Raw genomic sequence first — 144,179 nt, 5'->3', positions numbered from 1 at the left:
TGCACTGCTGGGATTCCCCTGAGGCTCCCCTCCATGGGAAACCCCTCCTCCAGACTTCTGTGTTTTTGCGATGCTGCAGGGGAATCTTAGCATCGCAAAAATGATGTAGCCTTACACTGTAGCCTTAGAAAGAAATGAACCAACAGCCATTTTGAATCTTCTCATTATTGTGGAGATCATAGATCATACATAGTGTCTTGTAAAATATGTTGAGATTACAAAATTCACAGACCAACATGTATCTGTAAAGTGCCAGATTATGACAGCACGATATAAGAGTATTATGGCATTCTGTGCTACCAAACTCCTACACAGTACCATATGTTCCAGGTTCCATTATCCACCAATACAACTTGTTGGTGCTAATTTGGACAGACTCTTCAAGCTATACATGAATGAGCTCCAACTGGAAGAACGTGGGTTGTTGCTAGGCATTATTATAAATTCCTTTTCAAGGAGGGAAGGCACAAGGCAGTTTCACTATGGCAATAATTCTGGCAGTTGAATTCTGGTAGCTGCTTATTACTGGACCTTCTACTTTCCCTGTGAGAGAAGGCTTCCAGGGTAAGCCATTGAAAATCACACTGGAGTCATTTCTGAGGTAAATTGTCTTATTTATTAAACGTTCCACAATTATGAAGAAGTTGCGGTCTCTAATTGCTAGGCTTTAAAAAAAAAAAAATTAGTTCTGCTCCTTTTCTTCTCAGCAGTACAACATACAAAAATTAAACATTACTTCTATGCCAGAAAATGAATCATCTATTTCTCTGTTTGAAATTGTTACTAAAGGCTTAGAACCAGGAGTGTCAGCATAAGCCCGCTGGTAATTCAAATAGAGTTGCATGTTCAAGCTCTGTTCTTACCTATTTTATTTATTTATTTATTTATTTATTTAATTATTTAATTATTTAATTAATTAATTAATTAATTGGATTTATATGCCGCTCCTCTCCGAGGACTCGGGGCAGTGCACAGCATGTACAGAAAAACAGGAAACAATAATAACAATCCAATTATACCTTAAAAAACAATTAAAATTCTAATTAAAAACTATCAATATCATTCATTCAGCAGTCAAACTAAGCATTCATCAGTCGGGGGGGAAGGTCTAAGGAACCCCAGGCCTGGCGGCAAAGATGAGTTTTTAAACTTTTTCAGAAGGCAAGGAGGGTGGGGGCAGTACAAATCTCTGGGGGGAGCTGATTCCAGAGGGCCAGGGCCCCCACAGAGAAGGCTCTTCCCCTAGGTCCCACCAGCTGACATTGTTTGATCGATGGGACCCTAAGGAGACCAACTCTGTGGGACCTCACTGGTAGCTGGGATTCGTGCAGCAGAAGGCGGTCTCGGAGATAATCTGGTCCTATGCCATGTAGGGATTTATAGGTCATAACCAACACTTTGAATTGTCTCCGGAAACAAATTGGTAGCCAATGCGGTTTTAACAGGGAGATTAGAATTAAGCATAGTGGACAAAGGGGGAAATTATGCAACAAACAAGAAAACTCTCAGAAAGCATTGTGATCAATATATTGGTATAGCTGTCTCTATTTTGAGGTGGCCTAATTATAAAATTTCTCAACCAACTATTCAAAATCACTTGCAAGAATGATTTCTCCCATCCCAGTAGCTCATTGAGCAGGAAGGAAAGGAGAAAGGAAGTGATTCAAAGGAAGACATTCTTGACCCAATAGAGATGAAAGGGGCCTTTGGCAGCATTCTTGAATTTTGATATTAGGGAAATTTGTTAATCTAGGTTCTTCTAGTAGGGTAATCAGTGTGGCTCACCTGAGAGCTTTTAATCTGGAGAACTTTGATGCATCTGACAAACTCAGGTTTCTGAAAGTTGACTGAAGCATCTCACTTGCTCCTAGCAGCCCCAGAAGATAGAGCTCAAGTGTTACTTTTCACTTCTTGAATTGTTTCTATGGATTTTTTTAGAGGAAGGGGCGATGTGACGGGCTGAAAATAGGCTGTGCAGAAGGCAAAAATGGGGTGTGCAGAAGCAGTGATAGGTGGTAGTGGCTATTCCCGCAGCCTGGAACAGCTGATTCATAGGTATTCCAGGAGGCAGATCCAACCTCCAATCTGCTGCTCGTGCTAAATCAGGCTGTGCTGAAGCTGACCAGGCTGTTGGCTGTTTGCTGCAAGAAGGCAAATTGCTGGGAGGAAGAGGCTGAAGGGTGAGGACTGGCGGATGGGGGGGGGGACTGCAGCAACATTCGCTCTATAAGATGCACAGACATTTCCACCCATTTTGTTTGGGGGGAAGTGCATCTTAAGTCCAAAAAATATGGCATTTGCTTAATGAGCAATTGTAGTAATCAAGAATGTTTGAACATATTTTGAACAGCACAATTTTTCATATCAAGCTTGTCTACATTAAGTGCTTCTAATGTGAAATTTTAAAATTTATATAACATCGAATTATTTATTGGGCTCACTTTCCAGGATTGCCTACTTTGGATGGCCAAATCTAGAGTCTCTCTTGCCACTTCTTATATGTGCCTTCTTTAATTGGAGGGGCGGAGGGACTGAATCTAGAAGCATTGCATAGAAAAAAGGCTTGCTCCATCACCACGTGTGACGCCTCCACCGTCACTCAGTGACAGTCACTTAGTGTTTCAATAACATGACATATCACCATTAGGAATTAGGTGTCAGTCTGAAGAAATTGCAGTGTTGATCACCACATAGTGGAGACCTTTTCCCAGGCCAGTCATTCTACATGTTGGTTTTACTTATGCAGAATGTTGAAAGCCATCCAGAAACAAGACGGTATGAAAATGACAAAATTCTTGTTTGTAGAATTAGACCATATTATGCTGCAGCTAGGAGTGTTTTTGGTGCTGTTTTTAGACTTTTGTAAAATGTATCTACTGATATACCCAGTTAGTAACACTTTTAATCTCGCAAGCATAAACAGTGATGACAGGAGTGTTGCTTAAAGAACAAAATGTGCAGAGATAGAAGCAAGGATAGTTTGCAAGGTTAAAAAGGGATGCAGTGGCAGGTGGAAGAAGATAGAAGCTCAATTTTTCATTGGTTTGACTTATTATTCATCATTTCCTTGCTGCATTTTGCGTAAAGTTTTTTTACCCTAAAAGAGGAGAGTGTGATGATGAGTATATACATATGAATGTGTATTTAGACACTTTCCTGCTAATAGGCCTTGGGTTATTTTCTGGTCAGTAGAAAAACAAGTTAATTAGAAAAATGCACTTTCCTGAAGGATGATCAGGTTCAGTTGTGTTATTTTGCTGTACAACCAGGGGTGGGCTACTGCCTGGATTTGGGGGGGGAGACACAGTGGGGTAGCAAAAAATGGAGCTCCACCCCAGAGCACCCAATTTGCACTAAAATATGTTGAAAGAAAATGCAGGGTGTCCTGCATAAGCCACACTGTGGCAGTAAAAATTTTGGTAGCGCTTCACTGTGTACAACATTTATACATCCCAGATCTTCTGTTAGATTTGCAGTCTGGTAAATTTCTCAGATTTTTTTTGTCTACCCCCAACAACTGAAGCAATTAATGGTCTACAGTTAGTGCTCAATTACAACAGCTCATTTATTTAGTGACTGTTCAAAGTTACAATGGCACTGAAAAAGAGACTTATAACTATTTTTCACACTTACAACCGTTGCAACATCCCCAGGGTCACATGATAAAAATTTGGATCCTCGGCAATTGATTCATATTTATGACGGTTGCAATGGCCCAGGGGCACGTGATCTTTTGCAACGTTCTGACAAGCAAAATCAACAGGGAGGCCAGATTCATTTAACAACCGTGTTACTAACTTAACAGCTTCAGTGATTCATTTAATAACTGAGGCAAGAAAGGTCATAAAAATGGGGAAAAACTCACTTAACAAATTTCTCATGTAGCAACATAAATTGTGGACGCAACTGTGGTCGTACGTTAAGGACTGCCTGTATTTTGGGGGGCAGGAATAATTTCATTTTCCACAAAGAATTTGAATCCATCTACTCTCTAGAAGTAATAAATTAATCTATCTTGCCTGTTGTGCAGGGTGGTTGATAGCTTTTAGATAATGTTTCCTTACAGTAACATAATCTATGTTTTCCTAGGAGGATCCTGGAGCACTTGGCAAGCCTGGAGTTCGTGCAGTGCCACTTGCGGAGGTGGCATTCGTGAGCGTTTTCGGGAATGCCTCATGCCTTTCCCAGTCCACATGATGCAAGGTTGCCCAGGAAGGCAACAAGAAACTTCTCCATGTTCTTTGGAAGAGTGTCCCAGTATGTAAGCTTGATGTTTCAAAAACACTATAGTATATAGAACTTTGCATTATTTTTGTTTGTGCTCGAGAGATCTGTCTGCCCAATATATTGTTTGGGGACAACAGTCAGCATGGAAGCATTGAAGGAAGGAAACCCAAGTATAGAGCTGTGTCTGACTGGCACACTTGCATGTACTCATGTCATCAACATTTCCCAGGGTGCTGCCATTTAAGGCCACCAAGAGTCTAGTAAAAATGTGGTACAATATTTATACATGCACTGGAAATTTTACAAGTTGTAAGAGCACGTGTGTCAAACACGTGGAGTCACATTGCTATCATGTGATGTATTGTAACATTTTTTTCCTTCATGGAGCTGGGGTGGGCATCACCTGCATATAATGCATCTGGCCCGTGGGCCGCCAGTTTGACATCCCTGATCTAGAGAGCATGAGGTTGGGAAAGGCTACCATATATTATTTACATATTGAGATATAATGCTCTGGGGAATCCAGGGCACGATACCATGGTCTCTACCGCACGAATCCCAGCGGCCGATAAGGTCCCACAGAGTTGGCCTTCTCTGGGTCCCGTCGACTAAACAATGTCGTTTGGCGGGCCCCAGGGGAAGAGCCTTCTCTGTGGTGGCCCCGGCCCTCTGGAATCAACTTCCCCCGGAGATTAGAATGGCCCCCAACCTCCTTGTCTTTCACAAGTTACTTAAGACCCACCTATATCGCCAGGCATGGGGGAACTAAGACATCTCCCCCAGGCTTATTATATTTCATGTTTGATGTGTATGTGCTGTATGGTTTTTAATTGTTGAGGTTTCTATATATTTTATTATTAGATTTGTTCCATTGTTATATTACTGTTGTGAGCCGCCCCGAGTCTTCGGAGAGGGGCGGCATAGAAATCTAATAAATTGATGGTCTTCTGAGACTGATGGATGCCAATGCAATTGAGATACATAACCTTACAACAGGTTCAACCCCTTGACCAATTATTGTCATAAAATTATTCTTGACTGACAGCTATGCAAATACATGGAATTTAATAGTTCTTAACCTTACCTCCAAGATTACAAAGTCCCTAAGAAATCCAGGATAAGCTGTATTTGGAATTGCTGCTCACAGCATGTCAAGCTAAAAGATTTAAGTTAATACAGAGCTTGCTCTGTCTCAAAACAAGGTTGGCTGCAAGTCCTATTGTAGAGAGAATATTTCTGTGTTTGGTGTTGTCCACTTCCTGGTCAACAGAGTATTGTGAGGACCCAAATACCTGAACAAGTTGACATGGCAAACTTATTTCTTTTACGCAGTCTTAATTTATAATCTTAAAAATCATGAACACAAAGAGCAGCTCCAAAATGTCTCAGTAAAGTAGGGGGTTTTTTTTTCAACAAATGCCTTGTTTCCTGAACAGCTAGATCAGCCATTTCAAACGAGACTGTCACTTCTGCACAAATAACAAACATTTGTTTTAATTGTGCAATAAATTTTAGTTACTAAAGAGGGAAAATTGGCTCCAAACGTATTTTGGGCCAGCTCCAACACCACACCTGAGTAAAAAGCAGTGACTACAAAGCTACATATATGTAAGCATCGGAAAAGAGTTTGTTAAAAGATTGCATTTCGATTAGTGAAGTTCTGGCAGAGAGTGATATCAGGAAGCCAATGCTGAAGTAGTTTACAAAGTGTTTAAGGCCATAGTGAGAAACAGTAAGCATTTTAATTTGTTGGGTTGATTGGCACTTATAAACTGTCTGTTATCTGATGTCTTTGCTCTTTGTTTCAGTCACCACAACTGGCCTACTCACACCACTGTCTCCTGAAATGGAAGGAGAAAGATCTGCCAATAATCTAATAACTATCACTGGGATATCATTATGCTTATCTATCATCTTTGCAACTATCCTTATCACCTTATGGCGAAAGCTCTGCAGAAACCCAAAGTGTAGCAGTCCAGTTAACTGTGATTCCCCTCATTCATCTGGCTTCCGAAAAAATTCTGATGAAGAGGATATTTGTCCAGACAGACGTCAACAAGAAAGCTTTTCTGAAGGAGAAACCTCTTGTTTTCCCCCAGTAGACGCGTCTGATATAACCTTGAATTTCAGGAGCAGCCTTCATTCGGTCCCCAAAGATGGAGGAGGGTTAGTTCATGAGGACTTGCAGTCCAGCGCTCAGAAAATCATCCCTCCCATTTACAGCTATCGCCTTGCCCAGCAGCAGTTGAAAGAAATGAAGAAACAGGGACTTACAGAAACAACCAAACTTTATCATGTGGCTCAGAACTCTCCCACGGACACAATGAAAACAGAAAACCAGGAGGCAGCTGCTGCTGCAAATAAGTTTAGGATCAAATCTCCATTTCCAGAACAGCCACCCGATTATCTAAAGTTATCAGGGGACAGACCCTGTTCTAGAATGGATAGTACATTTTTGCAGGCCGATTCCGTGTGGCGCCCCAGTTACTCCTCAATGAGGAGGAGCCACCCCAGATATTTCAATAACAAAGGAGAGTCAACAGAAAGAGGATGTCAAAAAAGCTCACAGTTCAGAAGAACAGCAAGTTTTCACGAAACTAGAAAAGCAAAGCCATTTCGGAAAAGAAGCATGTCCACCCTTCCACCAAGTCAGCCTTCATCCAACCACTGCAGAGCCAAAGCGTGGGATCATGTTATGGAAAAACAACATTGTGTTAAATCTAAAAATGCAGCACAGAACGCCACGGAACTTGAACTGTATCACAGCGTTCCGCTGACCACAGAGTCATTGAGCTGGGGGGCACATGTTGCTCACAAACAGAAGCTTCCAGAGAAGAAACCAGATCTGGTTCACAATCGTCCACTGGGACCTTTCGTTTCTTGCATTAATAACTCAGAGCACGAGAGAACCCGAAGTGGACGTTTTTTAAACCCTGCCACTCCTTGGAGGAAAGAGCCTACTTTCCTAACTCTCAGGGATGGTCCCCGGAAAGCAGAGACCCTAAGCCCCTCGCAGTATAGAAAGAGCAAATGTCAAAGCTTTCCATCGGATACTGGGTGCCACTTCTATGATAACACTTCCTTTGCTCCGTTTGACTCAGAGCAACCAATGTATGACCTGCCTGGATATTTTGAGTTAAATGAAGGTGAAATAAGTGCTTTGACTGCTGAAAATTTGGTGATCTGAATTTCTTGTGGGCAAGAGGGAAGCTGCAGCATTAGCAACTGCAAAAGCTCTTAAACTTTCAAAGTGTACTTGAACAGAAAACTCCTTAAGAAGGGAAGCAGACCTAATTATCATTCCATTGAAGCAAGCCAAAACTTGGGAAAAGCAAATGATACCCTTGCACAAAAATAATGACTAAATATGTACTTATGCAGAGTCTCTCTCTCTAAACTATCTCAGAAATAGACCCTTTAAGGCCAAAGTTAGCCTGTAGGTTCACATACAGAGTTTACAATATTGGGCAATAGAGTTGGAGCATATAATACATTTTAAATTGGTTTCCCTTATTATCCCCAGAATTCCTCATCAATGGCTGCTAAGTGACTGTGAAAATGTCTATGACATTCTACACCCTGGCATTCAGTGGCCTATAAAATCGGACTTGGAGGTCTGCATTTGGTATTAGTTAAGAGATTAATGTGGTTACAGGCACAGCTGGAATATAGCCTGTCTATTCATTTCTCTTGGACAAGCACTGGATGCTTCTTTAACCACTGTTTGCATCACAGCAACTCCAATTACAAACTCGCCAAGCCTGTTAGATATACTCAGTCCCAAAGCAATGTATTCTGCTTCACAAGAATCCACCTTAAAAAGATTATTCCCCCTTCAAGGAAACATATCCTTTGCAAACTTCAATAAATTTCAGTTGAAGAAACTGTTTAAAATTAAGCAGTTTGGGTTTGGTTTCCCCCACTGGCATATACCATATTGTTCAGAGTATAAGACGCACCTTAGTTTAGGGGCAGGAAATCTACCTACCAGCTATTCATTTAGCTAGCATCCTTAATTTGTTCTGCTTCAACACATTATTTTATCCCCTGGTTAGGGCTCAAAAAAAACCTTTGGAGGGAGTAGCAATGAAAACAAGCCTAAAAAGACTTAGGGCTGGGGGAAAAAACTTCTTGGGGAGGGAGCAGGAATGAAAAAATCCTGTAAACCAGGAAGATTGTTAGCATCTCATTAGGGCTGGAAAAAACTTTTTCAGAGGCAGTAGCCATGAAAACAAGCCTGAGAGCCAGGAAGATCATTAGCACTTCATTAGGACTGGAGAAAAAGCTTCAAAAAAGCTACATTCGGAGTATAAGACATACCCAAATTTTCAGCCTCTTTTTGGGTGGGTGTGTCTTATACTGCAAAAAATACGGTAGTTATAGAAAATGTTTGTTTCAGAAAATGTAAGTGAAAAATGTAATGTGAAAGAAGAAATGTTATTACTGTATTATTTTGTAAAGGACAAATTCTAAACGTTTGATAAACAATGAACTAATATTTGTTTTTATGCTGTTTGAATGATATAATTATGATGATGTCTTTTGCAATTGCTGCTGATTTAATTGCATTAAATATGGCTGCTGTAAACGTACTAGATAATTTCTTATACATTAGGAATTAATTTAATTGTTCATTTTACCAGAAGGCTGAGAGAGCATCCATCCCAAAGCTACACTTAGCCCATCATGGAGTTGTAATATATTTCAAACATTATAAATTAAAAAGTGACAGTTTTAAACACGTGGTGCTTATTCAGAATAATTTAAAAAACCTCCAGTGAAAATGCACATCTAGCTTTATACTTAATTAGGCAGCTGTCAAGATTTTCACTTTTCTTTCCTTTTTTTCAACTGAAAAAAAATCATCAGTTTTGAAAATACAAATTTAGAAAGGACAAGGAGATGTCAGGTAAACCTGCCTTTCCAATCTAACGTTCTTTTGATCTGTTACAGCATCCAGAAACCCCTTCCCTTCTTTAGAAGGTCTCTCATTCCCTCTTTGTGTACCATAAAATCCTTTCTTCCCAATGACTTACAACATTTTCTTTTTCTGCATTTCCCTGAAAGGTGGTAGATTTTTGGACGAGAAGGAACAAAATGAATTCCAAAAACAAATTTAAAAATATCAGTTTATGTAAAGCGGTATTTAACGACTGAATATTTTTTGTAAAAGAAAGGTAAACACTAAGCAGGACTGTCCTTTGTGCCTTCAAAGAGCCCCACCCCCGGCCCATTTTTGAGGGCACGTTCTGTGTATATGAAAAGCCGTCTTTTTAATTGTCAGCTGCTGTACAGGGATAATACAATGATTGGCAAACCAAAGCAAAAATCTAATTTTGCTCCTTACTTTAGCATGGTCCTTACTGTAAGATTTTTTTTCAGTGTCCTGAGTCTCAAGCCAAGGACCACATATATGCTTGATTCTCTTTCTCAAACTTGCATGGAAAAAAAATCTCAGTTGATTTCACCATTTCCACTTTCTCCATCCAGAAAGGACTGGAACCTGATTTTCATAGCTGTATATTTCAGGGAATACCACAGGCCTCGCCATGTTGACCAAACCACTCCATTATCAAAGGGACCAGAGTATGTCCCTTTCTTGTAATATTGTCCATTAAGATTTGCTGCATGGCACCTTGTGGAAAGGTCAGAGGGAAGGAAAAAAAACAGAAAGAGAGGTTAATGAAAGGTCAGAGAATGCCCCAAATACAGATTAGTAGATAAAATGATATAAATCTTAATTATCAGCAGACCAATGGTCTTAGAATTGTCTTTCAACCAGGTGACTTTTAGTTGTAGTTTAGTTATTTGGTAAAAGATAAACACTGGATTCTGGCATAAGAATCTTATCCCATCTATGAAATGTAGTAGTGAAAGTATCATGTTTGGGCTTGCTTTGCTGCCTGTGGACCAAGACAACTTACCATCCCTGATGATGAAACCATGAGTTGCAAATTCTGTAGGAAAGTGTCGGGGTGCCTGTCCATGAACTGAGGCTCAAGAGAAAGTGGATCATGCAGCAAGAAAGCAACAATCACAAGTTGTACAATTGAAGAATAATGCTTAATGGAAAAAAGAAAGTTGATGTTTGGTATGGCCAAGTCAAAGGCCTGATCTTAAACCTATAGAAATCTGGAAGGACCTGACCTGGGCAGTTCATATCCGTGACTTGAAATGATTTTTCAAGGAGGAATGGGCAAAAGTTTCTCCTAGCCAATGTATGGTGGTACAACGTACAATTTTCAGAAACATTTAGTTGCTGGCAGAGACAATTATTGCTGCCACATGAGGAGTTCACCAATTCAGTGGTGGGATTCAATTTTTTTACTATTGATTCTTTGGGCGTGGCGTGGTGGGTGTGGCAGAGGAAAAATACTGTAAAAATCCATTCCCTCCCCACTCCAAGGGAAGGTTACTGCAAAATCACCATTTCCTCCCAATCAGCTAGGACTTGGAGGCAGAAAATAGATGGGGGTGGGGCCAGTCAGAGGTGGTATTTACTGTTTCTCTGAAATACTCAAAATTTCCACTACTGGTTCTCCAGAACTCGCCAAAACCTGCTGAACCTCACCTCTGCACCACTTACTGAAAACAAAAATTGACATACCTTTGCCTTGCAGCAATTCGTAGCTTTGGATCATTTTACTCAACAAATTAATGACCAAGTATAATGCTTTTAATTGGGTTCTCTTTATCTTAATTTTAGACAAGAAGAACTGATCTGTTTTAAGTCATATTGGCAAAAGCATTACGTAATGAAGAGAACCAATGTACGGTACTTTTGTTCCCTACATTGCAATTCTCCTTGTTCACCTTTTGCCATGTGAAATTATCTTAATGTAATTCTCCACACACACACACCCAAAAAAAATCTGCTTGCATTTGAATATAGCAGAAATGAAAAGGATGGAGGTTCTTGTGCTCCTTCCTAAAAACATGGTGATAAAAGATCCAAAGACGGGCTACAAGAATGGTGGAAGGTCTTAAGCATAAAACGTATCAGGAAAGACTTAATGAACTCAATCTGTATAGTCTGGAGGACAGAAGGAAAAGGGGGGACATGATCGAAACATTTAAATATGTTAAAGGGTTAAATAATGTCCAGGAGGGAAGTGTTTTTAATAGGAAAGTGAACACAAGAACAAGGGGACACAATCTGAAGTTAGTTGGGGGAAAGATCAAAAGCAACATGAGAAAATATTATTTTACTGAAAGAGTAGTAGATCCTTGGAACAAACTTCCAGCAGACATGGTTGGTAAATCCACAGTAACTGAATTTAAACATGCCTGGGATAAACATATATCCATCCTAAGATAAAATACAAAAAATAGTATAAGGGCAGACTAGATGGATCATGAGGTCATTTTCTGCCGTCAGTTTTCTATGTTTCTATAATGCTGGTGCTTTCAAACTGATTCGTGTTCATCTCTTTTTAAAGTCCACTTTCCCTTTAGGAAAACCGAAGATGGTTCTCTTTATATTCCCTCGCCCATCCTGAGGGATGAATTAGGCTAAATGAGGGTGCCTGGTCTTAACTAACTCAGCGAAGCCTCCTAGCTGTGGAGGAAACCTGGACTTCCTCACCTATCTCTGTATCACATTTATTTTGCCTCTAGAATTGGCAATAGATAGATCATCCGAGTGTGAACACAGAAAATCACAAACCTCCCCATATCCAGATGTTCAGAAGGGAGATCTGCTCAATTGCCTACTCTTTTGACTTCAAAAAAGCTGCTGCCGATTAACTCACCTGTTAAACCACCAGCCGCATTTGTTTTCTACTGCGCAGTTGCCTGTCAGGAACCTGTCATGGTCCCGATCAGGGGCGGAGAAGGGCATGCCGTTGTGTGATGCAGACCATTGGCTCTCAAAGTTGCTCCCCCCAGACAAAGCGTTCCCAGCAGTCCCCGAATAAATGCCAAACCACAGCCTGTAATTGTTCTGAAGGAAAGCCACAGGACCTCGGGTTACTAACTTTCACGATTAAGGAGCGAGTCGTATGTCACAGAATTCTGCCACCACAAAACCTCAGAGCCTACTCACATGGCAGCCAGCTCTGCTTAGTCTTGATTAGTGCCCAGTTAAATCTTTCCATGGATTAGGCAGAAATCGGAGCATTCCACAATTCCCGCCCAACAATGGCACAGATTAAATACGGAGCCCCTGCTAGCAGTGTTTAATGGCCCACAGATGAAGTCAGCATGAGGATGTTCTCTGCCTCGCCTTCCACCACCTGTCCCAAGCGCCACCAATGCTCTTTTGACCTTCTCAGTCTTTGGAAACAGCTCTCTAAATGCCAACCCCTTCTTTGACGTTCTTGCATTTGAATGGAGGAAGGGGTGGCAAGTGGTAATTATGGTGAAGCAGAATGCTTCTGTAAGAGTTTTCAAATTATGATATGATTTCACAGGGATCCTAGCGGGTTCTTTAGAATTATTGTTACAATTTTCTGGACTTCTATTCTAGAAGCTCTTTGACTTACCAATAAGACTTTCTTTTCATGGTTTTCAGCTCAAATTGAATAGCGATTGCTTCAGTTTTTTGTTTGTATAGGTCAGTGATGGTGATTTTTTTCCCCTCGAGTGCCAAAAGAGCGTGCCTGTGAGCTATCACACGTGCGTGAGTGATCACACCTATAATTCAATGCCTGGGGAGGGCAAAAACAGCTTCCCCTACCCCACCGGAGGGCTTTCTGGGGCTGGAAATGGCCTATTTCCCAACTTCTGGTGGGCCCAGTAGGCTCGTATTTTGCCCTCCACAGGCTCCAAAGGCTTCCCTGGAGCCAGGGAAGGTAAAAACGCCCTCCCCTTTCCCCTAGAGCAGTGGTTCTCAACCTTTCTAATTCCGCGACTCCTTAATACAGTTCCTTATCTTGTGGTGACCCCCAACTATAAGTTTAGCACCAGTTCTTCCAACAGATCTTTAAGCTGATTGGCAAGAGGTCAGAGGGACACCGCCCTATAAACGCCTGATTGGTTGGATTGTAAAAATGTTCCAAAGCGCCAGAATAGAAGCTTTAGTTGCTAACACCATTGGAAATTTGTCTTTTCCCATGGTCTTAGGTGACCCCTGTGAAATGGTTGTTCGACCACCAAAGGGGTCCTGACCCCAAGGTTGAGAACCACTGCCCTAGAGGCTCTCTGGAAGCCAAAAATCCCAGCGAATCCCAGCGACCAGTTAGGTCCCACAGAGTTGGCCTTCTCCGTGTCCCATTGACTAAACAATGTCGTCTGGCGGGACCCAGGGGAAGAGCCTTCTCTGTGGCAGCCCCGACCCTCTGGAACCAGCTCCCCCCAGAGATTAGAATTGTCCCCACCCTCCTCACCTTTCGTAGGCTCCTTAAAACCCACCTCTGTCGTCAGGCATGGGGGAATTAAGATATTCCTTTCCCCCTAGGTCTATACAATTTATGCATGGATGTTTGTGTGTATGTTTGGTTTTAATAAGGTTTTTTAAAATTATTTTAAATATTAGATTTGTCATACGCTGTTTTATTATTGTTGTTAGCCGCCCCGAGTCTACGAAGAGGGGCGGCATACAAATAAATAAGCAAGCAAGCAAGCAAGCGAGCGAGCGAGCGAGCGAGCGAACGAACGAACAAACAAACAAACAAACAAACAAACAAATAAAAATGCCCTCCCAGCACCTCTGCGAGCCAAAAATCAGCTGGCCAGCATACACATGGATGTTAGAGCTGAGCTAGGACAACAGCTTGCCTGCCAGCAGATATGACTCCACATGCCACCAGTGGCACCTGTGCCATAGTTCACCATCACTGGTATAGGTCTTCGGTCATATATTTCATTTTCTATGTTAACTAATGGGGATTTATTTATTTATTTTTATTTATTTATTACTTAGATTTGTATGCCGCCCCTCTCCGAAGACTCGGGGCGGCTCACAACACGTGGAAACAAATCATAAATAATCTGACAGATTTAAAATATTTAAAGATTTAAAAAAGACCCCATATACTAACAGACGTACACACAAGCATACCATATATAAATTAAACATGCCCAGGGGGAGATGTTTCAGTTCCCCCATGCCTGACGGCAAAGGTGGGTTTTAAGGAGTTTACGGAAGGCAGGAAGAGTAGGGGCAGTTCTAATCTCCGGGGGGAGTTGGTTCCAGAGGGCCGGTGCCGCCACAGAGAAGGCTCTTCCCCTGGGGCCCGCCAACCGACATTGTTTAGTTGACGGGACCTGGAGAAGGCCCACTCTGTGGGACCTAATCGGTCGCTGGGATTCGTGCGGCAGGAGGCGGTCTCGGAGATATTTTGGTCCGATGCCATGAAGGGCTTTAAAGGTCATAACCAACACTTTGAATTGTGACCGGAAACTGATCGGCAGCCAATGCAGACTGCGGAGTGATGGCGAAACATGGGCATACCTAGGTAAGCCCATGACTGCTCTCGCAGCTGCATTCTGCACGATCTGAAGTTTCCGAACACTTTTCAGAGGTAGCCCCATGTAGAGAGCATTACAGTAGTCGAACCTCGAGGTGATGAGGGCATGAGTGACTGTGAGCAATGAGTCCCGGTCCAGATAGGGCCGCAACTGGTGCACCAAGTGAACCTGGGCAAACGCCCCCCTCGCCACAGCTGAGAGATGGTTTTCTAATGTGAGCTGTGGATCGAGGAGGACGCCCAAGTTGCGGACCCTCTCTGAGGGGGGCAATGATTCCCCCCCCAGGGTGATGGACGGACAGATGGGATTGTCCTTGGGAGGCAGAACCCACAGCCACTCCGTCTTATCCGGGTTGAGTTTGAGTCTGTTGACACCCATCCAGGCCCCAACAGCCTCCAGGCACCGGCACATCACTTCCACCGCTTCGTTGACTGGGCATGGGGTGGAGATGTAAAGCTGGGTATCATCGGCATATTGATGATACCTCACCCCATGTCCTTGGATGATCTCACCCAGCGGTTTCATGTAGATGTTGAATAGCAGGGGGGAGAGGACCGACCCCTGAGGTACCCCACAAGGGAGCGACCTCGGAGCCGACCTCTGACCCCCCACTAACATCGACTGCGACCGGCCAGAGAGGTAGGAGGAGAACCACTGAAGAACAGTGACTCCCACTCCCAACCCCTCCAGCCGGTGCAGAAGGATACCATGGTCGATGGTATCGAAAGCCGCTGAGAGGTCAAGAAGCACCAGGACAGAGGATAAACCCCTGTCCCAGGCCCGCCAGAGATCATCCATCAATGCGACCAAAGCGGTTTCCATGCTGTAACCGGGCCTGAAGCCTGACTGCTGGGGACCTAAATAATTGGCTTTTTCCAAGGACCGCTGGAGCTGGAGTGCCACCACCTTCTCGACAACCTTCCCCATAAAGGGAAGGTTGGAGACTGGACGATAGTTGTTAAGTACGGCTGGGTCCAGGGAGGGCTTCTTGAGGAGGGGGCGCACGAGCGCTTCTTTATAGAGAGTTGGAAAGACTCCCCTCCCCAAGGAAGCGTTGGTAATCTCCTGGGCCCAGCTCCGTGTCACCTCCCTGCTGGCCGAAACCAACCAGGAGGGACACGGATCCAGTAAGCAGGTGGCGGAACTCACAGCTCCAATGGCCTTGTCCACTTCATCAGGTGTCACCAGATCAAACTCCTCCCAGACAGGTGGACAAGTACGTGCCCCAGTCACCTCGACTGACTTGTTGTCAGTCGACTCTGTATTACAATTGGAGTCGAGATCAGCCCGGATCTGAGCGACTTTATCAGCGAAAAACGTGTTAAAATCCTCGGCACTGCTCTGCACGGGCTCCCCAGCTCCCCCCTGGTTAAGAAGGGAGCGGGTCACCCTAAACGGAGCGGCTGGGCGGGATTCCGCTGATGCAATCAAGGCGGCATGGTACGCGCATCTTGCCGCCTTGAGCGCCACTTTGTAAGTCTTAATAAAAGCTCTTACAAGTGTTCGATCGGATTCGGACCTACTCTTCCTCCATCGCTTCTCTAGACGTCTCTTTTGGCGTTTCAACTCCCGGAGCTCCTCGTTGAACCATGGGGCTCTACGGGGTTTAGCGCCGCGGAGAGGTCGCAAAGGCGCAATCCGGTCAAGAGCCCCTGCCGCAGCCGTGTTCCAGGCCTCAGCAAGGGACTCCGCCGAACTGTGGACGAGTGCCTCTGGAATAACCCCAAGCGCCATCTGAAAGCCCTCTGGGTCCATCAGGCGTCTGGGGCGGAACATCTTCATTGGTTCCGCCTCCCTGCGGGGAAGGATTGGAGCCAGGAAGTCAAGCCGTAGTAGGAAATGGTCTGACCATGACAAAGGCAACACTTCTAAGCCCCTTAGTCTCGGACCATTACTCAATTGCTTGGAAAGGAATACCATGTCAAGTGCGTGCCCTCCCTCGTGAGTTGGACCCTGTACTACTTGAGTCAGATCCATGGCTGTCATGGTGGCCATGAACTCCTGTGCCAGCCCAGAGGTTTCGCCGAGTGACGGCAGGTTGATGTCCCCCAGGACAATGAGTCTGGGGAACTCCACCGCCAACCCGGCTACCTCCTCGAGTAGCACAGGCAGGGCTTTTGACACGCAGCTGGGAGGCAGGTACGTGAGAAATAAGCCCACCTGAACCCCTAAGTCCAACTTCAACAAGAGAGACTTGCAACCCGCAATTTCCGGAGCAATGAGTCTACGCAGGCAAAGGCTCTCCCTGGCTATAATAGCCACTCCTCCCCCCCTTCCCTGGGGTCAAGGTTGATGCCATATCTGAAACCCGGCTGGGCAAATTTCAGAGAGAGGAACACCTCCCTCTGGGCCCAGCCAGGTTTCAGTAATACATGCCAGGTCGGCCTCCTCATCCAGGATCAGATCCCGGATGAGGAGAGCTTTATTTACCACTGACCTGGCATTAAGCAGCAGCAACCTGAGCCCAGGGCCAGAGTGATGACATAGGTATCTCAGCGGTGGGTTGCTTTCGGTTCGGTGAACTGGTAGCGGCAGCGGTGGGAGGTTCCGCCCACCTACCCAGGACACTTCTGCACATGCACAGAAGTGTTGCGCACAAATGCGCAAATTGGTAGCGATGGGATTTATTGAGTGTTCTATTGTCTGTCTGCTCTCATATGACAGGTCTATGAGACCAATTATTCATTTGCACAGGTCAGACTACTCACTGTCTCATTCCTGATCTGGAAGTCATCATAAATTGCATATCGTCTCTCTCCATGCCAGTCCATTAGATCAATTTTCAGTGAAATTCCTCCTAAAATATTTTAAAAAACCCATTTTGGCAGATTAAGGGCCACAGCAAACCGTTCACTGCAATTTTTGCAAGAGTGAGCAATCTTTCACTGTTGAGAGACCACATTTTCAAGATATTATTTTTGGTGGATTAGAACTACAGGCCAGGGATGATATTAAGGTGTCATGAAATTCTAAGAGAAGAAGAAATAATAAATAAAGCCACTGACTGTGCTGAAATGGACATGATGACAAGGCGGTTAAAGGGACAACAAGAATCTGACTATTGCAAAATTTGGTATACGTTTTATGAGTGGCTGGATAAAAGAATGCTGTTGTAAATACTGTAACGTATATCAGATGGTACAAAACTATGTGAATTTCTGTAAATACTAATTATTGATAATTTATTTTTTTTCTTTTCACTATTTCTTTTTATCACCTTTTCTTAATATGATCTACAAGACTGGCATTTAAATTTATTAGACTTCTGAAAAGTATGGAGCAGCTTGGGCTCCTTTTTGTGTTGTGTGTTTTTGTATGTGTCTTTGTCTTGCCTTGGAATTAAAAATCAAGAAAAAAGAAAAAAGAAACGTTCAGTCAAACCCAATGGAAATGATTCAGGTAAACAGTATTATTCAGATGTGGATGGAATTGCAAGTCTATATCTTGATAATCCTAAATTGGAGGGTACCTTAAAGAAAATCTAGTCCAGCCTGCTATTCAGGGCTCCCAACAAGCAGCCATCTAGGTGCCAAATGAAAGATGCCCAACAAAGGGCAAATGGGCACCCACAACATGTCTAAATGAACTATAGATGCTCAACAGTTGTTGCCATCAGGAAATTCTTTCTAATATTCCATTTAAATCTCCTTTCATTGCAACTTATCAGTCTTGTGCAGTCCTTGGTTTCAATACAGAACAGGCCTATCCTACCTTTCATATAAAATTATTTTAAACATTTGTAGTATACATTGCTATTGTATCCATCCATAAACTTCTGTTTTGCAAACTGAACATGCCCTCCCCACCCTCAAGCGAAACATTTATAATGCTTGGTTTCTAGACCCACTGACATCCTGGTAACTTTCATGTGTAATGCGATACCTGAAATCCCACTGGCCTTTTTAACTGTTGCATCCCATTGTTGTTTTATTTAAGACAGAGAGGAATGCATTGCATCCCTAAGGAGATATTAACAGTCTTCTTAGAACTAGATCTGTTCTGGCCACTTTAATCATAAATAAAATTATCTGGAGTCACCAAAAGTAAGCATGGGCAATGTGACTCATGGAAGTCTGCGTTGGATTTTGGATAAAGCTCTGCAGTCATATAATAAACATCCCACCTCTGTTCTCATGTATATCCCATACCAGATCAAGTCTTGGTAATACATTATACTCCTGTTCTTAATACTTCCACACCTAAATATGCTTAGATTCTCACATTGCCTGTCCTTGATATTTACCAACACTGTGTCCCTTGCTATTTTGTGGGGAGGCAAGAAGAAACTATGGATCCAAACCAGTGGTGGGTTTCAAAAAAAATTGCTGCTGGTTTGGTGGGCATGGCTGAGGGGCATGTGGTTGAGTGGACGTGGCCAACGTGGCCATCACTCATGCACACACCCACTCAGTCATGTGACCCCCCCACCTAGCCACACCCACAAGAAAAGGTAATAGCCGCCCCGAGTCTTCGGAGAGGGGCGGCATACAAATCTAAGTAATAAATAATAAAAATAAAAAATAATATTTTGGGGGGGAATTTATCTAACCCCTCCCTCCAGTGAAGGGTTACCAAAAATTTTACTACCACACTGTGGGCGTGGCTTATGCAGGATGCCCTGCATTTTCTTTCAACACCTTTCAGTGCAAATTGGGTACTCTGTGGTGGAGCTCCATTTTCACTACCCCACTGCATGCCACCTGTCCAGGCAGTAGCCCACCCTTGCCTCCCTCCCTTCACCAGTTGTACCTATTTTCCCTCCTTTAGCAGCCCCAGCCCCAGCCCTAGTCCCACTTCCCCCCTACCACTGCCTCTTCATTCGGGTTGCTTACTTTCCATAGCAGCTAGCCTAGAGTCCAGAAGGCAAACAGACTGGAGTTTTCAGTGGCTCCCAGCCAGCCGCAGTTGCTGGAAAGCGGCTGGCAAAGAAGCCTCCCTAACCCGCTGAACAGTACAAGAGGTCGCAGAAAAAGCTGCTGGTGTGCCATCACCACCATATTCTTCATTCATGTGCATCCCATTGGTCTTGCTTGCGTAAAGAACATGGTGCTCATGAACATGGTGGGTGGGGTGAGGGAGCGATGACAGAGGGATTGGTTCAGAGATGTGGTTTATTTATTTGTTTGTTTGTTTGTTTGTTTATTTTATTGTTTTGTCAAGTACATACTGGTGGTATGCAAAGATATAACAATGTATATATTACATGATACTAGTAAAATAGAAACATTAGGACAGGGGACAGAAGGCACAATGGTGCACTTCTGCATGCCCCTTACTGACCTCTTAGGAATCAGGTGAGGTCAACAGTGGATAGTCTAAAGATAAAGTTTTGGGGGTTAGGTAAAGTGACCATATTATAAATTCAGTGAAGCGGGACACCATTGATGTGGGGAGGGGGGTGGGGGGACAACTGGAAAATCTCTACAGATTTTTCTGGTCCTTTTATTGAGGTGGAAACTGCAATAAGAGAAGGGGGTAGAGCAAAATAGCTTGCCTCTTCTGCTTTCATGGTTCCTTCTTACACTGGGATGCCAGATAGGAGCACGCCCAGTCTCTCTCTCTCTTTCTCTCTCTCTCTCTCACGTGCGCGCTGTTGGGCACACACAAAGGGACCCACGGTGATGCCACATGATCGCATGGCATCAAAGGAGTGTTGCGGCTCCAAGGCAATCAAATCCAGGGAATCAATCAACGTATGTCTTTCACGCAATCAATGTATGTCTTTCAAAAAATCGGGACTTTTTAATAACGCCGTGGGATATGGGACAAATTGGTAAAAAGCAGGACTGTCCCGCCAAAAGCGGGACGTCTAGTTACTTTAGGGTTAGGTGGTGAAACCTTGGCCAAATTTCCACCAATAGTTCGCGTGAACTGGTGCGAACCAGCTGAATACCACCTCTTGCCCAAATATATTTGTACTATTATACATAATTTATTCTTAATAGGCTCTTCCAGAATATCATAAAAGAAATGAAGAAATCTAAAGGTCTACATTCACTAGTGGGCTGATACAAAACATTAATTTATCTGTGTATAAATTAATAAGTAGGTATCCTTACCATTGAAAAGAAGATCATAAATCTTATCATTGCCAAGCCAATATTCATCATCCTTGCCCTGTAATTGTCCAAATCCTTCTTTGTAATCAAGCCATTCTCTGCAACAAAGAGATGTTTAAGTATTAGGCTCAGTAGTGCTAAATAATATGTGATTATAATATTTTAATAATTACAGTATTACCTTTACATCACATTGTTCTTTCACGATAGAATTCAAAATAGTGTGCATAAGGTTTTTTTTAAATCATATGTATTCAGGCCACTCCCTCTGATTACCAGCCGATTGCCTCTAAGCCTCCAATTAGGTTGTGCTAATTTTTTGTTTGATTAATTATTTATTCATTAATATCTCAGCTGTTTTATTTTTACAAATAACTCAAGAAGATGAACATAACTGAAAATCTTGGACTGGGCAGAGATGAATAGACTGACAATGAAAATTAAAGGTAAGGAAGATACAGAATATTGTAATATATGGATGAAATTTTATGACTAGATAAAAAATGAATATCCATAGAAATCAAATTAGAATGATTAAAAGAGAAGAAAATAGAAAATAAATGGTGGTAGACCCAGATGACAAAATTAGATTTTGAGGAGGCAGCATTAGAATAACAGCATATTCATAGAATAAAGAGTTATAGAAACATAGAAGATTGACCGCAGAAAAAGACCTCATGGTCCATCTAGTCTGTCCTTATACTATTTCCTGTATTTTATCTTAGGATGGATATATGTTAATCTTAGGATGGAGGCATGTTTAAATTCAGTTACTGTGGATTTACCAACCACGTCTGCTGGAAGTTTGTTCCAAGGATCAACTACTCTTTCAGTAAAATAATATTTTCTCATGTTGCTTCTGATCTTTCCCCCAACTAACCTCAGATTGTGCCCCCTTGTTCTTGTGTTCACTTTCCTATTAAAAACACTTCTCTCCTGAACCTTATTTAATCCTTTAACATATTTAAATGTTTCGATCATGTCCCCTCTTTTCCTTCTGTCCTCCAGACTATATGGATTGAGTTCATTAAGTCTTTCCTGATAAGTTCTATACTTAAGAATTTCCACCGTCTTTGGACCCGTTTAATTTTGTCAATATCTTTTTGTAGGTAAGGTCTCCAGAACTGAACTGAACAGTTATATGAAATGAATACAGAAATTATACAAAATAATGATTTTAGAAGAGACACCAATAGTTTTAAGCTGTATGGGAATACACTACCAATCTAAATGAGTTAGGATTAGGATCACTCAGGTGAAGGTTAAGAGGGAGAAAGAGGAAGTAGAAAGGGAAGGGAGAAAAGAAGGAGTGGAGGGACATAGGGAGAGAGAGAGAGAAGGAGAAAGACGGTAGAGGGAGGAGATGGAGACAGAGGGAGGGGAGTGTAAAGACAAGAAGAAAAACAGACCGATAAATAACAGCACAGAATAGGTGCAAAAATAGGATATTGATTCATGTTTTATTGGATAAAAATGTATAACTATGTACGCTATTGACATGTTTTAAGGTACAGTGGTACCTCGGTACTCGAACGCTTCCTTTCTCGTACATTTCGGATACCGAACAAAATTTTCGGCAAAAATTTGCTTCGGTATCTGAACAAACAACAGCCACAGAAAATTTTGTTTATTATCCGAAATGAGGGGACGGGGTGAGAAGGAATGGGAGTCGGAATCTGACTGCAATACCGGCAGTTTCGGGGGAGCTCCTTTCCTTTAAGCAGTTACACCAACTTTCTTTTTCCCGAGAGTAGCGACGGCAGCAGAGGCTTTCCTTAGAGCAGTAGCAGCGCTGGGAACGTCAGAGGCTTCCCTTTCTGATCTCACGTTCCCGGCGCTGCTGCTGCTCTAAGGAAAGCCTCTGCTGCCGTCGCTACTCTCGGGAAAGAGAAAGTTGGTGTAACTGCTTAAAGGAAAGGAGCCCCCCCGAAACTGCCGGTATTGCAGCCGCCCCCCCCCACTCCCTACAGCTTGGAGCAGAAGGGTGTAGGAAGGGTGGGGCGGCTGCAATATCATCAGTTTCGGGGGGGTTCCTTTCCTTTAAGCAGTTACACCAACTTTCTCTTTCCCGAGAGTAGCGACGGCAGCAGAGGCTTTCCTTAGAGCAGCAGCAGCGCCGGGAACATGAGATGAGAAAGGGAAGCCTCTGACATTCCCGGTGCTGCTACTGCTCTAAAGAAAGCCTCTGCTGCCGTCGCTACTCTCGGGAAAGAGAAAGTTGGTGTAACTGCTTAAAGGGAAGACGAACCACTGAGGAAAGGAGCCCCCCCCAAAACTGCCCCCACCCTAACTACAGCTTGGAGTGCTTAGACCTCATTTCTTTATCCCATAGGAAATAAAGGAAATAGGGGCTGGAAACCAATTAAACCCATTTCCATTATTTCCTATGGGATAAATTAATTCGGTACTCGACCAAATCGGTTCTCGACCACACTTTTGGAACGGATTATGGTCGAATACCGAGGTACCACTGTATATGTATTGATGTATACATGGACACTGTGGAGAAAAAAACCTTTTTTTTTTTTTTTAAAGGTGAACATATCCAACACACCTTCCTCTGCCTCTCCATAACAGCAACCCTGCGAAGTAAGTTGGGATGAGAGTGAGCTACTGGCCGGAGGTCACCCAGCTGGCTTTCATGGTTAAAGCAGAACTAGAACTCAGAGTCCCCTGCTTTCTAGCCTAGTGTCTTGTACATTAGACCAAACTGGCTCTCAAGCACAAGTTTCAAATATAAGTGGATTATTATATTTCCCCCCTCTTATATGACAAGAGATAGTCAGACATAGAAGTTCAAAAAATATCCATATTCTCAGTTAAGAGAAGGTGGAATAAAGGTCATTCTCCTCTCGTTCATTTTCCCCCTTTCTTTTCATATTTACGATGTGAAATTACTGTAAAAGAACTTTGCGTTAGTCAAGAATACTGTAGCTCTGGACCTGCCTGACTTCGTACTGTTGGCTGTGGTCAGTAGCAAAGTTAGATTCCAATGCATTTGAAGTCATAGCAAAGTAGACATTGGGTTGTTGCAGCTCTGTAGAAATTAAGCAGTGAGCTGCTTTCCTATATTTGCATCACTTTGTCTCTTTTTCATGGGAGCTTTTCAGTACAGTGGAACCCCGACATACGAAATTAATTGGTTCCGGAAGGAACCTCGTATGTCGAAGAGCTCGTAGGTCGAAGCATTGTTTCCCATAGGAAACAATGGAAAAGTGATTAATGCGTGCAAACCCGAGGGCTGAGGGGAAAAGACGTCGGCTGAGGGGTGCCCGGTGTTTCGGAGCCGGCATGGGGGGGCTTTCCATGCTGGCTCCGATCTTTTCAGACAAGCGCGCCGATTCTCCGCTCACTCCGGGTGAGCGGCGAATCGGCGCATCTGTTTAAAAAGATCGTAGCCGGCATGGAACATCCCCCCATGCCAGCTACGAGCTTTTCAGACAGGCGCGCCGATTCTCCGCTCACTCCGGGTGAGCGGCGAATCGGCGCATCTGTTTAAAAAGATTGTAGCCGGCATGGAAAATCCCCCCATGCCAGCTACGAGCTTTTCAGACAAGCGCGCCGATTCTCCGCTCACTCCGGGTGAGCGGCGAATCGGCGCATCTGTTTAAAAAGATTGTAGCCGGCATGGAAAATCCCCCCATGCCAGCTACGAGCTTTTCAGACAAGCGCGCCGATTCTCCGCTCACTCCGGGTGAGCGGCGAATCGGCGCATCTGTTTAAAAAGATTGTAGCCGGCATGGAAAATCCCCCCATGCCAGCTACGAGCTTTTCAGACAAGCGCGCCGATTCTCCGCTCACTCCGGGTGAGCGGCGAATCGGCGCATCTGTTTAAAAAGATTGTAGCCGGCATGGAAAATCCCCCCATGCCAGCTACGAGCTTTTCAGACAAGCGCGCCGATTCTCCGCTCACTCCGGGTGGGCGGCGAATCGGCGCATCTGTTTAAAAAGATTGTAGCCGGCATGGAAAATCCCCCCATGCCAGCTACGAGCTTTTCAGACAAGCGCGCCGATTCTCCGCTCACTGCTAAAAGCGGAGAATCGGCACGCCTGTCTGAAAAGATCGCCGCCGGTCCGGTGGGGTTTTGCAGCAACCTCCGAGCCCAGGTTGCTCGGAGGTTGCTGCAAAACCCCACCAGACCGGCAGCGATCTTTTCAGACAGGCGCGCTTTCTCGAAAGGGCGGAGAAAGCCCTCTCTCGCAGCCTCCTGGCTGGGAGCACTTTCGCTGCGAGAGAGGGCTTTCTCCGTCCCTTTCGGGAAAGCCCTCTCTCGCAGCGAAAGTGCTCCCAGCCAGGGAGAGCGTTCAGATCCCCCCACCCCCAGCAGAAAGCGTTCAGATCCCCCCACCCCCAGCAGAAGCCAAGGACTCACCAAGCGCTGGATACGAACGGAGAAGAGCCAGGCTGGTTTGCTTTGCAGAGCCGAATAAAGCGTCACGCCCCCCTGACGCTTTTGGCGGCAAAAGAGCCCAGCATCGCTTCGGAAGCTGCCGAAAGCGTCAGAGGGGCGTGACGCTTTATTCGGCTCTGCATCAGCTCGGAAGCAAAGCAAGCCAGGCCGGCTCTTCTCGGCTCGTATCCCGAATGGAAGCTCGTGAGTCGAGCAAAAATTTCTCTACTCTCCCAGCTCGTATCTCGAGTAGCTCGTAAGTAGAGCTGCTCGTATGTCGGGGTTCCACTGTACACTGAGGAACGGCAGCTTGTTACTTCTCAAACTAGAGGAGACTCGACTTGAAGACTGGCAGAAACTAAGATGGTGGAAGATATTTCCACATCACTTATATTTTCCAGTTCCCCACGAAAAGAGTTTGTATTTAATTTTAATCATCATTTTCTTTAACATTAATTGTGGAGATAACATACTCCACAAGTATGTTATCATACTTGATCATTAATTGTGGAGATAACTCAACATAGTTAAATACTAAAGACTAGTGGAGTGACGTCAGCTCTTTATTAGGTAACAGGGAATAACTTTCAGCACCATATACAAAAGGCAGGGGGTTTAAATGGGGAGCCAATCCGGCAGGGAACCAATCAGAATTTTCCTATTTTACTTCCCTGTCGGACTGGAGTGAAAACTTCCTAATTTCTTCATAACAGGTAAAGAGAATACTATGAGTCAATGACTGTTCATCCACAGCTGAAAAAATAAGACCATCAAAAATTTTGTCCATTGTCCTCCCTCATGAATGACAGCAGAGACACAGGGTTAACAACATTATTCTTTCTGTGCTTGGTATTCAGTGAAATAAAATCCATTTCTAGGGCCTTCCAATTTCTACTTTACAATGTTTGCATTTGTTTGTGCCTTGTTGAAAAAAAAATTTAAGCTGTTTCTCTGAGGAAAAAAAAATACATATTTCTGGTTGTATAGCTGCCTTCTTCATTTAAAGCCTTCGTGAATATTGGGAAAATAAAGAATGCCATTTGTGTAATCAAATACATAACTGAAAATCCCTAACCACAGTTAGTTGTTTGCTCCTAAGGAAGCTGGAATAGAGGAAGGTGGGAGGGACAGTACAGAGACAACACCAAAACTCAGATCCTGGAACTAAAACAAGAATTTTTGTCACGGAAAACAGTTGATCTACAACTCCTGAAGAATTACTGTGTTGCAAAAGAAAATATCAGCTTTGCTGGGTCTTCAGATAAACCTGCAACTATAAAACAATATAATTTGGCTTTAAAATCCCATAATCCTGGAGAAAAATTGAGAACTGGATTTAGTTCTAGATGGGGGATATGTATTCTTGCATTTCACTTTGAAATATATTTTTTAAAATGTGTGTGGGGTTTGTGTGTGTGATTCATAGCAAATTTTATGCACGTTTTTGTGGGGGCATTTCTTAATTTGGGAAGACGTATAAAGAAATTGTAGTGCCTTTCCAGGTGAGCTATTAAGTACGCTAAAAAACTTACCGGTAGAAATTTTCTTTGCCGTTGCACCGCCGTTGAATTACCGTCCAACCGCCTCCGTCTGACATATCACAGTACACAAGAAAAGGTTCTCTGTCTTGTTGCGGTTTAATTCTATAGTACCCACTTTCTCTTTTTCCTCTGTTAAACAGCATGGCACAATCTAAACAAAGCATCAAAGCAAATCAACAATAGCTCCAAATGTTGGAACTACATCCAGCAATCCTGCACAGAACAGGAAAGTGTATCTTTTTTTATATAAAAAAACCCTTTATTGCCCCAAATTCATGGGATGTTACTATAGATCTAAATCTTATATGCATTTATTTAATATCCCATTTTCTCTGGAAGAAATAAAGATGATATGTAACGATTCCTCCTCCCACTTTATTGATTTATTTACATACACTGCCCATTTCACTTTCTGAATGGGTGATTTATAAATAAAAGCCATAAAACCAGATAAAAAGACAGCATTAGAAACAGAATTTAAAACAAAATTGGAAGCAAAGTCTAAAAAGGCAGAGAAAGTGCCCTTAAGCCCCCGTCCATTCAAGGGTTGCCTACTTCTCCCAGATCCCCATGTCAGGTGGCAGAGCTAGGTTTCCAGACTTTTTGGAGGGCCACAAGAGTGGGGGGGCTGCCTTATCTCAGAGTACAAGATATTCCATAAGGCAGGGGCAACAGATGAGAAAGCTCTCTTCCTAGACCCCACCAGTTGACATTTTTTACTGATGGAATCCATAACAACAACCCTCTGAGGAAAGCTCGGACAGAGCGACTGGCCTTAAATCACCCATCTGAGCTTCCATGCCAGAAGGTAGACTTGAATTTGAGTCTCCTTGATGCCACACTTGGCCACTACATCCTCCTGGCTAGGCGACTCACAGCTCAGGTCATTGGAGACTCTCCAGCAGTGCTACAAGTTCACCCTGGTTCCGTAGTGGTGGCAAGAGGCTCCGCCCACTTACTCGGACATCATCACAGGCGATCTGTGCATGCACGCATGCATCTCTGAACCAGTAGCAAAGGGACTTTGCTTTCCATCTCATCCCTGGTTCTCAAGACAGTGATGGCTACCCCTTTTTTCCTCTGGTGGCGAAAGCATGCAGGGTACAGGATTCTGCTGCATGAATCCCAGCGACCAGTTAGGTCCCACAGAGTTGGCCATCTCCGGGTCCTGTCGACTAAACAATGTCAGCTGGCGGGACCCAGGGGAAGAGCCTTCTCTGTGGTGGCCCTGACCCTTTGGAACCAGCTCCCCCCGGAGATTAGAATTGTTCCCACCCTCCTTGCCTTTTGTAAACTTCTTAAGACCCACCTCTACCATCAGGCATGGGGGAATTGAGACATCTCCCCCAGGCCTATATAGTTTATGCATGGTATATTTGTGTGTGTGTTTTATTTTTAAATAAGGGTTTCTTTTAGTTTTTTAATTATTAGATTTGTTACCGTATATTGTTTTTATTATTGCTGTGAGCCGCCCCGAGTCTACGGAGAAGGGCGGCATACAAATCTAATTAATAATAATAGTAATAGTAATAATAATAATAACAATAATAATAATAATAATAATAATAATAATGCATATGTGTGCAATAGCACATGCACGTGTGCCCACACCCCTAATGAAATGCCACCCTTGCCCCCCACTCATGCTCCCATGCCCCTCGTTCCCCCTCCCACACACATATGTGTGCATGACCCCCTTGCCCCATTTTGAGCAAGAAGCCACCAGAGGCCAGAAACAGCCCATTTCCAGACTTTGAGTAGGTCTGTTTTCACCCTTCTCAGGCTTCGAAGGCTTTCCTGGGGCCTGGGGAGGGCGAAAACAGCCTCCCCAGTTCTCCGGAAACCCAAAATGGGCTGTTTCCGGACTTCTGGTAGGCCCGTTTTTTGCCCTCCCCTTTCTGAGAAAGATTTCAAAAGCCATACTTCCACTGTGATACAGTCAATATTAAAGTGGATAGATCCCTTCTCTGAAAAAAGATCCTTCTAAATCTAAAACAAACAATTGCATAATCTTTCTCTCAAATTCTCAAGTTATCAAGACATAATTTGAAGAAGCTGCCTTTCTACATGCCTTCCCAGTGGCAACGTCTACTAGATTCAGATCAACCACCAGAATAAACATTTCTTGTGCGATTACATTTGCAGATAAGCAAAGTTTTGCAAAGTTAAAACAAATGAAAGCAAAGAACTATAGCTAAATATAGTTTACATTTAAAGCACTCATTATATTTTTCTGTCCTTGTGAACCATTCTTGTTTCTGCGCCATCCATACTTAGTTTTATACACCGTCTACTAAACTTCCCACTTCTTTCTTTCTTAAAGTTTTATCCATTGGACCCAACAAACACTTTACTGAGTCTTTGTCTCAATCTATTTATCTTGTTTTCATATATGGCAGTGCATTCCTTTAGTTATTAGATCCTCATTCATTCTGTCAGTCAAAGCTACCTCAACACACTTCTTCCAGACTGGTCACTCTCCCTTTTATACTTGATTCATACTCATTCACCAACCACTCTTGGTCTTATATTTGGCTTCACCGCATTCACTTCTTGAACAATCCATTCCTATTATATTTAGGTTGCTTTTATGTTTCTTAAGACCTACCCAACTCTCACGCTATAGGCAGAATTTCATTCTTCTACAGACGTTTTCATTTCTTTTACAAGCATTCTTTTCTTCCAACTGATTACATAGTACTACAGTGGTACCTCTACTTAAGAACGCCTCATCTTAAGAACTTTTCTAGATAAGAACCAGGTGTTCAAGATTTTTTTGCCTCTATTTAAGAGTCATCTTCTACTTAAGAACCAGAGCCCGGAAAAATTTCCCAGGAAATTTGAGAGCGGCACGAAGGCCTGGCCAGTTTCTTGCCATTCCCCCTTTAATCCTGGACATCTCGGGCTTTCTGGGCTGCCAGAGGAGCCTTTCGGTGGCACTTAAGGAGGCTTTGGCAGCCCAGAGCGAACGGAGCATTTTCCCTTCTCTGGGTGCTTGGGGAGGGAATAAACCATTTCCCTGTGGTGACTCCCTCGCGCTGCCTCCCATACACCCAGCGCGAGGTTGTCTCCTGGAGCGTCTGGGCGCGGAAAGGCAAAGGGGGGCACTTACCTCACCTTCTTCCTTCGGCAGTGACTGTCCTCCTCCTCTTCTTCCTCTTCCTCCTCCCACCCAAATTCCGAGCTTTTATTTCTTTCCTAATGGGTTTGCACACATTATTTGCTTTTACATTGATTCCTATGGGAAAAATTGCTTCTACTTAAGAACATTTCTACTTAAGAACCTGGTCACTGAACGAATTAACTTCTTAAGTAGAGGTACCACCATACTAGCCACCTTTCTATCAAGAATTATACCAGTGGTAAAATGCTAACAGTTCAGCCATACATACTAGTAGCGGTGGGCACTGGTGATTTGCAGAAGAAGTAGTGGCAGCAGCGTGCAACTCTGCCCACCTGCCCAGACGTCGCCACTTTCTTTTTTTAACCTTTTTGCGCATGCGCAAAGCCTTCTGCATATGCGCAGAGGGTGAAAAAAGCACACACTTCTGAACCAGTAGGGAAGGTAAGTAGATTTTACTGCTGATTTATACTGCTTAAAATCTCTCCTTTTCCCATCTTTAGTGAATATTTTGTCAATATATATAAATTAAACTTTTCAGTCATACAGTGGTACCTCGGTTCCCATCAGTAATTCGTTATGGAAGACACGTCAAACACTAAAACTAACGGGTACTGAGAAAAACGTGGGTCTTACTACATGGCCCACTATTTTGGCTAGAAGATTGAAATAGGTCTTTCACTTGAAAGCAGAACCTAAAAGAGTTTAAGTTTTGTCTCTGTAAATTAAATTGGGATGGAATTCAAGCCGATAAGAAATGCCGACAAGAAATGCTGAGATTTTGTTTTTGTCAGAATGTGAGAACATATTGCAAGCGTGAGAGGCTGTTACAATTAGAAATGTAGCTAAGTAATGTTTGAATGAAGTCTCCTTTTGAAGATAACTCTTGTTTCTTTAAACTCAGCAAAATTCATTGCGTTGGATAAAAATGTATCACTATACAAAGGAATGTTTCTGTAGTTTGTTACCCGCCTTGTCAGAAGAGCTGACAAGGAATGGGAGGGTATTTTTGCAATCAGGGTATATTAACCAGCATCTCGCTTCTGTAGGATGTTGCCTCGTGAGGGGGTCACCAATGCTTTTGGCCAAAAAACGTTTGAATACACAAAGAGAATAAAACCTTTCTGTTCTCTTTGCCCGAACATCTCGTCTGGATTCTTTTGTAAACATTCAGCAATCACACGCCAACCCACTGCTTAGAAATAAACAGTCACGAGGTAGCTGGGTATCAGGCCGGTTCTTCCTTGCATGTGGACTAGCAGGATAAAGATGAGCACCAGGATAAGATTTCTGCTTCAAAATGCATCAAGTTTGATGAGTTTTGAAGAAGAGATATGATGTATATTCCATTTTCCTTGTGAACTGCAGGTACAGTATATATACCTTTGTTGCATTAATTTCCAAAGCCACACTCATCTGCATCATACATTTTTTTAAATGTTTGCTGCAAATCATGTGGGTTCCCATTGATCAATATAGCCATCCCCAATTAATTGCTCTCAAGGCATTTTGGACTACAAATCCTCACTTCTCCTCTAATGTGACTCTTAGGATGTTTGGAACAGAATAATAAAATAATAGAATAATAGTTGGAAGAGACCTTGGAGGTCTTCTGGGCCAACACTGCTCAATCAAGAAACTCTATATTAGCGATTTCCCCCCCCTTAGGTGCCGAAGGGCGTGTGCTATCGCGCAAGTGCGAGTGCCCACACTCATAATTCAATGCCTGCGGAGGGTGAAAACAGCTCCCCTGCCCCACAGAGACCCTCAGGGAGCCAGAAACAGCCTCTTTCTCAACTTCTGGTGGGCCCAGTAGGCTCGTGTTTTGCCCTTCCCAGGCTCCAAAGGCATCCCTGAAGCCGGGGGAGGATAAAAATGGAATCTCCCATCCCCTCAGAGGCTCTCTAGATGATAAAAATGCCCTTTCAGAGGGTCTGTGTGAGCCAAATATCAGCTGCCCAGCAAACACATGCCTGTAAGAGCTGAGCTAGTGCAATGGCTGGCATGACAGCAGATGTGACTCCATGTGAGGTTCATCATCATTGCCTTATATAATTTCAGACAAATAGTTTTCCAATCTCTTCTTATATACAGTACCTCCACTGTTGGAGTACCCACAACTTCGGAGGGCATGTCGATCCACTGAATGTTCTAACTTTCATAATATGCCTGAAAACTAAGAGTCGAAAGAAGGCTATCCTAACAAAATCATTCTGAAGAAATACAGATATATCCCCTAAATAATGTACCTTGATCATAGACTAAGAGACTTCCACTAGTTGTGGGCAAAAATATATCCAGAGATATCGTCTTCCTGGCAGAGAAAACTTTGCTTTTTCTTCTGTGATAGTTGTTCCCCAGCAAGTCTTTCAACTGAAATTCGCATAACTTGAATAAATCTTGGAGCATTTTCAACTTCTTCTGTAGTTTGCTGTTTTCTAAGAGGCATTCCTCCTTTTTCTGAAAGTAAGGGGAAAATATTTGCCTGAAGAACACATCTATTTTTAACTTTGTGTTTAGCATAGGATAAAGGTTCCTAACATGATCCTCAGCCTTGATTGTGTATTTGTTCAATATATGATAGTTATTTTATTTATTAGATTTGTATGCTGCCCCTCTCCAAAGACTCGGAACGGAGTTATGATTATTTGGCAATAGGATGCCAGTAGGATTAGGTCAGTGTGTGTGTGTGTGTCGTATGTGGGTTGTCCGCCCATGGGCATGTGGGCATGTCCATACCATGTAGGACTTTTTCATATTGAAGGCAGCATAATTGAAAAAGGGAGCCGACTGAAGTCTTATAAACCACAACAGAGAATTGCTTATTATTCAACAAATGAACGAAAGATGTATTTATTATACATTTAGATTTAAATGTAAATGTTTAGACTATTATAATCCTCAGCAATGGCTTCAGTGTTGACCAAACCAAAAAAGCAAACTCTCCTTGAATTGAGAAAATTTCCAAATATTCAGCAATTTTACAGCCACTCAAGATTTTTTTCCGGGTGTTAATAGAAAACACATCACACATATCCAGCTTCTACATACCGAGAGTCGTGGTGCAGGCGAACAAAATGGTCCAAGAAACAGGAACAGCAGTAGAAGCAGCTGAATCATTGGAATATTCATTTGACAGAGCTGGGAGGTGAAAGGGAAGGACAGGGATATCTTACATTACATGCTGACAATAACTTATTTTCTAACCCTTCCCTTTTTGACACTGAGAGATCTATCCATGCTCTCTCTTTCCCTTGGTTCTCTAGATGATAACTAGTTAAAGCATGTATTTTGGGCAGTTTCATTTCTTTTCTTTTTTTACATCTTTTATTTTCTATTTCTTTGCAGCATTAAAAAAGAGGAAAGCACTATTAGTTTTGGTTTTGCTGCTGTGCTTTGCCATTAACATTTTGCATTTCCTACACACTTCCCACTGGGTGGCAGCAGAGATGCAGACAATATTTTTATTTGCTTTGACACAAACCTATAATTAAAATTTCTTGGGTAGTTTGTTAAGACAGAAACCAAGCTTGCTGTCATAAAATTACCCTCTGCAGATTTGGATGCCAGGTTCTGCTTGGAGATTCTCTAACGGAACACAGATTAATTTATAGTTCGTCTGGTGTGCAAGTGAGCCTCAGATTCTCCTCGACTTCTTGCTGTTTATTCATCTACTCAAATCATCTCCAGCTACAGCACAGCAGTCCTTAGATTTATAGGCAGACAGTATTGCTATCTGACTCTATTCCAAAGTGATTGAGATATAAAACATCACAGCCAAAGGAACACAAGGAAAAAAGCAACTTCCTTTTTTATTTGCTATAGCAGCCATGGGACTTTCACTATGATATGTTGCCATACTGGTTGCTTAGCTGATCTCTAAATATTTGTGTTCACACATTGAACTCAGTGTAAACTTTAATGTGATTTGGGGAAGATGCATGAACCTAAGGCTTTGAGATGCTGACCACCTGATATTTATTTTATTTGTTTGTTTTGTCAAGTACGTATTGGTGGTATACAAAGATAGAATAGAATAGAATAGAATAGAATAGAATTCTTTATTGGCCAAGTGTGATTGGACACACAAGGAATTTGTCTTGGTGCATATGCTTCAAGATAATATTGGATATTATATGCATATGCTCCATAATAATATTCATATACATGATACTAGTAAAAAAGAAACATTACGACTGGAGACGGAAGGCACACTGGTGCACTTATGCATTATACAGAAATGTATACTTTCTGGGCTTGGCTGTAGTCATCTTGGTGACAGCTTGCCAGGCAATTACTCAACTTCATAATAGCAATCAGTAAATTGTTTTTGCACAAAATGCAAAATGGTAATCATGTTTCAAACACCATTGAATATGCCCAATATAATATGAAAACCACAACAGATCATAACTTATTATTCACCCTACTAACTTTGTTTTGTCTGGGGCTTCCTGTTTTATTTGTTTAGCTTTGCTAGGGGCATCCCATTAGGGTGAAAAACCATCCTTGTATGAAGAGAGGGATATTTTACATACAGGGGTCTTCATTATTTTGACCATCAATTCTACCCTGCAAGTAAGCATTGTCCAGTCATTTTTAACTTCTCAGGTTGGTTCTGGAATTAAGAGAGCCCAGTTTAAGAAAACATAGGTTTATTCATGGTCTCATGAGTATTGTATGAGGACCTGTTGACTAAGTGAAACATTTTCATATACTGATATACAGTACAGTGGTACCTCTACTTAAGAACGCCTCTACTTACAAACTTTTCTAGATAAGAACCGGGTGTTCAAGATTTTTTTGCCTCTTCTCAAGAACTATTTTCCACTTAAAAACTTGAGCCTCTGAAACTGTAATCAGAAAAGGCAGGGAGAAGCCTCTGTGGGGCCTCTTTAGGAATCTCCTGGGAGGAAATGGGGCCAGAAAAGGTGGGGAGAAGCCTCCATGGGGCCTCTCTAGGAATCTCCTGGGAGGAAACAGGGCCTCCACCCTCCCTGCGGTTTCCCTAATTGCACACATTATTTGCTTTTACATTGATTCCTATGGAAAAAATTGCTTCTTCTTACAAACTTTTCTACTTAAGAACCTGGTCACGGAACGAATTCGGTTCGTAAGTAGAGGTACCACTGTACTGGGTTTATAGACAGTTAAAATGAAAATAAGCATATGATGTACCATTAAGCATTAATGTTTTAAATTCTTCTGCAAAATAAATCTACTTAAGAAACAGATACAAAATCAAAATACATTAGTTAACGTCCACGCATTATAGAAATAAAAAAACTACACTAACCACATTATGGTTTATTATTTCTATAGTAATAGAAATAGCTCTTACGTATATACCACTTCATAGCACTTTACAATTCTAAGTGGTTTACAAAGTCAGTATATTGGGTTCTCATTTTGCTAATTTTGGAAGGATAGAAGCAGGGGTGGGTTCCTCCCGGTTTGGACCAGTTTGCCCAAACAAGTAGCGACCCGCCAGTGATGTCACAATGACATCCCCGAACCAGATCGGTTGTTGCCAGTCCATGGGTGCCACCATCTTTTAAAAAAAAAAAAAATTTGGGGGGGGGAATTTGTTTTTTTTCTGAACATGCACAGAAGCTGAGTTCTGGCATTGCAAATGTGGTTGCCATCTCTTTTGTTTTGGATTTGTTTTTATTATTATTATTGGATTTTTCATTATTGCACATGCACATGTGTGCAACTATGAGGTACGCCCATGCGGCAAATGAGGGAGCGAACCAGCAGCAAGGTAAGTTGTAATCCAGCTCTGCATAGAAGGCTGAGTCAACCTTGAGCTGGTCAGGATCAAATTGCTGGCAGTTGGCAGAGTTAGCCTGCAATACTGCATTCTAATCACTGTACCACCACAGCTCAATAGCCCATAAGGAATTCTGTAGGTTCCATGCACCTCCCTTATTATGCTTCCCTATTTCAAGTATATACCCTGTTTCCCCGATAGTAAGACACCCCCGATTGTAAGACGTATCGGGGGTTTCAGGGGGGTCGGCTAATATAAGCCGTACCCTGAAAGTAAGACATATGTCTTACTTTCGGGGAAACACGGGGGTATTGCCGGGGGGGGAAGCCCGATGACGTCGCTTCCAAGCTCCCCGCGCGCCCCTCGCCTTCGCCTTGCCGCGGCGCCACCGCTTCTTCCCCGGCTTGGCAAAGCGAAGGACGGCGCTGGTCCGAAGCGAGCCGAGCGGGCGGCAGCTTGCAGCGAAGGCGCTTGTCCCAGCAACCGAGTCCTGCCGAGGCTCGGCTGCAAGCGGTCAGCGAGGCCGACCAGCTCCAAGGCGAGCGGCCGGAGCTGCGCCCTCCTTCGCCCGCCTCCTTTCCGGCAGGCAGGTGGGGCTGCCCAACTGCGCAGAGCGGCTCCTCCCCTCCAGACACACGCTTCCCCGACACGCGTCTGTGGCTCCACGCATGCACGCCGCTTGGAGCCCTGAGGTTGAACTTGGAAAAGGGCTCACGAGGCTCCTGTCCCGCGGCTGCCCTTCTGGACTCTGGGGAGATGCCTTCGGGAACGCGACACTTTCAATTTTTTTCCAATGTAAGACATACCCCGAAAGTAAGACGTAGTGGGGCTTTTGGGGGTAAAAAGAAAGTAAGACACTGTCTTACTTTCGGGGAAACACGGTAGTACTGTACTCATTATATGATCAATTACATGATTGAATCCATTCATCTGACAGCTTATAGATAAGCCTATATGTGTAAATACTTTCCACTGATAAGTGGTTAGATGATTGCAGCCTTCTTGTCTAGGATGCAAATTTATATTTCTGCCAATGTTTTAGACATTTTGACTGAAACCATGGACTATTTCAGATATTATGCAAACCACATTTGTACTGAGTAAGAGCATATAACTGCAGTCATTTATGGGTTCCCTTGGTAAAGTTTTTATATAAAAAAAACTTAAAACGCACACATTTTGTGTCTCTACAAAAAATGCAGAAACTGTATCTGAGCAGAAAAAAAAGTACGGCCGGAGTAGACCTTTGTACTCTGTGATTAGACCCAAAACATTGTCATCATAACACACTCAGAACATTTTGTTCTTTTCCAAGATAGCCATTTTGAAATTCTGAAAGCCCTTCAAACTGTGCCTGCCAAAATTACTCCCTTTTCCAGGAATAAACAAAATTCAGAGTAAATCACTTCTCAGCTAATTACAATAGATCTATTATTATTTTACTCATGAAACTCTGAATAACATTTAAACCAATTAGCATCTGCATCTACTCTTCTGGCAACAATGTACATTACATAAATGTGCTCCGTTTTAAAAAAATATGAAATTTTAACAAGTAATATTATCATTCAGCCTATTTCATAAACAACAATATTCTCAGAAGGCAGTTGCTTCACTGATCTCAGAGGTTTTGAGCGCAAACTGAACATACTGGCCAAGTACAGATATCATGATGTTTAAAATATGTATAGTTTTAGCTTAGAATATTATGTGTGCAATCAGGAGGGACTTTACATGCAATATATAGTCTGAGCCAGCCAATTTTTCCTCTCTCCTACTCCCCACTCTTCTACATGAAAACAGGCTTAGAATAATATTAATATATTAAAGGCAACATATAGCATGAATTTATAAAATAAAAATAAGAAAAGGTAGAGGACAGCTTTCAAATAATGCTATGAATGAAACTAAGCAAATTGACTTCAAATATAAAAACCTAACTTCTGAGCTTGTCTGCTTGATCGTCAACATTTCAATAACCAACTAGGTAATATCATCAGTACAAGTGACTGTGGGGTTTGCTCTTGTAGTTTGCTCACCCAGTATTGGAAGGCTGAATCAACCTTCAAATTATGGTTTTCTCCTTGGTAGTTCTTTGATTAGGGTATTGTTTTGGGCTTGCTTGATTGTTTGTCTGGTGATAATCTCTGCTTATCTGGCTTTTGGCTGCTAAAGAGAATGTGCTCATGTCTTTTTATTTCCTTCTTAACTTTTTTGTTTTAAATATGGTTTATTTCTGTGTGTCCATTGATAGCTGAAATGTAGATCTAAAGTATCCTGACTTGACCATACGTGTTCCAGCACATTAACCACAAAGGCATCTTAATTACATCAGTAATATCTGCACGGTGTGCAATATTGCAGAAATATGAAAAGAAGCAAGATGTCAAGTAGGGAGTCACAATTCAAGCCCTACTCCTTTGACCATACTTTTGACATAACTGTACATACAAAAGGGGCAGGGCTCAGATCAGGACGATACATTCACCATTTTACACGTTCTCTTGCTCCCTACTCATGTATATTACTTGCATACTCCTGAACAGAACATATTTTTTGAAAACAAATCCAAGACACTGCATATCTCAGCATGTGAGTAAAATCTTAAAGGCTAATTGAGCTGTACTGCATATAACATGATTAGGAAAAATGTGCTTGCCAGATGTTGAGGAACTGTAAGACCTGTTCATCCCCAATAATTAGCAATGCTGAAATTTCAGACTTAAGTTCTCATTCTGTTGAGAAGATACAGTGGTTTCTGTTAGATATTCAAAGGGAGGAGCTGAATTAGCATACCTGCCACTCATTGGTCTATTTAAGCAGCGGGAAAATACAAAGCTGTCAATGGCTGGTCTGACTGGCAGAGCCCTTTAAAAGAGGGTGCTGTCTGTCATCCAGCATGCTTTTTACAGAGATTCCAACCACTAAATAAAGTGCTGAACCGTAAGTGGAGTCCTGCCTCTTCATTCAAACCCACACTTAACACTTGCGATGAAGATGGGATCTTGAAGAGAACAACTAGACAAAGAGCTGACCATCCATAGCATGATGTCAGTGGCCATCTTCGCAACAAAAAGAACCTTGCACTGGCCTCTCCACAATGACTGCAAATGCTCCTCCACTTGCAACAGCATCCATACCAGCACCAACCCCTTTCGACCTGAATATCGAGAAAAGGTCATCTTATAGGGGTCATTTTAGAATGTTCCTGGGTGTGAAGAATTATCAAGACCTACTGGACAAGAGGAAAGGGCCACTTTTCCTAAGCTATTGTGGACCTAAGATTTATGGGATGGCCCAAGCATTATTGGCCCCGAAGGACACAGAAACCATAGAGTGGACAACCATACCAAATACATTAAAGGAACACTATTCCCCGATAGCCTTGCCAATGGTGAGCCAAAATAAATTGTATGTCAGACAACAAAGAGAAGGTGAAATTACATTGTTTATGCCTTGTTGTGAGCCGCCCCGAGTTTGCGGAGAGGGGCGGCATACAAATCTAAATAATAAATAAATAAATAAATAAATAAATAAATAAATAAATAAATAAATAAATATCACCCGCCACACTGAAGGGCTCCCTTGTATCATGGAGCTGGACACAGGATCATTCTTCACCATCGTATCCTAGCAAACCATAAAGGAACTCACCCCAACAATAGAAAAAGAAAAACTTCAGCCTCAGAGAATCACATTAAATGACTTCCAAGAGAAACACATTCCAGTGTTGGGGAAAGTGACAGTGCAAGTCAAATTTAAAGAATTCTGTGGACGATTAAAGCTGACTGTATTAGATAGCAACCAATCTAGCCTGTTGGGCACCTGAATGGTTCAAACCCCTGGGATTAGGGATAACCGGCATCAATGCCATCCAAAAAGGACCTGCTAACTGAGTTTGGGGATGTATTCAACGGAAGCCTAGGCAAGTACAGTGGTACCTCTACTTAAGAACTTAATTCGTTCTGTGACCAGGTTCTTAAGTAGAAACGTTCTTAAGTAGAAGCAATTTTCCCCATAGGAATCAATGTAAAAGCAAATAATGCGTGCAAACCCATTAGGAAAGAAATAAACCTAGAAAAGGTATGGCCAAAAATCAGCTGGCCGGCACTCCCGTGTACATTGGAGCTGAGCTAGAGCAATGGTTTGTGTGCCATAGGTTTGCCATCACTGCCCTAGAGCAACCATGAATCACAGTCCAGCAGAATTACTAACAGAGTGCAAGTTAAGGTCACAGCTATATAGGCTGCACCCCAACTATAACACAGAGACACCCCTAGATTCGACCAGGCAGTTCCGGTCATTTGTAGAAGGAGATCCAGTCTATGCCCATAACCACGCAGGGTACCCTGCCTGGATCCAGGCAAAAGTAGTTGCACTAATCAGACCCATGTCCTATCAAGTGGAGTTGGGAAATCAGCCACTGTGTAAAATAAATAGGAGCATTTGCGCTAGTAACCAATTCCACTAAATCTATGCAGCAACAAGAAGGACAACAACCACAGGAAGAAAGAATAACGACACACAAGAGGAAAGAAAATTAGGGAAATTCTATCCTCTATCTTTCAAAATGTGAACTAGATTATTAGCCATTAATGCTATAGAATTGAATGTAGCTGATTTGACCATTTGTTTAAATATTATGTGAAAATTAATTACATATTAATATTTTCTCTCTGTCTCTTTTCTTTTTTATTTTTCTTGTTTCTTCCATCCTGCCAACAATGTGGACAGTGGTATTCCTGTCTCTTACTGGCTGCATGGCAAGCAAAACTTCAGCAGCTGTCAGCTTGGATAGAAACTGGTCGCAATAAACATACCAAACCGCACCCCAATTGAGTAACTTGGCTTGTTATTGAGGACAGAAATATTTAGCTGGATCGAAGCGTTATAGTGTGGACCAGCATCTGTTTCAAATCAGTGAATAATAAAAATAGATCCTGGATGTTTCTGCAAATTTAGAGAATGAATCTGTATTGCAACTCACTGGTGTTAATCTTCCAGATTGTAAATATGGAATTGCCTACAGCAATATTTACTTTAGACATTCATTATACTGCATACTTATCAGAAGAAATCCTCCTTAACATAGCAAACATATATATGTTTATGCTATGAATTCAATCAATAAGCTTGTGGTAGACATGAATTCTTGTGGCTTTCCTGTACACATTTTCCAGCTACTACTAAATATTGACTTCACATTCAATAAACACTTACATGGGAGTACAGGATTTCACAGACTGGACATAGGCCATATCTATACTTTCAGGTCAGATCTTTCAAATGATAACATATTGACAGGTTGTTCCTAAATCATTGGTATATTAAGTCAGTGTCAGCTGCTTCAGAAATATCTTGTAGTGAGCAGAACAGTAAAACAACTTAATTCTGTCCTAACCAATGCAAACTCTAGTCCACAATGTATATTCTGAGTTAATAAGATAGGACCTTAATGAAACCAGAGTTAAGACCAAATTCCTTCATACAAAGCGCAGTCATTTTTCTCCTGGCATTCCCTTAAGCACCACCCACCACTATAAATTGTGCTTCCCCCTAACTTTTTATATAGTAGTGTAGAAAAGTTGGAAGTCCAGCAGTATATTTTGATCCATTGAAAAATATACAGCAGAGCCTTGGAATTACTATAACCAAGGAAAAATGCTACAATAATATGTTTATTTTTTAAAAGTGATTACGGTAAATGTCAGCTTTTATTTATATCTGCCTTTATTATTTTTACAAATAACTCAAGGTGGTGAACATGACCAGCACACATTCCTCCTTCTATTTTACCCACAACTACTCTCTGAGTTGGATTGGGCTGAGAGTCAGTGACTGGCTGAAGATCACCCAGTTGGCTTTCATCACTAATATGGGACTTTAGCTCACTTTCCTATTTTCTAGCCTGGTGTCCTCTTCACCATTAAGCCACACTAGCCCGTTCCCTCAAATTGTATAAACAAATTAGGAAATATTCACAGGCTGTAAACATAAGTGCTATAAAACTATCTGACAGCTTTTTTTATATACTTAAAGATAAAACAAATTGAAAATGAACATATGCAAATGTGGTAGAAAGATGTAAATGAAAAAAGCTTACCCTATTTGTCATGGTTTGATGCATTCAAATGCTTGAGAAACTGAACATGCATGAGTTTTGCTGCTTTTGTAGAGATATTGTGCATGTTTTCCTATCTTCCTCCCTCCCTACCCTGTCAACAATTATAAATTTATTATGTAAGAAAAACAAAAAATGTTTTATTAGAAATGCTTTCAGCTCCCTCTACTGACAATAAAGGGCACAAATTCTGGGTATTTTAGGAAAAATTCTTAAATGACATAGGTGCCTCAATGTGCAGAAAGAAGAGAATCTGAGTTATTTTCCTTTTACTGGAAAAAGAGAATAGGAAGGGGGAAGAAAAAAAGAGAGAGCATGAAAAATAAAGGCCAAAATTCTCTATGTTGCTGTAATACTTTTCAAAATCAGTGTGGTGTACATATTAAGATACAGTATTGCACTAGAAGTGAGAGATCCAGGTTTATGATTCTCTTAGTCATTTATGTTCATGTAATACAGTTTTATCAAGTCAGTTTCTTGGCCCATATTCAAGTTCTATTTATCTTAATTAAATCTTGGTAAATCTTCTTCCTGTCCTCCAAGTTCATTCCCTACACATTTTAACCCTATCTAGAAATGGAAAACTTCCAGGCATTGAGAAAGCCCTTTAACAGCATCATCTGGATGGCCTGGGGTAGAGATGTACAATTTTAGCAAAGGGCTGAGGCTGAATCTCTCCCCAAACACCAACTGAAAGCAACAATGGAAGAAGTCAGTGTCTGCTGCTCCCAGCCCCCCCAGCTGGCCCAGAATCAATTTCATAGCCATTGACAGATCAAGAATGGCCAGGACAGGTACACTCCTCCAAATCCTATTTAAATTGCTGTAATTAATTAATGGGTATGGCTGTATTTTGTTGAAAGGAGGTTAGGTTTTTAGTACCTATTATATTGAAATAAATGATTGACATAAACCCCATGTTCCGGTTAATTTAATGGCACTTATTCTAGGAATTTTTGAATGCTAATGCTAATTTTTGAATAGTTACAGTATCTCTTGAGGTTGACTTCAATAAACACATACCCACAGTTTCAAATAATTGTGTAAACAAATAACTAAACCAAGGGGCGGGAAACTTTTTTGGGACTAAGTAACACACTTAAAATAAATAAATTTGGCTTCCAAAATCATGGCAATGATTTAATTAAAACTATTAATCATTTTTTGCTCATTGCTGCAGGGAGAGTGTGATTTAGCTACCAAATTAAAATGCTTTAAAAATTAATGTAGCAGGCTTAATCCACTATTCTAGGCATGTGAGAAGTGAAGAAGAAAATCATGTTGACAAAATCTACTTTTCAGCAGTGCAATTTGGGAGATCTGAAGATACAAAAATAAAACTGGAGTTGATGGTTTCTGATTACAGTCATAAGCCATAGTTTTACAAACCACAATGGCCAAGTCTATGCATAATGACCTTGGTCTTGAGCAGCTGTTGGCAATAAGACTTATCTATGTAATCTGGAGAATACTCTCTAACAAATTCTCTTAATAGTTCCCCAATGTTTTCCTATAGAAATGACTTCCTCCTTGAAGTCAAATGACATTCACTCTAATGTCAGTCTAGAAACTACCGGTAGTAAAACTATTTAGAGAACTTTTGGGAGCTGAGTGTTATTTGTACCACCTTACTGTTAATATTATTTTCTTGTTGTAAATAAGGCTAATATGAACAAAATGGGTTAGAGCCTATAGCATACATGCCAGATGTGGTACAGAGCCATCTCTTTGGGCACATGTGTTGTCACTGGTTGCTCTTCTGGGTTCCGGCATGCCGGCCAGCTTATTTTTATGCACGTGGGAGTGCTGGAACCCAGAAGAGCAGCTGTCTGGTGCACATGTGTGCACTGGGAAATGATATTCTGGTTTCTGGTGTGTGCAGCTGGTCTTTGTGCACACACATGCACCAGAAACCGGAAGGCCAGGTGGCTGGTGCGCATGTGGACGCTGGAAAATTGAAAGCCATCTTCTTGGTGCACACATGCACTTCCATTTCAGCACTTGGTGCCCAAAAAGGTTCACCAACACTATACATTCAACATTGTACAGAACAAAGTATTCCATGAGAATATTTCATTCATTCAGACCAAGGATGTGTTATTTGAGTGCTCCCTTTATTTATTTATTTTTGAAGGATGGCTTGCCAATCAAGTTTTATGGCTTGGCATATTATATGAAAATCCCATATCTTATTATGTGGTGCAAAAGTAATTTATTTATTTATTTATTCGATTTTTATGCCGCCCTTCTCCTTAGACTCAGGGTGGCTTACATGTTAGTAATCCATTTTGTGTCATAGTTTTTAGGATTACATAGCCCCAGTCAATTGTGTGTGTGCGTGTGTGTTTTCAAAACAAGACCACGGTTAACAAAATCCAGTTATATTAAACCAGAGTACGGGACAGCGTTCCAGAGGCAGCCGAACGCCTCGAGTAAGGAAAAAAGACTTTTCGCGCCGTTCTGCGGGAGGGAAGGCGGGCATGATAATGGGCGCCTTCTGAGCCGAGCCACGCGCGGCCATGGCAACGGCGTTCCACAAGAGAACTTTGCGGGGGAGCCGCCATCGCCTCATTCCGCCGCCTTTCCCGCCAGTGATGGCAGGAAGCAGGCGCGAGTCCCCGTCGGGTGGAGTCGCAGCCGAGCCAGCATGAGGAGGCGCCCCCAAACGGGCGGCTTTTCTCAGCCATTCAGGTTGCCGCTGCTCGTAGCCCGAAAGTACCAGGCCGGGGCCCCGTGGTATTAAATCCGGAGAGCCTTGTGGGGGGGGAGAGGGGTGTCACCGCAGGTGAGCGTGAAGCCCGGCGGGAACTTGATTTGTGCCGTCCAGATCTCCTCCCCCCCCCCACCCCCCGTATACTTTAAAAGTAGAACGTGATGTGGTCGGGCGCAAAAGGGCTGCCCTTCACGGCCCGGCAGCCAATTCGCTTGGGAAGCCGGGCACTTTTGCTGTCTGTGGAAACGGAAAGAAGCGCTTCCTTTGTGCCCCCTTTTCCCTTTAAGCCCCGATCCGATGAGTAACCCCATCCCCCAATCTTAGTTTATTTAGGAAAGAGTAGAGGAGAGAAAAAAATACCTCAGGGTGGAAACTCCCGAATCTTCCTCCCTTTCCTGCTGTGATCCGATTGCACCTGTTAAGTTAATTTCTATTTTTAATTAAGTAATTTCTACGGCTGCCCAACTCAACTCAGTTTACAATTCCATTTAAAAAAAAAACACGTTTAAAGCCGATGAAAACAACAGAAATGTTATATTGAAAGAGAGGGGGGAGGAAGGATGGGCAGACTGAGGTAATGATCCAATTTAACAGTGAGGCCAAGCGATTAACACATTAAGAGCCCCAGAAGCAGGAGATCTATCTATCTATCTATCTATCTATCTATCTATCTATCTATCTATCTATCTATCTATCTATCTATCTATCTATCTATCTATCTCTATCTATCTATCTATCTACCTACCTACCTACCTACCTACCTACCTACCTATGTATCTAATCTATCTACCGTGTTTCCCCGAAAGTAAGACAGTGTCTTACTTTCTTTTTATCCCCAAAAGCCCCACTATGTCTTACTTTCGGCGCGGCTCTGGCTGCGGCACGAGCGGGAGCTCCGACTGCGGCAAGGCAGCTAGATGAGAGGGAGGCGGCAATACCGTCTTACAATCGGGGGTGTCTTACTATCGGGGAAACAGGGTATCTATCTATCTATCTATCTATCTATCTATCTATCTATCTATCTATCTATCTATCTATCTATCTATCTATCTATCTATCTATCTATCTAATCTATCTACCGTGTTTCCCCGAAAGTAAGACAGTGTCTTACTTTCTTATTATCCCCAAAAGCCCCACTATGTCTTACTTTCGGGGTATGTCTTATATTGTCCCGGGCACCGGGGCCGGCTCGTCTTCGGGCTTCGGCCCGGGCGAGGCCTCTTCGGGCACTGGAGCCGGCGGCGACTTCCTGACGCGCTACCGGCTGGTGTCGTCTAAGCTCCGCAAGCGCTTCCTGCGCAAGCCCAACGTGTCGGAGGCGTCGGAGCAGTTCGCGGCGCTGGCGAGGGAGCTGCGCGCCCAGGAGAGTCTCCCTTACGCAGCCTGGTGCCAGCTGGCGGTGGCGCGCTGCACCCAGAGCTTGGGCCACCCGGCGGTCGAGGCGGCGGCCCTGGCCGAAGCGGCGCGGCTCTGGCTGCGGCACGAGCGGGAGCTCCGACTGCGGCAAGGCAGCTAGATGAGAGGGAGGCGGCAATACCGTCTTACAATCGGGGGTATCTTACTATCGGGGAAACAGGGTATCTATCTATCTATCTATCTATCTATCTATCTATCTATCTATCTATCTATCTACCTACCTACCTACCTACCTACCTACCTACCTACCTTCTTACTTACTTACTTACTTACTTACTTACTTATTGGACTTATATGCCACCCCTCTCCGTTGACTTTCAGTGTTCACTTTGGGTTGTAACAAAGAGACATGCTTCACAGGGTTTTTGCTGGAAAATAGGAAGAAGGAGCATGATATATTATTATTATTTGTTAGATTTGTATGCCGCCCCTCTCTGTAGATTTGGGGCGATGTTCGCCTTCTTGAGTTGTTTATAAAAAGAGTAAACAAATAAATAATATTAATTAAATAAGCAATAATAATACACAGAACATCAATTCTGACTGGGTCATGAAGGATTGCAGCTGGCACATTAGCTTTAGATGTGCAATCTAGTCACAGTCCTTTTGCTGTTCTAAATATTCAACAGAAAAGCTGATATATCGAGAATGGTAAAAAAAAAGGTGCTCCCTTTCATTTTGCAGGGACTGTTTTACAAACCCATCAGGTGAATTTCTCATTCCTGTCTGAAGTAATGGTGTAACAACTTCACCTCTGAAAAATAGGCTGGTCAGGTTATTAGTGTTTTTCAGAAGAGCACATGTCATGATTACCATATAGGAGTCAACCTGTTCTCCAAAGCAGTCACCCTATTCTCCAAAGCAGCTGAAGGTAGAACAAGAAGCAATGGGTGGAAGCTGAACAAGGAGAGAAGCAACTTAGAACTAAGGAGAAATTTCCTGACAGTTAGAACAATTAATCAGTGGAACAACTTGCCTCCAGATGTTGTGAATGCTCCAACACTGAAAGTTTTAAAGAAGATGTTGGATAACCATCTGTCTGAAGTAGTGTAGGGTTTCCTGCCTAAGCAGGGGGTTGGACTAGAAGACCTCCAATGTCCCTTCCAACTCTATTGTTATTGTTATAGCAGGAATCTTGGGGCTTGATTTAAAGAATTTGTAACTTTATGTATAATAAACTAAAATTGGGCAAATTTAGCCAAAGTGAATAAGTCTCTCAGATAATGTTTTTTAAATAATATTTTTATTAATTTTTTTGAAAATAAAAACAACAACAACAAAAAGCAATGTGTAACAAAAACATCAAATGTGAAGAACATTTACAATTACATTTCTGTCTCTTCCGTTTCTCCATTTTTTTTGAATTTACAGTAATTTTACACTGCTCAAAAAAATAAAGGGAACACTCAAATAACATATCCTAGATCTGAATGAATGAAATATTCTCATTGAATACTTTGTTCTGTACAAAGATGAATCTGCTGACAACAAAATGAAATTGATTGTCAATCAGTGTTGCTTTCTAAGTGGACAGTTTGGTTTCACAGAAGTTTGATTTATTTGGAGTTATATTCTGTTGTTTAAGTGTTCCCTTTATTTTTTTGAGCAGTATATTTCCTTTTTTCAATCAATCCAATTGTAAAATTTACCCCACATGGTATAGTATTCTTTATCCTGTTTATTCTGTAACTCTAAACTAAGTTTACTCCATTTTGCACATTCCAATAGTTTCCTAATTAGAAAATCCTTCCAGTTTTGAGCAAAAACCAGTCGAGCTGCAGTTACTATATAATAATAATTACTCTTTTCGTGTTGATCTCTAATTATTCCCAATAAATAAGTCTCAGTTTTTAGTTCTAATTCATACTCTAGTTGTATCTCTTAATATTTTTTGAGTCATGATCCAAAAATTTTTTGTTTCCAACATTCACTTTTTAATTTTGGGCAAATTTTCGCTAGTCTTGCTGGGGTGTAATACCACCGGTAAAACATCTTGTATAAATTATCTCTATATGGTACCAATATTGTTAATTTGTAATTATCTTTCCAAATCTTTTCCCAATCCTCTAGTTCAGTGGTTCTCAACTTTTCTAATGCTGCAACCCCTTAATACAGTTCCTCATGTTGCGGTGACCCCCAACCATAAGTCTAGCTCCAATTCTCCCAACAGAGCTTTGAGCTGATTGGCAGGAAGGTCAGCGGGACACCCCCACTGTAAACGCCTGATTGGTCGGATTGTAAAATTATGTTCCAAGGCGCCAGAATAGAAGCTTTAGTTCCTGACACCCTGGGGAATTTTTGTCTTTTCCCATGGTCTTAGGCGACCCCTGTGAAATGGTCGTTTGACCCCCAGAGGGGTCCCGACCCCCAGGTTGAGAACCATTGCTCTAGTTGAATAGTTCAGCCAAATTTGGTCATCCAGGCAATCATATTTTCCTTAACCACTTCTATATTTTCATAGTTTAACATCAAGTTATACATTTTTGTTATGAATTTCTTCTCTAGTCCTAATAAAATTTTGTGTATTACTGTATGTTTATTTTTCCACTAATTCCAAATTCTACTAGATCTTTTTTGTATCTACTTTGTATCTGGTAATATACAAACCAATCAATTTCCTTTCATTCCCTGGTTTTGAAATGTCCTGTACTCTCTAATAATTCTTCATAGGTTAGGATTTTGTTTCTATCTATTGTACTGTACAGTATTAGGATGTATCTGAGGATGTAGCCTCCTAATACATCCAGATAATGTTTTATTGTGCAGCCATCCACTTCCATTTTTGGTACTGTATTTGGTATATTAATTTATAATCCTCCTGAATTTTCTATTTTTTCTTTCTGAAAAACAAAGAGAAATGGAATATGTGTTTACACGTCATCTTTGACTTACAACTGGTTGCATAGCAACCATTTGAAGTTATGAAGAATCTCCCTATGGACACTTATGACTTGGTTCTAAAGTTCTAAAAGATACCCCCCACAATCACATGACCACATTAATGACATTTACTTCTGGTTTTCAGGAAAACTAACCCATGGTAAACTGTCAGAAAAGTCATAAAATCGGATTGGTCAAGTGGGTGACCTGATATATGACTATCACAGCTTACGACCATGATGGATAGGCTCCTTTGTAGTCATAAATCTCTGTCTGTCTGTCTGTCTGTCTGTCTGTCTGTCTGTCTGTCTGTCTGTCTATTCTATCATCTATTTTCTTTAATATTTTGAGAGCTTTTAATCTCGAACCACTGTAGTAAAGCCTTTCAGATCTTCATGTGACTTTGATGTGTCAACCAATTTATAGACAATGTGCAATTGATTTTGGTAGATTAATTTAAATAATCTGTATGTATGTATGTTTGCATACATTAATTGAAAGAGGCTGTGCTTTACGGGGTAGCATGTAAGAGTATTTGCCTATAAAATAACCAAGAGTTGGATACCACTAAATGGTAAAAAATAACAATACTGTACATTAATAATTTATTTATTAAGCATGTAACTTGTAGGTATAAAGTGCCACTTTTGTTATTCTCAACAGTTATTATGTTTTTTCTCTCTATAGGCAGTATCTCTACCGTATTATACAACGTAAGAAATAAAATACAATGTCAGCTGTAAAACCTAAACTAGAAGCCTTTGTTGGGTGAGTTATTTCAATTGGAATACAAATGTAACCATAGTTCCATGGCAGCACCCTCTGAATGCAAAGAACTTCAGATTTGGTTCCTAGTGCCTCAAGCTCACTACTAGATATGTAATAATGTAATGAAAATATAGTTTGAGTTATACTGTTGTGAAAGTATGAATTTAATTACAGTGTGTTTGGCTTGTAAGATTTATAAATCCTTGAAATGCCTTGTCATTCCTACCATCTTCATAATTGTTCCATTATATTTTAAAAACTACAGTTTTAAAATAAAAATTTATATTGATCGTAGTAAGTTCTACTTTCTTCCATCAGATTTACCTTAAGTACAGGTGATACCTCTCTTATTTCAGAAATATTAATAGAATTACTAGCTTATCCAACTTTTGTTTTAGGGGAGGGGCAAATATGAACAAATTATGAATAGCATCTTAAGAATACAGTTGTTAAAATGAACTACATATTATATTTTAAGTATGCTTGTGCCTTTTCTTTTTTCTGGAGACAAGAAGCATAACTTGCTTTGGTTTCTAGCAAATAAAAGTACAAACAATAAAAATATAAGATAATTTGGATTTTCAAGTAACAATACTAACGGTGAGAAAGTTAAACTATGGTAACTTTAGTATCACTACAAATGTTATTCCAAATAAACTTTTAAAAAGAACACTGAAAAATCTTATTTTCTAATGTAAGTATTTTTAAGTTTTATAGTTTTTATATTTTCTAGATTAATCTCATTTTTACTGAATGTTAACTTCCAGACAACTTTAGTTATTGGGCAGATTATATGTACACTGTTATCAATTAGATAAAGTGAGATAAAAGAAATATGGGTTTCGGATGCTTTTTAGCATATTTTTCAGGATGCCGTTGCTGAATATATTTTTGTCAGAGGACACATAGGTCTGCAGGCAGCACTGAATGCCTAGCCTTTGAATGCTAATTCATAATCAAATCAAATGACAGTGTTTCCTATCATTTGTGAACCTGAATAAAAAAATTTAATTGTGTGAATTAACACCTTCTTTATTATCCAATCGTGTATTTCCCCTCATATTATTATTACAATAGTTTCAAATGGGCACAATATTAATAAGCAAACTTTCATTTTTACAGTACATAAGACATTTCATTTGAATGCTAACTTGAATCACATCTTGTGATGGGGAGGGCATTTTATATTTCATCTGAATGTGGGAAAAACTAAATGTGGTGTAGTACCCAGGATGTGCTGACTAGAGGGATATTTTTGCTGGGATTAAGAGCTGTCTCTTTAAGAGATTGCATTATGGGGAATGTAGTCAGAGATTGCACTGGGGATTGTAGTCCATGACATATGACCACATCTCTGTGTTCTGATTGGCCACTGCTGCTGAGTATGCCATGCAGACCAGCGGTCATTTTTAAGTCTAACACAGTAACCAAACGGCAGCCGCAAGATGGGGAAAGATGAATCTCTTTTCACCTACGTATAATGGGACAGATTATGAATATTCTGATGAATCTTTTCTTGACTGTAAGTCTTCGGTAGAAGGATGCCAGATAATGAACGTAATCTGCATGATTTAGCTGTTTGCACGTGTTCTGTCTGGGTCCCCCCCAGAAGCCAACACCAACCAAAAAGAGTATCCAGACACACTGGTAAAAAGCAAAGGCAGTTTACATAAGTCCAAGCAAACACAGGTAACAAAAACTGTTCTTACAGACAGGAACACTCTGAAGCTTCACAGAGGTTTCAAGAAGGCCAGGCAATAAAACAGGATTCTTGCTGGCAAAAACAACGCTGGAGATAATAAAACCCATGCCTCCCCCAAGTCTTCCAGACTTCTAGGCCACAAGCCAAGATCAGAGACGCCAAGAATCGAAGCAAGGTCACAGGACTCCCAGTTGATAACTCTCCACAAGACTGTAAGGGCGGGCCTGCCTTTTCAACCCTGCTGAGGAGAACCACACCCAAACCCAGCTGTTGCCAATTCAGGGATGTAAATACCTTTCTAATTGGTCCCTCCTTTGAGCTGCACGACGCTGCCTCATGTCTATTATAGCCTGTGCGTTTTCATCCAATGAATCCAGACTACTAGCTGGGGAGAGGGCCCCCCCCCCCCCCGGGAGTCTCAGGCTGCTCTCCCTCCTCCTCTTCCTGACGTTCCTCTCCCCCGTCTGCCTGATCCTCCCCCTCCTGTTCACTGTCCTCCTCCTCTGGGCATGGATCCGGCAGAGATCCAGCCGGTCCCTGTGGAGCCTCAGGCTGAATCACAACAGCACGGAGTTTATCTGTCTCAGAAGAGCGACCTTACACTTAGACCTGACCAGTCAAATTGCCAAACTCCGTTTGAGAACAGATGCCTTAGGAGTGAAAAGAGTGTTAAACCTCTCTTTGCAAAGACAGACTCAGCGAAAAAAGTTTGTTTTCCTCCCTTTTCTTGTATGGAAAGAGGAAAGAATTTGATTGTGTTTAAATAGGAAAACTCTGTGAAAAAAATTTAGTTTTGCAACCTCTGCCTTGCAAATAATACTGAAACTGCTCTGGCATGGCAGGGAGAGGACACCCCCCTCCCCCCATCTGCATTTTAAAAGTCAGCTTTCTGATGGTCAGCTCATTCTGTATTTGAAAGGTTAACACCCCCTCCCCAGCATAAAATCTTTCACATTGGAAAGCTCAAATGGAAATGAAACAAAGCAAAATATTTTGATTCCTTTTTGAAAAGTAAGACAAAATCCACTGGATTTTGGCCCCTGAACAGCAAGCAGAGCTGGTTCTTCCAACCAATCTCAACACGAATGAAGAAGCTGCTGTCATGGAGTCTCCTCAAATTAGGGCAGAAGTATTTTTTTTTACATCATCTTTATTCATTGTTATAAAATATATAACTCAGTTAATTTACAAAATTAATGAAATATTTTTATTTTAAAGAAAAAAGAGAGAAAGGGAGAGATTACTGTATCAAACACGGGGTAGTTTAAAGACCCTAGCCTAAAAACAGAAATACCCCCAAATTTGCTATCCACGGAAGAGCCTATTTCATATCAAGTAGTATTAGTCAAACTAGAACCACGGAAGCGTAGAAATACGTTTAATAAATAATCTACCCCAAGATTGGGAACCGGAACAAAATGGGAGGAATACAGAGATCTTAGCCCAATTTTTTCATCTTAGAAATAAATTCTTCACAGATTTTTGTGAGTTCCTTATTTTCTTTTATCTTTTACTTAATGCTGCTCTCCAGCAACTGGACCCTCAGCTGTTCTTTGCGCAGGTTGGCAGAAGTATTTGATCTACCAGGAATATTGATCCCCCCAACCAAACTAATTTAAACTAAGAATTGTACATCCAAAGTTCAGAAGAAGTGGGGGCATCTCAGAAAACCTATGATTTAAGGCTACAGAGAAAACTTACCGAGCCCATGCATTCAAAACTGATGAATGAATGGGATAATCACTATTGAAACCATAACAAATAATGGGGTAAATTTGCAATACACCCAAAGAGGAACTCCCGGGCGCATCAACATATTGGATAATAGTATGAGTGAACTATGCCTACAATGGAAAGATTGTGAACGCTAACTTATCCGTATCCAGTGAAAGGTAGAAAACCCAAACTTCCAAAAAGACATACAACACATCCAAACGTTAAGCAAAGACTTTGAGAAACTCCTTCCAAACAGGATTGTGTCACTCTTCAGTCACTATGGCAGGGACAAGGAAAAGAATCTCAACTACCAGATATACAAACTAGTCAGACACATGACATTGTACAATCTGGATCATGGGACTCCTCCTGTGGAATTAGAAAACCTACCCCACGAACCAAGACAAATGGGCTAACCAGAGTGATCCTTTAGCAGCAGTGAATGATCCCCAGCAGACAGGTACACAAGTAGCCACAAATTCTAACCACACTGTTGAGGCTAAGACATTCCTACCAAACCTTCAAGGCACCTCAAGCCCCGAAGCACGCCCCGAGAAAAGCAGTCAGCCTGCCCGGCAACAAGGAGAACAACCAACGTCTGTGTCATGGCAAGAGAGGATTGCCAGGAATCCCTGACAATCCCTGTAGGAAACTACCAGCTGTCTTTGGAACATGGCCCTGCTCCTGGAAACTATGTTTGCCAGGACCCAAAAGGAGGACCATGGTCCTGCTCTTGTCAACTCCATGGGGCACACCTTTCCGTCACCTCCACTATACAACTCTTCTGAAATCCAAAGAGATCCTACAGCACCCTGGAGAAGGATGGCATCTTGGGGAGTCACAAGTTTTCTGACAAGCTGGGCCCAGAATATTTGCTATGAAAGCATATTTTTTCAAATGCCATTAATTAGGAATGGTTGCAGTCAGCCAAAGAACTGTGCCATATGATAGCATGGCTAGAACCACAATGTACAAAAACAGTAAAGGAGATATATGCATCCGTACTAGGCGAGCCATTCAATGCCCTCAGGCTATCTTGGGATATGCTTGATTGATGGTATGGCACAGCTATGCTGATGGAGTCCTCATTCATAGATCGTGTCAGCAACTTCCCTGGCACCAGCCTTGGTGAACCTCACGTCCTTACTCAACTGTAATCAGCACAAAATGATCCCGTCTTGCCGGGACCTATTTGCCTCGATCAGCTTAGGACACAAAATTCTATCATTAAAAAACTACCATGGCAGCTGATTGATGAATGGATCAAGATAGCTGACAATTATAGGGCAAAGAACCAAAGCAAAGACTCTCCCTTCGCTGCTCTTGAAGAATTTGTTGCCCATTTAGCGAAGCTATAAAACGACTCTTGAAATATCAACCTTAAAGAAAAATGGTCCCCTGCAGTAGCGAAATCTTGCACACACGAGCGTCCTCGAGACGAGCGAGATTTCACTTCTTGTGCATTCACAGAAGCCAAATCTCGCATGGGCGCGCCCCGCCCACCTTCTGGTCACACAGAGCTGCGCACACAGCTCCATTTTCGCTAGCACACTATAGAATGGCTGGTACCGGTAGGAACCCAATACTGGATCCTGCACATACCATCCATAACTTGAGAATTTGTGAGAGATCACTCCTTGCTTTCGCCCAAGTGTTCAGTAATTAAATGCGTGAGCATATACGCAGCTTGTAAAGTACACATAAGGTATCTTGGGGTGGGGAAGGCCATGGGGGGCCTAGTGAGGGAACAGGCCACATATTTCAGATCACCCAAAGCTTCCCCTGACCCACAGATACCTCATTCAAATATGCCAAAAATAGGTGAAATTTCATGCGTGCAAGCATCCTCGCACAAGATTTTGCTTCCTGCGCATGAGCCAAATAATGCGCGCACACATGCTAGTTATGTGGAGCTGTGCATGCAACCGCATCGGTAGTGGAAACAATGGGGAACCCTTGCCTGCCAGGATCCATTACATTCCTAAATTGAGGACGACCTGTAATTCTGTGGCAGAAATCAAATGACGGAGGAGATTACTGAAGAGGATGTAGGCACATGTACTAAGTTGAACTTCCTGGACAGTTTGACAAATTTAAACAACACAAGTCATTTGTCTTTGTTATAAATGGATATGATTATATTACCATTGAAGAAGAAGTGTTATAATAGCAGCTTGACTAATTCTATGGCAGAACTGAGCTAACCAAGGAGTTGGAAGTTGATGATGGTGTTGAGGAAGAAGAAGATTCTCATTCTCATTCAGACTCATGGACGAGGTAAGTTGATAAATAATACACAATATTATAAATATTAATTTATTTATTTTTATTTATTTATTTTGTCCAATACACAATGAGGGTTTTAGTGAGTATATATCAATATACACATAGTAAAATACATGATGAAGGTTATAGAGGAGATACTCATAGTAAAATATATCTAAGAAAGAATAGAAAAGAAGATATAGGAATAGAATATATAGGAATAGAATATATAGAATATATAGAATATAGTAACAGAATATATATATATACGTATATATATATATATATATATACATATATACACATACACATGCACACACACACACACACATATATATATATATATATATATATGAATAGAGTATATCATGAAAGAATAGAAGAAGAGATATAGGATATATAGGAGAGTAATAGGACAGGGGACGGAAGGCACTCTAGTGCACTTGTACTCGCCCCTTACTGACCTCTTAGGAATCTGGATAGGTCAACCGTAGATAATCTAAGGGTAATGTGTTGGGGGTTTGGGGATGACACTATGGAGTCCGGTAATGAGTTCCACGCTTCGACAACTCTGTTACTGAAGTCATATTTTTTACAGTCAAGTTTGGAGCGGTTAATATTAAGTTTAAATCTGTTGTGTGCTCTTGTGTTGTTGTGGTTGAAGCTGAAGTAGTCGCCGACAGGCAGGACGTTGCAGTATATGATCTTGTGGGCAATACTTAGATCTTGTTTAAGGCGTCTTAGTTCTAAACTTTCTAGGCCCAGGATTGAAAGTCTAGTCTCATAGGGTATTCTATTTTGAGTGGAGGAGTGAAGGGCTCTTCTGGTGAAGTATCTTTGAACATTTTCAAGGGTGTTAATGTCTGAGATACGATATGGGTTCCAAACAGATGAGCTGTATTCAAGGATGGGTCTGGCAAAAGTTTTGTAAGCTCTAGTAAGTAGTGTGAGATTGCCAGAGCAGAAGCTACGTAGGATTAGGTTTACAACTCTTGAAGCCTTCTTGGCTATATTGTTGCAGTGGGCTTTGGCACTTAAATCTTTTGTTATTAGTATACCAAGGTCTTTAACCGAGTGGGGATTATCTGTGATAATTTGATTATTCAGTTCGTATTTGGTGTTCAGATTCTTCTTCCCAATGTGTAGGACAGAGCATTTGCTAGTTGAGATTTGGAGTTGCCATGTGTTAGACCACACAGAAACAGCGTCAAGGTCTTTTTGGAGAGTAGTTGTGTTATCGGTGGTGTTGAAGAGTTTTACATCATCGGCGAAGAGGACACAGTTGCTTGTGATGTAATCGCAAAGGTCATTGATGTAGAGAATGAAGAGCGTTGGTCCCAGTACACTACCTTGGGGAACACCGCTTTTAACTGGGACGGGGGTGGATATGGTGCTTCCTATTTTGACCACTTGTTGTCTGTTTGACAGGAATGCTGTAATCCATCTGTGGAGGGATCCTGAGATGCCATAGGATTTGAGTTTTAGGAGTAGTTTGTCGTGGACCACTGAATCAAAGGCTTTGCAGAAGTCAATATAAATTGCATCTGTAGATTTCCCTTGATCCAGATGAGTTGTCCATATATTTTTGCAGTGGAGGAGCTGCAGGTTGCAGGATAGTTTTTTTCTGAAACCAAATTGTTTGTTAGAGAGCAAATTATTAGTTTCTAAATGGAGAGTAATTGATTTGTTTATAATTGATTCCATGACTTTGCATGGGACGCAGCATAGTGAAATTGGCCTGTAGTTATCTACAAGAGAGGGGTCTCCTTTTTTGAAGATGGGGATGACCATTGCTTTCGACCATAGCTTAGGAAGTGTGCTGGTTCTGAAGGATTTTTCAAAAATTATGCTTAGTGGTTCAGCTATGGCAGAGGAGAGCTTTTTTAGGAAGTATGCACATAGACCATCTGGTCCGACTGATAGAGAAGGTTTAAGGTCACGTAATGCTTTTTCAACTTGGTCTTTAGTGAAGTCTACTTGGGTTAAGTCGTTGAGGGAGTTTGAGGTGCGATTGATGAAATTGGGGGATGAGCCATTGCTGTTAACAAAGACAGAGCCAAAGAAAGAGTTGAAGAGGTTGGCTTTGGATGAATCATCATGGTATTCTTTGTTGTTGGGTCCTTTGAGAGGTGGGATTGGTCTAGAGTCTTTGAGTTTATTGTTGACAAAGTTGTAGAAAGCTCTATTAGATTTGGTGCGTAGGAGGTTTTCCTCTTGTTTGCTGTAGTAGTTAAGGGATTCTGCTTTTATTTGATTGCAAATGCTTTTATATCGGCTTTTGAAGTTGGAAACTTGTCCTTTTTTGTTTTTCCTCCAGAGATATTTTTTTCTTGTTTGTAATTTTCTTATTGAGATGGGGAGGTTATTTTTTTTGTTTATGGTACATGTTAGAGGTACATGAAGTCTGATAATAATTTTCATTTCGAGTAGGAATGTGTTATAGAGGTCATCAGTAGTGTAGCATTCAGAGAATAGAGTTTTCCAGTTTAATGTTGAGAGGTGGGCTTCAATGAGTTCGTAGTTCGCTTTTTTGAAATTGAATTTTGGTGTTGTATTATTTTGGTGGTTCATAGTGTGGCTTAAGTTGAGACTGAAGTTTATCATGCTGTGGTCGCTGTTGGAAAATGGTTCTGTTATTTGTAAGCCATATATTGTATTTTTGCTGTTACAGAAGATGAGATCCAGACAGTTATCAAGTCTGGTATTTTTAGTTATTAGTTGGTTGAGTCCCAGATGGGTGACGGTATTATATACGGTAGAATGGATGGTTTCCGTGCTGCATTCATTTAAGGACCAGTTGATGTGTGGTAGGTTGAGGTCTCTGAGGAAGATAATGGGGTATGGGCAGTTGGTTGCCCACGTTAGTAATGTGGATAATTTGTTAGCATGTTCGATGTCGTAGTCCGGGGCTCTGTAGCAGAGTAAGAAGCGAATTGTGGTATTTAGGGATAAATCACACACAATAGTTTCCGGTACCAATAAATCCTGTGCAACTTTGAGGATTTTTAGGTTCAGCGATTTTTTGTAAAATATAGCTACTCCGCCTCCTCTGCGGGATTCACGGTCTGAGCGGAAAACATGGTAGTTTTTTGATGTGATAATGGAGTCTGGGTAGGAAGCATTTAACCATGTTTCGCATATAAAAATTATATCAAAATTGGAGGTGTCAAGTAGAAGGAGGAATTCAGATATCTTGTTGACTAAACTTCTAGCATTTAATAGTTTACATTTGAGATTGGTCTTGTGTTGGGGATTGGTTTTGGGGTGGTCAGAGGAAGTAAGGGGCACGCTTTCCTATTCTTGGTTTGAGTTGGTAGGGTTGTCCATTTGTTGTTGTGGGATGGTGGTCTGGCAGGTGTCAGTTTGATGTTGTGAGATGGTAGGTTGAAAGTTAGACCGGAAGATGTGGGGAGAATTATGGGTAAACTTATAAATAAACTTATAAATAAACTTATAAATTTCTCTGTTATTGAGTTGACTTAGTTGAGAAAAATTCAAAGGCCTCAATTCTTTGGCATTCAGTCTTATGGTCCAAATTTCACTGCCATAGTTCATTTTCATAGGGTGATATCTCTGCTTTTTAGTGTGCTGTCTAGATTTGTCATAGACTTCCTTCCCAGGATAATCATGTTTTAATTTCTTGGCTGCAGTCCCCATCTGCGATGATTTTGGAGTCCAGAAAAATAAAATCTGTCACCATCTCAATTTCTTCTCCATCTCTTGGCCAGGAATTGAGAGGGCTGGATGCCATGATCTTAGTTTTCTTAATTTGAGTTTCAAGCCAACTTTTGCCCTCTCCTTCTTCATCTGCATCAAAAGTCTCTTTAGTTGCTCTTCACTTTCTGCCATTAGAGTGGTATCATCTGTGTACCTGAGGTTGTTGATTTTTCTCCCGGCAATCTTAATTCCAACTTTTGATTCATCTAGCCCCACCTTTTTCATGAATATGCTCTACACATAAGTTAAATAGGCAGGGCGACCGTGTACAGCCTTGCTGGACTCCTTCCCCAATTTTGAACCAATAGTGATTCTGTGTCCAGTTCTCACTGTTGTTTCTTGATTCACATTTAGGTTTCTCAAGAGACAAATAACTTGCCACAATTAGTTGTGATTCAAACAAAGGCAGAAGTAATCAATGAAGCAGAAATAGATGTTTTTCTGGAACTCCCTAGCTTTCTCCATGCATATGTTGGCCATTTATTATTATTATTAATTATTATTATTATTTATTAGATTTGTATGCCACACCTCTCCGGAGACTCGGAGCGGCTCACAACAACAAAACAGTACAAATCCAATGGTTAAAACAATTTAAAATACTTAATATAAAAAACAATCATACATCTCATACAAACCATACGTAAAGCGGAAACAGCCCATTTGATTTCTAGTTCCTCTGCCTCTTCAAAATCCTGCCTGTACTTCTGGTAGTTCTTAATCCACATACTGCTGGACCCTAGTTTGTAGGATTTTAAGCATAATTTTACTAGCATGTGACATGAGTGTGTTAGTTTGAGCATTCTTTGATTGTCTTTCTTTCGAATTGGAATGCAAACTGATCTTTTTCCAATCCTGTGGTTGCTGTTGAGTTTTCCAAATTTGGAATTTGGAAATTGGAGATATGAAGGGAACATTTTATGTAAGGATTGCCATGATAAAGGACCAAAATGGCAGGGACATAACAGAGGCAGAAGAAGATGTAGCAAAATTACACAGAAGAATTATACAAGAACGAGCTTAACATCCTTGATAACAACAATGGAGTGGTCACTGACCTCGAGCCAGACAACCTAGAATGTGATTTCAAATAGGCCTTAGGAAATCTGAGCAAAAAGCTAGTAGAGGTGACAGTATCCCAGCTGAGTTATTCAAAATCTTAAAAGATGGTTCAGTAAAAGTGCTACATTCAATTTGTACATTGTACATTGAATAAACATAACTTTGAGTTTCAAATAACACTGATTTTGTTGTTATCTTGGGTAACATCTGTCAAAAACATTCAGGTGCTCAAGCATGAAAATGTGCTGCTCAGATACTAATACCTTTCCGCCCACACCCCAAAAAAATTAGATTGGATTTTCCCTAGGATTCTAGGTAATGCAAGTTGCACCGTGACCGGGTTCAATATTCGACCTCAGCGCTCCAAATAGCATCAGAGAAATAAAACAGATTCCAGTCCATTTCTCTCATCCAAGGTTTGATTATTAACAGACCCATGTTGGTTACACTGTAGCCATACCGATACTAACCTCCTTCCAGTACCCCATCCAGGTTAAGGTTCACCCCTCGTCCCCACACCCACAAGTTCATCACATGGACTAGTCCAGTTGCGGGAATTCCACCGACCTCCTTTGTACATCTACTGGTGCAGAACAAAGGATGACCTTGGACTCTTAAGCAAGGAATTTATTGTGGCTAATAACTTTCCCTCTCATGCAACCACCCCTCCCAGTACCCATGATACTATTCTACATCTCTAACTCCAAATGATGGCTTTGGCCTGACAGTCCGCTTGCGGAGCCAAATTTACTCAATTTCTTTCCGCTCAAAGTCACTTCTTTTTGTACTGTCATTCATCTGGCATCAATAATGGCGCCTATTTCTAGTTGTTTTCCCATTCTTCATTGATCTCTATCCAGTTCCTTGCTTCCTTTATAATTAATAAATCAATTATTTCCTTTGTATCCAGAACAAGTCCACTGGCTTAGTTAGTTAAATGTTATAATTTTAATTAAGCACAAAGGTCTCACTATTAATCAGTTTAGTCTTCCAGCCTGTCTTTCCCACACTGTCATGGAGTGCGCTGTCAGTTTTGCGGTCTCTCCGATTACTCCTTTCGTTCGCTGTTGAGTTAAGGTTCAATTTGTAATCCTATGGGGCTCTCGCCCTTATGTCAGCTCACCACCATTATCCAAATGTAATCCTCGTTTCTCTGATTCCTCTTCTTGGAACTCTCTCTTCACCTTCCGGCTATGTGGATGTCCCTGCTTTGGCCGGGGCAAAAATGCTGGTTCTTTTCTGTCAAAGATGAGGGATTTATCCTTTTCCTGCGGGGCAATTGCTATTTGCCTCGTGAACTTTGGAAACTCCCCTTTCCATCGGCCGGACTCTCTAGGTCCAGTCGAATATTCCAAAGGTCCTTCCGAACAGAAAAAGGAGACATACGAGTAGAGCCCTGTTCTTCAGTCTCCTAATGCAATACTGCCACCACCGGAAGTCTGTCAATCTGATTTCTGTATTGACCATCTAGCGATGTCTATGTGTAGAGTCATCTCTTGGGTTGTTGGGAAAGAATGTTTGCTATGACCATTATATTCTCTTGACAAAATTCTATCAGCCTATGCCCTGCTTCATTTGTACTCCAGAGCCAAACTTGCCTATTATTCTGGTTATCTTTTGGCTTCCTACTTTAGCATTCCAATCCCCCATGATGATAAGGATATTATTTTTTGGTGTTAATTCTATAAGGTAGGGGCTTCAGAGGACCAGTCAATTTCATCCCCTTCAGCACCAGTGGTTGGGGCATAGACTTAGACTACTTTGATATTGAATGGTTTGCCTTAGATTCGAACTGAGATCATTGTGTCATTTTTGGGATTGTATCCCAGTATTGCTTTTTCTACTCTTTTATTGACTATGAAGACTACTCTGTTTCTTTGGAGGGATTCTTGCCAACAGTAGTATACCTGATGGTCATCTGAATTAAATTCACCCATTCCTGTCCATTGTTCACTGATTCCTAAGATGTTGATGTTCAGTCCTATGGAGAAAGCATCTTTACAGCATTGGACTTTCCTTTCCCCACCAGATACATCCACAGCTGAATGTCCTTTCAGCTTTGACCCAATTGTTTTACTCTTTCTGGTGCTCCTGGTACTAGCCCTCTGCTCTTCCCCAGTAGCATATTAGACACATTCCAACCTGAGGGGCTCATTATTTTATTTATTTGTCAAGTATGTATTGGTAATATACATAGATATAACATTGTTTATATACATAAGATGGATACTGATAAGAGGGAACATTAGGACAGGGACGGTAGGCACGCTGGTGTGCTTATGCACACCCCTTACTGACCTCTTAGGAATTGGGTTAGGTCAACAGTGGACAGTCTTAAGGGTTTTTGAGTTTAGGTGATGAAACCACAAAGTCAGGTAGTGAGTTCCAGGCATTAACCACTCTGTTGCTAAAGTCATATTTTCTACAGTCAGGTTTGAAGTGGTTCACTTTGAGTTTGTATCTGTTGTGTGCTTGTGTATTGTTGTGGTTGAAGCTGAAAAAGTCATTGACAGGAAGGATGTTATAGCAGATAATTTTATGAACTATGCTTAGGTTGTGCTGAAGGTAACATAGTTCTAAGCTTTCTAAGCCCAGGATTTCAAATCTGGTTGTGTAAGGTATACTGTTGTGGCTAGAGAGGTAGAGGGCTCTTCTCGTAAAGTATCTCTGGACACTTAACTAATGTATTTATGTCCGATACGCGATGTGGGTTCCAGGCAGATTCAAGGATTGGTCTGGCAAATGTTTTGTATGCTCTGGTTAATATGGTGATATTACCGGAGAAGAAGCTACGTAAGATTAGGTTAACAACTCTTGAAGCCTTTTTGGCAGTGTTGTTGCAGCGGGCTTTGGCACTTAGGTAATTTGATATGAGTATTCCAAGGTCTTTGACAGAGTGAAGATCATCTGCAAGGTCTTGTTTATTCAGCTTGTATTTGGTGGTTCTGATTCTTTTTTGCCAATGTTTAGGGCAGACCATTTGTTGGTTGAGATTTGGAGTTGCCAGATGCTTGACCATTCTAACACAATATCAAGATCTTTCTGGAGGGTAGTAGTGTTGTCGGTGGTGTTGAGGATTTTTACATCATCAACTAAGAGAAAGCAGTCCCTTGTAATGTGATCGCAAAGGTCATTTATATAGAGTATATAAAGAGTGTTGGTCCTAGTATGCTGCCTTGAGGTACACTGCGGTTAACAGGAACAGGATTAGATAGGATGTTGTAGATTGCAGAATAATTTTTTCCTGAAACTGAATTGCTTGTTTGAAAGTAGGTTGCTAGTTTCTAGGTGGAGGGTAATGGATTGGTTTATGATTGATTCTATGACTTTGCATGTGACACAGCATAGTGTAGTTTTCTACTAGACTGGGATCTCCCTTTTTGAAGATGGGGATGACCGTGGCTAGTGACCATACAGAACTGGTCCTGTAGGATTTTTCAAAGATTATGCTTAGTTGTTCAGCTGTGGCTGTGCAGAGCTTTTTTAGGAAGTATGCAGATAGTCCATCAGAAAAGGTTTTAGGCCGTGAAATGCTTTTTTAATGTTGTCTTCAATGAAGTCTATTTGTATTAAATTGTTGTGAGTATTTGTGGTACATCTGGGGAATTTGGGGCATGAGTCGTTGCTGTATACAAAGACTGAGCCAAATAATGTGTTGAAGAGCTTAGCTTTGACTATTTCATCATAGCATTCTTTGTTGTTGAGTCCTTCTAGTGGTGATAGGGGTCTTGAGTCGAATATGTTATTTACGAAGTTGTAGTAAGCACGATTGGATTTTTTGTGCAGAAGGTTTTCCTCTTGTTTGCTGTGATAGTTGGAGCATTCTGTCTTTATTTGGTGGCATATATTTTTGTAGTGTTAGCTACATAGCCTACTTTGGTTTTTTTGCCAGAGCGATTTTTTTTGGATTGTAGTTTCCTCATTGATTATGGGTAGTTTGTTTTTCTTGGTTATGGTGGTTATTAGTGGTATGTGTAGTCTGATAGTTCTTTTGACTTTGAGCAAGAAGATGTTATGGAGGTCATTGGCAGTGTTAACAGCCAGAGAATAGCATTTGCCAGTCAAAAGATGAGAGGTCGGCGTTTATGAGTTCATACTTGGTTTTTTTAAAGTTGTACTTGGATGTCCCATTATTAAGATGATTCTTGCAATGGTATAGATAGAGACTGAAGTCTGCTGTGATAGCTGCTGGAAAAGAGTTATTTTATTTATAGTCCATAAATTGAGCTTTTGCTATTGCAGAATTAGAAGTCAAGGCAGTTGTTGAGTCTAGTATTGTTCGTTACTAGTTGGCTGTGTCCGAGATTGGTAACAGCATTGCATAGGGTTGTATGGATGGGTTCACTCATGCCTTCATTGAGGGTCCAGTTAATGAGAGGTAGATTGAGGTTTCCTAGAAAGATAAGGGGGTATAGGCAGGAGACCGCCCATGTTAGCAGTGAAGTTAATTTTGTTCACATCTCATCTTCCAGCGTCTTATTTTTTTGCCTTTTGGTACTGTCCATGGGGTTTTTATGGCAAAGATACTGGAGTGAGTTGCCATTTCCTTCTCCAGTGGATCACGTTTTTTCAGAGCTTTTGGCTATAACCTCTCCATCTTGGGTGGCCCTGCACGGCATAGCTCATAGCTTCATTGAGTTACTCAAACCCCTTCACCACAACAAGACAGTAATCCATGAAGGGGTAAAATGTAGTTATGAAAGTAGTATAAATGTAGTTATGAGACTGCAGTAAATAACTATAAATAGTAAAATAGCATTAAAAATTAATTACACAATTAATAAACATTAGAACCATAGAGAAAAAAAATTCTTAAGGGCATAATCTGAATATAACAGACTCTAGTTCTTGGTTGCTTGTTAATAGAACGATATGGAAGGGACAATAATGTATTTTTCCATAAGAAAAGCAGACATTTCTTTTTTGCAGGCATAATTGATCTATGCAGCTGAATCCAAGATGTATAAGTACAATAAATGTTTCTTTATTATTGATACCACTATAGTCAGAGGTGGATTCCCATTCCTGCTGCTATTGGTGTGCTGTGTGTAACTTCACTCCTCCCATGTGCATGTACATCCCAGCGTGTTTTTGCTTTTGCACATGCGCAGGAAGCGAAATCTCATTGTGAGTGGATGCGCGCATGAGATTTCAGCGGGTTTTTTGCTTCCATGCATGAGAAGAAGCAAAGAATTGCCGAAATCTCTCTCATGTGTCCCCTTGCAAGATTTTGCTTTCTACGCATGCACAGAAGTAAATACATGCTGGGATACACATGCAGGAGAAGTGAAGCTGCGCATACAGCGCATGTTTCGCTACCAGTGCAACATCCTTATCCATACTGGTAGCAACCTGCTACTGAATATAATATATAAACTTGATTAGGGAATACAAATATTCTTTTTTGTAAGGCTTGATTTGTTCCTAGAAATCTTAGTCAAAATCTTTAACAATTTTTCTTTTACTCCCTTTCTCCACCAACTATTCAGCAAGATGAAAAAAAAGATAACTCCATGTGTAATGTCTTTTGGATTCAGGTAAATATTATGTTGCTGTGAGCCGCCCCGAGTCTTCGGAGAGGGGCGGCATACAAATCTAATAAATCTTAATCTTAAATCTTAATCTTACATGAAATGTAATTAACTACAGGGAAAGAATTGTACAGTGAATTATTACCTTTCAATTACCACAGGTTTACTATATCAGAATGCATTGCTCGGTTTATACATTTTTATTAACCATGATTTCTTCAGTAAGCCAGTTTGCTGGATTCATTCAATTATTAAATCACAATTTATAATTTATAATCCATATGTCACATAATATCAAGCTATATTATGGTGTAGCATAATGTAAGAAGTCTACAATAACATGCCTGCAGCATATGTAACTTTGGGACTCTGTCTGCATTTGTATTAATAACCTAATTGACTGAGTTTTTCATGTTTTTTTAACACAGGCAGGTTGTACATCACACTTGTGGCTTTCCAACACCTTGTCATTAGTGCTGGGCGAACCCAACAAAGTTCGGGTTCGGCGAACTCACCCGAACTTTGCCGTGAAGTTCGGGTGAGTTCGCTGAAACCAAACCCGAACTTTTGTTTGCAGCAAGCCGCTGAGGCGTCCTTTTCTGTAAAAATAAACAAGGAGGTGGGGAATTCCCCACCGCCTTTTGCTTCCTTTTATTTTTACAGAAAAGGATGTCGCAGCGGTGCTGCAAGGAAAAGGAGGTGGGAAACCCCACGAAGGGATTCCGGGGGCGGCGCTTTGACGTCACTGAGACTCCTTCCTCCCCATTTTGGCCGGCCAGGAAGTAGTCTCCGTGACGTCAAAGCCCCACCCCCGGAATCCCTTCGTGGGATTTCCCACCTCCTTTTGCTTGCAGCGCCACAAGCAAAAGGAGGTGGGAAATCCCACAATGGGATTCCCCACTCTCCTCCGGGGGGGCGTCGTTTCATGGTGTTCGGCCGAACCTGAACCCGAACTTTACCCGGACTTTGCAAGTTCGGTTCGCCCAACACTACTTGTCATTCCACTATTGAATTGATAGGGTTTGATAAGATTATTTTTTTCTAAAATAAGCATCCCCAGAATTTATTTCTCTACAGCTCTCATTATCAAAAAAGGTAGTTAATGGTAACTAGAAATTAAAGATTGATGTGATCCAAAACCAAATGGATCTTAACATCTTATGTAACAGAAAATCAAAAAATATAAAATTGTGACTTGCATTATTTTAGTTTTGATATATGCCTACATTTTTCATCTCCCTTGCAGATTTTTTGGTGTGGTGCTTATTTTTGTGGATATTTCACTTGTGATTCTTTCTCTGATGATTGGTGATACACTTGAGTCTGTTGAATTCATGATTGGAAACTTCTCTTTGAGCATAGCACTATTTTTCTTCATAGATGTACTCCTGCGAATATTTGTTGAAGGGTAAGAGCATCTGTGCACATAGAAATTTGCTGATTATTACAGAGAATGAAATGTGGGAATTTAAAACTAGCTCTAAGGAGATCTATCATATTTTTTGGAATATAAGATATACCTTTTCCCTCCAAAAAAGAGGATAAAAACTTGGGTGCATCTTAAACACCGATTGTAACGTCACCCAGCCACTCCCACCCTTTGGACTGTGCCTCCCAGCAGTTTACCTCCTTGCAGCAAACAGAACAGAGCCTGTTAAGCCAAGCAACTCATTATTAGCTTCCTGACCCTCAACTGATTTGAGACTGCAGGAGGCCGGCCACATGCTAAACTGACAGTGAAACTAGCTGCAAGGAGGCTTGGGAGGGAGAGGCAGATTTTCTGCTGAACTGGATGCAAGTACTATAGATGTCTGTAGAAAGTTCAAATTATTAGAGTTTTAAAAGACTGCTTTATTATTGTTCTAGACAACAAAATGATGAAGCTTTTTACAATAAATGCTTGATCTGAAGAGGCCGAGTGGTATTTTATATTCTTTTAAATTTCAGAGAATAACTATACTTCCAGAAAGCCGCACCAATTTTAACAGCATCTGTTCAAGTATGGTCTGAAATGTAACAGTGTCCTGTTTTAGTATTAAGATAAGGCAGCTGAGTTAAACCCTGACTTAGTCATGTTTGGAGTGGACATATTTAAATAATTGGGAGGAGTTAATATGACCATTAATATACTGTCATAATGTACATTTCTCCAATTCTTTGCTATTTCTGTGGGTCAGGCACATGTGCAGAGAAATACATAGCAAACAGTGTATATCATATGTACTGTTTGCTGTTTTCTGGGAGTCAAATTGCTGGGAGGCAGAGGCAGAATTCTTTTTTCTTGTTTTCCTCCCCCAAAACTAAGGTGCGTCTTATATTCCAGTGCATTTTACACTCTGAAAAGTACGGTATATATTCTTATAGTAGAATTGTACTGGGAATAAAATGCTTTAAATATTTTCTCTTTAAAGATGTAAAGTTTTGGGGGAATCTGTAAAAAAATAGTTTGGCATACTCCTGTACATATTTCTAGAGATTATATTAATTATTCAAGATGTTGAAATGCTTTCAGGTAGATTGCAACCAAATATACATTTTCTGAGGTTTTATTTTTATTTTTTAATTTATATGTTTCTGGTAGAGAGAAAAGATGGAAAACTTGATCAGGAAAAGACCAGGAGGCTTCTAAGTGGAATTTTACATCATCTTGACTGTCTATAAAATGTCATGAATTAGGCAGCGCTGTTGCATCTCAGAGGAATAATCTAGAACAGTGATGGCGAACCTATGGCATGGGTGCCACAGGTGGCACGTGGAGCAATATCTGCTGGCATGTGAGCCGTTGCCCTAGCTCAGCTCCTTATATGCATGTGTGTGCCGGCCAGCTGATTTTTGGCTTATACAGAAGCTCTGGGAGGGCATTTTTGGCTTCCAGAGAGTCTCTGGGGAGATGGGGGAGGGCGTTTTTACCCTCCCTCTGCTACAGGGAAGCCTTTGGAGCCGGGGAGGGGAAAACATGAGCCTACTGGGCTCATCAGAAGTTGGGAAACAGGCCATTTCCGGCCTTCAGAGGGCTTCCAGGGGGTGGGAGAAGCTGTTTTCGCCGTCCCCAGGCATTGAATTATAGGTGTGGGCATTCACGCAAGTGCGATAGTGCACATGCATGCTCTTTTGGCACCTGAGAGAAAAAACGTGTGCCATCACTGATCTAGAAGCAGGCTTCTTTCCATCCATTTTCTCTCCCAACAGTCCTTATTTTATGATTGGTGAACATGATCGGTACTGTTAATTTTAAATGGATTGTGTGTCCAACTTTTTAAAATTACTTTTTTGTATTTTAAAAAAATATTGCACTTCCCCCCAAACGTGCTGATAATAATAAAAGAATGGATTATATACAGATTCAGAGGTGATAATGTATACAATATAAGTTTTACAGCAGATTGTTGCAATGTGGAATGCTATGGCAAGATATTTTTCAACCACAAATAATCAAATTGACCCAATTTGATAAAGATTCAAAGCGTTAGGAATCTGGACAGTTGGTTTTGGTTTCTGAATCTCCCTTCAACAGCTTGGGTGACTTTTCTTGTTTTTGACTTGTTTCCAAAACAACAACAAGGAAAGCTTACAAAAAAAAGAATAGTAAATTATAAGGGCCTTTAGTTATTTCATATAATTATCTTTTAACTATTTTCCATGAGCTCTTTATCTACACTATATTCTGTATCTTCCTATCTTTCATTTATGTATGTATATGTACATAAAGTATATACAGTAATGGGCTTCAGCTAATATGGTCAGATGTGTACTTGCGGTTGGGAAAAGTGGAGCTGTGTGCGCAGCTCCAGATGACCAGTGGGCGGGCATGTGTGTCAGCATGAGATTCGGCTTCTGCGCATGTGCAGGAAGGCAAATCTCATGCGAGGACACTTGTGTGCATGAGATTTCACCAATTTGTGTAAACTGTATACTGTATATATTATCTGTATATTGCTATCATGTCCCCTCTACCCCTCCATTTTGCTACACTATCCATGCCCAGTTCCAGCAACCTCTCTTCGTATGTCTTGGTTTCTAGTCCCCTTATCATTCTGGTTGCTCTTTTCTGTACTTTCTCTAGAGTTTCAATGTCCTTTTTGGGTTGACCAAAATTGAATGCAGTACCCTAGATGTGGTCTGACCAGGGAATTATAGAGTGGCATTAGTATCTCCTTAGTCTTAGAGTATATATCTCTGTTGATGCAACTTATGATTGTATTGGCTTTTTTAGCCACCACTGCACATTGTTGGCTCATATTTAGTTGATTATCCACCAAGATCTCTCTCTCTCTCTTTTAAATAATAATAATAATAATAATAATAATAATAATAATAATAATAATAATAATTATTATTATTATTATTATTATTATTATTATGTCCTTTTTAGTCAATTCCGATGGTTTTCAAATGTCCGCTGAGATCCTTTGGCACTGCGCCCAGCGTGCCAAGTACCACTGGGACCACTTTCACTGGCTTATGCCAGAGTCGTTGCAGCTCGATTTTTAGATCTTTGTATTTCACTAATTTCTCTAGCTGCTTCTCCTCAATTCTGCTGTCCCCTGGGATTGCGATGTCGATGATCCATACTTTCTTTTTCTCCACGATCAGGATGTCTGGCGTGTTATGCTTCAGTATTCGGTCAGTCTGAAGTCAGAAGTCCCACAGTAGTTTTCGACCACTTTTTCGGGCTTATGATCCCACCAGTTCTTTGCCACTGGTAAATGGTAGTTCCGGCACAAGTTCCAGTGGATCATCTGTGCCACAGCATTGTGTCTATGCCTGTAGTCAGTCTGTGCGATATTTTTGCAGCAGCTGAGTATGTGATCGATTGTTTCATCTGTTTCTTTCCAGAGTCTGCACTTTGGATCGTCTGTTGATTTTTCAATTCTGGCTTTGACAGCATTTGTTCTAATGGCCTATTCTTGTGCCGCCAGTATTAGTCCTTCTGTCTCCTTTTTGAGTGTTCCACTTGTAAGCCATGACCAGGTCTTTTTTAATCCACTTTGCCTTCAATCTTCTCCAAGAACTGGCCATGCAATGCTTTGTTCCGCCAACTGTCCATACGACATTGAGTTACAGTTTTTCTGTACTGGTCCTTAATTTGCTTCACCTTGAGAAGCTTCCTATTGTTGACCTCCGTCAATGCTGACTCTTTGCTCTCCTTCACATAGTCAGCTAATGCCTGCTTCTCTTCTTCCACTGTCTGCTTCACTTGCAAAAGTCCTCTGCCGCCTATTTTCCTTGGTAAATACAGCCTGTCAACGTAACTGGGGGGTGTAGTGCATGATAGATCGTCATTAATTTTCTGGTTTTCCTGTCCAAGTTGTCCAGCTCTGCTTGAGTCCAGTTCACTATGCCAGCTGTGTATCTAATGACAGGTATGGCCCAAGTATTTATAGCCTTGATAGTGTTGCCACCATTCAGCTTGCTCTTCAAAAATTTTCTGGTTCTCTGGATGTACTCTTTGCTGATCACAGTTTTCACATGACCATGCTTGATATTATCCACTTGCAAGATGCCCAAGTATCTGTAGGCTTCTGGCTGGTGGCACTTGATGGTTTGACCATTTGGCATTTCAATGCCCTCACTTTCAGTGATTTCCCCCTTTTTCAGTGCCACTGTGGCACATTTATCCAGGCCAAACTCCATGCTGATGTCATTGCTGAAGATTCGCACAGTGTTGGTTAGTGACTGTATCTCAGTTTCTAATTTTCCGTACAACTTCAGGTCATCCATATACAGCAGGTCTGAAATTTTTGGTGAATTCCTAGCAGTTTGGTAGCCTAGGTTTGTTTTCTGTAGGATGGGTGACAGCGGGATTATAGCGATGATGAATAGCAATGGGGACAAAGAGTCCCCCTGGAAGAAGCCCCTTCTGATGTTGATCAGTCCATAGCTTTCATTCCCAACAAAAAGCTCAGTCTTCCAATATTTCATCGCCTTTTCTATGAATTTCCTGATGTTTTCATTGATTCCAATGACTTCCAGGCATTTTATGATCCAGCTGTGTGGCAATGAGTCAAAGGCTTTCTTGTAGTCAATCCAGGTCATGTATAGGTTTGTTTTCCTGTTCTTACAGTTTTCCGAAATCATTTTATCAATTAGGAGCTGGTCTTTCGTACCTCTGCTTCGTCTTTTATTGCCCTTTTGCTCCACTGGCATAATGTCATTTTCTTCTAGGTAGTCCTGAATTCTGTCAGCTATGATACCTGTCAGCAGTTTGAGCATGGTTGGCAAACATGTTATTGGCCTGCAGTTTCCTGGTATGGCTCCTTTCGCTGCGTCTTTCTGTATTAAATATGTTCTGCCAGTTGTAAGCCATTCACTAATATTTCCTGTCTGCAGCATTTTATTGAACAATTCGGCCATTTTTGCATGCAGGTTGGTCAGGTATTTCAGCCAAAAACCATGCACCTGATCAGTGCCAGGGGATGTCCAGTTCTTTACTTTCTTCGCTCTTTTGCAATCATTTCAGGTGTTATTTCCAGCTGCTGCATATTGCTCCCTGAGAATTCCTTTTCAAACTCCTTTATCCACCCTGCAGTCCTGTTATAGTCCTTTTCGACCTCCCAGAGATCTTTCCAGAACTTTGTTGTTATTTTCACCTCTGGCTTTTCAATTTTCTTATCTGTTTGCTGATGCAGGTTCTGGTAGAACTGCTTCTGGTTGGATTGAAATGTTTGATTCTGCCTGTACTGGGTGATCCTAGCTTCATATCGCTCAATTTTCCTGGCTGCCGCTGTTATCTGCTGCTTTACAATTTCCAGAGCTTCCTCGATCTTTCTTATACTAAGCCAGTACTTTTTTGTCAAATAGTCTTTGTTCAGTTTCTGCTCATTAATGTTCTTCAAGTTACTTGCATCTGATCTCAAGCTTTTGATTTTCAGTTCTAGTCGGATTTTCCATTTTGGTTTTCCAGTTGGTTTTCCGATTGGTTACTGTTGCAGTAACCCTAGTTCTTCAGTTACTATCATAGCTGTACTGTAGGCCAGTGATTTTCAACCTTTTTTGAGCCACGGCACATTTTTTACATTTACAAAATCCTGGGGCACACCACCAACCAAAATGACACAAATCTAATAAATAAACAAACACACACACACACACACACACACATACACACACATACATACATAACCCCCTCATATATACAATCCCATGTAACATCCCCTTATAAATACAGTCAATCATCAATCATCCCTCCTCAAATTTATACCACTGTCTCATTTCTGGGTACTTCTCCTGTCTTTCCCCCTTTTCTCTCTCATGTTTCTCATTTCTCTCTCTTTCTCTCTTTTTCCCTCATTCCTTCTCCCTCTCACTTCTCCTCTTTTTCCATCCCTGTCTCTCTCCCCCCCCCTTATGTGTGTGTGTATATACACACTCGAAACATTTCCAAAACCAGTTGAGGGCTGGGTTTATTTTCTCTTATTCTTTTCAAAAACAGGTGTGGGCTGGGGGGGGGGGTTCTTATTATTTGGGTGCTTTTTACCATATGCTTCAAGAATCACCTCTCTCTCTTGTTTCTCTCTCCTCTCATTCTCTGCCTCAATCATTTTTTCATTTCTCCTTTTTTCTCCCCTTTTTGTTCTCCTTTCTCTCTCTCTCCTTTCCTCTCTCTATGTATCTCTCTTGCTTTCTCTCTCTCTTGCTATCTCTTTCTCTCTCTTGCTTTCCTTCTCTCTCTCTCTCTCGTTCTCTCTCATTTTCTTTCTCTCTCTCGTTCTCTCTCTTATTTTCTTTCTCTCTCTCTCTTGTTCTTTCTTTCTCTCATGCTTTCTCTCTCTTGTTCTTTCTCTCTCTCTGTTGCTCTCTCTCTTGTTCTCTTATTTTCTTTCTCTCTCTCATGCTTTCTCTCTCTTGTTCTTTCTCTCTCTCTGTTGCTCTCTCGTTCTCTCTTATTTTCTTTCTCTCTTGTTCTCTCTCTCTCTCTCATGCTTTCTCTCTCTTGTTCTTTCTTTCTCTCTCTCTCTGTTGCTCTCTCTCGCTCGTTCTCTCTCTTCCTTTCTTCTCTGTGGAGGCCGGCAAAGGTTTTCCTTAGTTTGAATGTTCTGAGCAACCTGGCAGGGGGATGGGAAGCAGCCCCTTTACTGACAGCCTGGGACGGGACTGTGAGAGGGGTGGACATTCCCACAGCACTTGGAGTGGCTAGCAACCGGATTGCCAGCACCACTGCAGCCAACGCTGTGGGAGGAGCCGCGCCCCAAGAAAGCTGGAGAGAAGGACGGATCGAGCGGGCGGGGACAGCCACAAGTGGAAGCCTCAGCCCTGGAGCTCCCATTTGCAGAAGCCGCCCCTCCCCCGGCTATTGCCCGCCGCCGCTATTAGCGACGAGAAGCCATGGGCACGAGGGGGCCGACTTTCAAAGCAATCTTTGCCGGCCTCCCGCGGGAGGGTGCCAATAGCAGCGGCGGCGGCAGGAAATAGCCGGGGGGCGGCTTCTGCAAGTGGGAGCTCCAGGGCTGAAGCCTCAGCCCTGGAGCTCCCACTTGCAGGAGCCGCCTCGCGGCACACCTGGACCATGTCTCGCGGCACACTAGTGTGCTGCGGCACACCGGTTGAAAAACACTGCTGTAGGCAATCTGATTCAATTCTTCAATTGAAATTACATTGACAGTTGCAAGTGCAGAGTTAATATCTTCCATCAGTGGGACAAGTCGTTTCTTGCTTATGTTTTTTAAGGTTGGCAGTCTCTTTCGCTCTGCATTGGACCCTGCATAAGCAAGTATTTGGTCCTTCAGTTCTTGCTGCCTTTGAGTCATAGTGCCAAGTATCTCATCTGCAACTTCTTGCTGTCTTTCCAAGTTTTCATCAGGTTCCAGTTGTGCAGTGACTCCAGATCTTATTGGAGCTTCTACTGGTGCCAGATAAGATTTTGGAATTTCTATTTTGCAAATTTTCTGTATTTCTTCTAATTCGACTTCACTGAACATTTGGTTCCTGGTTATGAGTCGTCGCTGATCGGCCAGTCGAAGTTCCGTTATTTTTGAGTCTGCATATTCTTGTTTCCATAATTTGTACATCCATTATTATTATTATTATTATTATTATTATTATTATTATTATTATTATTATTATTTAAAATAGACTTTATTGAACAATTAAAATGAACAAAGTTAACAAACATGCTTGACATTGATTGTAGTTTTTCGGCTTACATTTCAACAGTTTGCCATTCTTTTTTCTATATAGATTCTAAATCAGTTAAGTGTATTTGTTTTAATTTGTTCTTATTTAATTACCCAGTTATCTTATCACATAAGCCTAAATTGAGTTTGTACACGATAAAGGAAAAAAGAAGAAAGAAAAGGAAAGGAAAGGAAAAAAAGGAAAGAGAAAAAAAGAAAGAGAAAGAGATATTATTGGTCAACTGTTTCCGTTGACTCACGTATTTAAGCGAACTGTTTCCTAGTGGATTTATGCTACTAGTAAATTCTTAATTTGTATAAACATAGTTTTTGTGCAATAAGATACAATTATTTAGAGTAATATATTTGAAGTAAGGTTTATTTCTATTGGTTAGTGGCATGGTCTATTTATTTCATATATCTTGTGCACTGAAGTGCTGTTTATTTTGTGTCTTTTATGCTTTGTAATTTTTTTTTCTGATCCAACCATTTGTACCAGTTTTCCAGGCACTGTAAAAGTCAGATTCATCCTTTTCCTGCAGTTCGAGAGTCATTTTAGTCATTTCTGCACACTGCATAATGTTGATTATTAAAGATAAAATTGAAGGAGTTGTTTGTTTTTTCCATGTTTGCTCATATAGCAACCTGGCGGCCGTGGTGATGTGGAGAATCAGATATATATCTTTTTTAGCAAATTTTTGTCTAGCAATGCCTAATAAGAATAATTCTGGTTTAGTTTGATTGTGAAATAATTTGCTCCAAGCATTTTTTAACTTTTTCCCAGAAATCTTTCACAGCTGGGTAGGTCCACCATTGATGGTAATAAGTCCCTATTTCTCTCTTGCGTTTCCAGCAGATTGGTGATACAGCTGGACACATTTTGTTTAGTCGTGGTGGGGGGAGATGCCAACGATAAAACAGATCTCTCCCACAGTCATTGCTGTTAAGTGTGGTTTCTCCCAATTTGAAAGTGTGTCTTAGTTTTTTCTTACTTAGATAAAATATTTTGCTTTTTTCAACATTCGGAGAGGGGCGGCATACAAATCCAAATAATAAATAAATAAATAAATAAATAAATTTCATTTTGTTACTAATCTATCTAGATCTTTCTGTATTTTGAGCCTATCCTCTGGGGTATTGGCTATCCCCGCCAGCTTGGTGTCGTCTGCAAATTTGATTAGTTCCCCATTTATTCATCTAGGTCATTGATGAACACGTTGAACAGCACTGGACCCAGGACTGAACCTGGAGGTACACTGCTGCCTACCTCCTTCCATATGGATTTGGATCTGTTGAGGACTACTCATTGGAAGTGGTTGGTCACCCAACCATCTACATGTGTTGCAATCTATCCCACTTTTTTCCAAGAGTAGCAGGTTGTGGTCTACTTTTTCAAAAGCTTTACTAAAGTCCAAATATATTAGGTCTAGTGCATTACACTGGTCTATTGATTTGGTTATGGTGTTAAAAAATGATATGAGATTGGTTTGGCATGATTTATTCCTGACAAACCCATATTGGTTGTTGGCTATTATCTTGTTTGTTTCTAGTAAGTGGCACAGCTGTTTATTATTATTTTTTTCTAGTATTTTTCCAAGTAGTATAGATGTCAGACTGATTGGTTTGTAGTTGCTTGGGGTCTGGTTTTTTTCCTTTTTTGTAGATGGGGACTACATCGGCTCCTTTCCAAGCTTCCGGTAATTCTCCTGTGTTCCATGATTTTTGGAAGTTAAGGAGTAGTGATTCTGCGATGATATCTGCCAGTTCTTTTAGGACTCTGGGGTGTAGTCCATCTGGTCCTGATTATTTGTACTCGTTGAGTTCTCTCAGGTGGTCTCATTGTTGGGGCAGAGTTTTGTACATGCGGAAGATAACCCCACCAACTAGCCACAGTCCACAACTATACCTAAATGAAGTCTTCAATGAAAAACACTGCAGCAGGCTTTCTTGTAAATATATATTTTACTTTTCTTCTTAGCAATTTTTTTCTCTAAATAAACTATCACAATACTATCATACACTACTATTACATCCACTACTGCAACCACCCACAAACCACAAAACACTAAATCACCAACTACAAAACCACTATAACAAACCACCCAGCACAAAACACACCCATGCAAAGGTGTTACTCTTTATATATAGGTTACAGCCAATCAGGTTGAAGTATAATTAGTAAACCCATGATTACATACTGATCAGCGTTCCCCATAAGCTGTGTGCGTGTGCGCGCGCCCCAAAATACCCCCACGCACACCCTTTTCCTCGGGTGCCCGCTCCCCATCCCCCTGCCAGCCCGCAGGGCGGGGGCGGGGAGGTGCCGGCAGTAGGAGGAAAAGGAGCCGCGGCCGCCCCTGCCTCCCCATGGTGCCTCCGGCCCCCTCGTGCCCCTGGCCTTTCGGCCCTGCCCCCCGCCCGCCCGATCCGCCCCCTCTCCTCCTCCGCCTCCTCCTGCCTTGGGGCGTGACTTCTCTTGCAGCGGCTGTGGCTTCGGCTTCTCGGGACGAAAGCGCTCCCAGCCAGGGGGCTGCGAGAGAGGGCTTTCTCCACCCGCTTCGGGAATGCCCGCCCTGCCCCTCTCACAGCCCCTTCGCTGGGAGCGCTTTCGTCCCAGACTTCCAGCAAGGGGGCTGCAATAGAGGCAGGGCAGGCGTTCCCGAAGCACTCGGAGAAAGCGCTCTCGCAGCCCCCTCGCTGACAGAGAGAGAGAGAGAAAGGGGGGGAGAGATAGCAAGAGAGAGAAGAGAAAAAAAGCAAGAGAGATAGAAAGAAAGCAATAGAAAGAGAGAAAGAAAACAATAGAGAAAGAGAAAGAGAGGGAGGGAGAGAGAAAGTGTGAAAGAGAGAGGGAGTAAGAGGGGGAGAGAGGAAGAGAGAGAAATGACTCTTGATTTAAAGCATATGGTAAAAAGCACCCAAATAATAACAGAAAAAAACCCCAGCCGTTTGTGTATGTGTGTGTGTGTGGGTGGGTGTGAACTCTTGAACCATTTCCAATAGCTCACCTGTTATTGGAAATGGTTCAAGAGTTCACACACACACACAAACACACACAGAGACATACAAGGGGGGAGGAGACAGGGATGGAAAAAGAGAAGATAGTAATAATAGTAATAGATTTTGGTTTTGTTTTATTATTAATTTCTTTTAATAAAAAAGGGATTTTTTCCTTTTTTGTTTGTTTGTTTGTTTGTTTGTTTGTTTGTTTGTTTGTTTATTCATTCATTCATTCATTCATTCATTCATTCATTCATTCATTCATTCATTCATTTATACTTCTATGCCGCCCAGTCCCAAAGGGACTGTCGCTCAGACACTATACTTTTCCGCCCACACTGGAAAAAAATTAGAGGGAACATTGATTACTGATTATGGCTTATATCAGCCTACCTATGGTTACAATCCATTTTCTTGCATTGTAATATTACCTCCAGAAATAAATTTATTTCTGATATTCTTACTATGATTTTAGTTATGTTCAGGTCTGTTCCAAAACTGGTTTTTGTGGTTGTGATAGTGGTTTCTTGGTTGGTGGTTTCTTTTGGTGTGAAGACTGATGCGATATATATATATTAAGCAGCTCTGATTTGTCTCAGTTGTCTATCATTTCTTTGATGTTTTCTCTTTTTAGTGTACCAACTGTTTCTTTGATTTTTTTTCTTGTTGTCTAGCCTTCCATCCTTCTGAAGTGGATAAAATGAGGACCTCAGATTGTTGGGGTCGCTGATTCTGTAAACCTCTTAGAGGAGGCTACAAAGCACTATGAAGCAGTGTATAAGTCTAAGTGCTATTGCTATATATCTCTAACATATTTATTGCTAACTTCTATGTTTCTTTTGTCGTAAAGCCTGTATGCATCCTATTGTTACCCTCTATAGAACTATACTATTTTCTACAAAGTTCATTTACAGTCTGAGAGAAGAAAAATATAGGTTCTATGCTGAACTCCAAGATAGACATTTGTGTTTCCTCTTCCTTATCTCTTTAGCACTGAAGTCTTATTGGCAGCAGCTGTTTGACAGCAACTGTATCATTCTCACAGTGGGAGAGGGACACCATTAAGCTATTGTTAATTAGTTTTGAATATTCTTATTTGTTTTGCATTTCAGATTCAAAAACTACTTCAAATCTAAATTAATCATTCTCGATAGCATCATTGTTGCAATTGCATTGTTCGTCAATGTTGTATATATTGTCTCTGACTTGAGTGGAAAAACTTTAATTCCAAGGTAAGAAATATGCACCTCTTCATCTCAAAGGTGCTTTTTCAAAAGGCAGCTACACTTCTTCCTCAAGGCTTCTCATCTGTCCCCTGTCATCTAACACAGCTGTTGCAGCAGTTACAAGAAGATTCCACCCCCATTTGTTCTTTGATACAGATGACCCTGAAGGCACAGATATAGTCTCAAGTGGCCTTGAAGGCACAGATATATTCTCAAGTGGCCTTGAAGGCACAGATATATTCTCAAGTGGCCTTGAGATCTCAGGGAGAATGCTAACAACTAGATGATTGGAAATCCTTCCAACTCTCCTCCCACCCATCCTGTCTGAACTAATCTTTCCATTACCCCCACCATTCTATCAGAACCATGGAGCTTCTTGGATGGGAAGCGAAATGTCTTTGTCTTCTTCCACAGGGAAAAAATAGTCAAGCTGCCTTTTTGAGAAAGCATCTTTCAGATAACTCTGACCTGCATGACTAAGAATTTCCACAGGCACCTGATCAGCCTAACTCCAAAATGAAGAAATGCAATAGTTTGTTTATTTCTTATTTGTTAAAGACCTCAATTTTTAGTCTTTAAAAGGGAGAGAGGGGATGAGATGAGATTGTAAATTATCAGGTCTTGCATGCTTTGATTTTTACCTACTAGTTTATTGTGGATATTTTTGTTTGAAGAATTGTATCATTTTGATATATAACAATTGTTTCATTTGCTCTCAAAACAAGTAGATATTAAATGACACTCTGCCTCCCTTTTCAACCACAGTAACGCTGATATATATAGAAATTCTTTACCTGTGGTTGTAGGAGAGGAGGTTGTATAATAGTTTGATGGGATTGAAATTTAAAGATTCCCAAACCTGAATACCATCATAAGTGAGCCTAAACTGTGATATAGCCAAAGTTAGGACTAATAGTTGACAAAGTCCCATTCTTTCTATTTCCCAGAACAGTTGTACTTTTTCGGATGTGGAGAATTATAATTCTGATAAGAATTTTTCGATTGGCTGCTGAGAAAGAACGACTTGGAAAACTGACCCGGAGGTTGGTAAGTGAAATAGAATGTCGCTGGCTTTGGTGCCTAGATTTGCTGAATTCACTTCCTAAGAAGACTGATATACAATGGTACCTCATCTTACGAACACCTCTTCTAACGAACTTTTCAAGATACGAACCTGGTGTTTAAGATTTTTTTGCCTCTTCTTCCGAACTATTTTCACCTTACGAACCCAAGCCGTTGCTGCTGGGATGAAGGTTTTTTTTTCTTTTCCTTTTTTGAAGAAACAAAAGGGAGGGGCGGCTTGGAGGGGGAAAGAGTTTGCAGAGAACAGCATGCTTGCAGAGGCACTGAAAGGGTGTCTTTTGAAGAAAGAAAAGGGAGGGGCGGCTTGGAGGGGGAAAGACTTTGTATTAACAAAAGTAGTAGAACAGCGTGCTTGCAGAGGCACTGAAAGGGTGCCTTTTGAAGAAAGAAAAGGGAGGGGCGCCCCGTTGCCTTTCTTCCTTCCCACTCACCCTTTAGCCTAGCCTTACTTCTTCCACCCGCCCCCTTTAGCTGCTCCTCCCTGCCCTCTGTTCACCTCCCTTCTAAAGTTTGGGATTTTCCTGAAGGATTTGCACGCATTATTTGCTTTTACATTGATTCCTATGGGAAACATTGTTTCATCTTATGAACTTTTCACCTTATGAACCTCCTCCTGGAACCAATTAAGTTTGTATCATGAGGTACCACTGTAATGGTTTGCAGGCTTGTTGTAAAGAGGTAAACTGAACGAGCCTTTTTATGTATATCTATTTTATGTATATACAGTGGTACCTAGGTTAACAACCACAATCCGTTCCGAAAGGTTGGTTGTTAACCGAAATGGTCGTTATCCGAAACAATTTTCCCCATAGGAAATAATGGAAATGGATTTAATTGGTTCCCAGCCTTTATTTCTTATGGGGAAAATTGAAAATTGAGGATTTTTTTCTGCCCCCCCCCCACACATTGTCCCTCACTCCCACCCCCTCTCCTTACCTCTTTACCCCTTACCCCCCCCATTGTCTCTCACTCTCCCCCCACCTCTTTACCTCTTGCATCTCTGCCTTCGTCCTCTCACTAGGGGACCAGCAAAGCATTGCTTTGGCTATGATGAGGCAGGTACTGAGTTTGCTGGTCCTGGCGGCAGCTCCTCTTTGAGGACAGTGGCAGCCGCTGCAGTGGCGGTTTATTATTGGGGACAGTGGCGGGGGCGGGGCCCTGGGGCCCTGGGCATGGACGTAATGTTCCCGGTGCTGCTGTTCCTTGAAAGGAAGCTGCTGTAGCCGTCGCCGCCGCCATTCATTTGGTCGTTTCAACAGTGGAAAGTTCTGTTTGTGACTCTAATAGACTCTGGTCCAAGTTTTGCCTTGCCTTGCATTTGGAAACTACCATGTTTCCCTTATAATAAGACATGTCCTGATATTAAACCCAACAGGGCTTTTCAGGGCATGCGCTGAAATACCATCCCCAAGTACTTTCCGGGGAAAGGGAGAAAATGCCCTGTGGACTCCACATGCCCTTATTATGTTGCTCACCTGCCACTCCACTCTTGCTCATCTGTCACCTCATGCCCCATGCCTTGCTGGTAAGCCTGATGGTGCTCTCTCTCTCTCTCTCTCTCTCTCTCCCTCCCTCCCTCCCGTCGGCCTGGAGCTGGCTTGGAGGGAGAGAGAGGGAGGGAGGGAGAGGTAGGTGCACATTAAAGCCGAACCAGCCCCAGCGCGCAGGCAAACATCCAGTAGTAACAAGGGGAAGCCGTCCCCATGGTTCCTGGTGTTTTTCAAGCAATTTAATTGGAAAGGGAAATCCTCAGCAGGTGAGTGAGTGGGCAGGTCTTGAGCACAGAGACCACACAAGTGGCTGCTGCTGCTCCACAGCTGATGGGCGTATCTGCTGGCTGTGACGGCGATCCTGGCTCTCTGCTGCTCGCCGACGTCTGTTTTCAGTATAAGCAGATTGGTTAAATGGAAAGGCACCGAGAACACCCCCCCCCCCCCAAAAAAATCTCACTGAACCCAGTCAGGATTGTCCATCTCCTCTTTCCCAAGGAGTGCTTTGGCCACGTATGAGCCTGGCCTGGCTCCCCCAGTGGCTCCGCATGAATGGTGGGGAACATGTCCAATAGCTGATCCGGGCTTGGGGTTCAGAGGCAGGGGCTTGTCAAACCGAGTTGGACTAGGCATTCTGTTCCACAGCCAGGGTTGGTGGGACTCCTCCATCGAGAGGTGATGGCAGCAGAATCCTGCTGGCATGCCTGGGCTCTTCCCGGCACCACCTGTGAAGCTGGCAGAGGAGCAGCAGAAGGGAGACGGTGATGCATGCATCAGGCGCATCTTGAGCTGAAGGAGACGCCTATTGCAGAAGGCAGCGGTGGCAGGGAGAAGTGAGCTGCGATTTGGTGGCAGGAAGTGTTGATGCTGTGGCTTATTGGCAACTCAGGAAAGGATGGCATTGGGTGTGCAGCTGCTCCCACAAAGTGTGTGCTGCTCAGTACCTTGGCGAGAGGTGGTAGAGCCACTGGTCTCTCCAATGTGGCATCTTGGCGAGAGGTGGGGGAAACAGGCAATTCTCCCTAGCTGAGGAGTGGTCTATGGTTTTCTGGATCTTTTGATGAGAGTAGTTGTAAAAAGTATTCTGCTACACTGGTATTTAATCAAATACTATATTACTACACCATTTAGTTCAGAATATTTTTCCCTATTTTCCTCGTCTAAAATATAGGTGCGTGTTATACTCTGAAAAATATGGTATTTGCAAATGGATAACAGTACTGTGTCAAAAAACATTTCGTACCACTTGATCTATTTTTTTTTTTTAAAAAATCATGTATGTGTAACTTGTCTGAAGATATGTTTTAATATATGTCTGAGAATATATACATTATTTAAAAAGCCACCTATAGTAGATTAAGACAAAGAGTTGGCTGCAGATAGTCTTTCTCTGACTTTCTTGCAAATTGTCTTTCTCTGACTTCCAGTACCTATATTTCCATCCTAAAATGTGAGCAAAGAATAGTCAGATTTTTGAAAGACAAAACCTCCAAATTTTATAAAACCTATTCATTGTAGAGATTTATTGGAGAGGAGGTTTTTTTGTAAATAGAATTTATGATTACAATACAATCCTTGTTTTATTGATTGAATGTAATATTCTAATTTTCTAAGATGGTGGATTTGGGGTTTTCATGGGGTTTTCATCAGGTGTACCCCATAATCATCCCAATTACGACAAATCACGGCCTGAACTATCTTGCCTTGCATATAATGAGTCTCTCTCATATATTATGTTTCATCTTTTAAGTTACTTTACTGAAATAAATGAACTTTTGCACTCTATTCTAATTTTCCAAGTTTCACCTGTACACCTGTATTCATTGTACCAGCCTTTGCAGTGTTTTTTTTTAAAGTGCTTTTGCACTTGCTGAATTTAATTAAGTTATGATTTTAAAGCCAAGGTACTTCAGTACTGGGCAGAAAAATATTGGAAAATTTTTCAAGAAGTATTCAGTGGCAAACTATTTCTCCACCCATAGTGTTAGGCAGTTAACCAGGAGATAATTGATTTGATAATATCTTCATCTTTAATGGGATAATTTCTGGAATCTATGCTTTCCTGACTGACTACTTATTTCCTAAGATCACTATTTAATATTGTTGGGTTTTTTCCCTTTTGCCTGACAGGTTTCAGAAAATAAAAGGCGTTACACAAGAGGTGGCTTTGATTTGGATCTCACATATGTCACTGGTTAGTATTTCTTGACTAGTGGAGAGATTGGTCAAAAATGGAGATCTAGGCATCCAAAGATAATGGAAGAATGTTTGTAAGATGAACATAAGAAGAACCCTTTGTTACATTTTTCCATCTCTAAAGATTGCTTTTAGGGAAATACCTATTGAGAATTTGTGCTTGCTGAGGTAGACATTACCAATTATACTGAGCAGTTAAAGTCTAACTATTTGTAACAGAATATTTCTAGAGTAAGAGTCATGTAAAAAAATCTTAATGTGTCCAAGAGCCAATGCCACCTCTTTCAACCTCTCCATTTACATAGTCGTGCCTCTGTTTATATGAAAAGGAAATTAGATCATTAATTCTGTCAGTATGCTTGGTTATAATAGATAATGTTATGCATAAAATTCTGATATCATGGGTCAGCGATGTTCCTCCTGAAGGGCAGAGTGCTTGTCCTAGGTAATGAGAAACAATGGTTGGAGTTGGGAGGGGAATACCAGTGTGAATTAATTGCATTAACAGCTTTTGCCAACGACTGTGGCATTACCTTTTCTTGCTAGTAATTCACAGGTGACTAGATCTTGAGCAGGTCCTTTGGTTGTAGTTTGAAATAAACTATAAAACATTTTACCAGAGTTATATCTGCAACTATCATTATTTCAAGCTGTCACATTTTTTGCATAAGAGAATTTACAAATTCCAAACGCCAGGGTTGTATGGGCCTTGTCGTAATTTCTAAAACCATAAAATGTTTTTTCTTGGTTTTAATTACATATAATCTACAATTATATGAAAAAGTCCATGTAAAGTTTTTTTCAAATTATTATTATATGTGGGCATATCATCTTATTGTCATTCCAACAGTATGTAAATATAGATGTATTAATTGAAGGAGAAAAATCTGTATAATTGACTTTGTAATCATTAATTCAACAACAAAAAAGCAAATATGCCATTTCCTTCTGTGGAAAAAATAAGTACAGTGATCCCTCGAGTTTCGCGATCTCGATCTTTGCGAAACGCTATATCGCGATTTTTTCACCCGATGACGTCACTCCCTTCCTTTCTCATCTTTCTTTCTCTCTCTCTTTCTCTATCTTGCTTCTTCCTCTCTCACACTCTCTTCCTCCCTCTCTCATCTCTTTCTTTCCTTCTCTCTCTTTCTCTATCTCTCCCCCTCTTGCTCTCGAGCGGTGGGCGGCACCCAGGGAAGGTTCCTTCGGCCGCCCAGCAGCTGATCTGCTCGGCAGCGCAGTAGCAGCGAGGAGCCGAAGATGGGGTTTCCCCTTTGCGTGGGCAACGGGGAAACCCCATCTTCGGCTCCTCGCTGCTACTGCGCTGCCGAGCAGATCAGCTGCTGGGCGGCCGAAGGAACCTTCCCTGGGTCTTCAACTCCCAGAATTCCCCGCTGCCCACGCAAAGGGGAAACCCCGATCGTGCACCGAGCGGCGGACAAGCGGCGGCCGGACAAGCGGCGGACAAGCGGCGGCCGGACAAGTGGCGGCCGGACAGGTGCGGAAGTAAAAACACCATCTGCGCATGTGCGGCCATGGAAAAAGGGGCGCGCATGCGCAGATGGTGTTTTTACTTCCGCACCACTACATCCCGAAAAATCGATTATCGCGAGGGGTCTTGGAACGGAACCCTCGCGATAATAGAGGGATCACTGTATATCTTTGGTTCTAACATCTGGTATTACCTTTTTGATAGAAACATGCTTTCCAATTGGTATCAGGTTCTACTGGTGAAATGCTGATTTTGATTTTTGCTAAACTTGTCTTCTGGTACTGTGGCCAGATAACACTATCTTACATCATTGCAAGTAGATGTAATTTGTGCTGCTTTTTTAGAATAGTAAACTCCTGCATTTTGATATAAGTAGTGGTGAGAACTATTTGTAGGTGATGAAAATCCGGGTTTTGTAGATGTCCACTTGTAGATCTTCTGGATAGAAGAATCATATATGTGCCAAACGTTTGACAATTTTTTGAAATCTTTCCCAGACTCAGGCATTATAATCTCCATTCTGAAAGCTCCTGAGAGTTCTTTGGATCTAGACAGGTGTTCAAGAACAAAAAGCAAAATCAATTAAATGTTTTAATTTTTTAGTAAAATAGGTTTAATAAGGCCTGATCTGGTTTACCTGAGTCTAATATTAGGTATTTGAGATACAGTAGTGATAAATGTTGGGGGTCTACTTAGTTTTTCCATAAGCAAAATTTGCATTTACGTTTATTTAAATTACACAATGTACTCCAAAATGTAAATGGTGCATGATATTTCTAATAATTTATCTCCTTTATTAACATTGTTGAAATGAAGATCAAATATTTGTATGTTGAAATACAGTATGTTGAAAACATAAAAAAAAAACCCAATGAGATATACTTACTTTTTCACATGATTCTACTCGAACCTATGAAAAATCTCACATTTGTCTCATAATGCAGATCTTACATTTTCTTTTTCTTTTTTTTTTGCTTATTTGTATCTATCCATTAGCTCGCATTATAGCAATGTCGTTTCCATCTTCTGGGCAGCAAGCCTTCTACAGGAATCCTATATGGGTAATCTAAAAATTAAAAGATAATGAAAATAATTTATGTTATTCTGTGAATATTCCTCTTTGTCTTCCTCCACTCCCAGTTATTTTTGGCTATGTTTAATTGTAGCATGATTGTAAGAGATAATAATGGTAATTGTATGGTGGAAGAAAAGACCTCTTGGTAGATAAAAGCTATATTTTAAAGTAAAAGATAGTCTGCCTTTAGGATTTTTTCTCAAAGCTTTAGTCATGAATTCATATGTAAATTTAGCATCTACTTAACATATGAAAAAATGTATTTCATTGATAAGCAATGATAAATGATAACTGCTCAAGGAGGGAGCCAACCTAGAATGAAGGAGAAATTTCCTGAGAATCAGTTGAATGACTTGCCTCCAGAAATTATGGTTGCTCCAACAATGGAGGCTTTTCAGCATAGATTGGACAACCATTTGTCTGAAATAATATAGTTTCCTCCTTGAGCAGGGGACTGAAAGACCTCCAAGGTCCCTTCCAACTTTGTTATTCCTCTTCTAAATTGGTGAGTTCTGCAGGCCCCAGAATGCATACTTTCTGGCTCATTTAGCAGTGGAAAGTACAATTCTTTGGGTTTGTAAATAAAGCAGAAGTGCTTTCTGCATTTTGAATAAAAAGTCAGTAAGATCCACACAATGAAGATTTACTATAGGTTTTTCACACTATGGATTATGGTATGATATGATATTTATTATTATTTATTAATTGGATTTTGTATGCCACCCCTCTCCGTGGACTCGGGGCGGCTCACAACAAACATAGAATACATAATAAAACAATTTGATCCAATTAATAACAGTTAAAAGATTTAAAAGCATCCTATGATGTGATCCCAAAATGCACCTGCAAAACTGAGTTCAGCTTATCTATGGGTGGGCTTACTGTATTTTTCGGAGTATAAGATGCACATTTTACCCCCCAAAAGAGGGTGGAAACATGGATGCGTCTTATCCACCGAATGTAGCTCCATCCAGCCACTCCTACCCTTTGGTGCCTGCCTCCCAGCAATTTATCTTCTTGCAGCAAGCAGCCCAGAGTCTGCTTAGTACAAGTCACTGATTATATGCCTCTCGACCCTCAGCTGATTGATTGAAGCTGCAGGAAACCCAGTGCTAAACTGAAAGTGAAACTAAAGCTGCATGGAAGCAAATTACTGGCAGGGAGAGGCAAGGCAGAATTTTATTTTGTTGCGCTAATCAGACTGCTGAAACTGGCTGTTTGTTGTTTTCTGCAAGGAGGTAATAAATTACTAAGATGTCTGTAGAATGTTCAAATTATTAGATTTATTTTTAAAGACTGCTTTATTATTGTTCTAGGCGACAAAATGAAGAAGCTTTTTACAATAAATGCTTAAGAGGCCGAGTAGTATTGTATCTTCTTTTAAACTGCAGAGACTAACTATATTTCCAGAAAGCCACACAATTTTAACAGCATCTGTTCAAGTATGGTCTGAAGTGTAACAGTGTCCTGTTTAATATTAAGATAAGGCAGCTGAGTTAAACCCTGACTTAGTCATGTTTGGAGTAGAACTATTTAAATAATTGAGAGGAGTTAGTGTGACTATATTTAAGAAAACTTGCTGGCATTAATATACTGCCATAATGTACATTTCTCCAGTTCTATGCTGTTTTTATGGCTCAGAACCACATGCATAGAAATACACAGCAAATAGTGTATATCATCTCTGCTGGTTGCTGGGAGGTAAATTGCTTGTTTTCCTTCCCAAAACTAAGGTGCATCTTATACTCCAGTGCGTCTTATACTCTGAAAAATACGGTATATGGTAGTACTTTTTAAAAATACATATACAGTGGTACCTCGGTACTCGAACGCTTCCTTTCTCGTACATTTCGGATAACGAACAAAATTTTCGGCAAAAATTTGCTTCGGTATCTGAACAAAAATTCAGATACCGAACAGCCAGAGAAAATTTTGTTCATTATCCGAAATGTAATCCCGGCAGCTTCAGGGGGCTGAGGAGCTCTCTAAGAGCTCCAAGCTGCAGGAAGGGTGGAGGCTGCTGCTTCTGGGAGCTCCTTTCCTCATTGCTTCCTCTTATTACCTGTAAGCAGCTTCAAAAACTTTCTCCTTCCCTGTGGCTGCAACAGCGGCGGCTTCCCTTCGAGTAGCAACAGCGCCGGGAACGTCACGTGATGAAGGGAAGCTGCCGGAGCCATCTCAGCAGTTGCTGCCGCTCCAGTAGCTTCCCTTCATTACGTGACTTCCCGGCGCTCTTGCTACTGGAAGGGAAGCCGCCGCTGTTGCAGCCACAGGGAAGGAGAAAGTTTTTGAAGCTGCTTACAGGTAATAAAAGGAAGCAATGAGGAAAAGAGCCCCCCAAAGCTGCCGGGATTGCAGCAGCCCCCACCTTTCCTGCAGCTTGGAGTAGCGAATTTATTTATCCCATTGGAAATAAAGAAAATAGATTTAATTGGTTCCCAGCGAGTTAACGGGCTAGGAACCAATTAAATCCATTTACATTATTTCCTATGGGATAAATAAATTCGGTACTCGACCAAATCGGTTCTCGACCATACTTCTGGAACGAATTGTGGTCGAGTACCGAGGTACCACTGTACAAGTAGCTTCTACTTACAGTAATTTGTTTGGTGATTGAAGTTACAATGGCAGTGCAAAAAGTGGCTTATGACCTTTTTTCACATGATTGTTGCAGCATCCCCATAGTCATGTGATCAAAATTTAGCTGCTTGGCACCTGATTCATATTTATGACAGTTGCAGGGTCCCAGAGTCATGTAACCACTTTTTCTGACCTTCTAACAAAATAAATGAGGAAGCCAGAGTCACTTAACAATGGTATTAGCTTAACAATTACAGCGATTCACTTGTAGCAAGAAAGGTCATGAAATGGGGCAAAATTAACTTCTTGATTAGCAATAGAAAGTTTTGACTCAATTATGGTCATACGTTGAGGAGTACTTGTATATAAGCAGATAAGCTGACCCTTGAATTTTTAATTAAAATACCACGAAACATGAAGATAAGCAAATTGTGAAAAATTAAAACATGAAAATTTTTAGAATTGGTTTTCCTTAGGGTGACACATTTTTCGTGGTACAGAATTTGATTAAAAATTCAAGGGTCAGTTTATCAACGGACGGATCTGTAAAAATATGCAGTACTGTATATGTACTTTGGTTTGATGGACTTTAGCAATACCAGTATTTATAATTCACTCAGGCATACTGGTTGGAATTATGGAACTAGAAGTCAGATTGTAGGAGGTCATTGTACAACTATATTAGCACCAAAACCCTTTATCTGAGATTTGAATTTTCTTTGAAATGCTTTGTCTGAAATCCGCTACATAAAGTGGATAATAATTCACGCCACCTTGACAATTAAAATATATTATTCTTTTTTATAAGGATGTTGCAAAATTCTTGGATACAAAGCATGAAGACCACTACAAAGTCTACAATCTTTGTAGTAAGTATTACTTTGTTTTCTGGACACCAAAACTGGATCAGTCAGGAAAACATCAACTGCATCTGTTCTAATCACAAATCAGGCCATCCACCATCTTCAGTCTTAGCCCTGTCTTCTAGGTATGCAGTGAATATCCATGAACTTGGATATCACATATCTTAACCACTCCACACTAAATCAGTAACTGCTTCCTTTTAAAATATAGTTCTGAACTTTATGACAGTTTATGATAGCCTTTAGATACATCCATATTACCATTTCTTTAACCTCTTAACAGAATGACTGTCATTTAGTCTTCCTCAGTTCCATGTTTTCCCAGCTTAGTGCTGTCAATCTGATTGGTACAATACCTTGCTGACTGAAATTTATTTTTCAGTGTATAAGACACACCTTTTTACTGCAAAAAAAGTGCTTTAAAAATTGGGTGTCTTATACATCGAATATTGCCAAGGCTGCCTGGCAATTCGGCCCCAGGGATGGGCGGGGTGCTGGGCATAGCACCAGCAGTAAAGCCTCTCTTTCCAGACGGCTGCCCGGGGCCTCCAGCTGGCAGGGAAAAGGCGGGCGCGCTGCTTGAGTTACCCAGTCCTGGCGGAGGCAGCGGCTCTGGCGGCTTTCATTTGAGGAGCAGCAGCACCGAGAATGTCAGCCCCTGCTACAGCCGCTCGTCCAGCTGAGCCCGCCACCCAACAACACGACGAGGTGGTGGGGGGCTGCAGGAGCCAAGCCTCCTCACGCCGGACGATCAAGGATGCCCCACAGGACTTTTCCACTAGCTGGATACACAGAGCGCCGAGGGGATGCTCGCCCGCTTCTCCTCAGCTGCCATTGCGCGCTCTGCCTCACTTGCCCAGTGATGGGCGTTTCTCGCAACTGGCACCCCTCCCCCCCAGTTTGCATGGGGGTGGCTAGTTGCCATGGGCATCCAAACTGGGGGCAGTGCTGGCAGGGACCCCGCAAGAAATGCCCACTGCCGGGCAAGTGAAGCAGGGCGCACGGCAGCAGCTGAGGAGAAGTGGGCAGGCATCCCCTCAGCGCTATGTGTATCCAGCTGGTGGAGAAGGCCTGTGGTGTTGCCTTGATTGTCCACTGCAAGGGGGATCAGCTCCAACAGCCCCCAGCCCAATCTTCTGCCTTCGGGGGTGCTTTTGGGAGGTCGCAGCGAGCCAGGTGAGGTAGGCACGTGTGACGGCAGCTGCAGAGAAACGGGCGGGTGTCCCATCAGCGCTCTGCGCATCCAACAGGTTGCGTTGGAGAGCGACATGCCCCCACACCCTGGCGTCCCATCACACCATCCAAATTGGGGACGGAGGAAAGGGAGGGAGGTAGACAAGAAAGGCAGACCCTGAAACCTTTGAGCAGACAAGGCATTTTTGCTTGTCTGTTCAAAAAGGCTTTGGAGGAAGTTGGAGGGAAGGATAAGGGAGAGGAGGGAGGGGGGAAGAAAACACTTTTTCTTCAACCAGATTAGGATTGCAGCAGTTAAACTGTGCAACGGAGAGCAATGGACCCGTTGTGTGGGTGGGTGGGGGCAGAGTGTTATCCTGCAGCCAAGACCCTTCTTCCATGACTGGTGGAGGAATTCTGGGAGTTGAAGTCCACTAGTCTTAAAACTGTAAAGTTTGAAGATCCCTGAATTAGGGGTTAGAAGTACAAGGGTCTTCAACCCTGGCAAGATTAAGGCTTGTGGACTTCAACTCCCATTCCTAAGATAGCATGACTGGTGGAGGAATTCTGGGAATTGAAGTCCACAAGCTTGAAGTCCTTGAAACGGTCAGGTTTGAAGCTTGTAAAAAGTGTACAAGGTTTTAAAAAGTATATATAGTTTTAAAAAGTATACATGGTTGTAAAAAGTGTTCTGCTACACTGGTATTTTATTAAACAATATAATACTACACCATTTGGTTCAGAATGCTTTTTTCCTTGTTTTCCTCCTCTAAAATCTAGGTGTGTTTTATACACAGAAAAATATGGTAATTAGATTTGTATGTCACCCCTCTCCAAAGAATTCTTGTGTTATAATGTCAAAACATCTGAAAGATACAAAACATCTAGAAGGAAAAAACTTCAGCTTCAGTTATAGATTAATCTATTCTTTTCAGTTTACTTCTTGTCAAGCTTTTCTAGATTTACAACATCTATGTCATTCAATAAAAATCAAGATTCTGGTCTCAATTGTGGTCATAAGTTGAGGACTAGCTATAGCTCAGCAACTATTTGAAAACTGTAGATGTTAACTGAAGGCTATTTCTGTTAGCAACAAGATTCAGTAAAAAGTAGGGATGAGGGTTGAACATGTTGCTGTTTGCTACTCTTGTCAATTCCAGTAAAAATTTGAAATCAATATAGTTTTCCTTTTTTTGTACAGCATGCATCTTTGTGTATGTATTTAGTGAACCATATATGTATTCTTCAGGTGGCCATGTGCTGCTGGGCTTTGAATACATTGATGAGTATATACTGTCATTTGATACATCTGATTGTATAAATATAACTGCAATGTAGATGTTTTTGTTGCTAATTTTTTTTAAAAAAATATTCTCCAATCTGTTGTTAAAACTGGAACTTCCACTGACTAATGGGGTGGCGGGTGGGGAGGCAGATTTATATAAAATTTGGAATAGATCAGAGGTTGCCAACCTTTTGGAGTAGGTACATTTAAAATTTTGAGTATAAATAGTTCTGTTGCAAAACCCTTACTGATAAAGTTTGCCTTGTCAAAGTTTGCCTTGTCAAAATGGCTGGCAGAAATGTAACAGAATTCAAAGTAAAGGTTTGCCAGAATGTTACCTGCCATGTTTTTAGTGTTCTTTTTATTAGATATGTTACATTGCCCTGGCTTAGTGTTACTCTTTTTGGGAGCAAATGGGAATACCTACAAATTAAACATGTTTATTAAAGTTGCTTAGCATCAGTGTTCCCTCTAATTTTTTGGGGGGGGGGGGCGGAAAAGTATAGTGTCTGAGCAGCAGTCCCTTCGGGACTGGGCGGCACAGAAACAAACAAACAAACAAACAAATTAATAAAAAACCCACCCTGTTTTGCCTCAGAGAATTTCAAAATAAAATACTGTACTGTGTGTCTATAACAGTGAGCTCATAATAGGGCAACTCTATCAATATCAAAATGCCACTTAAATAGTTGAGCTAGTTTCAAACTAGATTTTGATTTTCTTTCTCTCTTCCTTACTCCCATTCTTTTTCTTTCTCTTTTCCTTCCTCTCTTTTTTCTATCTGTTTCTCTCTCTTCCTCTCTTCCTCTCTCTCTCCTTCCCTCTCACTCTTTCCCTCTCGGCTTCTGGGCAGGTTTGGAAAACTCTGAGTTGATGATGATTTTTAAGTGAGCGATTGCTCACTGCTCAGCTTAGAGGGAACTATGCTTAGCATGTTTATTTTCTTAAGGAATCCAGATATTCAGGAAAAAAGGCTGAAAATACATAGTTTCGAATTTTAAAAACAGAGAGTATTTAATATTTTAAAAAATCAGGTGGAACATGGGGTTATGTAGGTGCTCAAAGGGAATTGTGGGATAAATAGTATCCCAAGTACCAGTGAAGGACATTTAAGGTCTAGATATTTGTCCAAAGTATTGCTTTGTAGTCTTCCTAAGATCCTCCTTGTCTCTGTTTATATATATAATATCTGTATAATATTTTTTTCCTGCAGGTGAGCAAGACTATGACCCAGAGTATTTCCATTATAGAGTGTATCGGATGTTTATTAGTGACCATAGTGTTCCCTCTCTAGCGTAAGTATGATTCTGCAATGGTTTTATGTAGTTTGTACTGTAAACCAAATGGCTGAATACACCAAGTCCAGTTGATTAAAGTTTGCAGATATCTATAATCTATGAAAATATATAGATTAATTTATATATTGATGTACTACAAGTGTTGGCAGTTCACAATAATAGGGTACAAATAAAATAGCCACAATAAAATATTAATTAATTAAAACTGTACAACTGAACCCTGCAACATGTTAACACTCAAAGGTCTGGAATAATTTACTTTTAACTTGTTTCCTGAAATTTGTAATCAATGGACTCAATCTCACCTCCAGACAGAGCTAATTCCAGAGGGCAGGGATCATCAGAGAGAAATAGTGTGTCTGGCAGTAGTGGGTTCCTACCAGTACGGCTGATTGCACGCAGCTTTGTCACTCCAGCATGTGCGCCCAAGAAAAATTTCAGCAATATTTCAAAATTGCTGAAATATCATGCGTACCTGTGTCCCTAAGAGAGATTTTGCTTTCTGCACATGTGCAGAAGCAAAATATTGGGTACTTATGCCGGAGCCATAGAGTTGCGCGCAATTAGCCGTACCAGCAGGAACCCATCACTGGCCTCTGGACTTCAGCCCCATCACTTCCTAGAAATAAAGCAATACCAGCAGCTTCTCCCTGGAAAACACGTTAAACAGGTCAAATCCATTTGAAGGAGGCTAACCTGAAGTACAGTGATCCCTCGATCATCGCGAGGGTTCCGTTCCAGGACCCCTCGCGATGATCGATTTGTCGCGAAGTAGCGGTGCGGAAGTAAAAACACCATCTGCGCATGCGCAGATGGTGTTTTTATTTCCACAGCAGCAGCGAGGAGCCGAAGATTGGGTTTCCCCGCCGCCTCGCTGCTGCTGCTTGTCCGCGCGCGTGCCGCCCGCCCCCTGCGCTGTTGCTGGGGCCGCTTCTCAGCTGAGAAGCGGCCCTGGGGTTTCCCCCGCGCGCGCGCGCGTGCTGCCCGCCCCCCGCGCTGTTGCTGGGGCCGCTTCTCAGCTGAGAAGCGGCCCTGGGGTTTCCCCCGCGCGCGCGCGTGCTGCCCGCCCCCCGCGCTGTTGCTGGGGCCGCTTCTCAGCTGAGAAGCGGCCCTGGGGTTTCCCCCGCGCGCGCGCGTGCTGCCCGCCCCCCGCGCTGTTGCTGGGGCCGCTTCTCAGCTGAGAAGCGGCCCTGGGGTTTCCCCCGCGCGCGCGCGTGCTGCCCGCCCCCCGCGCTGTTGCTGGGGCCGCTTCTCAGCTGAGAAGCGGCCCTGGGGTTTCCCCTGCGCGCGCGCGTGCTGCCCGCCCCCCGCGCTGTTGCTGGGGCCGCTTCTCAGCTGAGAAGCGGCCCTGGGGTTTCCCCCGCGCGCGCGCGTGCTGCCCGCCCCCCGCGCTGTTGCTGGGGCCGCTTCTCAGCTGAGAAGCGGCCCTGGGGTTTCCCCCCCGCGCGCGCGTGCTGCCCGCCCCCCGCGCTGTTGCTGGGGCCGCTTCTCAGCTGAGAAGCGGCCCTGGGGTTTCCCCCCCGCGCGCGCGTGCTGCCCGCCCCCCGCGCTGTTGCTGGGGCCGCTTCTCAGCTGAGAAGCGGCCCTGGGGTTTCCCCGCGCGTGTGCCGCCCACCCGCCCACGCTGTTGCTCGCGCCTTACCGGGGCAAGAGGGGGAAGACCCAGGGAAGCCTCTGCCCGGCGGGGAAACTCCACCATCTACGCATGCGTGGAAGGGCACGCATGCGCAGATGGTGGAGTTTACTTCCGGGTTGAAAACTCGCGATATAGCGTTTAGCGAACATCGAGATCGCGAAACTCGAGGGATCACTGTACTAAGGGCTAAGCCATAAAGGGCTATGTACCGCATATACTAGACTATAAGTCACTCCGATTATAAGTCGAGGCACCTACTTTTGCCACAAAAACGGGGAAAATTTATTGACTCCAGTATAAGTCGAGGGTGGAAATTGCAGTGGCTACTGGTAACTTATAAAAATGGAAACCAATAAAATTACATCAATTGAGGCATCAGTAGATTAAATGTTTTAGAATATTTATTTCAAAGAAAACCAGTAAACTATCTCTGTAAGTTTAAAAGAGGGTAAACAGGTATAGGCAAAAAAGAATGCAAGTAGCCTGCAAACACATGGGCCATCAGATCAGCGGCCTCAGCCTTTTCCAGAGCCATGCTAGTCTGGATTTAGCAATTTCAACCCCACATTCCCCAGACGACCTCAGGGGACAACAGGACATCAACAAGCTCTTCACAGCCGCCCAGGTGGTAATCTACCCGATGTCCCTGTTATTATTATTATTTATTAGATTTGTATGCCGCCCCATGTTGGGGGGCACCTAGCCTGGTTCCTACCAGCCTGGCAACAATCCTCTCAAGAGCCATGGGTTTTATCCACCATCCAGTGGGGTCTTCAATTAAAGTTTATTTCCCCCCCTCCCCCAGAAAATTCATTTCCTGCCCAGCCCCTAGAAATCAGGCTCAAAATCCCTTATGGAGGAGGCCATCCTCCACCTCCTGTCTATTAAAGCCGTCCAGCCAGTCCATCCTCCCAAAGGGGCCTAGGGTTCTACTCAATTTTATTTGTGGTTCCCAAATCCTCCAGGGGGTGGAGAGCCATTCTAGATCTGAAACTTCTGAACCAGTTCATTAAATATAGAAAATTTAAAATGCATTCCCTTTCTTCTATCTTGGCTTCCCTCCATCCAGGTGACTTCATGGTTTCCCTAGACCTCACTGAGGCCTACCTCTGCATCCCTATTTTCAAGAACCACAGATGGTTCCTTAGGTTTGCCTTCCTAGGCAAACACTACCAATACAGAGCTATGCCCTTTGGTCTCTCCTCTGCTCCTAGGGTCTTTACCAAGCTCCTAGGAGCCTTAGCCACCCATATCAGGGCAGCTCCGATTCACCTTCAATGTTATCTTGATGACATACTAATTCTTGCCCCCTCCAGGGAACATACCCTGTCGGCTCTCCATCTCACCATGTCCTCTTTACAGAGGCATGGTTTTTCCATCAACCTGTATATCCATCCTCCACTTAGGAATGCAAGTAGACCCTGACAGGTCCATGGTTTCCCTCTCAGGATAGGCAGACCAGCATTAGATCTTTGGTTCACCAGATTCAACGGGCCAGAAGGGTCCCTATCTCCCTCCTGTCTTCCTTACCTTCCCTTTTCTTAAGGCCGAGAATTGACCAAGTCACAAGACACCACAATCGAGCCAAGTCTACTGGGAAGGAAGCGGATCCGGTGGTCTTAAAAAAGACTGAAGGCTCGGTCCTGATTAGATAGGACGTGGAGCAATAACCCATGTGACTACTGCTCCCTCTCAGCATATGAGAAGAGGCGTTCAGGCAAGAATCCAACGCCTATTCTCCATTTTAGGATTGCACAGTCTCTTAATTTGGGCTTCTTTTTGGCAAAATACTCCCTTGCTGCTATTGCAGATGCACACTCCATCGCACCAGGCAAGCAGTCTAGCGGCTCATAGTTCCTGAAGAAGGAATTTATTATCCTAAGTAAGCATATTAGCTTGTCAGTACAATAAAGGAAGAGGGATAAAGATGATTAGCCTGCCTAGTTACAGTGGTATAGCCTCCAACGCTATCCTATCCTGATCCTTCCTCTATTCCTATAATCTATCATAATATCTCTCAGAATGCCCCTCCTCTCGAAAGTCCTCATGCCTAATCTACAGGACCTGTCTCCTCTCCCAAGAAAAGAAGACTCTTAATAAATTCATCTTGTTTCCATTTGTGAGCAGCAATGCAAGCCCTTAAAATCTCTCCTATGAACTTTATGCTTCATGTGGCTTATCTCAAGAGGCAACTAAAGAAGTCTAAATGGAAATGGTTTGTGGTTATAAGAAATTTTCCTGTGGGATGGACTTGTGCTATTCTGATAAACGACTGAACATTTTAATTTTTCTACAGTAGTATCTACAAAAGCTCTTAAACAAGGCATTCTTCTTTTTCTTTAAGGGAGACGCTCACATTCACTGCCAATGTGAGGCAGTGGATGGAACAGGACAAGCGCAATGTTATAGCAATACACTGTAAAGGTGGGAAAGGTATGTGAACTTCCTGGTTTGGAAGGCATTCCCAAAGATCCCTCTTTTGATTATTGTTCTGGTGCAGGAGATTATATAAAATGATGCCCGAAATTGGACACAGAGGCTAGCAGCTGTCAGTATTAATGTTGAAGGGCTGATAAAATGTTTTCAGTTAAGGGATGTGCTGACCATAGCCTCACATGGTCTAGAAAAATAGCCAGATAGCAGAATGCACTGTAGTAATCCAGTGTCTTTCAGGCATGCTCAAGTGGAAATGTCATTTTTATCCCAGATAAAATGGGATAGGGATAGTGATGGTGAACCTTTTTTCCTTGGGTGCCAAAAGAGCATGTGCGCATACTATTGTGCATGCGTGAGTACCCACACCCATAATTCAATGCCTGGGAGAGCAAAAACAGCTTCCCCCACCCATCAGAGGCCCTCTGGAGGCCAGGATCAGCCTGTTTCCCAACTTCTAGTGGGCCCCCAGGCTCTAAAGGCTTCCCTGGGTCTGGGGGAGGGTAGAAATGCCCTCCCCATCCTCCTGGAGGCTCTCTGGAAGCCAAAATTCAGCTGACTGGCACACACATGCACAATGGACCTGAGATTGGCAAAGCCTCACGTGCCAGCAGATATGGCTCCCTGTGCCATCTGTGGTACCCGTGCCATAGGTTCGCCATCACTGCCTTAGAGTATTAATCATTATTTGAGATGCATGTAAATTCTGTAATAGATTTAGCATTCATTGATAGCAAACTGCAAAAGCTGTTTGCATCATCTGATGATAAATATGCAGAGTGAACTTTTCGTAAGTTCAGATGCTTTTCAGATTTGCTAGGAGGTGCAAGGGTGGGGTTGGTTATTACTGACGCTGTCATTGCTTCATTATTGGAAACAAGTAAACACGACATAATCATTATTTCTAAGTCAATGGTTTCTTCTTTTTGATGCAGGTAGGACTGGAACTATGATTTGCATCTGGCTTATTGACTCTGGCCAGTTTAACACTGCGCAGGTACCATAGTAATATTCATATTTTTCCTCATTTCTAAATGAATTAAAGTATCTGAAAAGACTACGCAGAGCATGTTGAAAATTGCTACCTCCCATAATTTCTTCTGTGTAGGTTCCAAATGTAAAATGGGATTAAAAACTGATGCTTTCATTGTGGCTTGACCAAACCACCTAGCATGCAACTTCTTGTTTGTCCAATGTTATCTCTGATTAGGATTTTGAATTTGCCATATCCAGGACTTCATGTAATAGAACCTGATATGCTGTTCTGTCACTGTGTGAAATTCCTTCACAAAGGGTTGTTCCCGTGTGCGTTAATGTTTCCCCCCTCTGATTACTATTTTACCTGTTTGCCTGCAGTAAATGATAAATTGACCAAGTTGTAATTACTTGGAGGTCTCCTGGAATATTATTTAAAGTTGGCATTAACTGAGGTGCTGCCCACAGAATTTTTCCAAAAATTACTTAGGAATTATAATTTATAATGTGACTGAAAAGGAAAATAATTAAATATGTATTACAGTAACTGTTTCTTTAATTAAATCCAAATTAAGTTATGCCGCACCCTGCCCAGTTGGTTTTCTTGGACACATCTGTTTTCTGAAGTATAGCTCTAGTATGCTACTCACAAATAATGAGTAGTTCTGATGCATTTTCCAATCAAAAACTGTGCACTTTTCTCATATAAGATTTCTAGTTAGTTGTTCTTAAACCAAATACTGTAAGGTGCTACAATAGTTATAGTAACACCATTCTCAATTTTTAAGGAAAGTTTGGAGTACTTTGGCAAACGAAGAACTAATGACACTGCTAGCACCAAGTTTCAGGGTGTTGAAACTCCATCACAGGTAAAGATGTATAATGAAGCCATGTGTAAGGTTGAATCAAAGAACTAATACAATTGATTGACAAAAATACAGTGCAATTTAAATAGTTATTTCCTGTTTTTACCTTACATTTGTTAAGTGCTGCTTTACTTCTTTCATCCATTTATATGAGCTTTAGGTTTGGCCATGTTTTGATTAAGCAAAACTTGGGACGTGAATGTTAAATTTTCCCCTTATAAAGTCAAACATGATGGAGGAAATGTCTTAGGAGATGGGGTAAAGATGCTATCTAGAGAATGGTCATACAAGAGACAGCATATCCTGCAGCTGGATAATAGTTGGAACAAGGGGCTCAGAAGGGAGTTTCTTGGGCGGCACCTTCAGACTTTCACATTTCTATTAATGTAGCTTCGCAGTAAAGTAAAATTAGCTTATCTGATCTTGTTTCCTGTCTGTTAACTTGGTAAGGTTAACATCAGTTTTGAAAGTTTGAAAGTACAGTTCTCCCACGGTCTCATTTATAGCCCGAGAAACTCAGGAGGGTCCTTTCTGAGCCCATTGCCCCATCTACCATCCAAGGTATTTCCTGAGCAATATATCTTTGCTCCATTCCCCCCAAAACTTTGCCATATATCATGACAAATAACCTTTCTTTTTTTTTGGATTAGCCGGGAATTTGCTTTCCTTAAGATTTTGATTTTATACAGATATGAATATTTAATTATCTATATTTATTATAGATTTCTTTATAAAATTATTTTTATCTCAAGTCACTCCTAAATTTTATTTGCAGAGTAGGTATGTAGAATATTATGCAATCTTGAAATCAAAATACAACCGGACCCTCCCACCAGAGAACCCTTTCAGAATCAAATGCATAAACATCTATGCTATCAAAGGTAAGTGCTACTAAAATGCTGTAGGAAGGGGATTTTCCAGCTAATTCTGATATCTCTGCACCCAGATCAGTTGGATTCCCTCCATCGCACAGTACTATACCATCAAAGTAGGTCTGTGAATGATCAGGCTAAATATTCTTGACATTTACAGCTTGCTGGACTCATTCTAGCTGGTCAATTCATATCCACAAAAAGGAATGGCTGTTGATTGTGTTGAAACAGACTGCCCCATCTCCCTCTATTAGAAGTAGAATTAAAAAAAACAAGGACCTGGGGAAGAACTTGGAAAGAAGTTACATAAGTAAGGTGGGGAAAGGGTGGAGTTCAACATCTCTTTGAACAGCCTCCATTAAATGGCTAGCATGTTTATAAGTCAAAGGAGAAGACTAAGTGATTTAATCAGAAGGAATATCTGATTTAAAAGTCACTAGTTTTTTATAGAAATAGGTAAAACAGGATTTAGCATTAGATTTTTAGTTTGTTTTCTCTGGCCGTTAAGTCTAATTTTTCTGTATTTATTTATGCAGGGTAATACATTAGCTATATTATGCCCAGTTCTGTGTTATCCTTTCTTCAAACTTGATGTGAAGACACTTGATTCATTTAGGATACTTTTATGAGTTGGAATCCCTGTAGTTTTTCTTCTGAGTTCCATGAAAGTAGCTATTTATAGCAGACCAGTATCATCTTTAAAAGAGGATGTTCAAACCCTTCAGACTATTTCCATATATGTCCAGCCACCCATTTTAACTAGGTAGTAGCTACAACATATCCTTGTGTTAGCGCTATTTTAGCCCACTGATGTCATTTTAGGAAATGAACTGACTAGTTGCCTTAGCTTTCCAGAGATCTGTGCTCCTCTTTGGTGGAGATTCGTTACTCAACTTGTCTCTCAGCATTTTAGGTTTCCCATTGTAGAAATGTGCTTGCCCTTTTGGGGAAAGTACACAAATACAGAATTGCTGGCTTAGCAGCACTGCAAGTTTCAGAGGTTGTAAGGCAGTTTTGCTGTCATGAAGCTGAAAGCTGTTGAGTTTTCGATGCACCTGCAATTTCTAAGCAATCTATGTCCCTATTGCACAGCTTTCCTTCATACTTTCTTTCAGTCCTTTTGCAACATCACAGGATATTTTTGGTTTAAAATATGAATTCCATTGTTTGATTCCAGTAGTTATCTAACACATTATTGTCTCCAATTCTTCTCTTTCCCCTCTTTAGGAGTTGGTAAAGGCAATGGGACTGATTTCAGAATAAAGATAATCATGAAGAAGGAAGTAGTATTTCAATGCAATTGTTTAACACGAATGAACTGCCAGGTTAGAGCTTCATGTTAATTTTTTTTCCCTTGGGTAATTTTTTTAATTTTTCGCTATACAAACTTTTTCAATACATTTGGAAATATTTTCATATTATAATAAAGACAGTATCGAGTTAGTACATTATTTATAATTAATCTCCCCCCAAAAATTACTTCCAAATTAATTACTTCCAGTGTCAATCCAACCCCCACAATCTTGACTTCTAATTTTGTCATCTTGGTATCTAATTTTTGTTCTAATTAAATTCAAGCTTAATTTCCTTTAAACCCTTATTAAATTAATATTTATTTATTGATTTGATTTGATTTGTATGCCACCCCTCTCCGCAGACTCGGGGCGGCTCACAGCAGTGATCCTTCTCCTTTAATACTTCAAATACACCATAGTGCCTACTCCTCCTTCTTATGTATTTTCTCAAAACCCTTACAAGAAAGAAAACTTTACCCACTACAAACAATAACAAAGAAAGAAAATTATAATTCAAAAAAGAAAGAGAAAGAAAAGAGAAAAGAAGAAAAAGAGAAGAAAGAAAGAGCAAGATAAATAAAGAGAAAAACCAAATTCTATTATTATAGGAATATTAAAAAAATATAAAAATTAAACAAACCATTATTTTAAATCTTCAATTAATAATCATCTTAATATTATAATCATATTTCATTCCAGATCATAATCAATTAATATTCAAATATTTATCACTTAATTGTCATTATCTTTCCCAATAATTTCAATAATCCAATGATCTAAATATTTCTATCTATTTCTGTGTAATTCTATACTTAATCAATAAAATTTAATAACTTGAAATGTATCTTAAAAACAGCACCTAATAAATCTAGCTACATCATTTCATAGTTAATGCATACTTAATCATCTATCATCCCTCCTTTTTTCCATTCTTGAAGATCTTTAAGTATATCCTTAAACAAATCTCTTATGTCTTCCATCTTTGCAAAGTTAATATAAATAAAAAAAATGTCCAAATATCTTCTTCTTTGGGGAGGGGCGGCATACAAATCTAATAAATAATAATAAATATTATTATTATTATTATCCAATTAGCGTTTACCGTACATCATCCAGGAACCAAAATTTCCCAAGACAGATAATATCCTTCTTTCCTTCTCATCCTTTCCAAGTTCAAATAAAGTTCAATCCAAGCATCATATTAATTTAACAATCCTGCAATCATGAAGGCCAGGATTCGTTGATAGAGTTCCCATTCATCCCATGTTCAATTGCAGCACAGATCTGTGTACTGTAATGGAAACAGATGCATCCTTGCTTTGAATTCCCTGACTGATTCCCTTCAAATAGGCAGAAACTAATAAAGTTGTCAGAAGGACCATGCTTAGTGGTATACATACTAGGTATTTGTTTTACTTCCGTCTGGAGTGCTTATAAACAGAGAGGAGAAACTTATTTGTGGACTTGGAGAACCAGTATTAAAAAAAGGACTAGGCAACTGATAATCTGACTTGCAATATGACAGCTTCTGTTATTCCCTTTGGCTGTGTTGTGAGAATAACAGATCCTTTTGCAGTTCTTTACAAAAATAGCTAGCATGCTCTTTGACTACCATCCAGAAAGGCTATTAGATTATTATATATCATGTAAGTTCCCACGAATAGTGATAAATTAACTAGAGGTGGCACTAATCTATCTGAGGAGCAGAGAAGAATGTATTTTAATGGTCATGCCCTGAGAAAAGTAACTGTTGAGAAGTAAACTAGGAAAAGCTGCATTCAAAGTAGAGCTAATTATTATCTAGAGCAGTGTTTTTCAACCAGTGTGCCACGGCACACTAGTGTGCCGTGAGACATGGTCAGGTGTGCCGTGAAGCTCAGAGAGAGAAAGAGAGAAAGAGAGAGAGAGAGAGAACAAGAGAGAGAAAGAAAGCAATAGAGAGAGAGAAAGAGAGGGAGGGAAAGAGAGAGAGAGAAAGACATAGAGGGAGGGAGGGAGAGAGAAAGAGCAAAAAAGAGAGGAAGAAAGGAAGAGAAAGAAAGAGGGAGGGTGCGAGAAATAGAGTGAAAGGGAGGAAGAGAGAGAGATAATTTTTTTGTCCAAACTTTTTTTAGCCCCCACCCTTCCCCCGCTCAATGTGCCCCAGGGTTTCATAAATGTAAAAAATGTGCCGCGGCTCAAAAAAGGTTGAAAATCACTGATCTAGAGCACTAGTAGAGAACTCTTAATGTCGCATGTGGCTATATAGTTATAGAACTATAATCTGTTCAAGAGCTAAATGGCAGCTTTATGGCATGACTACTTACCATTAAAATTTCCTTTTCAGCCTGAATGGGTTTTGCAATATGCATATGACTGTCAGTCTCTCCCATATGTAATCTTGTCCTCTGAAGTGGAGAGACTTATTGAAATATTAACAGATAATAGGTGAACCTCCTGCCAAGCTCCTTCATGGTGATTTCAGTGCATGAGAAAAAGAACTAATAAACCACAGTCTTGCATTGAGTGAGAAACATTTAGTAACATTTAGTAAGTGAAAATAAGATATATATCTATTTTGTTTCAGTTGTTCCATGATAATGAAAATGACCTGTTAATAATTAATTTAAAGAACTGTCCTGTCATCAAAAATGATGTGAAAGTCAAATTTGAAGCTACTTCTGTAAGTTAAGAAAATGTGTCTTTGTTATACACTTTTCACATTCGTAACTGTGTTGAAATAGTCATTCCATTCCATCTCAGTCACAAAACCTTTAAATGGTTTAACTACCCTGCTGTCCTTACACCTACCTACCAAGCTGGGTAGGTCTGTTTTGGAGTCCACCAGAAAATGCCAGACTAAAAAACTCTAAAAAGCAGAGGTAAACTACTTCCAGATTGTTATTAAGGAAATTACATAGACATGCCTCAAAGTGACTAATTGTTGATTTGGATTGGAAAAAAACTGCAGACTTTTCTGTTTTGCTAGTCTTAAGCTGCTAGATTTCTCTGCATATATTGACCAGAGGTGGCCAGCTTAAGACATCTTATTATGGATTTCAGTTCTTTCTATGGTTTGGCTGTGATGATGGCTTGATGTTTTATCTAAGTAGCATTAACTATATTTATTGTCTTTTTTTAAAATGTAGGATATTCCAAAAGGCTATGAGGGCTGTGCTTTCTTTTTTTGGTTCCACACAAGTTTTGTACAGAACTATCAGTAAGTTGTGATATTTGAAACCCAAAATGCACCCAGACCTATGAGCCAGGGTGTAAGAGGCTTTAAGTTACAGAAGCTTAGCTCAGATCTCCATAGAAAGAGACAACTGTTTCTTTATTTCTATGTGGTTGTGTATTTTGGGGGGATAGTCTGTTTGGAAAAGGAGGCCTGCCATTTAATATTGCTTAGTATGAGCCAACTCTTCAGAGAATGCTAGCTTTAAAAAAATGCCTCTATCATGTAGAAAGATGTTCCTATGTTCCTATTACTGTATTTTCTTTAATGATTTTATAAAGCTTACCAAGTCTCTAAGAAAAGTTATGTGATTATTTAGTAAAAGCTCACAACTCTTTTTTTGAAAATAATCCCTCAGTGGTACCATTTAGTTTGTCACTGCAGATAAATATTTTTATTTGCCATATAGGAGATCCAAAATACTAGAGTAGCACCTTACTACTTTTAAGCAAAGGGATAATTTATGTTGCAATTGTTATTTCTCTTACACTTTTCTCTCCCAGTTGCATCTATTTATTGCACTATGTGACATCATCATAAATGAGTATTGCTGAGTGCCAATACTCATGAAAGTATGAGTTGTATGTGCTTGAAAATTCAGATGTGACACACCTTTCATTCTTTCTATGAGTAATGTTTGGGGGTGAATGATAACATTGCAGAGACATAATGGCACTCTCCATGCCCAGGGGACAGGCATGTGCATTCTTAATGGGAACCAAAGGGTTGCTAAAAAGCTGAATATTTTTCTGGGAAAAGAAAATAAATAGGTTATATTCTGTTACTTCAAAATTCAGTGTTATAAGAAAATATATTTTGTTCTCTTCTGTGCAACAGTTTAAATCATTAGAGAATTAGGTTTTTTTTTCTCTTTTCCCTAGTCTTTTGCTCACAAGAAATGAAATCGATAACTTAAACAAGCCAAAGATGTGGAAGATGTTCAGAGATAAATTTGCTGTGGAGATAGTTTTCACTGACCCATGACTGAAGCAAGCAGAAACAGACTTAACTGGGAATTGCATAATAATTCAGTAACGTGGTTTCGCACCCAATATGGAATTGTACTTTGAGATTACTACTTATCAGTGTGCAGAATCATCTTGAATGTAAAAATAAAACTAAGGCCTAGTGCGTTATCATGATTGCAACAATTAATTTTGCCATCTGGATTGTGTATAAAACTGTCTTCAAATAATTTTACTAATTTCCTCTGTTCCCACCCCTCTTTGTAAACTCAGTAGCAAGTTCACAAGTTCTTTATCATCTTATTCTGATCTTGTCAGCGCTCCAAATAGCACCTGAGAAATAAATCATGTCCCAGTCAAATTCTCTCAATCAGAGCTCGATTTATTAACAGAACCATGTTGGTTACGCCGTAGCCATTCCGATTCTGAATACTTCCTAGAATCCCACCTAGGTTAAGGTTCATCTTACATCCCCACACCCTCAAGTTCATCACGAGAGCCAGTCCGTGTGCAGGGGTTTATCAACTTCCTCTTCTCTTCAGTTGAGGCAGAGCAAATGGTGACCTTGGCTCAGAGAAAGGAATCTTTGGTTGTGTCTAGTAATTTTCCCATTGACTACTCACTACCCCTCCCAACCCCCCTTATGCTGTATTACTGTGGCAGGCCGAAATCTCTAATTCCACATGATGGCTTCGGAATGACAGATCTTTTACAAATGACTGGGTTATTGGCCAGTTTCCAATAGTAGTTTATGATTGGGAGTCTGGAGATCAGGTTTAACTGTATTGTAATGGCTTCTAATTATCAGATTTATCTGTGAGCCATGATGTCCCAAGGTTTAAGATCAAAGATTTTACCTGCTTTCTCTCTCTGTCTGCGTTCCATAGGCCTTTTACTGAGTTTCTGATTTGGTGTATTTGGGTTAATTTTTATGCTGCATATAGAAACCCCAAACATTGTCAGATCAGATAATTTCATAATTTGCATTGACTGGCAAGGCTTTAAATTCAAAGTTCAGTTCCTAGGCACAATAGGGGTAGATGTACGGCAAATATCATGTTAGGAAAAATTGCCTCAGAAATTCATTGTTTTAAAATGGCTGGATTTTATGATATGTGATACCATATATAGTGCATGTAAGAGATTACCGTACATTATCTCCCCAAATTTTTCCTTTTAAATAACTTTTCCTGTTTTCTTTGGCAAGAAAAAAAATTCTACCTGTTGATCTAGTTATAGTGTAATATTTGTTCATGAATTCTAGTTCAGCAGCTTTATATTAATTCCACACTGATGTTTTGTCATTTCATATATATTATCCCTTTACGTTTGCAGCACAATATCTTGAAGGGATGAAATGCTTTCCCCCTGTGCTTTTCCTAGGTTTAATGTATAATTTATATAATGTTATGATTTCATTTAAACTATGATGCTCAGCATTGGAATAGATAATATGAAATATAATTTTTGATTAAAATTGATAGTTGGAAGCATAGTTCAAATGGTATATCAGCATCAGGAAATTATACGGTATGGTAGTGATCTTGTCTAATATGTAAGGACAGGTTTAACAAATAATATCCACAAAAACAATATGCTGTATTTTTCTTCTGAAATGTTGTCACCCGTTCTAATCACCTGTATGCAAACCTATCAAGCAGTATTAGGTATTCAGCTATATAGTCTATTGCAGTGCGTTGCATACTTGTCAACTTTTAAGATGTATGAACTTCAACTCCTAGAGTTTTCCAGTAGTATTCTGGATGGGGAATTCTGAGAGTGGAAGTCTGCACATCCAATTTTAAAAAACATAAGTCTATTAATTAATAAGTTATTAATACTACTTTGAATTTCCAAAATTAGCATGTAATGCAGAATTTGCTACTAATATATTCCAAAATGTTTGGTGCATCTAAAACTAGTCTATAACATGCATATTTGTGAAGGATATTGTTAAATGCATTGAGTTTCAGCTAAAAGCTCGTTCTGAGGGTTGAATCCAGATGCAGTGTCAGTGAGTTTAATGCAGACTATACTCCATTCAAAAGCATTGTTTTAGAAGCTGAGCCAATTGTTGTCCATATCACTACTAATAGTATGCTACAAATAAATATAACATGCTTATAGCCAAATACAGCAGATGATATCAATACCTTTTACTTTTAAAATAAATGCTTAGACTTGTGTAGATTATGTCATTAGAGAATGAAAAAAAATCTAATTCCTTTGATCAACAGTTTCAGAACAAAGGACACTGTATTCTGGGAACACAAAACATTATAAAGAAATATTGGGTACTGGATTACAAGTGATTTTTTTTAGAAGTCGATTTATATGCAATGCTCTCTGATGTATGAGAATCAAATAACCAGTAAGTAGAATTATATACAAATTAACTAATGCGGGACATTATAAAAACTACTCTGCAATGCACCTGCTCAGCTTCCCAGCATATTAAGTTACTTCTATAATGCAGTCACTATGTTGCAAGCTAATAGTTAACTGATATTTCAGCATACACTTTTTTAAAAAGCCCCATGACTACAATTTCTATAAAAGTGAGTAATTAAAATCCCTTATAAGATCATGTAGTATCAGTGCTGATCTAGATGTGTAAATTCACAAAGCACACAACATTTAGAAAATACAGCATTTTTACTGAAATCATGTTTTTTAAAAAAATGCATTCATTTCACTTTTTAAAATCTGCCACTCACAGTTGGACAATTACTGTGGTGACCACAAATAGTCTAATGATGTCAGTCTGTGTAAACGTTCTAGCTATCAAACTGGTTCATCATCAGTTTACGGCTGTGTTCATAGGCAAGGAACAGGGCACCGTTGGCTGGGAATGCACGGATCATAGTAGGTTTCAGTCCAGAGTACAAGGCAAACACACCTATGAGCAAGACATAAGCATTAGAAAAACTACCTTAGAATTTCACTTCCATTGCTTTTTTTAAAACTTGGACTATGCTGTACTGATTTAAAACTGAGGAGGGAAATCCAACAAAAGCTAAATGTTTAGGAATTTCAGTTTGCCTGCAAATTCAGAAGAAATTGTTAAGTATTTTTGGCTTGATCAGATGACTTATCTTTACCTCAACGTATTATTTATCTTACTTTAGCGGGTAGTTGATAAGGTCAAGAACTATGTTAAGCAATATAATATATTCAAAAAATAAAAGTTGAAATTGTAAGACTGAAATAACTGGATTATAATAAAACTATACATAAATCTATCCTGTGGTTGATTTGGAGATAATGTATTGGAAAGAAAAAATAAATCTAAATTTTTATCTGGACTATGACTACCATAGGTCTGTAGTTTTCAACCTTTTCTTCACCTTTTGTGGCCACAGACCATGGTCATGGACCCCCAAGATTTAAGATTTAAATAATCTTTATTTAAAGTGGACCCCCTGTTACAATTGTGGGACGCAGATTGAGAACCACTGTCATAGGTTAATTATATCTTAGAGTGACTAGATTCACAGGTTATGCAACCTAACTTATCGAAAATTTGACTAGAAGGCTGCTTAATTTAATTTATTTGATTTAATTTATTTGACTTCTATGTCACCCAATCCCATGGGACTTGCTTAGTACAAGTGAATGAATCAACAATAAATGTAATGAGCGCACAGTTTATAAAAGTATAGGAACATAAAAATGACACATATCTTACAAATGATGTAGTTATGTAAAGACATATTTGATTCAAATGACACAATACATTATTTGTCCTTCACTTAGGAGCCCTTATTCTATTCTAAAGCATTAAAGAAGTCATACTACGATTTGGCTTTGGAGTATTGTACTGTGATATGGAACATTCCTGGGAATGATGTGAGCTGCAGCCCAAACATGAAGAGGGAAGATCAGGAAAGTCTGATATAAGATCAGTATATTAAAAGAGGTTGATTCTAAAGACTAATTAACCATCCTAAGAGCTGAGATGATTGAGATGGAAAAGAACTGGGTTTACATATTATACTAAGTTCAAATGTGGGTTACTGTTTGTGATTTAGTCTCTCCTCCAGCCATGAAAATAATTCTGTAGGGAATAACTGATCCCTCAGTTATGGCATTGCAGAAGTTAAGAGATACCCTTATAAACATAGTCTCTTCCATATTCTAACCTTCATTCTTGAGAACACTTGCAAAAGTTCTCATGAAGCCAGTTTGTTTTCCTGCCATGGAAAGAACTTGGATCCTAGATTTGATGCAGTCCACTGGATAAACAGCAATCCAGAGACACATGCCACCAAAGCCACCACTGAGCATCAACGCAACAGGACCTATAAAAACAAGCAGCAGGAGCTTAATATATTGTAGTATGATAGCAAAACGTAAGTGATTTCCTCCACAATTTCATAAAAAAATAAGTAGCTCCTATATCCTACTAAAGCAGGTAAATATGTTTGTTTTAAGGTTTAGTGTATTGGTGAATTATGAAAATCACTTGAAAGATGTGTTATTTGTGTATGTTGGTTATTGAATTGTCCAATTCTCTGCTCAATCTCTGACCTGTTTGCTGTGAGTTTTTTCCCCTTGTGAAGATCAAGAACTGAATGAAGGAATGGCCACTGGTTCTTCTCTACCTAATTTGGATTGGACTTTTTTTTCTTTAATCAGCAGTAATCTTTAAGGCTGTTAGTCAATGTATAATATACCATACACTAAATAAATGAATAATGTAAAGCTACTGTGTTTATATCAGAAGATTTTGAACAGGCAAGATTTTTTAAATTACCAGTATACAGAAATCCTTTGGGCTTAAAAGTCAGCAATGGGGGACGGACGGACTAAAAGAAGCTGTATTTATCTTGAGAGAAGAAGACATATTGTTCACAAGCTCAGACATACCTAATTCCTCTTTTGGTTTTCCAAATGCCAAAAAGGTCCGGCTCAATTCATAGACTCCAAAGAATAAAAAGTAGCCTGGAATTTCACGTAGCAAAGTGCTGAACCAACCACGATAGAAGCCGAGAGGGCCGTCCTTTTGCAGAACACTTTTGATTACTGACCAAACTGTACTAAGACAAGAAAAAGAATATTCTTACAAACATAGGTTACTAGATAATGATGGGAAAAGATAGCCGGAAAACCTGCATTCAAAGATGTCTGGTGCCTATCTTGCAGCACTGCCAAACCATAGTACACACCATAGTTAAAGTGTGTATTTTACAAAAACCCATCTCAGAAATAGTTTAGTACAATTTTTTGACTATAGATAATTAGATACTACTAATCCCCGATTTTTAAAAAAATAATTGCCAGTTGTTAAGCTTCTATGAATCTTGTCTATTACTTAAAACAGGAAAAATGTGATTGATGTTGGACAGATCCTAGAGCTGTGATGGTGAGCCTGTGGCATGCGTGCCACAGGTAGCACACAGAACCATATGGGAGGGCACACGAGAATTTTCCATGTTTCAGCTCCAGCGTTCATGTGCACACTGGCCAGCTGATTTTTGGCCTTGGGAAAGGCTGTTTTGTCCTCTGGACACTTCCCTGAAGCCCTGGAGGCAGAAAAATCCCCCAAAGGACACTTTGGTTTGCTGTTGTGCTGTTTTTTGCACTCTGGAGAGTTCAGGGAAGCTTCCTGAAGCCCTGGAGTAAAAAAGACAGCACAACAGCAAACAGCAATTTTTTTTCAATTACCAGCAGTGGTGGGATTCCTACTGGTGTGGTCCAGAGTGCCGCACCAGTAGGAACCCACTGATGCAATTTTCGGTGATTTTTTCCCAGTGTCTCCTGAGAAGGAGCTTCTCAGCTGTGCTTCGGACAAAGAATAAAGGTCAATTTAGATGAGGGTGAGTGGGAAGGCTTCTTCCCACACAGAGACGCTGGGGAAAAAAATTGCAGAAAATTGCATTGTCAGTGGGTTCATACTAATGCGGCAGTCTGGACCACCACTGCCTACCAGGTTTCTTTAGAAAGGCCTATGCGCATGTGCAGAGGGAAGCATAGGAGTGTGCATGCATGGGGGGAGGGAAGGGGTGTGGGCACATGCTAGCACACCCACACACATCTCTTGGCACATGAACCAAAAAAGGTTCTCCATCACTGTCCTAGAGCTTCAGTTCATATCTGGTGAGATGTATTTTCTAGTCATGAGCGAAAAATAATGGACTTAAACTACTTTGGAATGGAGATCTACTTAGGGATTGTCTACTGTATGGGAATAGCACTATAAGTGGTTCCAGATTCCATATAATCTAAATTATAGATAGTGTTTGAGGGAGATGATGAGATAAAGATGGAATTGATTCTTATGAATATGTGAATCTTAAAAGGAGTGCCTCATTATCACAAAGGTTCATTGAAATATGTGTTGTGTTAGCAAGATATAAACCAAATCACTGGATTAAACTAACTAATGTTTTAAAAATAGCCAAACCACTTCCAAACCTGGAAAAGGCAAGCAGGGTTGAGGCGAACAAATTACTTACTTGTGCTGCTGCACTATCTTCCCAGATAATTGCATTTCATGCATGGTCTGCAGGCGGCACTTCACAAGCTCTGTAGGGCAGAGGGCCAAAGTGGCAAAGGCAGAAGCAAAGGAGCCAGCCACTGCATTTTGAAGATCACTGCAAAAAAACAAAACAAAAAAAATGTGTACCTTGTAGATGAAAAACACATGTAGCTCAAAGCTGGCATGCCTTGACCAAGTCACTGCTGCAAATAGTCCTAAAAAGAGATAGCTACAGAGCATTTTATAGCATCCCATCTGATTGAGGCAACCACAGAATGGGGGTGGGGAAAATAGAAGGTAGGATTATTAGGTATACTTGCCCTCTTGAATTATATGTAATTAGTGGGATAAAATCATATCATTTTACAATTCTGTAGAGGAATTATTGAGTCTGTCATCTGCATCTCTATAACTGTCTGGTTCGGTTCTGCAACCTAACAAGATAGACACAGACTTCGAGGATAATCAGAACTGCAGAAAAAACAATTACTGCCAACCTGCCTTCTATCGACCTGTATATTGCACGAGTCAAAAGAAGGGCTGTGAAAATATTTACTGACTGCTCGTATCCTTGACATAAATTGTTTCAACTCCTACCCTCAAAACGACTATAGAGCACTGCACACCAAGACAATTAGACACAAGAATAGTTTTTTCCCAAATGTCTGCTAAACAAATAATTCCCTCACCACTCAAACTATTCACTAAGACTGTATTACTATTAGTCTTCTCATCATTCCTATGGTCCATCTCCTCCCACTTATGATTGTAACTTGTTGCTTGTATCCTTACGATTTATATTAATATTGATTGTTTCCTGATTGCTTATTTGTATCCTATGACTACCATTAACTGTTGTACATGATTCTTGACAAATGTATCTTTTTTATGTACACTGAGAGCATATGCAAAGACAAATTCCTTGTGTGTCTAATCACACTTGGCCAATAAAGAATATCACCATGGTTGTGCTTTCAACACTGGATTTAATGAAGCATCTTTTAAATTCCATGCTGTAAAACAGGATGCTTTATAATTATCATTGGTAGATAAGTGTCTTTTTGTACCAAGTGTCTGCTTGTACCAAGCAGTTCCAAGTATCTTACTTCCTATCAAAATGTATCTAGATAGCTTCAACATTACTTAAAAAAATAAACATAGCCTCTTGTTTTCAACAAGCAACTAAATCACTATTGGAATGAGAGGAAAGAAAGAAGTTGGGGAATGTGATATAGTTGTACATCCATTTTTTTAGTCACCATCCTTTCTTGCTCAGTGACCCAGCACATTTCCACAATATTTCTATTTTTGCTTTGCCCACCCTTGGATGCCTACATGATCTAAATGGGACAGTCCTCCAAACATTTTTAAAGCTCCATAATCATTTACTAAGCCCACCCGAGTGGGATTATGCTTCTGCACCCGTGCAGGTAGCAAAATCGTGCCCACAGACGCAGGGGCGCCCATGTTCCAGTGGGGATTTTTGCTTCCACGTGTGCAGGTAGCAAAATTCTGTACATGCACAGAAGCAAAAAAACCTCACCAGAACACGGGTTCACCTGCGTCTCTGCGCAATTTTGCTACATGCATGGGTGCAGAAGCATAATTCTGCTCAAACTCAGTACCTCCACAGCTGCGGAAGCGAGCCCAACTATGCGTTCCGGCTAGCAGCCCACCACTGTCTGGAACACTGTCTGACCCATATGACCTGATTAAGTGAATTATTTGAAGAAAGCTTATGGATCCATTAATCAAATCTTAAATGATTTTATCCACAGCTATTTATGTTTCAAATTATTGTCATCTGTCCTAAATGGATGAACAGTGCAGTCAGGAGGTAGGGAAAGCAAGTAGGATGCTTGGCTGCATAGCTAGAGGTATAACAAGCAGGAAGAGGGAGATTATGATCCCGCTATATAGAGCGCTGGTGAGACCACATTTGGAATACTGTGTTCAGTTCTGGAGACCTCACCTACAAAAAGATATTGACAAAATTGAACGGGTCCAAAGACGGGCTACAAGAATGGTGGAAGGTCTTAAGCATAAAACGTATCAGGAAAGACTTAATGAACTCAATCTGTATAGTCTGGAGGACAGAAGGAAAAGGGGGGACATGATCGAAACATTTAAATATGTTAAAGGGTTAAATAAGGTTCAGGGGGGAAGTGTTTTTAATAGGAAAGTGAACACAAGAACAAGGGGACACAATCTGAAGTTAGTTGGGAGAAAGATCAAAAGCAACATGAGAAAATATTATTTTACTGAAAGAGTAGTAGATCCTTGGAACAAACTTCCAGCAGAAGTGGTAGATAAATCCACAGTAACTGAATTTAAACATGCCTGGGATAAACATATATCCATCCTAAGATAAAATACAGAAAATAGTATAAGGGCAGACTAGATGGACCATGAGGTCTTTTTCTGCCGTCAGACTTCTATGTTTCTATGCCAGAAATGCAGAGGGGGGGGGGATTCAAGATATAATTAAAAGAAAAACCTGAGAGTCAAGGAGCAGAATTTCTATTTCAACAGGAGTCCCATTTTCGAGTGTGAAAACTGCACTTCTACTTCCTAGCTGTGATACTTAAAAAAAAAGAAGCTTCTATTAGTCACAGAGCGGTTGAGGGAATAACACACCAACCTCAGCTTTGCTTTCCTGTCTAGGCCAGCAAGTTTCCTCACGATATTTTGGCAAAAGCCATAGCACATAAAGAGAACGGCATTTTCAGCAATGTTTGCCACGAGCGCAGGGGTGGTTCCCTTGTAGAAGCCACGGAACCCTACTTGCTTGTAGGTCTTCACAAAACAGTCCACAAGCCCTTGGTACATGGTGGGGAATGTCTGCATTTTCACCTTTGCAGTGTCAAATGGTTGACCGGTTATCACGCAGGCAGTACCTCCTGCAGGAGAAAGGAAAGTTAAAAACATCAGAAATGGGAGTTGTTGGGTGGCTGGTTTTTGTTTGGCGTTTTGACTATTACATAACATTCTGAAGCAAAAGTATTGGTTATGACCTTTAAAGCCCTTCATGGCACTGGACCAGAATATCTCCGGGGACCGCCTGCTGCCGCACGAATCCCAGCGACCGATTAGGTCCCACAGAGTCGGCCTTCTCCGGGTCCCGTCAACTAAACAATGTCGGTTGGCGGGCCCCAGGGGAAGAGCCTTCTCTGTGGCGGCCCCGACCCTCTGGAACCAACTCCCCCCGGAGATTAGAACTGCCCCTACTCTCCTTGCCTTTCGTAAGCTCCTTAAGACCCACCTTTGTCGTCAGGCATGGAGGAACTGAGACATCTCCCCCGGGCATATACAATTTATGAATGGTGTGTCTGTATGTATGTTTGTTTAGAAAATGGGGTTTTTAAAATATTTTTAAACTGTAATTTAGATTTGTTGTAAATTGTTTCACTTTGTTGTGAGCCGCCCCGAGTCTGCGGAGGGGGGCGGTATACAAATCTAAATAATAAATAATAAATAAATAAAAAGGAGGTAAACTGGAGAAAGAAAATTATCCTGAACAAAAAAATGTACACATTAGTGTGTGTGTGTGTGTGTGTGTGTGTGTTAGCTATAATTTTATGTTTTTTAAAGCTTGAAGCTAGGTTTAAGTAACCACAATATTTGCTTTGCTCTGGGAGTTATCAATTTTTTCACACAGGACACTATCTGGCTATTTCATAAGGTTCCAAATCTCCCCCATCTTAAAAAATATTGAAAACTAAAAGCCAAGTCTTTAGTGAATCTGAAGGCAAGAATATATTTTCTGAGATTTGGATTATTTTTCATTTCAGTCATTCCTTCCCTCTTTCAAAATAAATAATAATATGTATTAAAATCATGTCCTCCCTTTTTATGAGCCTACAATCCCTTGATTCAGGATAGAGTCCTGGATGGAACTGATACATTAAAATCATACTATCCCGATTATTTTTTTCAAATGAGGGACTTATTAAAAACCATCTCACAGAGTGGTGGTTGTGAGGAAAGTTTGAAGTAAGAGAGTTATGTAGACTATCTTGAATTGCACAAAAGGTGAGATGAAATAATAATAATACCGATGGTTTGGATTGGAAGACGAGAAAACTAGGGACAATGGACCATGCTTTGTAGCCAAAAAGAGATATTGATTGGCTCCATTTGTCAAGAGTTGAAGAAGCTAGAGGACTTCTAAAGGTGAAACAAACTATAGAGAAAGAAAAGCATGGCCAGAATGACTACATTAAGAAAAGCCAGGAACCCTTGCTTAAGGTGCTCAATCAAGAAAGGTCTTGAAAACAGCACAGGTGAAGGCTGAGTATAGAAAAAAAACATGGAAACTGATGTTAATTGGAAGAACAAATCAAGGCATGAAAGAAATAGAAGGAAAAGCGGAGAAAAAAACCCATATGGAGTTGGTTAAGATCAGGAGTGTGAAAGAAACTGAAGGCTTTGTTTTACTAGCTCAAGAACAAACTTTGCCAACAACCATTAGTTGCATAGAGGCAAATAAAATTTAACATGTAAACAAACAACAGCAAATATTGTCTTTGTAGTAAGAAGGATGACACAATTGGTTGTTTGATTTAGTGGCTGCAGCAAAATTTCACAAACTGCCAGAAATATTCATTGGAAACATTGCCAGAGGTTTGGTTTTGAATATAATAAAAGCCCCTGGGATCATCAAGATTTTGGGAAATGAGCCGGTTAACATCTTATGGGAATTTAAGAACCAAACAGGCAAGCATCTTCTTAATAACATGCCTGATATTTATTGAAAATAAGAAAGTGATTCATTTATGTTGCTCTTTTGGATTATGCTAGGATTGAACAAAAACAATTGGAACAAATTATGAAATATCAGAACTTGCAGATCAGAGTTGAAAGATGGGAGGAATCTATCATTATACCAATTTTGATTAGGGTCTTTGGAACATAATCCAAAGGAATCCTTCAGTACCTGGAAATGTTGAATTCATTAGACCTGAATACTTCAATTTTACAAATTAGGAACTGGTTGGAACTGCCTATAAACTTAGATACTACTTTAATTATTCTTAGGTCCTTGGATAGAACTTGATTGACGTTTCCACCAGTTTCAGAAAGTGAATCTCACTGCAAAGTATCCACAGATACCATAAACTGAATCAGTGTAGTATGGGAGGGGGGCAACTCCCAGGCTGCAGAAGCAGTGGGATGTGGGTGCGCTCCAATTGGGTGAGCAGTGGGTACCTGCTTACGTGGAAATATGCCCTCTTTCCCCTCCACCAATCTGCATAACCAGAAAGGTTGGGAATCTCTGATGTACAAGCTTTCTCTAATCTGGTATTGTCTAGCTACTTTAGAATAACAATTTAAAATTTCTCAGCCAACGCAGCTTTTGGCATGCTGGTGGGAAACTCTGGGAGTTGCAATATATGGAGAACAACACAGTTTAGAAATTAGCACAGACGGCCTCTGTGGCTGTGACTCAGATTTAGGAAACCAAAGTTCAATTCTGACTTAGCAGGAAAAAGAATCATGGTCTAAATCTAATCTCCATTAGTACCATCATAAAAAAGTCAAACAACTGCTGATGCTTGCTCTAAGATTAAGTTACTTGAACGAATTATGGGATTTCTGCATGTTAACAGCATAGAATAGGAATTCCAGCATCATGTTTTTTTCTTCTGAAGAATGCTCACATTCACCTAACTTGGAAGTGCTGTGTGATCAATGTTCTATTGATGTAGAACAGGGGTGTCAAAGTTGCATCGTCACGTGACGTATCATGACTCCCCCCCCTTCACTAAACGGGGTGGGGGTGGCCAGCGCGTGATACATCTGGCCTTGCGGCCGCTAGTTTGACAGCCCTGATCTAGAAGAAGGGCACAATACTCCTACGATTAAAGCAAAAATCTGGGAAAAGCTCAGGAGTGGCATTGAGGAATTTAAGACGATGAAAAGAAAAGAGAATGATTTCTCCTATAAAATCCTGCTACCGTAAGCAAAAGAAACACTGATGATGTTACCTAGCTGGGAAATGAAACATCTGCAAGAAAACAAGCTCAGAGAGCACCAAGGACCTGCAAAAGAAAAACTTGGGAGTAAAAAAGTTATATTCCCATCATTCTCCACCCAAACCAAAGAATGTCAATCTGAAGGTTTTTCTGAGTGAAATGCTTTGAACTATTTAAAAAAACGCAATTTTTTGCATCCAAGAACAATCATTTTATAATCAAAATTAATTATTTTATAAAAACTGAATGCAGATATAGAAAAGACTCTATCCTTCCATTGTGGTGACAACTACACTGACTTGAGAAATGCAAGCAAGGTACAAACTTGGCTCTGACTCGGGTATATGGGCATTTGTATTTTCTGCTTTTCTGACCTTTTTCTTAAAGAACAGAATAAGCAAGCAGCTACGTGATCCCTGCCAATTTTTCTTTCATATTAATACTGGCTTCTTGTAGATTCCACTTCTGGATCTTAGTCCAAATAGACAATAGAGTAGTATTTCTGAGCTTTGCCAATTTTAAAATGTGTGGATTTCAATTTTTAGCATTCCTCAGGCAGTATGCTGGCTATAATCCCTGCTTCTTTAAATCTTGTACCGATTTTAATTCACCCTTTTCATCCAGTAGCATGCAGAATTCACCATTTTATTTAAATCTGTTGTGTTTGGATAGATCATTGCTTTTATGGTTGATAACCAAATTGGGATTTTCGTATAGTGATTCCTTTTTATTTTTTTTCCAGGTGGATGGCAGAGAGTTTCTTAACAAATGTCTTTGAAAATGCATAGGGCATTTACTTTTCCCTTCCCAAAGGAAGGATGCCATCCAATTTGAAGATCATGTCCTTCAATCCCTGATATTCTTTTGTTTTTCAGTTGGGGGGGGGGGGGCTAAAAAAAGTTTGGACAAAAAAATTCTCTCCCTTCCTTCCCCTTTCTTTCTCTTTCTCCATCTCTCTTTCTTTCTCTTCCTTCCTTCCTCTCTTTTTTGCTCTTTCTCTCCCTCCTTACCCCCCTCTATGTCTTTCTCTCTCTCTCCTTCCCTCCCTCTTTCTTTCTCTCTCTTGCTCTCTCTTGCTTTCTTTCTCTTGTTCTCTTTCTCTCTTTCTTTCTTTCTCTCTCTCTTGTTCTCTTTCTCGCTCACTCGCTCTTTCTCTTGCTTTCTCTCTCTCTCTCTCTTTCTTTCTTTCTCTTTTTTTCTCTCTCTCTTGCTTTCTTTCTCTCTCTGAGCTTCGCGGCACACCTGACCATGTCTCGCGGCACACTAGTGTGCCACAGCACACTGGTTGAAAAACACTGCTCTAGCTTATAGGCTTCCTGTGAGCATCTGCTTGGCCTTGGAGGGAGAAAGCCCTCGCCAAGGAGAGCCCTATGCTTCAAACCAGGATAGGCCTTGTTCTATGTCTGTGGTTGATGGGGCAGTCTTCCCTTTTCACCTGGGTAACAGCTAAGACTATAGAGAAATACCAATAGCTGTCATCTACACTGCTGTGTTCATGGAAGCAAACAAATAAAAGGCAGTTGACTGATCAGCACACACTTAACTATGTAATGCAACAAGATTATCTTGACTCTCCAACCGGTCATTGCTCAACTTTTTTCTTGTGACATATTTTGAAATGCTTGTGTAAGCTTGAAATAAGGGCTCAATAAATTAAAAGCCGCAGTTAGGAAATTATTAGACAAAAATGCTTACACATTTACTTTTCCTCTGCAGGAAGGGATTTAATGGAAGGAAGTAATTCATGGGAAGCTCATAATTAGGGCAAGGTCAAAACATTATTGCCCGTTAGTGCTCTCTACTATAAAAGCCACTTTTAGGACCCACACTGCTGTCAACAGAATTGCTTTACACCTCCAGAGAAGAGCTTTGTTTAAAGAGCATAAAAGCATCTGCTATCAATTTTTAACAGGATTTATGTAAACAGCAGTTTCTAAGACTTACCTACAGCCCCAGCTGTGAGGTCAATGGCAGCTTGGACGACAGGATTTATTTTCATATTTTATTTGCTTTGTGGTGACTCTAAATCACAAAATTTCCTATAGCACGCAGGGACACTGAGATGAGTATCTCTAAATTAGATTTGGAGAGGGAGGAAAATAAAAATGTTAGTTTGACAGCAAGTAAATGAGTCACACTGTGTGTTGCATTTAAATATATACTAAGTTGTTCAGGTCTTTTTTTTTTTGGCCAAGTTACTTCAATATATAAATTATTGGGATTGGATTTCTCATCCAAACTATTCAGAAATGCCACAGAAATACACTCTTTTAAAATAAAATGTTAGCAAAAAGAAAATACTGGTGCAAGTTTCTTGTTAGGATTTAAGCACAATAATTTGGGAATTGTATTGAGTTCTCAACAATTTCAGAGATTTTTACCAGATGTCAGCTCCCAATAAAAGCTTTAGATAGAATAAAGCCATATTGCCAAATACATCAAACTCTCCTGCCCCAAGCATCCTACTATCTATCTATCTATCTATCTATCTATCTATCTATCTATCTATCTATCTATCTATCTATCTATCTATCGTCTATCTATCTATCTATCTATCTATCTATCTATCTATCTATCCATCTATCTATCGATTTGATTTGTATGCCGCCCCTCTCCGTGGACTCGGGGCAGCTAACAACAGTGATAAAAACAGAATGTAAAAATCCAATACTAAAACAGCTAAAAACCCTTGTTATAAAAACCAATCACACATACAAACATACATGCATAAATTGTAGAAGCCTAGTGGGAAAAGAATATATTAGTTCCCCCATGCCTCACGGCAGAGGTGGGTTTTGAGGAGCTTACGAAAGGCAAGGAGGGTGGGGGCTATTCTAATCTCTGGGGGGAGTTGGTTCCAGAGGGCCGTCCATACTTCCTTAAACTCAATTCTGCACAGTTTTAGCACTCTCTCTTCCTATAAAGATATGCAGGCTCATTAGGGTTAACCAGCAGATGACTAAAATTTGTTCCAATGCATTCTTTTAAAATCTTAAGACATTCATTCATTCATTCATTCATTTCAGGAGACATATTTTGATTTCTTGTCTACTATGTATCAGGTTGAGGAATGATTTATTTTGAAATAACGGCAAGATGCAAAAGGCATTGAAGATAGTGAGTCACATAGTGAGCTTATATATGAGATACTTGGGGCTGCCCTTGAAAACAACTCAGAATGGCACAGCCTTCTTGCTGGTTGGCACCAATCAGTATTACAGAGCACCGCTGATATTGTAGGAACTACAATATTTGCCAGTAAGTTTATGGCTCAACACGAAGTGATGGAATTATCTAGTCAGTCCCATACATCTTAGGAACTTGTTACCTTTAGGTTCATCTTCCTATAGATTCTGCCTGCCCTACAAAGAGTCTTATCCATTCTCCAGAGGATAAAGGATCAAACCCACTTACAGGAGGCTTGAGATATTCTTAGTAGCAGACCCTTTTCTCTAGAACAGCTGGACCAAGGTCAAATGTGCTGGCACTCTGATATCTTTCTGTAAAAAGGAAACAACAGTCCTTTCCAGACCATTCAGATATAAAGATTTGTCCATCAGCAACAATAATTTGGATTGCAATTTTTTAAAACAAATATTAATAATGTGTAACGGTTTTTAACAGGCTGATGTATTTATAATTTTTTTAATAGATGGGTTATTGTATTTATTGTAAGCAGTGTAGAACTGCAAAAAATTACAATAATTGTAATGATACAAGTAATCATTAATATATAAATACTAAATATAACAATCCTATCACTAGCTGAAATTTAGGGTTAGTGGACTGATGTTAGTCTTTTAGGGTTAGTAGATAATCAGTAACACACAAATTGCTATTAAATAGTTTTAATAACTTTAATGGCAAAGTATCAATGTAAAACAATGTTTATTTCCACTCTCCCTCTTCCATCTATAGAAAAACTTGGTATCCTAGCATCTTACCTACCAGTGATACTTATGGATGGATCAGAATTTTGCCAATTTCAGCGGCCAACAAAATAAACATTATTAAATATTATACAGTATATCTATTCAAACATTTTATCTTTGTATTACTAAATCTATCATACAGTATATAAAACTGATGATCATTAGGACTGAGAAATTTCTATTTAAAGTTTTACAATGTAACATTAATATTTAATGGTTATATTACTTTCTTCTGAGCCCTTTATTTCAGCTCTTGAATTTAATCAATTTAACATTTTACTCATCTGCAAAATTTACCAAGGTTTTGTCATCTTATATGTATAAACTCTAACAGGGAAAAGGAAATGAGTGCAGGCAGTCCTTGACTTACATCAATTGAGCATTTTTGTTGCTAAATTAGACATTTGTCAAATGAGTTCTGCCCTATTTTTATGACCTGTCTTACGACAGTTATTAAGTTAATTACTGATTGTTAAGTGAATCTGGCTTCCCCATTGATTTTGCTTGTCAGAAGGTCACAAAAGGTGAACACGTGATCCCAGGACTTTGCAACCATCAAAAATATGAATCAGTTGCAAAGCATATGGATTTTGATCATGTGACCAGGGGGATGCCGCACATGAGTCTTTCGGTAGCGCTTAAGGAGGCTTTGGCAGTCCAGAGCGAACGAAGCATTTTCCTTTCTCTGGGTGCTTGGACAGGGAATAAACCTCTCCCAGCGCCCAGAGAAAAGAAACGCTCACTTCACTTTGGGCAGCTGAGGAGTCACCACAGCGAAGGAAAGGCACCGGCTACAAAGCGAGCGAGCAAGAGGAGAGGGGGGCCCTTCAGCATGGGAAGAGGAAGCAGGTAGCAGCAGCAGCAGCCAGTGTATGGCAGGCAGTGTATGGGAGGCAGCCTCGTTCCGGGTGCGTGCTCCTCCTTGCCATCTCAGAGTCCCTCTTTTTTTTTTTTAGTCTTAAAAGTTTTGGATATTTTTGCTTTCCCTCACCTCACCTTCTTCCTTCGGCAGCGACTGTCCTTCTCCTCTTTTTCGTCCTCCTCCCACCCAAATTCCGAGCTTTTATTTATTTCCTAATGGGTTTGCACGCATTATTTGCTTTTGCATTGATTCCTATGGGAAAAAATGGCTTCTTCTTAAGAATGTTTCTACTTAAGAACCTGGTCACAGAACAAATTAAGTTCTTAAGTAGAGGTACCTCTGTAGGTTATATCTATGTTTTATTCCGTGGTTGCGAGCTGCCCAGAGTCCCTTGGGAGTAGCATACAAATTCGAATGAATGAGTGAGTGAGTGAGTGAGTGAGTGAGTGAGTGAGTGAGTGAGTGAGTGAGTGAGTGAGTGAGTGAGTGAGTAAATAAGTAAGTACATACATAAATACATCAGGGCTGGGGAATTCCAAAAATTTGCTTTAGCAACACCAAGGGCACTAACCAAAGCATCACTTTACAGCTCTTTAAAGCAGCTGCATCCAGGGAAGAGGCTCAGCTATTTTGAAGATCTCCAGGCAGCTGCTACCTCCATCCCTCCAGCTGCAAAGCCAGTAATAGCTTGCGTCTGCCAGTACAAAATCAAGTGATGCATTATTTTAAAATGGGGGGTTGGGGGGGGGATACCCAAGATGAAAGACTACTAGAGACCGAGGAAGAATCCGAGCACTAAGAAAACAAGATTTCGCACCGACCGATCCTTGCAGACCGAAGAGGGCAGGCAGCTCCCCGAGGGAGGGAAGGACGGACGGTGTCCCAAGTGGGTGTCTGCTGAAATCGGCTACTTCTCTCCGCTGGAATTGCCGCCGAAAGCCCTGCGTTTCTCTTCGGCTGACTCAGCTGCATTGCCCCTCCAGGATGGTTCGGCTCGCTTTCCTTGCAGCGAGCGCTATATATACATATATACCTGCGATCGAAGGAGCGCCCCTCCACCGCCCGCCACCCGCCCGGCAGTGGAAAGAACAGGAGGAGGAGCTGGAACACTGGGAAGCGGAACCGGAGGCGGGGAGGGTGCTGCCCTCCCTCCCTCCCTCCCTCCCAAGCCCGCCCCCCAAGGCCAGCCAGGTGGCCTTGGCAGCCTTAGAAGGAGCGGGGGGGGGGCGCGGGAGGTGGAGGGGGGAGGCCTCGAGTTTCTGCGGCCTTTTGCAATTTACCTTATTAAAGGAGAATATTTGTAGCTCAGGGTTGACACGAGGGGTCCTCGGTGCTCTCTGTGCTTCACTGTTTTCTCGCAGACGTTTCATTACCCAAACTCCTAGGTAATATCTTCACTGATGGTCTTGGCTCGGTCGAGTAATGAAACCTCTGCGAGAAAACAGGCAGGTTCAGAGAGCACCCTGAAATTACCTTTTAGACATTGGTAAATTAAATTCCCTTCTTGGATTTACCCCTTTGCATGCTGTACATATAGATTGTCACCGCTTTATATGCAGTGTGTTTGTGTGTGTGTATACATACTCTCTATCTAGAAAGATAGAGATATATGTACATCCATCCATCCATCCATCTATCTATCTCTAGATGTATCTGATCTATCATCCGATCTGATCTATCATCTATGTGTCTATCAAAATAGATAGAAAGAGAGTTATTTACGGTATTGTTGTACACTGATCACAAATTTTTGCAGAGAAATCTATTATAGTGTGCAGGTTAATAATAACTTGGATTTGACTTCTGTAATTTGTGTACCTTGACTATCACCTGTTCATTTAATCAGAGATTCTTCAGTTTTTTTAAAAAAAAACTTTTTAAACAACCTTTAACAATTAGATAGAAATTAATAAGCAAAAAGCATGGAAAAAGGAAAATAAAATGAAAACAAAGTGTAAGAGACAATTAATAAAAAGAAAAAAAGAAAAAAAAGTATACTGCTAAAAATAAAATAAAGGGAACACTTAAACCACACTATATAACTTCAAGTAAATCAAACTTCTGGGAAATCAAACTGTCCACTTAGGAAGCAACACTGACTGACAATCAATTTCATTTTATTGTCACCACATTCAACTTTGTAGGGAACAAAGTATTCAATGAGAATATTTCATTCATTCAGATCTAGGATGTGTTATTTGAGTGTTCCCTTTTATTTTTTTTGAGCAGTGTACATGGATAGATAGATAAATAGATAGATAGATAGATAGATAGATAGATAGATAGATAGATAGATAGATAGATAGATAGATAGATAGATTAGGTTTTATATATGTATAAATAGTTCGGTTTGGGGCTTAGGGTGTTAGGCGAATCTCGCCAATACAATTTAGAAATCATCATTTCCCACCCTCTGAACACGCATGCAGTAAATATTTAAACGGCGGCATCACACACACACACACACACACACACACACACACACACACACACACACACACACACACACGAGCGCGAGTGTTTATCCGGCTGCGGAACCAATAATCAGGAGTTTTCGTTCCGGACGGACTGCTGGAGGTGAGGGACCTTGTCGGAACCTTGCAGCGGAAGCACTTTATGGCACGGAAAGTTCGAGCGTGATTCCTTGCCGCATCTAGGATAATGTGGCGGAGAGGCGCCGGGGTCCCCGGGAGGCTCTGTGCTCTGGTTCGCTTCGGTGCTCCAAGAGAGGACGTGGTGGTGGCGGTCTTGCACAGGTACTCGGGAGAGAAGGTGGTGGCTCCCCCCTCCGTAAAAGTATCGGTGTTCGATGCCCCATTTCACAAGCAAATAATTTATTAATTCAATTAATTTCAGATGTTTGCAGAGGAGTGGTGGGGGTTGTTGCCTCTTCGCATCACTCTTTTTCCAAATGTTCTTTTGACGAATCATGCGCAGGCGGTAGGTTTTAGAGAGAGTGATAAAAACGCCTTATTAAATATTACATTAATCTCTGGAAGTTTTGGGTTGAGTTGACGAAAGAGACGTGACTTTGGTTGCGGTGGCTACAAATTCGAGCACTTTTGTAAAGCAGAATAGTATTAATTTTTATTTATTTATTTTGTCCAAAACACAATGAGGTTGCAGGAGATATATACCTAGTACGTACATCAATCAGTGGAAGAATAGAGGAGAAGATGTAGGAATAATATAAAACATAGGAAGAGTAGTAGAAGAAGAAGAGATATAGTGATAGTGATAGAAGAAAAGATTTATTTATTTATTTATTTATTTATTTATTTATTTTGTCCAGTACACAATGAGGGTTTTAGTGGATATATATCTATATACATATAGTAAAATACAGGATGGTTATAGAAGAGATACTCATAGTAAAATATATCTAAGAAATAATAGAAAAGAAGATATAGTAATAGAACATATCAATGAAAGAATAGAAGAAGAGATATAGGAATAGAAGAAAGGTATAGGAGATATAGGAGAGCAATAGGACATGCACTGTGTGAAACAACAATAGTTTACACAACAGCAGTTTACACATAGCAATAGCACTTAGATGTTATATTTAATTAATTTATTTTATTATATTTGTCAAACAAGTATAGAATTATAGTTTGTACTAACCTAACAAAATGTAAAGAAGTGCTAAAAAGGATAATAGGACAGGGACGGTCCTAGTGCGCTTATGCACGCTTCTTACAGACCTCTTAGAAAAGGGGAGATGTCAACAGTAGATAATTTAAGGTTGAATATACCGCTTCACAGTGCTTTACAGCCCTCTCTAAGCGGTTTACAGAATCAGAATATTTTCCCCAACAATTTAGGTCCTCATTTTACCCACACAGGGGACCTTGGAGGGACCTTGGAGGTCATTTAGTCCAACTCCCTGCTCAGGCAGGAAAAATCTATACACCATTTCAGACAATCTCTTCTTTAAAACCCCCATTGTTGGGGCACCCACAGTTTGTGGAGGCAACTCATTCTAATGATTAATTGTTCTGAATGTCAGGAAATTTCTCCCTAGTTCTACGGGATGTTGCTTGTCTCCTTGATTAATTTCCATCCACTGCTTTCTTGTCCAGCCTTCAGGTGCTTGAGAGAATAGATTGATCTACCTTTTCTTTGTGGCAACCTCTTAAACAAAACACTGCAGTGTGCTTCAACTACATTAGGATGAACACATCCAGCCTAATTCTCTTTCTTTAAAATTCATACTGTGGGGATTTGGCAGATTCCTTCTTGTCTCTCAAACACACCAAGTGTCATCTTTGGGATTTTCTCATCTGATAGTCCCCATTCTGTAAACCCTAACCTTTACAAGATTGTTTCTAATCAATTTTATATGCAAAATACCGTAGCATCATAGAAAATTGGTAGCAGAAAAAGACCTCATGGTCCATCTTTTCTGCCCTTATACTATTTCCTGTATTTTATCTTAGGATGGATATGTTTATCTTTTTTTAAAACTCAAAATCAGTGTAAGATATTGTTCTTTTCCAGAAAAATATTTACTAAGGCATTGAAAGCCTAATTATGTACCCTGGCCTGAAGTCCCAAGTATGTGAAGGAACATAATTATTTCTTACATCTATGGATTATCACATCTTCTTGGCTGCTGTAATATATTTCATTATTACTTTTTTGTATTGTGAGCGTAGTTTGGATTTTATTTGATTTTGTGATTGCCATCCAGCATCACTTGGTTTTAATAGAATAGGATAGGATAGGATACACTAGGAATATATCTTTGGTGCCTATGATCTCAGTGAACATAAAATAAAAGATTTGAGATGGGCAGCCATACAAATTGAATAACTATTAGAAAAAACTCAAATATAAAGACGTGATTATTATTAAATGATACTAACGATTTATATTGCATATATTTTTCCTGTAATTGCATTTTTAAAATTTAAACATTAGGAGTAAATGCAAGTTTCTGATGGAGTTTACTAAATATATCTTAAGTGTAGTATAACAGCTTTGTGAAGTAAGGTATATTTTATATGTTTTAATATTAGAGTACTTTGACATTTAAAAAAGCACCATGGAATTAACTGACCATAAAACATTTACATGTATTACTGGTATATATCTGCGTCTTGTTGCACATATTTCCATGATCTCATAATAATCCCTTGTTATGAGATTTTAAGTTGTAAAAAAATTTAAAAATCAGTTTGCATCACTGTCTGTGCTTTCTACATCTTTCCTAGTAAAGCACACAAATTCTTTAGCACATCTGCCTTCTGCACTAAGGAAGATGACCATGTCAGCTGCACCGATACAAATGTTTCACCAGATCAGGAGCAGGAAACAGAAGTACAAAGAAAGAAAAAATTGCTGCAATTAATCAATGGAATGAAAATAGAACTAAGTACAAAGAAGAAGATTATGGAGAATGCACAAAGCAGATTGCTGGAAGATGATGAAAAAAGGTAAAATTATGGTAGTATATTTTCATGTTGTCTACAAATACTGTGGTGGTTTGAATACCAAAAAGGGGCAGTGAATACAATGAATAAATGGTGTATTTGAAAGAAAAATAATAAAAGAGTCAGAAGGACACTTGATATGTATTCTGTCTGATTCGGAAATGACCAGCTTTATTCATTGTGTTGTGAAAATAGGGAGAAATTCTTCAGGCTCTTTATTCTGATTTTGTGTGGAGTCATTCTCAATCAAGGATTCAGAACCTGTGGGCTCTGGGTAAGACCTCAAGAATTCTCTCCTTAAATCGTTTTGCCAGAATGTGGTGGCAAGGAGCAAAGAAAGAAACCTAACCAATTGCCAGGAACTAGACAGCCCCATTTATTTTATTTTATGTTTATTTATTTGTATCCCATCTTTATTATTTGTACAAATGACTCAAGGCAGTGAACATAAACAGTACTCCTTCCTCCTCCTATTTTTCCTAAAACAACAACCCTGTGAGGTGTGTTGGGCTGACAGAGAGAGACTGGTCCAAGATCACTAGCTGTTTTCATGCTAAGGCGGGACTAGAACTCACAGTCGCGTGTTGTGTGGCCTGGTGCCTTCCCCACTAGGCCAAACTGGATACCTGTTTACTGTTACTGTTTCTATTGGCATTAGCAGTTTATTTCCCCAGTTCTGCAGTACCACAGCTCAGGTCTTACATGGGCTCTTCAACAATCCCAGATTTTTTTTCTTTGCGTTAATGTTTCTCATATCACTTTTTGTTTTTTGCTTTCATTATAAGCATTGGGCTAGTCTTCCTTCCTGGTTGCTTGTTCTGATGTTCTGGCTTCTGCCTTTTCCAAAAGTTCTCCAGATGTTGTTGCTTTTTAGAATAACTGCAAGTGATGAGAGCTAGAATCTAGTGACATATGGAGTAAAGTAATTTGACTACTTAGTGGTTACATACGGTAGGATACGCAAAGATGCATACAAACATTACTGATACATCTCTTTGTACAAATATGTAAGTTTTTTTCTTAGAGATGAAAATATGAAAATAACCAGAATACTTGTTATATCCTGTTAGTGCTAGTACTTTGCAGTTTTAGAAATGTGTTACCTGGAACCTGCCTGGTGTTGATCAATCATAAGAGGACTGGGCTAAATATTTTTTTTAAATCATATATTTGGGTTTGATTCATTTTTCAGAACAAACTTTCCCCAGAATAAAGATTTGGTCTTATTAATAGTGTTTCTAACTTTGAGAGAGGGCCAGTTTGAAATGTATTTTTTTCTGATAAAAAGAGTGAATAATTAAAAATATTTGTGAGGGTTCATCACTTAAAAAACCAATAATTAAAATATTAAAGTTGTCTAATACTGTATTATGTAATTGGTATAATTTAACCATTACTAGGTTATTACATATATGAAACTATTTTTCAATTGAAAAATTAAAGCCTGGACAATATTTCCTTTCCATGACTAATAAGGAATGTTTTTGTGTTAGCAAAAACTTCAGAAGAGAAGGATTTAGGGGTATTGGTTTCTGACAGTCGAAATGGGTGAGCAGTGTGGTTGAGCGGTAGGAAAAGCAAGTAGGATGCTTGGCTGCATAGCTAGAGGTATATCAAGCAGGAAGAGGGAGATTGTGATCCCGCTATATAGAGCGCTGGTGAGACCACATTTGGAATACTGCATTCAGTTCCGGAGACCTCACCTACAAAAAGATATTGATAAAATTGAACGGGTCCAAAAACGGGCTACAAGAATGGTGGAAGATCTTAAGCATAAAACGTATCAGGAAAGACTTAATGAACTCAATCTGTATAGTCTGGAGGACAGAAGGAAAAGGGGGGACATGATCAAAACATTTAAATATGTTAAAAGGTTAAATAAGGTTCAGGAGGGAAGTGTTTTTAATAGGAAAGTGAACATAAGAACAAGGGGACACAATCTGAAGTTAGTTGGGGGAACAAACTTACAGCAGACGTGGTTGGTAAGTCCACAGTAACTGAATTTAAACATGCCTGGGATAAACATATATCCATCCTAAGATAAAATACAGAAAATAGTATAAGGGCAGACTAGATGGATCATGAGGTCTTTTTCTGCCATCAGTCTTCTATGTCTCTATGTTTCTAAGGAATTAAGTGGATAAGATGTCCTGTTTTACCAAGAACGGTTCTCTATTTGAAGGGGTTGAAGCTGTCTGTTAGTTATATGTTGCTAGTATAGTACAGTGTGACCATTTTGGGGAAAAAATGGATGATGCTTTCTTCTACTGTATTGTTACTTTCCTACGTATTCTCAGGGCAACAAAGAATGTAAAATGAGCATTTATATTTTAGATTTCTTTTTTCAGCAATCAAAATGTTCAAGAATTGGAGGCAGCTGTCCCCGCTGTTGCATCTTCACTCCCCTTCGATAAACAAAAGACAACTTCAGAACTTTTGCATTTGGTAAAAAAGCATAAGGAAGAAATGGAGGCGCATAGAATGGCTGACCTAAGGTTGGTAGCTTTCATTCTGTTCCCATTAATATGCTTGTCATCTAGAAAAGAGAGAAATAGTAATAATTTACTTTCACTTGCCTTCTTTTAAAAATACCAGTTTGAATTTAGAGTCAGTTTAAAGCAGTCTTAGCCAATCTTTTCATTTCAATATTTTTTTGAAGTTATACAATACATTGCAGTAATTTCTAATTTTTCTGCTTTTGTCTTCTTTGGTAAGTTCCACAAAAGAGTGTAAAATCAAATATGCAGAAACAAGTGCTATTGAAATTTTTGCATTAATATATTTCAAATATTTTCCCCCTCAATATTGGCTAGAAACAGTTCTGAGATTACCAAGGTTAACTGAGAAATTAATTAGTGAAGTTTATAAAATGCATTCATACCAAACCCGCTGAATCCATTAAAGTGCCAGCTCATAAGACGAACCATCTATTAGCCAGCTTCCTGCAGAACAACTTACACAAAACCAAATTACAATAAGCCTGAAGCTGGAAGATATTTTGGCTGTCCAGCAATTTAGGGGCAGTCTTCAAAAGATGCTTTGGAGCACATGCAGGACAAATATAGCAACTCTGTACAGCTGCTGTCATGCTTCCTGGCATCATATTGTTGCCTTCTACATTTGTTCCTGGATCCTCACACTTAGAAATTTTGCACATTCTCTCCAGACATTTACCATAGTTTTCGGACTATAAAACTGTCAAAAATGGGTGAAAATGTCTGTGTGTCTTATAGACCAAATATGGTCCTGTTTTTGACCTACCGAAACCCCTCTGTTCGTCCCATTTTTAACGGTTCTTCAATTTAATATTTACTCATTAATAGAAACTTGTATTATGTTTCAATTAAAATAATCCCTTGTTGAATCAAACAGTAGTTAGGTTAATATATACACTGGTCAAAAAAATAAAGGGAACACTCAAAGAACACATCCTAGATCTGAATGAATGAAATATTCTCATTGAATACAGTGGTACCTCATCTTACGAACATAATTCGTTCTGCGACCAGGTTCATAAGTAGAAAAGTTCGTAAGATGAAACAATGTTTCCCATAGGAATCAATGTAAAAGCGAATAATGCGTTCTCTCTCCAAGCCGCCCCTCCCTTTTCTTCAAAACACACCCTTTCTTTGCCTCTGCAAGCACTCTGTTCTTGCTTCCTTCACACAAACCCTGGCAACAGAAGTCTGGAGACGGGGCATCCCAGCAGCGGCTGCTTGGGTTGAAAATAGTTCGGAAGAAGAGGCAAAAAAATCTTAAAACACCGGGTTCGTATCTCGAAAAGTTCGTTAGAAGAGGCGTTCGTAAAACGAGGTACCACTGTACTTTGTTCTGTACAAAGTTGAATGTGCTGACAATATGTGAAATTTATTTTCAATCAGTGTTGCTTCCTAAGTAGACAGGTTGATTTCACAGAAGTTTGATTTACTTGGAGTTATATATTGTGTTGTTTAAGTGTTCCCTTTATTTTTTTGAGCAGTATATATTCTGATGTAAATACCTAGCGTATAAAACAAAATACTTCATACATGGATCTTTCAGAAATTAATGTATTTTTCTCAAGAAGACATGAATATATGTATCACTGTATAACTGAATATAGTCTTGCATTTCTTTGGTTTTCTGCCAGTAAATTATGGCTAAGCTTTTCTGTTTTTGCGGTGATATAAGATAATCTATGGGTATCACTGCTTTACAAAATGTTCACCATCAGTTTCTTTTATAAACATAGGAAACACTGAACATTTGCTGAATTGAAATTATAACAGTACAAAATTTGACAGTGGAATGACTATTCTCTCAGTGGAAATTATGGCGTAATTTTACAAAATACATTAAAGGTTTAAACTCTATTATAAATAATAAAATTTAATGCCAAGCTACACCTTCCCAGAACTTTAAAGTTTATATTTAAAGGATGGCATGACATTCAGACACTAATTTTGTATATGTTTTCTTCATCCCACCGTGTCCTGACATAATAATTAATTGAAAAAGCATAATACAGTACAGATCTTTTTAAATTCCAGCTTGGATGCTCACAAAAATACAGCAACAATAGTAACATATTGCCTTAGAAGGAAAAGTAATGCATGCTAGGGTGCTTTCTGTTTTTATTGATTTTGAGGAAAAATTTCAGGGCTGGCTATTCTATGGATGAAATAAACTGGAGTTTTAATCAAATCAACATAACCAGCTTATTCATCATTCTGCCCTGTCAGTGATGAAAATATTAAGTTTGGCATAATGGTTTCTGCAATTAAAAATTAGTGCTTTAGCTTGCCACGAATCTTTCCTTTAACTTCATGTTCTCCAGGCCATTGTCCTATGGATTTCTAGTCTGACTTAGAAGGCTGCAGTTAGTGCAAACAAGTAAGCCTCCTTTAAAACAACTCAAAAAAGTAGAACAATCCTCTTCAATGTGGTGCTCAATGGATGTGTTGGACCTGTAGTCTCAGCATTCCTAGACTAGTTGGTTAAAAATTATGGGAGCTTATAGATCCAGTGTTTCTGAATGATACAAATTAGGCTAAACGTTGAGTAGCTAAAGGTTAAATAGTTTGGCATGTGATTTTGGGGGGGATCCTTGTGGTGATTTAAGTTTTTAACACAAGCTTTTAATATCTATAAGAAGAGACTATATACAGTGTTCCCTTGATTTTCGCGGGTTCGAACTTTGCGGATAGCCTATACCACGGTTTTTCAAAAAAATATTAATTAAAAAATACTTTACAGGTTTTTTCTATACCATGGTTTTTCCCGCCTGATGACGTCATACGTCATCGCCAAACTTTCATCTGCCATTGCTGATTGGCTGAAATCTTGGCCAATCAGCGTTGCTATAACAAAAAAAAAAAATTAAAAAATAATTATGTTTATAAATATCAGGATTACTAAGTGTCTTATTCAATGGTGAGTACCCAGTAATAATGGTGAGTAAATGGTTGCTAAGGGAATGGAAAATTGCAATTTAGGGGTTTAAAGTGTTAAGGGAAGGCTTGTGATACTGTTCATAGCCAAAAATGGTGTATTTACTTCCGCATCTCTACTTCACGGAAATTCGATTTTCGCGGGCGGTCTTGGAACGCATCCCCCGCGAAAATCGAGGGAACACTGTATATATTACATTACATTACATTACATTACATTACATTACATTACATTACATTACATTACATTAAATTACAGTGATCCCTCATTTTTCACGGGGGATGCGTTTCAAGACCACCCGTGAAAAATGAATTCCCATGAAGTAGAGGAAAGATATTTTTTTATTTATTTAATGAGTATTTAGACTTTTAAAACCCACCCTTTGCATTAAACAGTCATTCTATAATGTTTCTCAGCTGGAACTACATGTGATATCTTACCAGTTTCTTTAATAGAGTACTGTAGAAGAATTTTATGAATTTTAATGGATTTAAAATTTTTAATGGATTTAAACCCCCTTTGAAAACCTGTGAAATAGCAAATCCACGAAAGATGAACCGTGAAGTAGCGAGGGATTACTGTTAGATAGCTAGATAGCTAGCTTTATAGAATAAGATATCATTAATATGTTGTTAATACCCAGTAATGTTATTAACATCTTGAAGTAGGTGTTTGAGAACATCAGATAGATCCTAAGGTCAACTGATGGAGTATATAGTCAATATGAAGATTGTTTAAATAACATTGCTTTCTTATTAATTCAAACCCAACATAAGGATCTCATCTGAGAATGTGGTTAAATTGCTTGCTATTGGAAGAATAGGTATGTCTAGTCAGGTATGCTTCCAGATTCCTGTTCCAGCATCCATAGGTTTGTATACTGGAGAACTGATACTTATGCTTCCTTTGGAAACACTCTGGGAGTTTCGCTAGCAGCATCTTTTGCCTATCCTCTAGGTTAGCAATCAGGTCCATCTTCATTACTTCTTTAATGGAACTTCTCTGACCTTCAGCAGCCAAATCTAGTTAAGGGGCTTATACTGACTTACAGAATTCTTTGTGGTCTGACATCAGTAACTGCCTCCACTCGCTTTTCTGTCTACTACTTACAAATATTGCAAGAGCATTTTCTGTTACCGCCCTAATGCTTGGGAAGACATTGCCATTGACCATTGCCAATATGTGCCAATTCCTACTGAATTCTAAGAAAATAGGGAAGATAGCCTTGTTCTGTCTGATCTTCCGGAGAGGGGTAGACTGAATTGTATGATTTTGTAAATTTTATAAAGATGATGGATACGGAGTTTATTTCTTTGTTTAAAAGCATCGTTGGCACTGTTCTTTAGTTCAGTGTTTCCCAACCTTGGCAACTTGGAGATATCTGGACTTCAACTCCCAGAATTCCCCACCCAGCCAAGGTTGGGAAACACTGCTTTAGTTTATAACCTTGATGGTGAACCTATGGCACGTGTGCCACTGGTGGCATGCAAAACCCTCTGCGGGCACACGAGTAATTGCCCAGCTCTGCTCCACCATACATGCATGCATGCCTTCCGACAGCTAGCTGGTTTTCAAGTCTGCTGCGCATGCATGGGGAACAGGGTGCATGTGAGAGACGCATGTGGCGGTGCATATGAAGTTGCATGTACATGCATGGGTCTTGCACTTGCGGGGCTGAGGCGCATGCACAGGGGTCATACATGTATGTGGGGAGAACAGGGAGGGGTCATGCACACATTGCATTATGGGTGCGTGCGCATGCGCTTTTGGCACTCAACGACAAAAAGGCCGTCATGGTTTATAAGATTCCCATTACCATAATTCAAACAGAGAAAATGTAGTCATTGCTGCTACGTTTCTGGTCTGTGAAACATTAGATTTTTAAAAATAGGGGGGGGGGAAGAATAGAGCATCAACAGAATTGAATTTTTCTCTACATTTTCTATTTTCTTCTCTTTTCTTTATATTTTCATAGCTATGTTTCTTTTCTTTATTGCACCAGAACAGCGAACATGAACAAAAAGTCTGTACTCTGCATCCTTCAGTACATGCCAATGTTTACATGCTAATACTTTTTAATTTTAGCAAGATGGTGGCAAGTATGAAAATCAGAAGAAAACCTATTACAAGAAAAGCCTTCAAAGCATCCAATGAAATAGAATGTGATGAAGATGAAGATGGCAACATGGCACATATTAATGACATCAGTAGAATTCAAAGGTACTTTACTTGATGATTTTCTGCATGTATCTCTTTAAAATCCTGAATTTATAAATCATTACAAGTAGTCCTTGATTTACAACTATTCATTTAGAGACCATTCCAAGCTATAACAGCACCAACATATTGACTTATGACTCTTGTAACATTCACGTGATCACATGCTCAAAATTCATGTGCTTGGCAACAATTGTGGTGTATTGATGACATTGCGCAGTCCCAAGGTCATGTGATTACCATTTGTAACTTTTCCCATCTGGTTTCCTGATAAGTAGAGTCAGCAGCAGGTACAGTGCTGTACTGTAGGCCACTAAAGCTGGCTGCTAGATCTGCAGGTCAGTGGTTCAAATCTCATCACCGGCTCATCAAGGTTGACTCATCCTTCCATCCTTCCAAAGTGGGTAAAATGAGGACCCGGATTGTGGGGGCAATATCCTGGCTCTGTTAAAAAGTGCTATTGCTAACATGTTGTAAGCCGCCCTGAGTCTAAGGAGAAGGGCAGCATAAAACAAATAAATAAATAATGGGGGAAGCCAGATTCGCTTAACAACTTCAGTGATTCACATAAAATCTGTGGCAAAAAGTCACAAAATGACACACAACTTAACAATTGCCTGGCTTAGCCACATAAATTTTGGGCTCAGTTGTGGGTTGTAAGTCAAGGACTACCTGTACAATGATGGGCAAATGTTGCTGTGTTGAAGCATGACACATTCTTTCTCCTTATTACTGCCCCACCCTACCTTTTATTGTCATATGCTATAGAAGATTAGACTTGTCGTTGTTCTGTCCGGACAGAATAAAAATCACACACACACACACAGAGGATATATAAAACTACATTGCTATTAAAACATCCAGGTAACAACAACATTATTATTATTATTATTATTTAGATTTGTATGCCGCCCCTCTCCGAAGACTCGGGGCATGTTAATATTTTTCAAAAATATTTGTAAAGTAGTCCATTCTGGCAGTGTTCCCAGCTTAATTGTCTCTGAGATAAGAACAGGTCCTGGGTGGGAGCCAAGCTCGCTAGGAGAAATTCCTTTGAAGTGATTCTGTCAATCAACTGAATTTACAATTTCTCCAGAGTCTTTTTCAGAAAATGCAGATTACATGATTTAGAGCAATCTGAAAGCATAAAGTGCTCTGGGAACTCCTGAGCTCACATAAGGTCATGATTTTTTCAAACGTTGTTCGCCACACTCACTTCTCCCAAGCCTATCACTTATATAGGGACAAGGCATGGCCAGGAGTTTCATAGAGCTACTAACGCAAAGACTCTTTCCTTCTCAAATAATCCTGTCTAGACATCGTCCTCCTCACTCTTGTGTCTAACATGGGATCCTCAACTTTCACTTCTGACTCACTTAATACCATAACTGGGGGTGCTACAGTCTCTTAATTAATTCTCAGTCTCTCCCTATCACTCTCAGAGTCATATGTCAAGAACACTGGCCTAAGATACCAATACACATTCGTCTCTTGCTCTTCGAAATCCATGGTCAGCTGAGCCGGACATGGACCAGCCACATCAGTCACATTTTGAATACAGTATGCCATAAAAACCAGGCTTTAAAAAATAGCTTAAGACAGCAGGGTATGTAAATTCCAACTGCAGGCTTTACTTCTGCTGTCTGACAGCTGCCTATAATTTGGCAGTTCGATTCTCACCAAGCTCAAGGTTGACTCAGCCTTCCATCCTTCCAAGGTCGGTAAAATAGGACCCAGGTTGTTGAAGGCAATAGGCTATAAAACCGCTTAGAAATGGCTGTAAATCACTGTGAAGTGGTATATAAGTCTAAGTGCTATTGCTATTATTCTTTAGCTGTTGGGTATCTACAAAAAGAAGGGATAACCTTCATACAGCATAGATATTGAAAAACAAACATATTTTAAGAAATCATCAAAATAGGTCACTAATTTTAGAGAACTCTCTAAGGTTATTTATGTTCTGGTTTCTGGTAGAAATTTAGCAATTACAAATAACTCTTATTAAATGCATCATTTCATGAATAAAGAAACTCCATTTATTTCTCTGCTCTCCTGTAATTCAAACACATTCCATACAGGCACTCGGTCCTTATGTCTCTTAGCTGCATTCCTCACATTCCTTCTCCTGCTCCCCTTAACAAGATTTGTTTTCCTAACAGCATGACTTTGAAAAACAACAGAACTGACTGTTAACAACACAGAATACTTTTGCTTACTTTAGCGCGGCAAAAAACACATCCATTTTCCCTTCGGCAATGCTGAAACTCCACCCTTCTTCTCCACTGACCCCCTGACGTGCCAAATACATCACTACAGTATTTAACCCATTCTTCTTCTTAATATCTTATTCCAGACCTCTGTTCTCTACGTTTTTGGGCCCTTCTGAATTTAGGGTTAACCCAGCGAGCGTCTGATTCTCCCTCACTAGATCCTGAACTCATAGGTCCATCCTGTGGCTGGCCTCTCACCTGTTCTACTACCTGTAAACCCGGGCCCCCCACTAATTCATAAACACTATCTGAATCCGAGTCCTTAATATCTTCATAGAAACATAGAAACATAGAAGTCATCCTCCAACTGATCAGGAGTATGTACAACAATTTATAATCAACCTTTCCCCAATCTCACTATTCCCTTTTGGAGTAAGCAACATTTTAAGTTATACAGAAAGGCAATAAGAAATAGTAAAGAAAGTAAAGCATAATACAAAAGTGAAATATAGTTAAAGCCAGATTGGACTAGCAGTGTTCAATGTACCCCTCCATACTTTTCTACCCTACTAACCATTGTTGCTTCTACTACATCCATACACTCCTTCATACATCATCCTTTGTGTGTTAAAATACTCACAAGTGAACAGAGGCATGCTCTTATACAAGTCATTTTTGTTTCATTTAACAAGCATTTCTGTGGGTTAACTATATTCCACATACAGTAACTACCTCTCAGCCATTATTTGCAGATCTTAAAAATTTTTTATACCTTTTCCAGCCTTTTGTGAACATTCCCCCAAAGTATACCAATGCAACTATTTACCATCGGTATCTAATATGAAATTGTTCAGTCCATTTCCCTGTTAAATACAGTATATTGCTCTTTGATATGTACATTTTTAGATCCATGCGCCTTTTTGGACCATATAGTCTGTCTTACCTTTGCTGAAAATCATTCAGGTTCTCAAGGCAACATTGTCTTCATATTGAAAAATTCATATGTTCACATCCCAACCAGCACATCCCTACCTGTGACCATGAACATTCCTTATTAGGTCACTTCTCCAAAACAATGCCATCTGTTGAAATCTAAGAGGCATTGTAATTGGCTGCAAAGCCTGCCTTTTGGAATGGTCTCTTCTTATGATTCAACTGACCTAGCCTGGCTGGCCTTCATGAAGACTTTGAAGACTTCAATATTCACTCAAGATGTCTTGGGAGTCTGATCATGTGTGGTTTCGCCCCAATTATGTGATTTGTTCTTGTTTATGGGAAATTAATCTGATGTTTATACGCTGCCTAGAGTCACATTTTGGCAAATTGGATGGCCACACAAATGATTATAAATAAATTTAAGCGTGTGTGTATGTGTGAGAATGCATAAATATATTCTTTATAGTTACATGGGAAAATGTGTGGGCAATGATTGATTGAAAACAATCAGATTTAAGATTTCAAATTATTTACAACAGAGTTCAGAATGATTCATTTTGGATCCTTTAGCAAAAGAGGAATTTTTAATTACTATTTTTTTAGGAATCTTTATTCTGGAGAAAGGCTACAGATTTTCACTCCTAAATCAGAGGGATCACATGAAACAGGTTAGTCACAAAATAGTAACTATAATCATACCTAGCATAACTATAATTATCATAAGATAATTTCAGTGTAATAAAACTCATCCATTCCATGCTCATTGCATTAGTCTCGAACATGCCATAAACCATGTTATAGAACAGTGATGTTGCAAACCTTTTCAGCACCGAGTGGCGAAAAAGAAGCACATACACAAGCAGCCACTGAGTGCTGAAAAGGGAGCACTTCATGCGTGCAGGTGTTCATCTGGGCCAACACAAGGAAGAGGAGCCACCTGAATTTCTGGGTTTTGGCGTGCACATGCGCACCAGCCAGCAAGTCTTCCAGTTACTGCCATTCATGCGCATGTGCTGATCATCGTGTGTGCAGGTGCGCCAGAAACACAGAAGAGGAATGGGCAACACTGCGCCATCGGTTTGCCATCACAGTTATAGAAACTCCTGATGTGTAGTTGGAAAAGAGGCTAATTGCGCAACAGCAAGTGAGAATTTGAAACCAGATACTCAAGACAGTGTAAATCAATAAAAATTTAGGGAATTTTACCTGGTTGTTTGCATAGAAGTGTTGAAAATTATGTTAAATGCAGACATTTGGCTCTCAGTCAGAGAAGAGGTTTCACTTTAGTAATTGAGTGCAGGCTTTGCATATAAAAAGTTTGTTTTTAATTCCTAGCATTTCTAGATAATATTTTTTAAAAAAAAATCCAATTTGAATGCCCAAACCAGTTTTGTCCAGTTTGATGCCCTCTAGATTCATTGTATTGACAATTCTATAATTTGGGCTCAGTTGTGGTCATAAATTGAGGACAGCTTGCAATGCCTTTTAGGTTAGGTTAGGAATGGAATGGAATGGAATAGAATAGAATTCTTTATTGTCCAAGTATGATTGGACATACAAGGAATTTGTCGTGGTGTACATGCTCTCAGTGTATATAAAAGAAAAGATATGTTCGTCAAGAATCATAAGGTACAACAATTAAACAATCAAATTATATTAGGAATCAATCAATATGAATTGTAAGGATACAAGCAGCGAAGTTACAGTCAGACGGTCATTTGTGGGAGGAGATGGGTGATGGGAGTGATAAGAAGATTAATAGTAATGCAGACTTAATAGTTTGACAGCATTGAGAGAATTATTTATTTAGCAGAGTGATGGCATTCAGGGAAAAATTGTTCTTGTGTCTAGTGGGAGTTGGAAATGCATTTGATTAGCGCATATTCCAAAGCATTTTTAGATGTTTGACCGCGTTTACCTGCTAATTACAGTAAAGCTGAGTCTCCAGAAGAAAATTGACCATGCTGTTCTCTGTCTCCCTCTTTTAAAACTTGTAGTATTTCAAAGAATTCATTGAGTGGTTGTTTTCAAGTGATATAGAGAGTGTCCTCAATTTACAATCATTCATTCAACGCAGTTCAAACTTTGCAACAGTGCTGAAAGAATGGACTCACAACCCATGTCTGAAATCATGGCCATTACAGCCCCCAGTGGTCATGTGATCAAAATTAAAATGCTTTGGTAGTCCATTCATGTTTACAGCCACAGAGACGCTCCCCCACCCAACCACCTATCTCCTCTATCTATGCCGTTTGGGCCACCCTGACCCCCGGTCTTCTAAGGCAGGAAATTTCAGCACCAACATTCTTTCATTCCCTGCAAGCACCACCATTTTATTCACACGCCATCCACAAGCAGAATGTAGGATAGCCAAAAAGGCACAAAATTGGGGAGGGAGATAGGGAAGTGGAGAAGAAAGTTGACCCTAGCCCCTAACCACCACAACAGAAAAAGAAGAGACTGTGGTTGGTAAGTGATGCAATCATGTGACATCTGGCTTTACAACCACATTGCTTAGCGACCAAATTTCCTGTCTTGGTTGTGGTTGTAAGTCAAGGATCACCTGTAACTATAACATTTGTTTTAAGGAACCGATTTCTTTATAGGGAAGCTAGAGAAAATTCCTCCAGTTTTTTTATTTTTCACTTCAGACTGAAACACAAGGAAATAAAATAATAATTTCTTTAGCTTTTATCACTAGTTCAAATTATGTCATTACTTATCCTCGCAGCACTCTCCATTCATGTAGCATTATTAATCATATTTTTAAATAATAATAATTTTTTAAGTTGAAATACATATTCAGTCAGTTTTGAAGCCAATAATGTAGACAAACTTTTAAGGAAATTTGAGAACAGAAAGTGCTATGGAAAATAGTTGCCCTTTTACTAAGCTGTGCTGTTGTTATAGCATGTCAATTTTTTCAACTTTCAATTTCCAAACATTAGGGGTGCTCAAAAGTGGTGACATGCCAACAATTTGGGATCTGGAATTTGCCAAAACCATTACATCTAGCCTTTCACTTCCACCACAGAATGGCTTTGAGGAGATGATACAGTGGACAGATGAGGGAAAACTTTGGGAATTCCCAATTAATAATGAAATTGGTGAGTATCCTAAAAGGATTCTGAGCTTGGTTCAGTGGCTCAGTGAAAATTGAGGATGAAGATTTTGGGGGGATGGATTTGGAGGGAGCTTGGAAAAAAGTTTATATTATTATATAATAATATAGAGTACAGTACAGTATATTGTACAAAATATGGGCAAGTCATTTGCATAATTTTCATATTGTTTTTGAGACTTACTTTTGACTGGTTTAAAACATAGTTGTATTTTATTTTGTTTTGTTGAATAAGTTAGCAAACAAACCAATTCTGAATTACCATCACTTTTTATGATAGCCTTTGAGGTAATGAAGAGATTCCTTTTCATGTCCTCAAAATGAGAATTAAAGACTACTTCAAATATTTGAATGAAGAAAACAGAACACAATTTCATTTGATAAGTGGAAAAAGATAATGTATGTGGTCCTCTCAACTATACCTCTCAACTCAAGAGTACAGTGGTACTTCGGTACTCAATTGCTTTGAAACTCATTGAACTTGATACTCAATGCATTTTGACACAAAGATTTTGTCCATATACTCATTGTTTGTTTAATATTCTATGCACAAGCAAGAACTTAGTGCTATCTGCCTTGTGACACACTACGTTATTCCTTATGGGAAACATTTGTTTGTACTCATTGTTTTTGATATTCACCATGCCTCCCAGAACCAATTAACGATGAGTAATGAGGTATCATTGTATGTAAGATCAATAAATATAAATAAATAATCTACCCCTCTTCAGTTTTATCAATTTGACATTTTAAAAATCCTTTTAATAGAATGTAAGTTGAATGACAGACTCAAAAATTTAAATCCCTTTTTTGGACATCCAGATAGCAGAAGAGGATGCATAAAGTTTCCTCATTCTACTTGGTCAACTGAGCAATGTATTGAATTTATAAAAACTGTTGGGAGTATTTTTAAAAAACAAATAATTATCAAAGTGGCTTTTTTAAAGCTCAAGGTATCATTGGGAATATTGGCTTAGATGACAATAGAGATTAATGTTTGCAAATCATTTGCAAATGATAAAACAAGATGCTGCAATCTGCTCAGAGAGTTTGTAAACTGAAGTGTTTTGACAGTGATTGTACCTTTTCCTTCACTTTGTCAGGACTTGAAGATGATGCTGAATTTTATGAACATATATTTCTGGATAAGCATTTGGCAGACTTTCCTAAAGAAGGACCAATTCGCCACTTCATGGAACTTGTAACATGCGGACTTTCCAAAAATCCCCACTTAAGTGTGAAACAAAAAGTAGAACATATTCAATGGTTCCGGGATTATTTCAAGGAAAAAGAAGAGTTGCTGAAGGAAATTGAAGCCCATGAGAAGGAAGCCTTGGTTCAGATAGAAAATATATCAAAATGAAAACATCAAAAAGCCATGTCCTCATGTAAATATCATTGGGATGTTGTACCTCATAATCTGGAAATAACCTGATTCAGAGATATCGGAACTGGCAAAGCTGGTTTAATTTGGCTTGCAAATTGTTAAATAAAAATGTATATTTCTCTGTTTATTAATGTTCTTAAGACAGTGATTACAATGTTTTGCTCTAAAAATATTGGAGTGAAATTAGTCTGAAGGTTAAAGAGAAACCATCAATTGATGTTCATTACTAATGCTTACTAATGTATAAAACCTTAAGATAAACCTTTCTGTATTTTTAGAGTTTTATTCAACGTATTTATTGCTTGAGATTTATTCCAGAAATAAATACCTTGCCAAAAGATATACTGTTCCTCTCCACATAGATCTATATATAGCACCGTCATGTTTTCTTAGCTTTCATCCTCAGTTTTATGTGTATGTGTGTATACATTTGATTATATATGCTAAAATAAGATTTTATTCTGACTCACTGATTGTTTGGGAATTTGAACATAAATAATACTAGATGCTGCTTGAAATACTTTTATTTTAAAAACAAATCTGAATTACTAAACCTATGTATTATCAGTGTTGTCTGATTTTTTACATCTCCCATTCTTTTCAATGTTTTTTAGAATAGAACAGAATAGAATAGAATAGAATTCTATATT

At 40.3% G+C, this 144,179-nt stretch overlaps 5 protein-coding genes across 9 annotated transcripts in view; 3 read left to right on the top strand and 2 right to left on the bottom strand.

The window, feature by feature from the left end:
* Window positions 1–8,819, top strand: part of THSD1 (thrombospondin type 1 domain containing 1) — a 13,501-nt gene extending 4,682 nt beyond the window's left edge. The window contains exons 3-4 of the mRNA XM_070732763.1: window positions 4,090–4,257; window positions 6,036–8,819. Coding sequence (XP_070588864.1) covers window positions 4,090–4,257; window positions 6,036–7,414 — 1,547 coding nt within the window. The 3' untranslated portion in view covers window positions 7,415–8,819. The remainder of the gene's footprint in view (window positions 1–4,089; window positions 4,258–6,035) is intronic.
* A 523-nt stretch (window positions 8,820–9,342) lies between these two features.
* On the bottom strand, window positions 9,343–44,747 carry LOC139156750 (fibrinogen-like protein 1). 2 transcript variants are annotated; one of them, XM_070732762.1, is made up of 8 exons: window positions 44,717–44,747; window positions 32,801–32,890; window positions 31,999–32,209; window positions 26,620–26,779; window positions 20,697–20,794; window positions 17,346–17,434; window positions 11,979–12,169; window positions 9,343–9,862 (listed from the first exon to the last, which is right to left on the bottom strand). In XM_070732762.1, exons 2-8 carry the CDS (start codon window positions 32,879–32,881, stop codon window positions 9,682–9,684), a joined length of 1,011 nt encoding a protein of 336 aa, XP_070588863.1. In that variant the 5' UTR covers window positions 32,882–32,890; window positions 44,717–44,747; the 3' UTR covers window positions 9,343–9,681. The 2 variants fall into 2 exon arrangements, with proteins under 2 accessions (XP_070588863.1, XP_070588862.1); XM_070732761.1 differs by lacking the exon at window positions 44,717–44,747 and adding an exon at window positions 41,626–41,708.
* A 20,628-nt stretch (window positions 44,748–65,375) lies between these two features.
* On the top strand, window positions 65,376–105,729 carry LOC139156747 (phosphatidylinositol 3,4,5-trisphosphate 3-phosphatase TPTE2-like). The gene is made up of 16 exons (XM_070732755.1): window positions 65,376–65,419; window positions 66,660–66,821; window positions 78,639–78,758; window positions 79,700–79,799; window positions 83,456–83,519; window positions 86,010–86,074; window positions 89,477–89,537; window positions 93,203–93,284; window positions 97,268–97,356; window positions 98,292–98,353; window positions 99,120–99,200; window positions 99,973–100,078; window positions 101,297–101,394; window positions 103,931–104,026; window positions 104,493–104,563; window positions 105,460–105,729. The coding sequence occupies exons 1-16, from the start codon at window positions 65,376–65,378 to the stop codon at window positions 105,560–105,562; spliced, it is 1,404 nt and encodes a 467-aa protein (XP_070588856.1). The 3' UTR covers window positions 105,563–105,729.
* Window positions 105,730–108,179: 2,450 nt separating this feature from the next.
* Window positions 108,180–123,876, bottom strand: SLC25A15 (solute carrier family 25 member 15). 4 transcript variants are annotated; one of them, XM_070732756.1, is made up of 8 exons: window positions 123,615–123,874; window positions 121,414–121,499; window positions 119,944–120,071; window positions 114,666–114,924; window positions 112,002–112,139; window positions 110,413–110,582; window positions 109,686–109,844; window positions 108,180–108,442 (listed from the first exon to the last, which is right to left on the bottom strand). In XM_070732756.1, the coding sequence occupies exons 3-8, from the start codon at window positions 119,996–119,998 to the stop codon at window positions 108,321–108,323; spliced, it is 903 nt and encodes a 300-aa protein (XP_070588857.1). In that variant the 5' UTR covers window positions 119,999–120,071; window positions 121,414–121,499; window positions 123,615–123,874; the 3' UTR covers window positions 108,180–108,320. The 4 variants fall into 4 exon arrangements, with proteins under 4 accessions (XP_070588857.1, XP_070588858.1, XP_070588859.1 ...); XM_070732757.1 differs by having other exon boundaries at window positions 123,611–123,853; XM_070732758.1 differs by lacking the exon at window positions 121,414–121,499 and having other exon boundaries at window positions 123,615–123,876.
* A 1,270-nt stretch (window positions 123,877–125,146) lies between these two features.
* Window positions 125,147–143,869, top strand: MRPS31 (mitochondrial ribosomal protein S31). Its single transcript, XM_070732792.1, has 7 exons — window positions 125,147–125,549; window positions 128,010–128,231; window positions 130,577–130,723; window positions 135,744–135,878; window positions 139,625–139,689; window positions 141,970–142,128; window positions 143,246–143,869. The coding sequence occupies exons 1-7, from the start codon at window positions 125,455–125,457 to the stop codon at window positions 143,503–143,505; spliced, it is 1,083 nt and encodes a 360-aa protein (XP_070588893.1). The 5' UTR covers window positions 125,147–125,454; the 3' UTR covers window positions 143,506–143,869.
* The last annotated feature ends 310 nt before the right edge of the window (window positions 143,870–144,179 follow it).

Source organism: Erythrolamprus reginae, chromosome 1, assembly GCF_031021105.1.
Source record: "Erythrolamprus reginae isolate rEryReg1 chromosome 1, rEryReg1.hap1, whole genome shotgun sequence".
Classification (NCBI taxonomy): Eukaryota; Metazoa; Chordata; class Lepidosauria; order Squamata; family Dipsadidae; genus Erythrolamprus; species Erythrolamprus reginae.
Note: the sequence above shows the minus strand (reverse complement) of the source record. Positions and strands in the feature narration are given on the sequence as shown.

What these genes read in the sequence shown, in the direction of transcription:
- LOC139156750 (XM_070732761.1), bottom strand. Translation starts at nt 41,649, where the DNA reads ATGCATCAAACCATGACAAATAGG. An exon ending in TCTCTTAGTCTATGATCAAG is followed by an intron (nt 26,780 to 31,998) that starts GTACATTATTTA and finishes TGCTTTGTTTAG; the next exon opens with ATTGTGCCATGCTGTTTAAC. An exon ending in TGCGGCTGGTGGTTTAACAG is followed by an intron (nt 9,863 to 11,978) that starts GTGAGTTAATCG and finishes CCTTTCCACAAG; the next exon opens with GTGCCATGCAGCAAATCTTA.
- LOC139156747 (XM_070732755.1), top strand. Translation starts at nt 65,376, where the DNA reads ATGAAAAAAAAGATAACTCCATGTGTAATGTCTTTTGGATTCAG. An exon ending in GAAAACTGACCCGGAGGTTG is followed by an intron (nt 79,800 to 83,455) that starts GTAAGTGAAATA and finishes TTTGCCTGACAG; the next exon opens with GTTTCAGAAAATAAAAGGCG. An exon ending in AGTTTTGTACAGAACTATCA is followed by an intron (nt 104,564 to 105,459) that starts GTAAGTTGTGAT and finishes TCTTTTCCCTAG; the next exon opens with TCTTTTGCTCACAAGAAATG.
- SLC25A15 (XM_070732758.1), bottom strand. Translation starts at nt 119,998, where the DNA reads ATGAAAATAAATCCTGTCGTCCAAGCTGCCATTGACCTCACAGCTGGG. An exon ending in CCTCACAGCTGGGGCTGTAG is followed by an intron (nt 114,925 to 119,943) that starts GTAAGTCTTAGA and finishes TTTCTCCTGCAG; the next exon opens with GAGGTACTGCCTGCGTGATA. An exon ending in AAGATAGTGCAGCAGCACAA is followed by an intron (nt 110,583 to 112,001) that starts GTAAGTAATTTG and finishes TTCTTGTCTTAG; the next exon opens with TACAGTTTGGTCAGTAATCA.
- MRPS31 (XM_070732792.1), top strand. Translation starts at nt 125,455, where the DNA reads ATGTGGCGGAGAGGCGCCGGGGTCCCCGGGAGGCTCTGTGCTCTGGTT. An exon ending in GTGGTGGCGGTCTTGCACAG is followed by an intron (nt 125,550 to 128,009) that starts GTACTCGGGAGA and finishes CATCTTTCCTAG; the next exon opens with TAAAGCACACAAATTCTTTA. An exon ending in CCCAATTAATAATGAAATTG is followed by an intron (nt 142,129 to 143,245) that starts GTGAGTATCCTA and finishes TCACTTTGTCAG; the next exon opens with GACTTGAAGATGATGCTGAA.